We start from the raw sequence: 144179 nt of genomic DNA, 5'->3' as shown, positions 1-144179 counted from the left end.
TGCAATGTCCTCCTCTTTAACTAAAGGCTGTAGGATTAAATAGAAAATTAATAAAGAGTTTACTGCTTGGCCTCTGACAGATATTTCACAACCACAGCGTGTTTAAAGTACTGTATATTCACTTTCCAGGTTTATTCCAATGTAACGTATTACAATTCATATCTGAACTTTGGTGCCAGTTAAATCGGATTGGTGGAAAAGCTATTTTTAAAGCACATTTCCTGTAGTCATTTAGGACTCTGATGTGTAAGAGTCTTCTCATGGCATTAAGGCAAATGTCGAGTATTATTCATTAATCAAAGAACATTTGAAGTGCCTTCTTTCTGTAAGATTCAATCCATAAAGTCATGGCACCAAACCCTGAGATGCAAGCAATCATTATTGCTATTCATCATCCAACTGTTCCTCTATACGAACAGCGAAATATAATATTCTACCATGAGTAAAATATGGCATTCTATACAATTAGGTTCTATAACATGGGTATTTAACTAAAATTCCTTGTTTACAAATGTCTGGATAAACAACTAATGTGACTGAATGGTGACAACAGTTAACCTTTACTGCTTAACTATTGATGATTAATTCATGGCTATAAATAAAACAATTTGAAGTAAACAACCCCCCCCAATTTAGTCTTGGCCAATTCTCACCCACCAGTCAGCTCTCCTCTATCAAAGGCAGCTATCAACAGGGGAGGGTGAAGGCTAACATGTGCTTCCTCTGAGACGTGTGAAGCCAGCCAACCACATCTTTTCGAACCATTGCCCATGCTGTGCCCATAACACACTCGGAGGAAAGCGCCGTCCACCGTCTTCCTCATACATGAGCTCGCAGATGCCCGTGATTGACCAGTTTTGCTGTGATTGACATGGGAAAGAGAGTATGCCCCTCCCACCCAGAGAGCACGGCCACTTTTGCTCTCTTGGCTCTTGGCCATGGACGGCCGTGGCATCATCAGGATTCAAATGCTCGATCTCTGGACAAAAGGGCAAACGTTTTTCGGTTGCACCACTCGGGAGCTATGTTACCAATTTTAATTAACACGATGAATTGAAAAGACGAGATATCTATTTTGAATTAGACGGCCGGAGAATAAACAGAGCCTTCTTTGTCCATTCATCAATGTCTTTGTTAAAAAACATGCCATGTCATCAGATCACTGATTAGAGTAGAGAAAATAAATAAATAAAATTAGGGTAAATAGGGTAAACCAAAAGGTTTAAAAAAATTCAAATGTGTCCTGAAAAACTCCCTTTCTGACACAATGTCTCTAGCCCTGTATCAAGTCTCTGGTCTCACGAGCTTCCTTTGGCTAAAAAATGTACATAAATGCATGCGATCAGATAAAGTATAACAGAGGATCTTCTATCATATGTTTTATGGCACTGCTTCAGTATTTTTTCCAAGTATTTGGTTTGGTCTGCTGAAATATTTTGCTAGCTCTGCGTCCAGACAACGGTCTGCAGTTAACAACCCCTGTTCTATTATTTAATCACAAAATATTCAATTGGTCAAATAATATCACGTAATGACATATTAAGTTGTGGTGTGATTTCAAATTTCTTACTTCCAAGAACTAAGAAAGAGCTCATGCCTCGTTTAAGCGAGCACCTAATAATCTTTTTATGGGTGACCACTAAATTTAACAAGGTTGTATTTTCTCTGTTCTTTAAACTAGTCTTCATGAGCTTCTCCCGACTGTTTGTTTAGGGACTGGAAGCACTTCTGAACCAGCGACGAGCAGCAGGTGAGGGCCCTGGAACACTTTGAAGTCTAGGCTCCTTATTGATCGTGTGCATATTCTAAAAACCAAAGAAGGCTTCAAAGGCATGTCTAAATTCTTGTGTGTCCAAAACAGGCCAGGCTGTGACAGCGTGAACAAGAAAAGCAGCTGCTGCTTGGAGACGTCCACAATCCTTCCCCTACCTCAGGTCTTACTTCACACTTCACTTGTCCATTAGCTCCAGGCTACACTGCTCCTTTCAACCAGTTCACTGCTGCTGTCACTGTTGGCTAAATGTGACAATTCTGTAATGTGAAATATTCTGAATGACAGCTGTGTTCACCAATCAGAAATAAGCCCTACTGTCTTATTAAGACCTGTTTTAGACTGTGTGATTATTACTATATGATCCCAATAAAATCTTGGCCGAATTTTATAACATAATGTGTGATAAAATATTCTCCATGTCCGATTATTTAATGAAGATTCTCTAACTGTTGACCTCCGATTCAAGAAGATTACAACGTTCTGCTCACGCCATCAATCATCAATCACCGTGATCCTGCTCTAGCATGAAAACAAACGTTATTCAAAGTGAGATTGAGATAATAAGGATTTTTTCAGTCCATTAGCATGTTTCATTTATGTTTCACACATCCCCATTGCTGGCTTTAAGATGAGTGTTTTAATCACTCAAGTCTTTTCTGTCGTCTATCTGTGGTCACGAAAACACTAAATCAGCACATTATGCATTCTAAGACCACCAATCTCAACCCACAAAAGTAAAATTCTTTTAAGATGTGCGATTTTTGACTGAAACAGCAAACTTAGCCTGAAAATCATTCAGCGTAAAGCTGGCTTTATGATCTTATTGTTGCCTGAGTGCTGAAGTGACTTAAGCCATATTCGAACAGGATTTCTTTCGCTGGCTAACGTCTATAACATGTGTAATAATATGTTTACACGTTATCTAAAAGAACACACTCACATCAAGATGGCAATTAAATTAATACAGGATGAGTGACTTTCCATATGTTTGTTTTTCCTACATACACAGATGTTTGCACTGTGGTCATATGTTGTTTTATATGCATTCATGACAACATTATTGGATCATTTACGATTCTGTTTATTTCCTTGGCAGCATCTAACCTTAGATAATAAAGTAACTTACCAGCAGTACAACTGCTCATTCATTTATTTTTAGAACACTAGAATGTACATGATATTGTGGCATACTATATCACTATAATGTGACTTTATACCTGTAGCAGTTATCACAATAGTCCCTTTAATCAGCCTGTGGAATCGTAATTTTCTTCATTCTAGATTTGGGAAGTGTTTAACATGGATATGCATGCTAGCCGACTGAATATAGTGTGTAGCAGTAGTCAAAAAAACTTTTTTCCAACACAAGAGGCAGCATCTACCTACAAAAGCACCTATGCGTCTGTCCGGATGTGAGTAAAATGGGCAGATTTTAATAAAAAAAAATAGTAGGTTATTGGGTCTGTAATTTTCTCAGAGGAATAAGGAGAAAACCACTGATATGGCTATTCAGGATGGAAATAAAATCCCAGAGTAGCACCTGTAAATAGTGAAATTAACCCAAATCCTCATGTAAATCTAATCCCATCGTTTTTGCTGCTATAATTTTTGCTGCTACACTACAAAATAGTTTACAGTTTACAGTTTACAGCCCATATCCTGTGTCTTTATTGTCCTGTGTATCTATTGTTCTGTTCGGTATATTTATTGTCCTGCACTCTTCTCACACTTGTGTATTCGCACTTTCGTAGTCTTGCCTGGTCCTGGAGAAATGACATTTTGGTCCAATGTACACAAGCTATACAGAGGAATGACAATAAAAAACCCACTTGACTAGGACTATAGTCTTTATTCGCAATAATCATCTACAATGCACATAAACTGTGTGTACAGAGATTCCGAGATAAATTAGAGCCTTCTCCCAGCTAGCAATTCTAGATTAGCAAAGCATTTTCTGAACAGAAGGTTTGTTTTTCTCGGTGTTCCAAGAACTTTTTTTTTACCAGACTTTTATAAATGTTCCTACAACATCGATGCAACATTTTTAGTTGTAAAAACATTAACGCTACAGTTTCCAGATGCTATTTTCTGTCTAGCTGGGAACTGTAATTACTGCTGATGGGTTAGAAGGTGTTGATTAATTTTCTATAGCAGCAGCTCTGACAGTAGTGCTGTCTGCAATTCTAATGTTAGGTGTATATTGTACCATGTGTGTATATTGTTTTTTTAAATTAACTTCTAGAGAGGGAAAAATGAGAGGCTGGTAACAGTGTAAGTGATAACAGGAACTAAATTGTCTTTTGGATGTTCCACAGCATTAACTGTAACTATAAATGGTTAAAAGCATGAAGCGCTTTTCATTGATAAATGAAAAATAGTAATTGTTCGTGTCAATAATTCACTTTACGGTGGTAACTGTAACTCTGCCACATCACACCACTTTGTCATTGATTAATTTCCTGTAACAGCACACCCACACGAGTTTCATTCCTTTCTTGGGTGTATTGATGCCTGTATTTCTATTTGAATAATCTGGTTACAATGTGGCTCTGCAGCATTATTCATAAGACATGCACGACAATACCAAGCCTGCTAAGTGTACTCCTCAATACTCTCATTCACCGACGAGCCGTGACCTGCAGACACGTATTGATGAGTCGCTGTTGCATTTTGAATATACAGTCATGCGAACTGTATTGGCCTGAGAGACACCTGCAGTGATTCAGGTTCCAAACCAGCATCCACAGCTACAACAAATCCTGTATGAGGTTCAATACTACATCGACGTCCTTGCTCAGTAGTGTGTGTATAGCAGTGTGGCAGTGTTCACCTCTCTTGTGCTTCTGTCGTGTTGCTGCATCAAGTTGTTGTGTGTGTGTGTGTGTGTGTGGAGAGAATCAGCAGGATACACCACTGTCTCATGGCACTGTTATATTTCTTGCCTGAGAATCAGGCCTCGTCGTGAACTGGACGTCATTGTGACCTGATTTAACCTGTTTCCTGCAGCCTAACTCTCTCTCCTGTCAGTTTACCTTGATACACAATCTCTGCTAAGTGTTTGTGAAGTGAAGACTCCAAATTCTCATTTAGCTGCTCCATAAGATTACATCTGCTTACTTTTAAAGTTAAATGAGTATTTATCCAGGCATAAATTATTTGTTAGCAAAAACACTTTTCCGTTGTGCTCGTGACTTTTGTGTTTCACTAGCTACATTTACATGCAGAGAAATAATCTGATAATAATCCGACTGATCAATAGGAATAAAAAGCATTTGATTGAGGCAGAACTTGCGCATGGTAAAAATAAATAAATAAATAAATAAATAAATAAATGCAAAACAAAAGAGGGGGGGCTTTAATAAAATCTTTATTTCTTGTGCAGTTAAACAATGGCCCAAACAATGGCTTTTAATATGTGTAACATTAGAAGAGGCATGATGTGTGCATTTCAGATTATTTTCAATAATTATTTGCTGGTTCCTGAATGTTGTGTAAATATGAAAAGCGAAACAACTTTTCTGCAGTTATTCAATTCATCATCTTGCTGTCCTTTCAATAATTAGACTTTGATGAGGTTTTAAAACTCAAGCAGCACAATTAAAAAGCTGAATACAAGAGATTCCTGAGTGGTGCAACAGAAAAGCTCTCCCCTTATCACCTTATTGGATTCACAAGTTCGACTTCCAACATTGCCACAGCGATCCATGCCTGGAAGTCCTAGAAAGCAAAATTGGCTGTGCTCTCGGGGTGGGAGGGGCATACACTTTCTCCCCTGTCAATCACAGTGATGCTAGCTAATCATGGATATCCATGAGCTCACGTATGTGGAAGAGGATAGCGCTTTTACACAGCATGAGCAGACGTTTGAAAAGATGCGGCTGGTTTCACGTTTCTCAGAGGAAACCCGTGTTAGCCTTCACTCTCCCAGGTTGGTAGCTGAAGTATGATAAGGGAGAGCTGGCTGGTGGGGAAAATGGGGGGATCAAATAAATAAATCAATAAGTAAATAAATAAATGGTAACACTACACCTTGCTCCCTGCATGCACTTAAATTTGGATCAGATTACACATTACATCCATTTAGGGTACATATAAAAAATTTAATTTGAAATCTGCAATTTGAATGAATTCATATTTATATATTTACAAATATTGGCAGAAGTGTTGAAAGATTTTGGATATTTAACTTAAGAGTCTGCACTCTTGAACCTGAGCAAAATTTGGTCCCTGAAAACAGCAGGGGTGCATTCACTTCTGGACTATATCTGTGTTTTTTCCACAGTAATCATGAGTCACATGAAAGGGTGAAGAAGAGAGACTGATGTTGTTCTCTGTCTTTTCCAGCCTTCCCACTCAAACATTGCTGTTTTACTACAAACATCCCTCAAAGTCTTTCACTCGACTGAATTATAGGCCTCCAAGAATCCAGGTTTTGTTAAGTGTATTGTTAGTTTATTCACAAGGAGTGTCACCTCGCCTTAATGTAAGTAAACACACAGTGAAAGTAAAGCGTGTTTTCCAGTATTTACTGCTTCTTCTGAATGGCTCTGAATGAGTGATAACGTCTACAGGAGGTGAAGGAGAAAGACAGCTGACTTTTGGGTGGGGGAACCCTAGAGAACACTTCATCCAGGCTTTTCTTAAGGCCCAATACAAAGCACACAATGTACTTAGTGACCCCAGAAATCCTCTTTGATAAAGTCTAAGGGTTCTTGTCATGCTTTATTGACTGTTTGCCGTCTTACAGAGGCTTCTGGAGTCCTGTTCAAGGAAAGTGTGAACATTTTTTAGCAGTTATATGGAATATGTGGGATAACTTTAAACTTTTTTTTTTTTTTAACAATTTTAGATTAGGGAAAAGTTTTCTGGATGTTTTGAATTTTTGGCTCTCAGTACATTTAATCTTTTAAGCTTTCTCAGTGTTCTGGGAATGCTTTCTTTTTTATAATTATTAACACTAAGTAAGTAATGTTGTGTGAGCAACATTTTAATAACATTGTGAAGCAAACCATTATTACATTTTATACTACAGTTAACTTCCTGCTGTTGAGTTCTCGATTCTGATTGGTCAGAAGGTGTTGAGTAATTTTCTATAACAGAGGCTCTAACAGCATTTGCTAGCTGTAAGTCATTGCACTTATTCTATATATTATTGCTTCTGTAGTAACAGCATGTATAGGGATGTCTGTGAGCTCATGCATGCAGAAGTGGGCGGATAGCGCTTTCTGCCGAATGTGCTACGCCGCCCCCTGATGTTGCATGAGCAGCAGTTTGAGAAGTCGGCTGGCTTCAGATGACTCAGAGGAAGCACGTGATAGCCTTCACGCTACCTGGTTGGCAGCTGTCGTGTGATGAGGAGAACTGCCTGATGGGTGGGAATTGGTCATGAATAAATTAGGAAGAAAATCGCTAGGGGGAGGGGGGAGTATGTTTTTGATGATATGGTGAAATTTTTCTTAAAAAGATATTTATTAGACATTAATGGAAGGAGTCTCCAGTGTCAGTGGTAAAGCTGTAAATTTACATTTTCCGAAACAGGAAAGGACAAAGGACCTTCTGATTTTATAGAAGGAGTCTCCAGTGTCTTTGTAGGCTTTGTAACCCTCAGTAAGTCTCAGACGCGGGAAAGTTTTTTTTTCAGTAACACGACAAGCTGTGTTTTTGTATCTTATTATCTTGGTATTTTGGTGAGGGAAAATTTTTTATAACTTCTATGTATAACATAAGTGATGACAGGATCTTGTGTCATGACTTTCAATAACATTTAATGTAACTATAAATGGATAAAAAGTATGACATCATTTTTTTAATTAGTAAAAATAAATAAATTAATAAAAAAGTTGACATATTGTTGTGGTAAGAGTATTACCTCACTTCAGGAAGTGCTGTTATTGGAAAATAATCAACCTTGGGGTGGTAACAGTAACAGTAACACGTCAAGCCATTTTATCATTGATTATTTTCCTATAACAGCACACCCAGATGTGTCTTATTGCTTACAAATTGACAGGACATGTTAGAAAATTTCAAGAAATGTGACCTTTTCTGTAGAAAGTACATCACAGAAGGCAAAATAAGCCACTTTGCTGGATTTCCCAGCATGGTTAGTGTTCGTGGTGTTCATGGTGTAGTGATAATAATAATAATTATTTGGAATTCATCAGCTTTTTCAAGCTGTAATAATGTGTTTCTGATCTCTAATTGACTTGTCCTTGGGATTTTTAAAATGAAACCAACAGCCGAGGATTTGTGGTGAGTAATCAACCTCAAGCAGAGCTATTTCAAGATTTATCATTTCAACAAGTAATTAAAAGGACGCTTCAATTCGAGCTTCCATTTCACATTATATGCTTTGTGACTTGTCCAGAGCAATAGATAAATAGAGTGAGGAGGAGCTGACAAGGCCAGTGAGGGAACACTTAGTGACCCGTGGTGATCTCTGCACACATCCTTTTCTCTCATGTTTGTCATCCATGTCATGTACTTATAACTCAAACACCAGATTAGGGGAAGATATACATCTATTGCTGCCTTTAAAAAAAAAAAAAAAAAACACTTCACTCAAGTATGTAAATCAGCCTGATCAGGAAGTAAGCTGTGAATGTTAACTTTCACTCCCATTTAAAAAAAAAAAAAAAAAAGTTTGTGTTTTTAATAGACTCTGTCCACAATAGCTCGCAAAAGGACAACTGGGACATTTCACAGGAGCGTTGTGAAAAAGTCCTGTGTCCACAGCCAAAAAGAAGGAGCTCTGGCAGGCTGGACAGCATGAATGGGCCTTTTTTACAGGTCACGGACTCCATTCAGCTCTGTGAGACTGTTATTATCTGACAGTCATGGATGTGGCTAATTAATATTCCAATCATATGCTGCGAAAAAACTTTCATCGAAATCATGCATCCTGCTTTGTTTCTAATGAAAGGGTTTTTTTTCCAGTTATTGTTATTAAAATACAAAACGTTTAACTTTTCAAACTTGCTCCATGCACTTTCTTTTTGTCCCACAGTTTTTAACAAAAAAAATTGTAAAAATATAATGCTATTTATGACTTTCTTTCATTTTTGATGCAAAGTCTTTAAAATGAAAAATCACACCCTCCTTGCCTCTTCTCAGACATCAGTGTGACACTGTACAGTATTACCGTCTGTCACCAAGGCCTTCTAGCAAAAAAAAAAAAACCTACTTCCCACAATATCATTACAGTAAAAAATCAATTTACTCAACCAGGACGAATATATGATTCAGGATGTATTTCATTACTGTGACCTACTGACAAAGTACTGCCCCTGAGACGGGCTTTATGTGTTGACTTAAATGCTAATATTCCCACAATAATAAAAATCCATCATATGAATTTGTCAGTATGGAGGCCTGGCCCTGAGGCAGTGCGATATTGCTTTATTCTATTAGTCACTTATAAGCAGCTTTTCCCAGAGAACTCCACTCACATGCTGGCGCTGCGATCATTTATCAGAGCGTGTAGCCATGTCTGCAGCAGATGACGGCTGCTCTCTCCGTTTCTGCTCGGGGGCTAACGGGCTTTCTGCTCACCCACAATGCTTCGCTATACATCTGTTCTCAAACTGCACCTGAACCTGCCGAGGCGATGAAACTCTTCTTTTCATATTTGGCTCTGAAAGAGCAAGTGGAGGAAATGATACTGCGAAGCTGCTGCATGGCCTGGGTCAAAATGATCCATTTAAAAATGATTTTCTGACGTAAAATGTACTCAGCTTATTAGTGGTACTATAAGATACCATCATTCTAGTGAGCAGAAAGTTGTGAGTTCAAATCCCAAGACTGCCAGAGAGCCAATATTAGGTTCTCGAGCAAGACCCTCCTCATCTCTATGCTTGTATTATACTCTGTATCTCGTGCGAATCGCTTTAGGTAAATGTGTTGTTCCACCACAGTGCTGTTGAATTCTGTGATTAGTCAGAAGCAGCTCTGGCTGTAGTTCCAGCTCTAATTCAAATCACAAGTTTATTAACACATTGTTATCATTTCTATAGTAACAACTCAAGAGAAACACAGTAACAACAGTAACAACGGGTACTTGTAAGGTGGAAGCTCCACATAAACTAATCCTAATATTAGTTGATAAGTTGAAGTTTTCTATAAAGAGATGTTAATTTAACATTTATGGAAGGAGTCTCCAGTGTCAGAGCTAAGTCGCCGACATGGGAAAGTCTTTCTCAGTAACAAGAAAAGCTGCATTTTTTGTCTTATTACCTGTAAAAGAAAAAAAGAAAGGCTGGTGAGAGAACAACTGTTTACAGCTACTATAATGTAAGGAGCTAACTTGTTTCACAGATATTCCATAACATTAAAAGTAACTAGAAATTGCCAAATAGATTTAAGATGCATGTAATTGTTGGTGAGTTGCTATGGTATAAGAAGAATAAAACACTTTAGAACATGCTGTTATAGAAAAATAATCAACTTCAGGGTGGTAAGAGTAACTCTGCTTTGTGTCAGGTTGCATCACACCAGCCTGTCTGGTTATTTTCTTATAAAAACACACTTTCTTACTTGATTACTTTCTTGATCAATAGAAATATATTATAGAAATGAATTTACAGACCTCTTATCAGTTCCAATATGTTTGATAAATCCTAATGCTCATCCTAATCAGTGATTAAGTAATTAATGGATAAGATTTCCTAGATTTCCTCCAATGTAATTGCATAGAATGTAAAGAAGTTGGAGATCAATGAATGTTGTGGTCATTGCCTGAAAAATCAGGAGTCCTGTCAACTCTATGAATCACATAAAACTAAATATTTAATAATGCTAAAATGCTAAAGGATATGATCCTGTGTACCTAAAGAATTAATACAGCAATTTTTCAAAAGATTTTGAAATTTTTGCAATTTTATATATCGAGGATATTGCTATCATTATTTTTTATTATTAAGGTGATACTGTATGTCGTACTATTTTTGTCCGTGTACTCCGGTCATCCATAGCCACCCACTGTAAAAGAATCAGCCGTGGGCTATTTACATCACCATTCACAGAGTAATTACCAGACTATTTAATATAATACCCAGGCAATCAGAAGGTGATAACATGCAATTAAGAAGTGTTTGCGAGATTGGAGAGCCGAGCGATGTACCGTAAGCCATCTTACTCTGACGTCCTGAAAGATAGAGTGCCCGTTGCACTGAATGTCAAACTGTAGTGCTTTAATCTGATTATTTTCAATTAATATGCATGTATCCCTGTCCTGTGTTCAGTGGCGTTAATGACGTTGATAAATTGAGCTCATCGTGGCAGAATTTGTCCAGGAGACACTCCATTTCGGTGAACGTCGCTCCTCTCTTGCCTGCGAGCTGTGTGTGATCTAACCCATTCCTCTTTCTCTCTCTTTCTCTGAGAAACGCATACACTCTTTCTTCTTATGCCTAGCCACCCGGATCGTCTTTAGGACGGGGGCGCCATGTCAGACGGTAATCCTACAGGGCACAGGTATAAATAGTGTTAAAATATAATTGTTTGTCACATCATCTATCCGTGACGCCGGGTTAGTCCCCAGACGGCCTGTTTGAAGGAGGCAGACAGCCGTGGATGACAGTCACGCTGGGACACACTGTCCTCAGTCTGCAGAGACCGCTTAGCCAGTCCTGAACCACCAAACAGAATGGCTCTTGGGGAATATGTACGTCTATATGAATGCAGATGCATTGCATGGCTGAATGTACAACATTTTATGCAACACTGAGGCTCATTATAATCCGCTTGAGTGAATTTCTCAGCCTATACATTCACCCATATTAGTTGGTGGGTTCTACATCTTGCAATGTATGTTTGAGTGTGTGTGTATGTGCGTGTATGTGTGTGTGTCAGGAGCCAGGCTGCACGGTCACATTCGACTAGGCCGTACTTTTTAGCCTGCAGGGCTACAGTAGTCACCGCTCTCAAATTGAAACATCCACCGCGCTCGGCTGGCTGCTCCAGGCGGAAAGCTGAAATATGAATTGTGTTTGCCCCCCTCATGGGCTGATTATCAAGGCACAACTATCCCTGTTTCATGGTGGTCCCAGGAACCAAGTACCAAAGAGGCCAAATGGGACTCCAATGGGATCACGCTCGTGTTGTACTTGTGTAGTCAAGCCATTGTTCCGATCAGGCTCAAGAGGTGATGCTTGGCTGAGTCCTTTTTATATATGTATTTCCCACTGGATGTGTGTGGCTTGGTGAAGGTGGTTTGGTGTGTGTGTGTGTGTGTGTGTCCTGCCTTGTCAGCAGTCACTCCAGCAGATGAGGTGCCTTAGAGGGGTCTTGCGTTAATGGAGCTATCCGTCAGACAAGTGTTGCGTTCAGGCCTCTGCACTCTAGGGCCTTTCTTTTACTGCAACAGCTTACAGCCTAAGCACTGCTAGTGGAGGCCATTTGTCAAAATGCATGTGACGCTAAGACCTGTTGGTTGTATTCGCTCAGGTAAAAATGCATAAAAAAAGACCTTTTCTATATATATCTCTGGGATTGCATCTTAAAGAAAGAAAGAAAGAAAGAAAGTAAGAAAGAAATCTCATGTAGAAGAGACACTGCAGCAGACTGATTATGTGTCAATTTTCAGATTTCTGGGTATATTTCATGCCTAAAAAGAAAATTCTATTTATTTCAACTCCATTAGCTACACATGGCCTATTTTTTGTTTTGTTTTGTTTTATTTTTAAATTTTAAAGCTTGTTTCTTAAAGGACACTTGGTTATACATTTCTGTAAATCTATAACAGTTTTCATGATTCAAGTGATTCAAAAAGTTACAAGAATTATGCTTTAAAGTTGGAAGCGAACATTGTTAACTTTTCTTATGACTTCATTCATATGAAAGTCAACAAAACACAACCACATTGCTTTATTTGTTTGAATTTGTGGGATTGGATTGCTTGTAACATAAGGTCATGTTGTGTGTGTATAAAATTTCCTAAGATAACGTAATGATTTGTGCTGAAACATTCTCTGTTTCTGAGGAATTGCTGTTACATACATCTGGCGTTTTCCCAAAATTATCTTTGGGTAATTTTTCTCAGCCAAAGGAAGAACATATGCATGATTTCACACACTGCTTCATAGCTCTTAGAGCTAGACTATGACATGTGGGTTTTTTTCTTTCTTTTTTTTTAAATAATGCAACAATTCAAGTATGCACTTTAATTGTAGTTTAAATAATTCCAGTAAATTACACTTGTGTAAAAGTCTGACCACTGGGTTTGGTCATTTGTTAGAAAATGGGTTATTGCCTCATTTGCATATTTGTAAATATTTTTTAAAGGAAAAAAAGCAGGTTAAGTGTCACCAGGTTAAGTGTCATGTGTCATTTGGATATGCACATGATGTAATACCTGAAATTAAATGCTTAAAATGACATATTTATGGTGCCATTATCAGCTCTTAGCCTCTGTTCCAGCAAAAACACATAATTTGATGAATTATATGATGAACTTGACACCACAGTGTGTTATTTCTGGTTCTGATTGGTCAGAAGGTATTGATTAATGTTCTCTAACAGCAGCTCTGAAAGTAGTGCATCTGTAAATCACAGGTTTATTATAATATGCTCGTTGTAATAGGCTATCATTTCTATAGTAACAACTTACACAGGGACTTGTATGGTGGACGATCTACATAATCTAATCACAAGACATATAATTACTGATATGATAAAGTAACAGTAACTCAGGTAACTCACATCACACCTCGCCTTGGTTGATTATTTTCCTATAACAGCACACTCCGAGTATTTTATTCCTTACATGTTGTGCAGACATGAAATATTGCGTCTCCAACCACTTCTTCTCAAATGCATTCAACTCTCAGAAGCAGAGTTTGGGCCAATTCCCAACACTACGACACTACCGACCAATCACTGCAGTAGTTGTGGCCTGTTTGGTGTTTCTGTTCAGAAGGAAGCATAAACCAGAATTTAATGTGATACCAAGTATTACTCTAAGGTGAGAATGTATAGTATTTAATGTGTGTCATATTCCATATTATAATGTGCTAATGGTAGATCAAGACAGAACGATCACACAGCCTCACAAATCTGTCTTTAAAAAAACAGTAATGAAATATTCAGGAGACTCAGGAAAATCACCCATTAACTCTTTAATCATACATGCAGGACCTTTTTACAGCATCGGAGTGTATAATAGAAAGCAGTTCAATTAGACTCAAAGGAACACTGTGAAGCTTATGTCATTCACAGCAAATTATTTCATTTAAGGTCAGTGGTGTATTGAAGATTTTCTGTTTACTGTATGACAGCCAGCAGTTTGACCGAAGACAGTGTCAGCATGCTGCCAAAGTGACTGCTGAGTAATGAACAGTTGGAATATTGTACCTTTAAGATGGTATTGGATCATCTTTTGCCCATAAACTATGGCATAACATCCTTTTTGTGGTACAACTGAGGTTGGACAAACTAGAAATCATGTCTGCTCCAGAAGATCATCAATGCTGAGCAATGTCTTAGTCAGTGTGGTTTATTCTCTCGAACACATTCACGATATGAAGCCTGAAGATTCCTGTGATGCCTGACTGAGACTTTAACTGAGAAAGAACACTTGGATATTTGGACATTTCTGTCGTGACTTGAGGAACATCTCAATCATAGAACAAGCATGAAGAAGATATACACAAAAAAATTGTGATATTAGCCTTTCCGAGATTGTTGTAATGTGAATGCTTTTCACTCATTTTGCACATTTGAACTGGAGCTGGAAATTTATAAAAATTCACAATGAAATATTACAGAAGGTAGGGTTAAATTTAGAGGCAGGGTTAGTGTTCATACCTTTTCTTAATGTCAAGAATTACACCTCTCAGAGCATGTCATTATTCCCAGTGCAGCAAGCACTGCTAGTGCTTTTGTTAATATTTTGTTAGTATATTTCTTAGCATTTCACCTCTCTAACTTGTTCATTGGTTTCTTGAGTTAATAAATGTACGTATATATGTCTAGCTTGGGTTCCAAGTCTTTGCGTTCTTTTGTGTCTCATGCCTTGTTTCATTTTTCAGGTGCTTTTGTTTCTTACCATCAAAGTTCTTTCTCAAATGTAATCTACGCTCATTCATTAAATCCTTCATGCATTTATATTTGGTGTTTGAATACTTTCATGGTTTGAGTCATTATACTTCATTTCATCTTTTCATACCATTTTTCTTTATTTCTTCATTTGTAATGATTCAATGTAATCCAACCTCTAGTTTTAATTTCAGTGAATTTTTCAATTAAATAATAACAAAATGCAGCTACATTTAATTTATGTAACAATTTTCCATGGACATATCAAACTTCATTTATATGAAAGTCATTACAATTCAATCTCTTGTGTAAGTTTTCATGAACTTTGTAGAGATCAGGTGTCTTAAATTTAATAATAAAATGATACAGCTACAGTTTTAGCTTAAATAAGCTTAATTTTAGTTTTCTAAGAAGTTTTCCGGGGACATATCAGCTCTATCAGCTCATATCAGCTCCTGATCATCAAACTCCACCTCACAGATATGGAGCTTTAATGATTTGAGGTGTGAGGTCAAACTGCAATGCTAAAGTGTTATAAATAAATCCACTTTAAAGTCAACTATCTCTTACTGAATTGCGTTATTAGCTGTGTATCTAATGCCACAGAGAAAAACAGAGAGAAATGAAAGCCAGAAATAGGACAAGGATTAAGCACAAATATCAGACATTCCTCAGACTCCTATCTGCAAAAAAAACCCACTTGATTTGCCTTGAGGAGAAATTCTTCAAGTTCACCGCATGTGTTTCCGATGCCGAGTGCCTGTGGAACTGCACAGATGCACAGCTAGGGTTAATAAACTTGCTTCTTTGGATGTGTTTGGCACTTAAAGGCTAAACCCCTTCACACATTGGCATTATGGACTTCTAAGATCTGCAGTCCTTTCCCATGTGATCTTTTCCGTGTTTGAAGAAGCCCTGATCAAAGTGCTCTCTCTCGGATCTCCTTTATTAGATTTTACACTTGCTCCGTAGGGGAGGAGGAAACAATACTAAACAGTGCGCTTTGAGTGAATAGATATTTATTTTCCCACAGATCGATCACACCCTGCACAGGCGCAACACACAGGCCCATAGCTAATTTATATCAATATGTCATGTGATTTAAAAAAAGGAGTTGCTATGGGTTAATTTGTGTTTATGAGAAAATATGTATTTGTGGATGAGTTTTAGGAAAAATGATTCATATATTATTACAAATACGTAATATCGAAACTAAAAATTTTAACAAAATAAAAAAAAATGTACTTTCTAGTGTTAAGTTGTAACAAATAAAGGGATGAAGTAATTGTTCAGGCAGAAGTTAGCTGTAGTTCTGCTTGAGTAAGAGCTGGGCACAGAGCCAAATGAAAAAGAAACCTTCTTTTCTCCATTCTCCATTCTCCGACAGCCTTGCTGATCGCTCGTCATTAGACAAGGCATGCGGAAGGCTCCAGATTTGATTTTAATAACGTCGACGTCTTCATCGGCGAGCCTGTTTCTCCTCTCTGCCTCGGTGCCTTGCCACAGGGGCTGATGGCGCACATTTCTTTGGCATTGTCGGATTGTCATGAAAATACCTCGCCTCTTGTGCGCTTGCCTCTCAAGAGCTATCAGGTGTGTGTGGCACATTCACCCCCCCGCCCCAAAGAACCTCGCTTCATTAAGGAAACTCTGACGGCCTAATCAAAGAGCCTTTTATTGCCTCTAAATTACCCAAATACATGAACTCTGCCTTCATCCTTAAGGCTTTAGCATGTTGATTGTAACATCATTTCCTGGATGCCACCCTAAGGCCATATCTGTTAGTATAAGCTATAAGAGCCTAAAGAAGCTTTGGACTATAGCGCTTTTTAATTCTTGAATCTGATTGGTCAGAAAGTGTTGATTAATTTTATATAATGGCAGCTCTGAAAGTAGTAGGCGTATATTAATGCACTCTTTCTAATACTTTATCATTTCTATAGCAGATCATTAATTGGGACGTTATTTAATTTTAAAAAATGATTCATCATTGACATGGAGATGTTTATTTGACATTTATGGAAAGACTCTCCAGTGTCAGCGTGTTGTAATGGACAGTTTTCCACCACAGGAAAGTCTTCAAGACAGAGGAGTTTGTGCTTTCTAGAGTCTCAGTAACATGACAAGCTGCGTATTTTGTCATACTAACTTCAAGAGAAAGAAATAAGAGAGGCTGGTACGGGAAAATTCTAAAATGTATAATGCATTAAACGTAACTATAAATGGATAAAAAGTATGACACGTCATTGTTGAATAAATTAAAAATTTTAATCGTTGACAAGTTGCTGCGGTATAAGAGGAATAAAACACTTCCATGACTTGCTCTTACTAGAAAATAATCAACTTCTGGGTGGTAATGTCATCACATATCTCCATCATTGATTATTTTTTCTTGAACATCACTCCCTCAAGTGTTTTATTCCTTACTTCTGTCACCATTTTTTATATCAAAAACATCCTCTGTGCTCTGAGCGTGATCGTGGTCCACAGGGTCAGCAGAGTCTACAGACCTTTAGTTAAACTCCCCATGCTGAATGCCAGAGGTTACGCTGCCATTTTGCTCCCTGTTGCTGCGTCACCATGACAACAGATATAGAAATGACAGCAGCGGCTGTGCTGGGAGCGAGAGGGAGGACGACTCGGTGACGCCCACTGGCACAGCGCCAATGCACAAACACCACGGCCTCGGGTTCACAGAGATCAGGGATTAGTGGTGATACAGAGCAGCTTTGAGTGTTACGTTTATTATGATGCTGTATAGAAAAGAGATTTATTGTAGTTTCTGTAGAGAAACTGGTTTATTTTGAGTTTTATGGAGAAAATCAAAGGAATATAATGTTCAGTATTCAGGCTAGATACAACAATGTACAATATATATGTGATATTGGCTTTCTGAGGTGTAAATCTGACATAGTTTCATATACGGAAATGTGTAAAAATGCAATTCAAACTTAATTTGAATGAAATGCTATGGTTAAAGTTAAGGTTAAGGTTTGGGATTAGGGGTGGGGTCAGTGGTTACACTTTTCCTTACAATTTGTATGAAATTCACCGAAATCCACCCATTAGTATTCGTTCTTAGGAATATTGCAAGAACTTTTATCTAACTAATAAAAAGATGCAGCTACAATTTTAACATATTATCATTATATAATTAGACTTTCACCCAGTTTATACTTATAAGTTATTTAATTAGAAGTTCAGACAGTTCATACGTCTATAATTGCTCATGCACCAGCATCAACAGCTTCTCCTGAACTCCAAAATCTACCTTACAGCTTTATTACTGTAGCACTAGCCATTTCATGCTTTCTTTGTTTTCAGATTTTTATTAAGGCATAATTTTTTACTGTCTTTTCCCTGAATTTGCAGGTCTGACATTGCAAGAACAAGAAGTGAGTAAGCATTCCAGTGTCCTGGTCAGAAATAGACCACTTGAAGCTTGCACAAAGCATGGGAGGCCTCTACTGGTGACTGAAGTCCTAACACGCACTCCGTCTCTGGGGAACTATCCATACCTGAGGTCGAGTAACAATGTTAATAAGGGAAACATTGAAAGAGACATTGCAAACCCAACACATTAACCACCTCACAATCAGCACCTTGTTCCTCCATCCATAGATGAGCTCGTATCTCTCCGTCTTTCAATCTGAGTGGAACATTTTATCCACCTTCTTCTGCTTTTCTGTTTTTTTCCCTCCACATCATATTAAAGAGCGTGTGTCCGAAACACAGCCGCTTCCACCACACACTTTCAGAACCGTAGCCTATCTGTTCAATAAACCTGTCACACTTCACACACTTCATTGAACAACAAAAATCGATACCATTAAAACACTTCTGAAAAACAAACCTTAAGCGTTCCTCTCGAGACCTGACAGGCTCCCTTGTATTATATCTTTTTTTTCTACACGTCTGTCAATAAAACATTCTGGAAATCTTAAATACTTCATTACATCTCACAGCTCGAAGTTCTCTCATGTTGCTCTCCCTTGTTTCCTCTCTCATTCTCCCCTGAAGATAAAACCGGGTCTTTGAAATGTACGCACATTCATATTTCATATATTTTTTTTCATATATAGTATATATTTCATGCAATGCAACTACGTTAACTACTATAAATTGGCGATTCTCTCATTCACTAGTCGTCTGCTTTCCGAGTCTTTCCGAGTTTCCTGTTTAGCATTCCAATTCATTCACAGATGTATAAGCAATTTTAACAGCAAGTTAAGCCGAGGTGGAAATGCTCGACATAATCTCATGGAAACGCACTGGATGACAGCTCACATTAAATCCCTGACAGAACTCAGGCACACACACACCAGCTACAAAACATCCGAGGACGTCGTACATGGATGCCCCATGAGACGGTGATGTTCAATGTGGTTCTCAAAACAATAATCCGGTTCATGTGGTCCATTAAAACACTTTATACCACAGTGATATTGAACTCTCCAATCTGACTGGTCTGAAAGTGTTGAATAATTTTCTGTCAGTAGAGCTGGCTGTAATTCAAATCACAGGTTTACATTAATGCACTCGTTCTAATACCTTTTCATTTCTAGTGTTCTAAGCACGTGTATGGAGGTTGTTTTTTACTTAGGCTAATAATAAATTAATTTAAAAGCACGGTCTTAAAAAAAGAAGAATACATAATCATTAATGTGGTGAAATTTCCTACAAGGAGATGTTTGTTATACAGTTATGGAAGGAGTCTCCAGTATCAGTGCTTTTTTTCGCCACAGGAAAGTCTTCAAGACATTTCCGCTTTCCAGATTCTTCTAACATGACTTCAAGAGAGTGAAAAAAAAAAGAAATTCTGGTGAAGGAACGACTGTTTATATACACTATAGTATGAGTGAGAACAGGAACTAACTTGGTTTGCAGACATTCCACAAGTGTAACTATGAATGGATAAAAAGTATATTGTGTCATTCTTCAAGAAATACAAAATGTAATCACAGGTTTGATTGCTGTGGTGTAAGAGGAATAAAACACACCATTATGGTACATGCTGTTATAGGAAAACAATCAACGTCCTCTTCCGATAGCATCACATCACAGCATAGTTGATTATTTTCCTATAAAACATGCCATCAAGTGTTTTATTCCTTACTGAAAATATTAGAAAATATTGAAAGTAAAGTATTAACCCAGCCGAGAGAGAACTACAGCTCTAAAGGTTCATATAGTCATGATATTCAGAAAATGTTCTGTGAAGCTAAAAATTCAAAAAAAAATAAACTAAATCTGCCTGTAAGCACTAGGTATGAGTGTGTGTCTAAATGTCTATATCTGTTCAGTCAGCTGAACTAAAACAGTTCATTTGAGTTAAGATCTGCTGAACACACACACACACACACACACAAATGTTTTTCTTACTATCACTGTGAGGATTAACATAGCTAATTAATGCTATGCTACACCTAAACCTTAACCTCAGGAAGTAAATAGAAAATAGTTTGGCTCTTTTAGTTTTTAAAATAAAAGTTGCAGGCTTTTTTTGTGAAAGAACATTTTTCTTTGTGAGGACCAGCCAAATGTCCACATAAGGTCAAAGCTTTCAGATATTCCTATCCTTGTGGTGACATTTGGTCCTGATAAAGATACGAAAACATGCTCAGAGACAGACCTAACTGCTACGACTCTCAGGACCCATGGGCAGCTTCTCCAAAGCGCTAGTAGCTAATAGATATCTTGTGCCTCTGAAGGTAAGCTAAGTTTAACAACCTAAGGGTCGAGGAATTCAAGCTGAGGTCACCCCCGCCCTCTTTTCCAAAATCTCTCCTTCTCCCAAATGCTTTTCTCGAATAATCAGAGATCCCGGCTCAAGTCGGCCTTCAACTTCTTCCCCGATCCGCACTAAGCCTGTCATTTCTGGCCATTATTTACTTTAATGGGCTTTGGCTGATCCGGGCGCGCCGGCGGAGGGGTGAAGAAAGCGACCGAGGGTAGCGGGGGCATTAGCCGCCGTGCCCGCCGCTCCCCCTCTAGATTAGCTATGGCAGATGGGCTTTCCGGAGGCTTCCTGTGAGCCGCAGTCTTGATTGAGAGGCCATAATGAGAGAGACGGTGTCCTCACAATGGAGCCGAGCACCTCGCTGCACCTCGAGCGTCTAAACAACCCCCCATTCTTCAGACTCAATCTTTGTTCCCCTCTGCCTTTTCTCTTTCTTTTTCTCACTGCTTTATTCCTTTTCCTTGTCTTGCTCCTTTCTTTATTTAATTCATAGGAAGTCAGAGTGGAAGAACAAGCACAAAAAAGCTACTGTAAATACTCAGGAGTGTGTTAAGCCTGCATTAATTGGTTCCTTTTCCACTTTAGTGAGCACTTTATTAAGAGAGTTGGGGAGTGCCAAGGAAGAAAAGATGACTCTATTCTCGATGTTTACTTAACAATTATGTTTCCTTTTTAAAAAAAAAAAAAAAATGTCTTCTGTTGTTACATTGCATAAGAATCAAGAGCCATTTTTGACTTTTATCCTTGAAATGATCCATAATATTGATTTGAAGATTTATTCATAAATAGCATTACATCTTTTTCCATAAAAGTAAAGCAGATTAACACCAATTTGAAGTTAATACATAGTACATGGTTAGTCATATCAAATCACACGTGAGTGTGTGTGTGTGTGTGTGTGTGGGTGGAAGGTTTTCCTCACTGACACGCAGGCCCAGCACTCCACATGATGAGCTATTGAAGTCCATCAATGTCGTCGGGTCAAGTTTGTGTACAAGAGTTGAAATTTCTGCGTGTCCGACTCGCACTTTCCTCCACGCTCTGAAAGTTTCCACACAAGAGCCGCTACAACAATCCAGAGCCACCAATTATCCCCCTCCTCTGCCTCCTCCTCCTCCTCCTCCCTGCACTTTTAGTAACTTTTTCAAAACTCCTTTCACTCGTCTCTTGTCAAGTGATGAAAGAAACTAACCACCATGTCAAGAGAACTCCGCTGCCTAGCAACCGGGCCACAGTTTAATTCTGATTTGCTTCAGGTCTTGAGTAATGGAAATTGACAACGTTAAGCTAGTCACTTTGCGTTGTTTGTCACCTCTGAAATGCAAACAAAACTTCATTGTTTTGCCGAGTATTGAGCATGATTGATGTCCGGAGTCACAAAGGCATCATTCATTTCTCCCTTGTGTTTTTGCAAGGATTGATGTCATATCTTTTCATGGCATATTAAACGTTTCGGAGGAGCAATGAGACCGGCCGTCTTTTTCATCTCAAGGCGGGCCGCGGCTCTGGCTCTGACGCATTCCTGTAACTAGCGAAGTTTAATGATTCTATTCAGGTTGTGCATCCATTTCACCCAGAAATAATGTAATAAGAAGCGAGGCCCTCGGAGCGCCCCTGACACCCGGCCTAATCTGAAAAGAAAGGATAAAGGAAACTTGAAAGGCTCGAGCCTTTCGAGGATGAAAGTTTTTCTCCCTCATTCTTTCAGTGACACTCCTCTTTTGTTTGTCACGCCACCTTTTTTTTGTCGGGTTTTGTCTTTGACACACTTTCACGTATAAATATTTTGATCAGATAATTCATAGAGGAACAAGAAAGACTCTGGAAAGTTGACTTTGAATTAATGGACTGTAATCAAGAACAGGAAGAACTTTTAATTGTTTGCATTACCTTTGTACGGTTTACGCCGAAAGATTTTATTTACTGAAGAAATGGAAGCGGAGTCTTTACAGAAAACTACAAATGTTAATTTTGCACCTTTTTCACATGTGGAATTTTTGCACGCACTTTAATTTTTCCACCGACGACTGTCGTACATGATTATTCTATTTTCACTTTGTTTCATTTTTCACATACAGATTTATTTTTCATGTGATCACATATACTTCCAGCTTCTGAGCATAACGACACATTATCACATAGTACTCACATAATTACACCTCAAATGCATGTGATTTTTCTATAACAGCTCTAAAAATTAAACGAATTATTTTTCAGCGATGTCTTGTTTGTATATAGAGGACATTTTGCAGGCACAGGAAGGGATTGGAAACTAAAACACTGGCAATAATGCTAAAAATGATAAAATATGGATAACTTCTGGTATTGATGTAAAGTCTGAGTGATGGAAATCCATCTAAAGAAGGTACAACGGAAAGCAAAATAGATCCAAGACTTGAAACTGAGCTCGGCTTGGTCTTATAAATCCTGACACCTGACAGATTTCAGGTAAGATTATTGATTTCCCTGTTTTTTCTTTGTACTTATTGTGTATATATGATACAAGCTCTAGTGTTTTGATACAGACTTTTAATTCACTCTTTCACAGAAGTCAAAAGTGGAAATGTGCTCAGAAAGTGTTGAAATTTTGAGCACCCTAGAGTGCCATGACACCAAAATTGGGAAATTGTAAATTGTCATATTCTCGAGTCATGTCCTTTGGGTGCATCTCGATTTGCCCCTGAGATCTGAATGAAGATCTAATGTCTCAAAAAAACGGGCACTCAGCATGCTGATTGCTCTAGCTGAGAGCCGGATTTGTATGATATGGAAGCTGGCAATTTCTTCTGCTCCAGAGAACATTTTTCAAAGGCCCAAATGGCACAATAAGAAAGCCATCCATCACAAAGGCGGGAAAATTAGTGCATAAATAAATGGCGCTCTTTTTTCCCTGTCTCTCTCTCTCTCTCTCGCTCTCTCTCTTCCCTTCACTGTCTCGTTGTACGGCTGATCATCGGAGGCCAGGCAGCAGATAATAGACGACAATAAACAGGGTCATATCAAAGTCCCAGACGGTGGCATTGGGGTAGGCCTCAGTGGGCGAGAGTAGGGCAAATAAATGCTGCCATCCAATCTCAAGCTATAGAAAAACACAAATATGGACTATCTCTCTCGCTCTCTCTCTCTCTCTCTCTCTCTCTCTCTCTCTCTCTCTCTCTGGACTAGACCTACCGCTTACACCAGGTTGGTGCAAATATGGATTTAAGTCAGTGTGTGCTGCCACCAAGGAAATCATTTAACCGTAATCCACTGAGTAAATAATTTGCCTTTACACCAGTCTGTGGTGATAAAGAGTCTATTCCTCTTATCTGAACAGGACACGATGCAACCCTGTACAGCTACATGGATTTATCGTTGTTAATTGTGTGCAGATAGACGTCCCGTCGTCCCATTTTTCACACACAGGCACCTCAAAGACGGTTTCCAAGCTTCGTAGCTAGGATAGATAGAGAACAACGCTGCCATCTAAACCCTTTGATTTACATAATATGCAGCGCTATATGGTATGCATATATTATTATTATTATTATTATTATTCATGTGAGTGAGATATGATGCTTGTTGGTGCAAGCAAGCATTTAGATTAGAAACTCATGAAACAAAACAAGACCATGTTTATTAATGTAAAACACATTTACAGCATAGCATTCATTCATCCTTAGTAACTGCCTGGTCAGGATTGTAATGTTTTAATTTGGTTAGTTTGTTTATATTTTGGGAAATACAACCAACTAAATTTGTTAGAAAATATCACTTCTGGGTACAAACAAAAACTATAGTTAAAAAAAGGACTCATGCACACATCTCTAGTTCGGTTTAGACCACACCCACATCAGGTTTAAATCCGAAAACAGTTACAGATAGGAATATTTGGAGCACTAAACAGATACAGACTATTGCATTACTATGCATTATATATACTAGGTTCTCCTTTTCAGCCTCCATTTCTTTATCACAGAGATTCAGTGTAATTTTCTTGACACCCATTATCTCATATCCCACCCATATTTGCATGGCTTTAATCTCATATTCTAAAGATTCATGCTGCTTCTTTTGATAATCGCTCTCAGGGTTCAGGGATGGATTCAGAAACTGAATGCACGCCAACGCACAATTTCATTACAGCCCTGTGCTACAAAAAGGAAAGCCATGATTTTTTTTTTTCCTGATCTGATTTCTGAGTCTTGCAAACCTGAGGTCATTCCCACTCATTTACATTTGTGATTAAGTCATTTTATTGTCATCGGTATTATTATTATTATTATTATTATTATTATACATTTCACTCTACATTTTTTTTTATAATCAAGAACCAGAGTGCCACAACAAATATGGCCTTGTGTGGTAAACATATCAGATCAGTCTCTGCGGTCTCTCCTCACTCGCTGGAACAAATGCCTTTTAGCACTTCTGCCATCTGTCCTTAATGAGTCCACTCCTGTCCGCCTCCCATTTCCATACTGTATTGTGTGTAGGCCCTCGGCCATTTGCATAATTGTTGAAAGATTTCGCTTCAAAATTGATACCCACTCCCTGAACATGAGGCCATGAAGTTAAAAAAAAGGACAACAGATGATAAAAGAAGAAGACGAAAAGAACAGAAGATGTTGAAATTAGCAAATCTAAGCAAAGCAAATCTAATTTTTTCTCTTTCTCTCTTTTTCTTGCAATGGTCCTCGGTAACCTAATCAGGACTGGCTTTATCTGGTAATCCACATTTAAACTTTAACCTGTAGGGGGCTCTTTGTGTCGGTTAATGTAAGCATAAAAGAGGAGGCCAGTCTGAATGACTAATCAGATTAATCATATTTCGCAAGACTAAAGAGCTTCTCTAAAAGGGAGCAGAATTAGGCCTACTTCCATCTCTGAGGGCGATTGGGGGGAGAAAAGAGGAAAAAAAACTCAAGCGAAACAATTGAAACGGCAGCATGGAATAAATTAATGTTCAAAAGGCAAGTTTTTAATCAGCTCAGCTGTCTGAGATTTACATACTCAAGGCCAGTTCGGGAAATAACACACACAAAGGACAAAGCTGGGGCGAGAGCGCAAGGATATGACCATGTGACGATGTGAGGATGTGACGATGTGACGATGTGAAGATGTGGGGCGTTCAACCAAGAGGAGCACTGCAACAATTTACAAATAGATTCAATTTCATAATAAATATAATGGGGTTTTTTTTTATCTAGAAACAACTATTAGGATAAAACAAATTAGCTTGATTCATTTTTATATGCTCTTGATCGCCACCATTGTAAATTCAGACTGATGAAAAGACAGCACACAATTTTATATTTAATATTTTAATATTTTCCCCTTCCAGAAAAATTACAAATGTTTTTTTTTTCTTTTTTACTTTTCCACATGTGATTTTCTCACCTGATTTATTTATTTATCACATGCAGAGCATACAGATTCATAAATAACCCTTTTTCATATCACATGCTGTCCCTTTTTACATATTTACTTGAATCCATTGTGCAATTTCACAGCATAATGAGCTGAAATGTACCTTCACACGTTTTACACAAATGATCGCATGTAAAATTTACGTAATCGCACATGAAACATAAGAGTCTTTCTTTAAGATCTGTGTCTTTCAGATCTCTCAGGTCTTGAGTCTTCATTGCAATTTTGGACAAAAGCATCTCCTATACATCAGAAGTGGCTGGTTAGTGTATTTAAATTCTGTTATCTCATGAATATTCATACAAAGTGGCAAAAGTGAGTTTGTGGAGCTGTGCTTTGTTTATGATGACACGTACATTCCGCCATCGTCGGAGGTTAAAGTCAGGCGTTTGTCAAGACTGCGAGATGCTAAACGGTGCAATTTGCATGAGAGAGCTTTTGTGACGAGCGCCGTTGAATTTTTTTGCCTGTTTTCACAGCACTGAACATTTGTTGACAGAATTGCGATGTTCATTACTTGAGGACAATATTTCTCTCTAAATAAAGCAACTGCATGAATAACAATGTGATTTAAAGAGCAGTCTCAAAGTCTCTTCCAAACGCTGTTGCATGAATATGCATTGCAGATCATGAGACACAATGTATCACTGCTTATGAACAAGGGGGAAAGATGTATTTAAATGTTCCTACAGCAAGCGTCTTTAAATAGTGCAACATCTTTGACTCTGTTCATTAAGACAATTAATATGAAAAATGCTGGACGAGAGACAGAGGCAGGAGGACAGTAGCATGTAACCATAGCAAATTTCACTTTTCTAGAATAAGGCACAGGATGTGGTCATGTTATCTGAAACTAAAGGTGCTAATACAGCTAAAAATCAAATAATCTGCTTTCTCTAAGGTTATATTTTTCCTGCTAATAATCACGGAAAATACAACAAGCATGTTTATTATTGTACAGTGTCAAATCTGAACTTTTAGGTTTTTTGTTTTGTTTTGTTTTTTTTTTTTTTTTTTTTTTTTTTTTTGTGTGAATAAAAGCCACTTCATTGAAACAGGGTATGAATGTCCTGGGATATCCTGGACTATTGAAAATTAGTTTATATCCCTTTTTTATTATTATTTTTTTAAACTACACATCACCATCACTCTATCTTCTGACTACCATGAAGTCTTTTCGAAGCCTAGGATTTACATATATACATTTCCATGTACAAAATTATGAAATAGTCTTTTTTAAAATATATATAAAGAGAGAGAGAGAGAGAGAGAGAGAGAGAGAAATAAAAGTTAGGGAGAACACAGAAAGAAGAATAGTGAGAAAAGAAAGAAATAGAGAAGTGAATCACTTCACCTCTAAGATCTGATATGTTGTGTACTGTAGGTATTGTTCTATAATATAAAAATGTAACCTCTGTAATCTTTAAGCAGTGTAATTCTGTAACTTCTACACCATGTAGAATGATTCCATGATGATGTTTATCTCGAGTTTCGGGGATCACTGTGAAATAACAGTGTCATGTATAGTATAGGTGTGATATGAATTAAAGACGTATGAAAATTAATTTGTATAAAAATGAATTTACTGAAAATTCATTCAACCCAGCACAAAAAAACACGCTAATCATTTGGTGATGCAGTTTCTTGAATTGCTTGAAGGCTCCTGCTCTTAAACCAGAATAACGTGTGTGTGTGTGTGTGTGTGTGTGTGTGTGTGTGTGTGTGTGTGTGAGAGAGAGAGAGCGAGAGAGAGAGAGAGAGAGAGAGAGAGAGGTTCCCACAAGGATACGAATATCTGACAGTTTTGAACTTAGCTGAGGCTGAGCTTAACATTTAGCTGAGGAAACCTGCTTTTTAGGAATAAATAAATAAATAAATAAAGAAAGAAAGAAAGAAAGAAAGAAAGAAAGAAAGAAAGAAAAGTACCATTTTTCTTTATGGTTACTGAGGTTAATGTTAGGCTTGGATTTAGTTGTAGTATATTATTAAAGAGATGCATTAATAATTATGGCAGTGGAAGGTCCTCAGAAAGACAGTAATACAAGCGTGTGTGTGTGTGTGTGTGTGTGTGTGTGTGTGTGTGTGTGTGTGTGTGTGTGTGTGTAGCACTATCCATGCCCATGTCTACACTAATCAGTACTACCCTGAACTGGTCACCTGGTCCCATCAGCTCTGGGCTTTTGAAGCCTCTCTGCTGCTCTTCAACAGGGTTGGACTCCATCTAGTGGCCTAAAGAGCTTCCTTCAGCTCAGAGTGAGAATCCTAAAGACTGAAAAATCTCTCCACACACTCCACTCCTTCCTGTACCGACTAATGCGTTTTTTTTTTTTTTTTTTTTTAATTCTGTAATCCTTCCCATGTTTAATGTGTGTTAAAGAGTATCTCCGACTTGCAGATCTCTCTTCCCCAAAAAAAAAAAAATCAATTAGTTATTTTCGATTTGGGTTTGACATAAGGGGATCAAAACTATTTTGGGTTACCGTTGTGATGGAAATTATTATCTGCACTAACATTCATGTAAATCTTTTGTGCTGTCACTTTGATTCTCTTTACTCTGTAGATTCAGGATGAAGTCGTCCGGCGCCGGCGGTTAAAATCGAGCAGATTACTATATGTAAAGAAACAATAAGCGAGACAGAGGCTTTCTCCTTCATAATCGTGTAATTGACCTCATCTCACAGGTCTCATTTGACAGGGCAATTTCCACACTTATTAAGCGCCTGACACACTTCGAGTAATCGTATTAGCACTTTTGGCAAATTAGCTCCGTTTCGTCGTGGAACGTGGATGTCTACAATCGTCATAGGCTGCTTCCTTGCACAATGTGTGATGTCTCTATTTCCTGTACCTGCAGAGAGCCGGCCAAATTCACACACACCTCCGAGCTCAGCCAATCAAAAAAAATCACTCAGCACCTTCTCTTCATGAATTCCTCGATCCACTCGATTCTCCAGTAATGACACAAAGACCTATACTGCATTCCACTTACTTCAGAAGTGGAAAGTCGGGAACATTTCCGACGTCCTCGCATTCAAAATACAAAGTGGGGCGGGAGGAATAAAACATCTTTTGTTAGCAACAAGCTAGCCAGCGAGCTGTGACTAATGATGATATTTTCCGCCTCAAAAACCAAACTGTATAGTCAGTGTTATAGATTTAACAAACTAATACATGTGTATGTTGATCGATCTGTTGATACAGTGCTACTTTGTTTACTGTCGATGCTGTGAGCAGCCATGTTGGTTTGACGTCACTTGCTGAACTCAGGGTTGAGTAGACCATCCTGAGAGCTGAAGAGGCGTCTTGTTTTTTTTTTTTAATCCTAGTCGGAGTTCAGAAATTACAAGTTACAACTTTTAGTTGAATGCAGCATGAGTTTAGGAACATAAAGGTCACCATTGGAGCCCAGAACCCCCAGAACTACTGGAGGGCTTCTTTTTTTTCTTTTTTGCTCTACGGCAGCTTTTACCACGCTCGACATTTCGCCTGGACGCTGTCAGTAAACACAGCAGAGGCAGCGAGTATGAAGTCTCGGTGTCGTAACTCACCCAAGCGAAATGAGGCGTCTTGCTGGGTCCAGCTCAGACAAGAAAGTACACGCTGCAACCCTGGATACTAGTTAGAGCCCTGCCACATCCTGGTACTTTTATCCCTGACCTGTGACCCTAGGCACATCTGGAAAGCTAGTTGGATCCCAAAAAAGATGAGGTTTTTCCTTTTCTCCTGTGAAAAAAAGAGAAATGTTTTTTATTTTGTTATTTTTCTTTATCCCTGGACAGAGCAGTAGAGCTTCTCAGCATGGTTTGAACTTTTGGATATTGACCATGTGCTGAAAGCACAGGACAAAGAGAAGGCTACGTTGTTGCCTCTCGGCTATATGCTTTCCAGATTTCTGAGGGAAGATAAACATCTCGAGATCCAGGAATAAAGGGACTACAAAGGCCAAGATGCTTTGAAGTGCAGGGACGGCCTCGCTTAATAGACACCGTGCCCACAGCCAAGGCAAACACTCCCCTGGCAAGATGTTTCCTGATTACACATCGAGAAGTGTTCTCGCTGATCAAACGCCACCCATCAGCTATTTATTTAGCGAGTTTATAAGATGGACTGAAGCCTCTGGGTGTTAACTGGTTGTGTCAGCAGATCCAGGAGGCAGTGTTTACAGCAGCACGTCGTGTTGTTTGTCCAGCACAGCACCGACGTTCCAACCCTGTGGGCTGGACACTTCACTGTCAAATCCGCCGATGACTTCTAGCCTACTGAGAGCTTTGGCTAACTCACAGATTTCCACACGCATCCGCCGCTGCTTCTCGTTTTTCATGCGGGTTTTCATGCTCGTTTTAGAGTTGATTCTGTTGGCGTCGACATTAAGGAACCTCGTGGAGCCGTTCTTAATTATATGATCTTAAAATGAACTCAAGGATACGACGATATAATTACAACACCAACATCATCAATCATGCTCGAAACTGAACTTGTTCTTGGTTTATGTTTGGTCTTGGATGTTGTGGGAACACTTTCCACAAAGTCCATATAGATAATGAACTATGAACACATTCATAACATGTTAGAATGCATTCATAAAGGTTGAAACATATTGAAACGCAATTTCAGTGTCTATTGCTCAATGTCTGTTAAAAACTGCAATATAGTTTATGCTTTATTATTTATGCAATTTTGAACTTGTTACAACTATGAGATATATATTATTGTTTAATTTTTTTAAATATGTCTTAAACTCGTGTACTTATAGCTCACAAATACTACCTATAAATTATTTTAAACATATTATGACATATTTATAACATTTTATATGTATAGTAGTATATGTAGAAAAAATGTATTGTAAATATTGTAAATGCTGTACATATAACAATTTTTAAAATATTTTTTTAAATATTTAACTCGTAAACTCGTAATACTACTTATATGTAAGTTATCATAAACATAGCATATTTATAATAATGTATAAGTAGTATTTGTAAATGCTGTAAGTTTAATCATTATTTTCTAAATGTCTAACTTTACTTAGAGCTCACAAATACTACTTATCAATTATTATAAACCTACATTAGCATATTTATAATCATTTATGTGTAGTATTTTTGAGTAATATTGTAAGTGCTGTAAGTGTAATTATCATTTTAGTAAAAAAAAAAACTTTACTAAGAGTTTACAAATACTACTTATAAATTATTATAAACATATTATAACATACTTAGAAATGTATAAACAGTGAAAGCTGTAAGTTTCTTAATACATTTTCAGTTATGTCTCACTTTACTCAGAGCTCACAAATACTACTTATAAATTATTATAAGCCTATTATAGCCTATTTATAATCATTTATTAATAGTATTTGTGATAAATATAAAATTATAAATTCTTTAGCTTTAATATTTTTACTTATATATTTTACTTAGAGCTCACAAACACTAGTTACAAATTATTATAAACATATTATAGCATATTTATAATCATTTATAAGTAATACTTTTGAGAAATATAACATTGAAATATATACATTATATATATACATATATATATATATATATATATATATATATATATATATATATATATATATATATATATATATAAAATAACATGCTGTAATCATGAGAAAATGATTATGAGAATGAGAAATATTCTTATAAGTATGTCTCACTTTATTTAGAGTTCTCTAATAACATATTTATAAATAATGCTTGATAAGTATATTATTATTATGTGTTAAGTATATTAAGTATATTATTACTTGTGATGTGTGTGTGTGAGTGTTTGATTAGTTATAAGAAGTAAACTTAAAAGCTGTATTTTTAATAGTTTTTTTTTTTTTTTAAAGAATAATCTCACTTTACTTAGAGCTCACAAACACTACTTATTAATTGTTAAACATGTTATAATGTCTGTCAATAATTCACTCTTTATTAGTGAGAAGCAAATAAGTTCTGCCACTTTTTCATGCTGGAAAAAAATGTATTAAAAATGAGAAAATGAGTTATACCATTTCTAACAAATACACAATTTTCCATAAGATAAATAAACTTGCAATACAGTGCTATGCATTTTCATAAATAAATTTTAAAAAAGTGTATAATGCCTTATGAATGTGTTATAACATGCTTGGAATGTATTTATACATTACTGTTGATAAAATAATGTAAATATAAAATTAAAGTCAGAACTTTCAAAATGATTATAACTAAAATGGGAAAATCAGAATAACTGGAGGATGATGATGATGATGATGATATTGAAGACCACAATGAGGATGATTTTCTTTCCAGAAAAGTCCTCTCTATCAGCAGGACTGCTTTTTTTACACAGTAAAAAAGTCAGTGAATCCCATAACATCACTGCTGCTTAGCTATATTGATATTTACTAGCCGTCTCTGTCGTGTTTTCCCATCATTCTCCTCTGCTTATAAAGACTCAAGCTGGGCCGCACTGGAACACATTTCTCCCAGATACTCAATACAACACATGGCGTGTGTCTCCGTGGAGGTTCTCGACTCAAGTGGAACCTGTCTAGGGAATATATAGCGCTGTCTATCAGAGTTGAGAAGATGATGTCACGGGTCCGTACGAGTCTCTGAGGAGTGGTGAAGTCTAATCTAATCTCAAGGGGGCTGGATTCACTTCACGTTTGGAAAGGTGAGGGAGAAGAAAATCCCTTAACCGCCGGTGTAATCTCATGAATGTCATTCACGTCGTTCACATTTGTGAGTGGAAGTGTTCAGGTGTGAAGGGGAAAAACTTTCTGAAATAAAAGTCAGAACTTTTTTTCAAAGTGACTAATATGACTAAAATCTGAAACCTAGATCTAATGATAACATCTTAATTTCTAAAAAAAAAAAAAAAAAGCCAAGAAATTTGATATTATGTCATTTTTTCATTCTCATTCCAGCTCCAGGTGCAAATCTCTTACGCACTGAGGTTTAATCTTAAATTCTGACAGGTTCTGATTTGTCTAATCTCTAAATTGAGCGTGATATGTGGTAAAAACGCTTCCTACAAAGTCGTGCAACATTTGACATGTCGTTAAACTCAGGTTTTATTCCCATTTTAAACGGCTTTGGTTTCCCCGGCAAAACACCGTTCCCTGTAAAATAAATAACTGTATTTAATGAGATATGAAATGCTTATGAATGCCTTCGCTCTTCACGGGTAATTGGAGCTTGTCACCCAAAGCATTCAGTGATATATAGGAGGTGGTGGTAGGTTTTTCACATGTGAGACTTTTATATTTATATGTATATTTACAGTGCGTATGGTTTTTTTAGCATGTGGATGTCACCAGAGCTGGTATAAATGAGTTAGATTAAAAAGACATCACTATAAGGTTGCATTTTTGGCATCAGATTATTTTGGATTTTTTTGAGAAGAATAGCACGCAGAATGGTAAGAAGAATTGAAGCTGGGGCTGATTTCTTTCTAGGCCAGACTGTAGATTCATGCAGCCAATCAGTGGCAGTCGTGTCAGGTGATTACACAGAGTGACACGCCCATTAGAATTGACATCTTTCAGCCTACTTTTGCTGACACGTCTGTAACACTTTCTCAGCATGCACATTCTCAGGATGAACGTGAAGTAGGTGGTTTGTGTTTTTTATGCTATCGTCCTTTTTTCCCGCTAATGTCTTTGGATGACAAATTAAAAGCTGATAGACTAATCAAATAACAAATTACACATAATGACAGATGATGGAACCATAAATTGGGTGTTTCGGGTTTTTTGGTTTGAATGAAAGAGTGTAAGAGTCTGTAAGAGTTGTAAGAGTTACAACTCTGTTTATTATAAGAAACACGACATGAATCCAGGAGAGCACGCTATCAATGAGACCAGCTAGCCAGCTAGCCGATGTGCCACAAAGTGAGTGTGGCTTCTTCGGGATCTGCTAGAGGAGCAAAAGTAAACAGAACATTTGGTCATATTGTGTCTGAAATGTCACTTATTCGATATTAATTTCTTGTTTATTGAACTGCTCTATAAAAGCAATATCGCATTCGCAAGCATGAGGTTATCCTGAATATCAGTCAGTGAATATTATTCAGTATAACTGCACTCTTGCTTGTGCAACATTGCTTAATTAGATTTTAGACTTTTTCTGATTGAATATAATGATGAGCCGTCACTGAATTAGAGCATTAGAATGATCAACAAAGCACCAAAACGACTGTAAATATGACGGGACATCCATGCATTGGTTCCGTGTTGCTGACGTAGATTGAGCTGAGAATGCTTGTGGAATAAAAAACAGTGAAATAAATAAATAAATAAACAAATAAGATGGAAACTTTCCAATTTAGGTAACATCTGCATCCGTGGCTCTCGCTGAGAAATGATGTTCAAGGGGAACATTATGTGCACTTTCCCGGCTGTTGCTCCTGAAGGCTCCTGTCCCAGTGTTTCCTTTCAGTGTGTGTGTGTCTGTGTGTGTGCACGTCCTGCCTCATTACCTCCTCCTAAACTCTGCTGCGTCTGAACATTCCTCTCTCTAGCCTTTACTTTACCGTAACACTCTCCTACATTTACTCTCTCTTCCTCAAAGAGCAGGCTGCCATTACCAGAGCAGAATTGCATTTGCATTCCACGGCAAGAACGACAGTGCAATAACGTTCATGGCTGCCATCGACAAGCTTTTTGGTGCCATATGATCAAGCAGGCGTCCAGTGGCTTTTGCCACACTGCTCAAATGAGATAGTGTAGAAAAAAAACAAGAGCATAAAAGCAAACTAGAGCTCTCTTGCTCATTCAGAGAGATAACAGCAATCTCTCTTGAGATGTAGGAAATAAAGATAACAGCAATCTCTCTTAAGATGTAGGAAATAAGGAAGGAACCGTTCCAGAGTTTTCTATCATTGATAGCATGTGAGACCCCCTGCTTTACCTCCAGAGTCGGTCTTTTCAGAGACGTCACATGAGCATGACAGCAGCAGTGTCAGCACCAGCGTTTGGCCAGATTAGCAGAGGTCATGCCATGTTAATGAGAATCATTAGCAAAACAAAAAAAAAAAATCTCACGCTAATTGCCGCACTTATGTACCAGGCAGCACATCACGAATCAAAAAGGTTAATTACAATTGCGCCTTCGTTTGATATCGGACCAGTCTTTTATTCCCTCGCTCTGCTCTGTCTTCCTCGCTTTTTTTCCCCAAGACACAAAAAAGGGCTTCATCCAGACACGACTGCCTGCATGTTCCTCGATAAGCTTCAGGCACTGACACTAGCCGATTACTTTCATTCCTAGGAAGTGCTGTAATTAGCGAAACGCCATCAAGCAAAAGAGTTAACACCACTGAGGAATTTCTTCTTCTCAAAAGTTTTTTTTTTTTTGCCTCTTTCTGCTCGCCCTGAAGGTTTTCACTAGCTCCGCCAGCCTGTTAGCACACCCCCCCCTTTCTACTAAAATGAAATTTGTTTAGATGCTGTGCAACATCAACAGAGCAACAAAAAAAATTAACAATATGCCGGCTAATTATGTTAATGCTCAATTTCTCGGGTGGTGGTGATATGTTTGCTACATCAACGGAGGCATTCTGATTCGACTTTATCATACGCTGGCCATAGGCCAAGGATCTACACATGCCGTGTCTCTCTGTTCACCTGAAGGCAAGAAAAGAAGTGCCTCATCCATCGTTTGTGAAGCCATTACCGAACACGCGGAAAGAAGATAAATATTGCTGCAGATGCTCAACTTTCTGCAAATGAGCATCTTCCAGTCAGCTGTCTCCAGCCATGCTGGGGAGTTCGAATCTGAGAGATATGATTCTCGCTAATGTAAAGTGTTTGTGCGCCGCTACCACCTACAGTCAGCCTGCTTGTTTATTAGCAAATTAGCAAAAGTGCCAAGAATGACAAGAAATATGAGGTTTAGAGAAGTTTATGAGGAGCATGTTTGTATTTCATCACATTACCTGATGTCTTGATGAAGGATTTGACTGGAATGTTTGACCTTTCACCCTTTCAACACCATGTGACATGACTCTGACGGGCAGACTGTATGGCATGCTGTCCCGGTGAGATTGGTAAACCAACACCAGCATATATACAGCAGAAAAACACACAGACAGTCTGCCGCCACGTTGAGCTGATCTCCGCCCGTACCACCCAATACTGTCTGTATCGCATTACACCAGTCTTATAGATACTGTCTCTGTGTGTGTGTGTGTGAGATGGAGAGTGTGATATGGACAGAGTGAGAGTGTGTGCCAGCTGAGAACCATTCAGTCGACCATCCTGGGTTGCCAGGGTTGCATGTTTTTACGCTAAATTGGGCTAGTTTTGGATCAAGGTTGCAATTTAAAAATAGTCTGCTGAGATCTTGACCAAGATCTTGTTTTAAAGCAAATAATCCAAATTTAATCAACTTCTGCAAACATACTGTATGCAAATAAAGGGAAAGGGGAAAGCGTAAGTGCAGACAACGGGCCTCATTTATCAAGCGGGATATGAACGGATTTATGCGTGTGATTGTTTAAACAATAAATGTGTTATGAATGAAAATCTTGTAAATTCTTTTGTATCCTACTCCTGCTCCTGAGTGTGTGTAAATTTCCACATAAGAAGACTAACTAATATAAACCTTGGCTGATTGACTTTGAATCTTATCATTTGTGATGAGTTACTGAATTTTTATGTACAGATTATGCTTCAAAGTTTAACTTCAAATCGTTTATTTATTTCAAATACACAAAAATTAAATATTTTTTAGATCCATCGTTTCATATAGACCTAAATTGCATCAAGGAAATATTACATCGTTTTGTTTTTTATAGCTTTTGTATCAAACCAATTTCTTTTGACCTCACTTATACCCCATTGGATGGCTTCACCTCTGTAATTTCTCTCCATATTTTGCCCTTTTCAGGTGCTGTGACTCCACTGGATAGACTGCTAAATAATAGTTTTTTATTCTTGTGGATGTGAGTCAAAAGGACTTCAACTTCTGCTTCAGAAAAATTATTTTTCTGCTATTTCTTTATGGCCATTTCACACTTTTCACTCTATGAACATGGTCTTTGGAGTTTGGAGTTTTGTGGGCGTCACCAAAGACAAACCAGCTGTGGTGTGCAAGAACCCAGTATTTACAGGTGACGGCCATTTATCAACACACACATGAATACGAAGAAAATCAGTTTTTAATAAACTTTTGTAAATCTAGCATAAATTTCTTTGTTCATTTTGCCTTATGCAAACATTTACACTCAACTTTACTTAAAGATTGAATAATGAGATCTACTGTGTCTATGATGTACAGAAACATTTCTGTTGTGAGACATATTGGGGAAGGAAAAAAGGGAATGATGGAGTTGATACTGTCTGTACCGGGTGATGATAAATAGTGTATATTGCAGATACTGCAAATCAGAAATGCGTGCGCACCACGGTCACATGTTTCCCACACAAAGACTGAGAGAAAAGGTGATAAATATGTCTCCAATCCATTTTTGCGTTAGATTCAAGTCTTTTTGTTTTGTTTTAGAGAAAAGCCTGACTGCATCTCTTGCTGTCTGTATCTCAGTCTCTGTTTCTCTCTCTTTCTCTCTCAACATAAACCTTCCCAAAGTGTTTACAAGCTGTACTAATGGCATTAAAAACATTTTATCCTCTAAAGTCAAATCCTTCAGCATTTATACACAGCAGAAAGATATCACAGTGAAAGTCAGACGGTTATTTATTACTTTTAGTTATTTATTTTTCTGGAAGGTCATGAGTATGAGTATCGTAGTCATTATGATTACAGCAGCAGTTCTTAGGTACAAGTCTAAAGGATCCAGAGATTAAACACTGAAGCAAAGGTGATTCCTGGACATAAACTGTTTTTGTGTAAATCTTTGTGGCCATGTGGGGCCATCCACAGCAGCAGAAGAAGAATCAGGATGAATCAGGAAGGTTCAGAGGGCGAGAGGCGACACGGCAGGAGACATACCTGACTCCTGACGGATCAGGAGTTCACATACAGCTTGAAGGAGAAATGTTGTTAGCATTAAAATGAGCAGTGTAGCAATCACCACATCTGTTAACATCAACTGTAGCATCTAATAAGAATGGTCTGAAGAAATTTTTGGTAGCACTTTCTATGAAGTCTATGCTCATAACGAATAATAGCCACATTTATAATTATTTATAAGCAACTATTGCTGTTCTTTAAATACATTTATAAAGACACATCAAGACCTATACTTCATTATAATAACAGTTACAGTTATTGTTATAATTAATTTAAATAAGAAAATAAACTTATAAATATTAATTAGTCAGTCTTCCGGTTCCATGACTGTATTTATAAAGATGCAGCATCATAAATATATTCGTTATTTATTACATAACATACATATATTATTATAAGCATGGGCTTCATAGAAAATGTTACCAAAGTTTTGCACACTAAGCCAACCCTGAACTTTCACACAGTTTGAAACTCGTACATTTTATATAGATTGAGTTGTGTAAGTTGTTAGTTGTTGTGTGGCTGCTAACTGAAATGCACACTGATGCATTCTTTGGTTTTGTTAGTTAGCATTTACTGCTAATAAAACATAAAATATCATAAAATGCTGATGTCCTGAATCCATTTTTGTTTTTAACTGGCTTTTAACTATGGCAAGTTTTATATCCAGTTTCAAAACACATTAGTCATAAACTCTATGGTGAGGACATGCAAAAAATATTAATATCAAAAATATTATATCTACCTCATTTTGTTTGTTTGTTTGTTTGTTTGTTCGTGAATCCAGGGTCAACTAGATTAGATTTTTCAATCATTTCTACTTTTATTTAAAGTAATTTAGCTAGGCTTATTGTAAGGATGTAAAAATTTGACATTTATGAAAAACAATATCATTTTAAACAACTGAACAACAGCAATATTTATTCAGATTATTTTTATTTAACCTTTTATACAATGAGAGTTTCATAGGAAAGAATTCAATTTTATATATTTATTAAAATGTATTAAAAATAAACAAATATATAGAATAATTACATAAATAAAATAATTAAATTATTCATATCTTATCATTTAATTTCATTTTAGAATTTAACTTATAATTAACTATTTATAATTAAACATAAGTAATTGCTTTTTTTATGCATTTGATGAATAAAATCCTGCGCGAGATGTGAACAAAACTGGAATTTATTGCATGTGAACTTAGTTATGACTAGCTGTCTACATTTTTTTTAATTACTGATCAACTAGTAAAAATGTAGTAGTTGTTCAACCCATGCTTTTTCCTACAATTACAATTTATTCAAAAAGTTATTGAAATAAATACACCAGAATAAATGTACAGTGTATAGAGTGGCATTAGCGTGTACAGTAGGTGTATGAACAGAGTTGTTTATATGTGTATTAGTGTCACTAAAACATTCTCACTTAAAACCAGCTAAGGATCTATGAATAGGGTGAAATCTCAATCCTGAGCATGTGCTTGCTTGGCTGGTGTGTCTTACACCTCGGTCTATATGAAAACTTTACCAGAGACGGCAGGACGTCTGACACAGATGGGGCCCTGTAGACTCCAGTAGTGCAAAAGGTCATTAAGGCCCTGCCTTTAACTCACTCCTCATTCCGCACTGCACATTATGGGCTTTTCTCATGGCATGCCATGATGGAGTGACATCACGTTTGTGTTTCTAACCCAGGTCACATACACACATAGATATACACACGGGTTAGGGAGTGTCCTCTGAGGAAAAAAAGACAAAAAAACCCACGCAAGGCACAGTAAAAGTTGTGTGTGGCTGTGTTGGAGCTTTAATGGTCCTCCGTAGGGCGTCCCGCAGAGCCGGCTCATATTTATATTGGCAATATATGCGAGAGGATTAATCTCGTAAAAACCTGACGACCACACAAAGCCCTGGGTAACGTGGAGGACTGTGTGATTGGGATGGCCGATGTTATTTATGCTGTGTGGATAGGGATGAAATCGTCCTCTCGCCCCCTCTCACTCCCTTTTGCCCATTCTCTTCAGCATTCTGTCAATATTTTTCTTCCATCCAGTTTATTATAACTCATAGAAAAGGGTTTGGGTTTGGACTTGATTTCAATTTTCAAGATTACCAAAGAAGTGGTAGAACAACAATGATGTGTGTTTAGTTTAACAGACAATACATCTGAACCCACGGCCTTTCCGTTTTCAATTCATTGTTTCTCGAAAGTCTTGCTTTTTTATGTTAGATTTTATCTTCTTCCCACAAAAGGAGCATCCCTGTACAGTCATTCTCATTCCACTGAGTGTGAGTTAAAAAAATAAAGCACATTAGGGTGTCCAGATGCAGAATGGAGGCGCAGTTTAATTTCACCCTCTCTGACATTAATGATCATTATGGAATGAAAAAGCGAGGTTCTCACGGAAGGCTTACTGACAGAAATGATCACCGTACCAACAATATCGCATCACCGCTGCAAAAAAAGGACAAAGGTCATATCCAAATGTGTTATTTGTCCTTTTTACCTTTCTTAAAACAGGAATACAGTATGTATATTATTATGCTGTGTGAGTGTGTGCATGCATGTTTTTGTCGTAATATGTTTTAAATAAAAGCAAAATTGGTGCTAAAAACTGGATGGATCTCAATGTTCTAAATTAAAAATAAATAAATAACAAAGTATTTTTGCAATTTGAGATAAATAAACTTATTATCTGACTTAAACACATTACCCATTAGAAAACCGCTGTTCTTGAGCGCAGAGCGTTACTTCGCGAGTCGGCCTGGTGTGTGTGAAGCGAAGATTTGAGCTACAGCGTGTTGGCAATTAGCCTCTTCCTTCACAGAACATCTTGTCATCACAGCTTGCCCTTAATGAGATGGATTGTGGAGATCGTTTCCAGCGTCACAGAGAAAAGCCTCCAGATAAAACATGCTTTCTGCTGAAAAAAAAAAAAAACGCCTCCTTCTTTCTTTACCACAAAGCCATGATGCTTTCTTTTTTTGGGTCCTCTAATCAGTAGAATATTTACAGGTTCACCTTAGGCGACTGACAGAAAAGAAACATCGGAAGAAATCATACCATCAAGCTCACGTAGGAGTTCCACCAAGGAGGTTTAAAATGTTATTAGGCTGAAAGTGGTATGGTGATAAAATGTTAATGTTCTTTGGCTTACGGAGATGTAGCGCAGGTTTAAGTGATCGCACAGAAGGTTATATTTACGTCTGTATATTTGACAGACGCTTTCATTTGAAGTGACTTAGAAGTGAGGTAGAGTACAACTTAAACACAGAGATGAGAAGCTCAGGATCCAAAGCATTGATGGCTATAGGGACAGCTACGGAGAACGGAAATAACATTCCAAAATGCCAAAAGATGTGTAAAATCAAAGTCAGTAAGTAAGAACTCAGAATTGAGTGTTGGACAGACTTTGTTTCTAAGTGTTTATACAGAAAATATCACAAACTCACTTATGATCATTATGGATCTGATGTATCTTTGTCATGGTGCTTTTTCCAGAACAACATGCACAACCCATGATCCTATAGTGACGTGTTTTGTTTTCACTTCCTGGTCCTGTCTCTACCCCTGTATTGTGACTGATCGCTTTCCCTATCATTCTTATGTTTTTATGTTTCAAACTTTGATTAGTACGCCAGTTTATATTCTCTTATGTTCCGTGTGGACACACTAAAAATATTGTGTAGTTTAGTTGAGTTATTTATTTCATTATTGGCTAATTTGGTTTAGATATGTTGGTATCATGACGGCATTTTAAATTATAATGCACAAAACTTGCTGATTTGATATCAAGCCTGCTGCGTTCCTTAAAAATAAAGTTAGTGATACTGTATTGTTGGCTGTTTTCAGATAATTAACGTACATCTGTTTTATATTCCTAAATAAATCAATGCATTCCAGTCGGTTACATAAAGTTAACGGATGTTATTTTTCTTAACTTCTTAGCTCCATTATTGTTGTGCATATCCTGAAAGAACTTCACAGGGTGCTACCCAATTACATTAAAATTTAAAATAAGCGTATTTTCACGCATAACATCTCGTCGTTCATCACTGTTACGACATAATGTTATTCACGATAAAGCACTTGGTAATGTTAAGCTAGTTACGCTGTGTGGAGACAAACAGCAAATGTACACTCATAGTTATATTGTTATAGTTGATTTGTCCTTAATAAGCATCCTCGCTCTTCACACACATTACAATCTTCAGAAAAACTGATTAAAATTAAAGAGTCTTCGACCAAATTGCTTTGAATTCATTGATGAAATAGTGTTGTTATCTATTGTAATGATAATTCTAATTCAACACACATTAAAAACGTGAAATTAACTCACCTAAACCTCATGTTTTGTCAAGTACGACAAAATTGTGTAGAAGAACAGTGAGCAGGAAGCAGCGAGTCAAATTTGCACATGCGCAGTACAGCTCAGTTGTTGCTTAAAGTCTGCTATCTCTCTGACAATCCTGGGATTTGAACCCTGATAACACAGCTACCAATGCTTAACATCAAATTTCCAAATTGTTATTAAATTTTCATTTATACAACCTTGATGAAAAGAAGATCTAGGATCTATTCACCTGATTGAACTTGACTGAATCAACTGCAGCATCTCTCTCAGCATCAGCCCGCCCTCTTTTGACATCTGTGTCTCATATGTCACATGACTTGCAGCAGCTAGAGTCCAAAAACAACCACAAAAGCCCTGTGGAAACCTTCATCTGTCTACAAACACACACACACACACACACACACACGTACAGTAAATCTCAGCTTCAGCAGGAGGTCCAAGCATTCCTCGTAAAACAAATACTGAAACATCTCTGAACGCTTTACCTGTCCACCTCTGACAAATATACAAAAACTCGGCGTATGGAAAAAAAACATCACGTGATTGTTCTTTCGGGAAAAACAGCAACTGCTTTTACTACCCTGTGTTTAAGATCAACTCTTAAAGAAATGAAATCAAATCAGCAAATAAAATTTAATATACTGTAAATACCTGATCTGCGTCTGACAAACCATGAGAGGCTTTACAACTTCTGATTTTAACTCCAGACCCAACACAAATGATTATAACACACACACACACACACACACACACACAGACTGGATAGTAAGGTTGGAGGTCCAAGATTATTTAGGCTAAAATCCTTCTTACTCAGTCAACCTGTGAAAGGCAAAGGCAGACAGACAGATACAGACAGATAAACAGATGTGCATACAGATAGACACAGACAGAGAGAAACAGACAGTTACACATACAAACAGACATAAAGACAGACTCACAAACAGTTGGATATACAGACACAGACAGACCCAAACAAATAGACACATACAGACATGCATACAGAAAGACAGACAGACACATAGAGACAAACAGACATGGAGAGACACACTGACAGACACACAGACAGTTAGATATACAACCACAGACTGATAGACACATATGGACATGCATACAGACAGACACAAAAATACAGACAGACACACAGACAGGCAGATATACAGATACAGACAGGCAGACACATAGAGACAAACAGACACAGTGACAGACACACAGACAGTTAGATATACAACCATAGACAGATAGACACATACAAACAGTTAGACATACAGACAGACAGATTAGCAGACTGGCTTCACTATTTGTGATCATTATTAGTTATAAATTTACAGCTTCTCTACATATCACGGATGATGATCAGTTCTTAAACCCCTGTTGACTGTTCTTGTGTGTGTGTGTGTGTGTGTGTGAGTCTGAATATCTAAAAGCCGGGACCTCTCCTCCTCTCTGCACAGTTCTGCAGCTACCCGTTAGATGGAGCTCGGTGTGTGGCACCGGTTGCCCGGGGAAACGGAGGAAAGGTGCTTAGATTGGAGGCATTTGATTGGCCTGCCGGGGCAGCCAATAGGAAATGCTTGTGTTGATTGGCATCACAGGCGCTACAGCTGCGGGACGTGCAATGAGAAGATTTGAGTCTGTTTTTATGTCCAGAGGGGAAAAATATAAGAAAACAGAAAGCAGAGACACACAAAATATTACATTTGTGTCGTTTTTTATCATTGTAATACAGAAATCTATTAAAACACCAATAATAAATCAGTACATTTACATCAAACATGTTTAGAAAAATAAAAAGCTACAAAAAATTAAAACAAATATCACAAACCACATAAAATGAACATATAGTGTGCATTCTTCCTTATGGAGGATGACACTTTGTCTAAACTGAGTATTTGTCTTTTTTTTGCCATTTTGTTTTTTAATGGATTTTATTTGAAATTGTTTTTTACAATTAGCCTTTGTATACCTCATTAAACTAATACATGTTTGTCTGGACATTTTGAAGCCATTTTTCACTGTTTCACAGATGGGTGCCATGGGGTGGCAGCTGCCCCTCGAGATATAAGCCTTACCATCCTTACCTTACCAATTGCCACTCTAACCCTAACCTCAAATCTGTGAGGTATCTCAATCCTATCCAGTTCAGGAAATTTCATTAATATTTTTATTAATCATGTCTAGTTCATGTTGATTTAGGATTAGTAAGAACTACAGCATAAGCATTTCACATTGGCTGCGTATTCAGCCCATTGAATGCCTTCAAACTTTCTGCCTTTCTGCTGTTTCCCCAAGCAACCAGTACAAATATAGCTACTATAAGAAAATATAAAGCTTCAAAAGAGTAAAAGCATCTAAAAAAGGCAGAATAATCTCATATTTGATTTATAATAATGTCATAATAAGTAATAGTACATAAATTTGCTGATATTCAAGATATTTTCACTTGTTAAGATTTAATTTTTTTGCAGTGATACTTTCCAGTAATTCTAAGAGTGCATGAAATTATGTAAGAAGTAATGTAAGAAAATAATCTATGACAGGTACAACTCAACATATTTTATTCTTCTCATATCACAGAAGATTACAGTTTTTAATTCATTAATGAACAAGACATTGTGATTTTTATCCGTTTACAGTTACATATATTGTGTAACATCTGCAAGACAAGTTAGTTCCTGTTATCACGTGTGGTGTAGCAGCTATAAACAGTCATTTGTTCACAAGTCTCTCTTTGTTTTCTTTGTCTTGAAGTTAAATGAAAGCTTACTGACACTGGAGACTCCTTCCACAAATGTTAAATAAACGTATTCTTACAGAAAATTTGATCATATCAAAAGAGTAGCCATTTTTCTTTCTTAAAAAAAAACAACGGTTTCTTTTAATCTGTTTAATCTTAGCCTTGTCCTCAGAGAAGTCTCTGTGAATGAGTTGTCATTACAGATAAAATATTCAAATGAGATTAATATAAACCCTGGGATTTGAATTACAGCTGGCAGAGCTGCTGTGATAGAAAATTAATCAACACTTTCTGACCAATCAGAATGAAGCATTCAACAGTGCTGTGGTATATTGGGACACATTAAATGACCCACATTATCACACTACACTAACACTAAGGAAAACCGCTCGCTTGTGGACGTGGTGATGCTGTTTTGCCGTTACTCGTTTTTATTTATTTTACTTTTTTGCCCAGTTTTACCCAGCTCTCCTGGACTGCGGTGCAGCTGCGGTGCCTGTGAAATCCCACAGATCCCAATGGCACTGGAGCTGCCAATCAGGCTCACAGAGGCACACGCCTGCAACCTGAACCCTGCGCCTGCCGCTCATTACGCTAATGAGGCAGAGCGCGCTGGAGGTGCACTGATGAAGGTCTCATGCGGCTCTGTGCTGAAACTGCTGGAGTGCTGTGTGCACACTTCAGGAGTGACAGGAATGCAGGTTAACAGTTAAGCAATTATTCATTCATTTATTCATTCATTCATTTAGGCATTTATGTATAAATGTATGTATATATGTATTAGATATGTATATAAAGCCATGCTTGTGTGAAAAGTAACATATTTGCAAGCAAATTTCAGTCCTTTTTAGGATCCATTTTGTTGTAACTGTGCTGCTGAATCTGGCCAAATTGATTCTGCTGAAGTCTAATTGCACATCATTAGCGTAGAAGAGAAAGCCAATATATTTGTGAATTACATCCCAAATACGCATAGATACACACACACACACACACACGCACACACACACGCTATCTATCCAATGTCATTGCATGTGCAATTCATTCAATTCAATTTCCTACATAACATTATTTTTGGTCTGTGTTAATACATGTTCCTAATATTTTGTTTTTAATACACTTAGACACATTGAAATATTTATTCAGTTGTCAATTGTAGTCAGTCAATTCAATTAAATTTTATCTGCATAGTGCATTGAAGATTGTCACGAAGCAGCTTTACAGAAATCGAGATGTACGAACTAATAAGCCAGAGGTGACAGTGGCAAGGAAAAACTCCCTGAGACATCATGAAGAAGAAAACTTGGGATTACAAAATATTATAGAAGAGTAAAAACAAACCGACCCAATTTTTAGAAAAAAAAAGAACATTCCCCCAGCACCCTCTATACTGTAAATATATCAAGGTTCTATCATAAGCTGCACAGCAATGTATCAAATGTTCTTCTGAATGCTCTGTATGCTATGTTCTGCAGCAACGTATTTTAAATAAGCTAACCTCTATCACTGTGTTTTTGAATAAGATTGATATTTAATAAATAATTTTACCTTTTTGCCAGATAATGCATAAAGTTTGTGCTTCTTTCATGACATGTAATTAGACTTATCAGGCTTATGAAGCTCCTCCTTTTCTCTGCTAACTCAAACAAGTTTGCAAGTCACGTAGTAACGAGGTATGGTAATGGTATTTTCAAAATGTGGAAAGTCTCTGTATTCACAGTAGCCTAAAGAATGCACAGGGTAAAAAGCAAAACGTGTCCGCATTATCACATGACTTGCAAGTGTGATTCTGTTTTCAGAGAAGAGGTGAAGAAAAAAAAGAGTTCAACTTATTTATTACGTATCCATCTTATTCAAATACTGTAGTGGTATACGTTAGCTTGGTTAAAATGCGTTGGTCCAGAATGTACACACAGAGCATTCAAGTGAAAGTTTGACATGCATCGTGAGACTAGGATGGAAAAAACAATAAAGGACCTAAAACAGAACCTTGCGGGACACCATATTACACTGTTAAAGCTCTTACGATTCTCTTTTAACATAAACACTAACTGCAAACTGTTAAATAAGATCTAAACCAAGCAAGAAGCTGTATGTCTAAATATACACTGAGATGCTTCTGGAAACCTGACTGAAATGGACAGAACTGTTAAGTAAAGGCTGTTAAGATAGTAAAGGTGTGTAGGAGATTAGACGATACAGATTAGAGATTAGATTACAGATCAAAGTGCAGGAGATGGTGTTGTTTGTTTTTGAAGAACTTCGCAGACCCTCCCTATATCACTGATACACTCACTCCATATTCTGACCCCACGTCTCTAAGATCTTCAGTTCTGCTGCTTTTGGCTGTTCCACGGTCCAGGATTATACTTGAGTGTGACCATGCCTTTGCATTCACTTTCTTTCTTTCTTTCTTTCTTTCTTTCTTTCAAATGTACAATGTGGTCCAAAAGTCTGAGAAGCACTACTGTTTCTATTTTGCAATGTTTTCTAATTAATATTTTTTATTCATTACAGATGATATTATCAGGTATAACAAATGAAAATACAATATTTTTTATTGAACATATATGAATTTTAGATTTTTTTTTAGTAATTAGTATTTTATTTGAATGACAGCAAGCACTCGAGCTGGCACAGATGCCACAAGCTTGTGTAAAACCTGTGAAAGAGACAAAATAAATATTTAAGATACTGAATATTTCTTTCTTTGTTTAAAATTTTTCAAAGTTCTAAAGCCTTTTGTTTGTTTCCTGTTTTAATTGTACAGCACTTTAGTTTAAATGTGCTTTATAAATAAATGTACTTTATAAATAAATGTACTTACTTACTTAACAACAGCTAGCTTGTAATTAAAGCTTAGGAAAAAGAAGCAAATCTCAATAATAATAATAATAATAATAATAATAATAATAATAATAATAATAATGTGCCACTATACTCAGAAATTCCTGCTGCATCTTGGCCTGTGTGCTATGAGTGATTCATGTCCTGCTTCCTGTAGCTGAGGTCTGGATGCAAATTACTCTCTCTCTCTCTATCTTAGAAGAAGAAGAAGTAGGAGGAGGAGGAGGAGGAATTAATTCATTGCTGCAATTATACTTTGCTAATAAATTAGCGCTGCGATTTTATTACTTCTCACGCACAGTGGCATGATATCACTTGCACTTTGGCCAGGCTGTTTGTTAAAATGGTTTATTTTATTACAGACGCACTAATTTCCTGGCTTCGGGCCTTCTAGCCACCCTTTGTGTGTGTGTGTGTGTGTGTGTGTGTGGCTTCAAGCATGTGCAACTGAACTGCACCGGGTGTTGCTGGAACTTTTCCATGCATCATAATCATTTGTTAATTCACTATGCTAATTAAGTAATTAATTCTGGAACAGGAGATTAGACAGAGCACAAAACTAAATAAATAAAGAAGCAAAGCATCGAGTGTTACCGCCGGGCCGCCATTTCAGACGTGCCACATTAGAAATGCAAACTGACTGTGGTGCATCGCTTTGCCCAAGGCCTGCTCTGTGAATGAGAGCTGTGCAGTATTCACAAAGAAAACATTACAGCATCCATACACTGGGCTTTCACATACATCAGTGTACACCAGTTTATTACAGCTGCAGATTAGCACGCTGTGCTTCACTCATTTCAGCCCATCTAGAGAAGTCATACTGTATGAGATATGCACTCGTTGTTAATTTGAGGATTAAAACACTTGGGGGTGTGCTGTTATAGGAAAATAATCAACAATACAAAAAAGTTACCACCACAAAGTTTATTTTCCAGCAACAGCACATCTTGAGGTGTTTTACTCCTCTTATACAATAGCAATCTTCTAACAATTACAATTTTTAATTAATTAAACAATGACACATTTTATCCATTTAGAGTTACATTAATGTTGTAGATCATCCAAGAGACATGTTAGTTCCTGTTCTCACTTATGTTATAGCAGCTATAAACAGTCATTCCCTCATCAACCTTTTTTTTTTATCTCTCTCTTGAAGGTAATAAAAAAAATGCAACTTGTCAAAAGTCCTCTGTCCTGAAGAATTTCCTGTGATGGAAACCTTACTGACACTGGAGACTCATTCCATAAATGTTAGCTAAATATCTCCTTACAGTAAGCTTCATCATATCAATGATTTTCTTGATTTTCAATGATTTAATGATTAAAGCCAACTTTACAACTAGCAAGTTACAGTAGCTAACTAACATGCCAGCAAGGTAGCAAGATAGCAAGACAGCTAATTACCTCATTATTTAGCAAGCTCAGAGTAGTAAAACTTACAGCTGGCAAGTTAGCTAATTATCATGGTAGAAAGTTAGTAAGACAGCTAATTACCTCATTACATTAGCTAGTTCACAAGCTTATATTTTCTAAGGATAGTAGACATTACAGCTAGCAACTTAGCTAATTAACATGGTAGCAAGTTAGCAAAACAGCTAATTGACTCATTACACTAGCTTGTTAGGGAGATAGTATAAGTTTTGTTGCCTTCAAACCCTGTCAGAAAGATCTCAGAAGGATTTTTTTTGTGTGTTGCTACCTTCAAATCCTCCTCAGACATTTGTGCATATGAGCTCAGAGGTGGTGATAACAGCATGGTGTGTGCTCAAGTGTTTTTGGTAAGAAAAAAATGGACAGCATGAGAAAGCCTAATAGGCCTTGTATTAATTTTTGGTATCATTAATGACAAATAGCTTAATTAGCATTCTTACTGAAAGAAAATGAAAAACTGAACAGTTAACATGCAAAATTAATACTTAAATCATACCATCTGCTGTAGATGCCACATTCATATTGGCAGCCACACGTTACGTTATTGACACTCAGAAAGTCAGGGTTCATAAAAAAAATATGAATTCCTACGTTGTAATTACGACATTGACGTTCAAGTGCGCTCATCTCGTAAATACGATATTTCTGACAGGACTTGAAGGCAACATAACCAACATGGGAACAAGTTAACAAGACAGTTAATTACCTCATTACACTAGCTAGCTAGCTCATATGACTTTTGCTGCCCTCTAGCCCTGTCGGAAATATCATAATTATGAAGTGATCGTACTTGAGCACCACCACCATGTTGTAATTACTCAGGAACTTGTATTACTCTATGAGTCCATGCTTTCCAAGTTGGGGAGGTGTCACTAATAAAAAGTCACGTCAGCCATCAGTATGAATGTCACGCCTACAGCAGACACTAAAATATAAGAGTAGAGTAGAGTAGAGAGTACTTTATTGATCCCCAAGGGGAAATTTGGTGTCACGACAGCCACAACACAAGAGCAGCAAGAAAGACTAAGACTTAACAGTTCACAAGACTTTAAAAATACACAATAAACTCACAGTATACCACAAATAAGATGGAATAAAAATATACATATAAATAGCTCTCCAAGTTATTTACAGACTAAGATTCCTGTACAGATTAACTGTATGAAATATATTACAGACTGGCAGGCTTAAAACTGTACATTAGACATGTGTGATGAGCAGTTGCGTATGTGTGTATAAAATGTACAGTAGTCATAAGTAAAGTCATAAGTACAGTGGCAGTGTGTTTGTGTGTGTAAGAATGTGCAGTGACCATATTATTGTGCAATATGCAGTGTAGTAGTTGGGTATGCAAAGTCAGTGGTCATGTCCATCATCTCCAATGTGCACCATAGCTCTCCAACCTCGTTGTTGGCTCACTGTAGAGTCGGATAGCAGTGGACTAGAATGACTTCTTGTACTTTTCTTTGTTACAGAGAAGCTGCTGTAATCTACTGGAGAACAAGCTCCACAGTTTGGCCAGTGTGATATGAAGGAGGTGTTTGCTATTGTCCATGATCCTCTCAATTTTGTCCACTATCTGCCTTTCCACCAACACCTTCAGGTAGTTTTGCATGTTAACTGTTAATTTTCTTTCAGTACAGCAAAATAAACTTGTCACTGAGGATACGAAAAAAGAAAAAGAAAAAATGTTTCCTTATGCTGTCCATTTCTTTCTGAGAACTTGAACACTCACCACATCATAATGACAACCTCTGAACTCGTACACACACTTCCAAGGAGGACTTGAAGTTAGTATTTATACAAAGTCTAAAGGAAAATAAGATGCAGCTGTTTTGTTTTGGTTTTGGTTTTTTTATTGCAACTTTGAAATGCATCTTCAGCTTAAGGACCTCATTTCACCTGCACTTTACATACGAATCCACAAGAGGGCAGCAGCCAATGACTTGTGACAGCTCATTCAGCTTCACCGACCTCCAGCTTGATGATAGTTCCTCCTGAATGATCCCCATGGGTGCAATAGGTCACTTTAGTTTGTTCATACCAAACTGATGTGTTTATTTTGACAGTCTCGTGAAATTGAAGTAGGGAGTCGCTGAGGCATAAACATCCTGTTAGATAATAAAATTGCTCAATGTTCTTCAGCTACTAGGTGGAAAAAAATGCTCATTTGTATGTGATGGAAAAAACATTTCTATCAGTAGACGTATAAAATAAGGCAGGTATGACTGCACTTCTATGATAATATAAGATGATATCGTTATCTCTTGCTGAAGAGTCCTTATGTTATCTAAGTTTGTTCCCTTGTGAAATTGCATAATAATGCCAAAGGAAGCAGTGTGGATAACCACCCAGAAGAGGACGGGTTCCCTATTGAGTCTGGTTTCTCTCAAGGTTTCTTCCTCGTGTCATCTCAGGACGTTTTTTTCTTGCTACCGTCGTCTTTGGCTTGCTCATTAGGGATCTAAATCTAATCCGGGTTAAATAAATGTATTTGTCATCCTTATTTTTCTCATTTCAAGCATTTTCATTCAACTGTAACTCAGTAATTTCATACAGTAATTCAGTTTTTAAATATCTTATGCAGTCTTTCGGGAAATTAAACCTTAAACTATATCTTATTTGACAGCTGGTTCTTTGTAATAACATGAGGTTTCTTAGGGCTTCCAAACAAAGGCTCATTGTTGCCCCAAGGACAAACCTATAGTGAAACGGAGACCGTGTATTAACTGTCCATGGCCCTACACTTTGCAACAATCTCCTGGTGACATTATGTTTTCAGACTGTGTGTATTATGTTATAAGAAACATCTTAAACACTTTTATAATCTTGCTTCTATTAGATCTTAATAGTATCTCTCTATTATATCTGCATCTGTCTTGTGTGTATGTTTTTAATAAGTCATGAGAAGGACTGTGGTTTATCAAATAGTGTGAAGCTATACAAATAAAAACTTACTTACTTACTTACTTACTTACGTAATGCAGACTACATGAGCAGTGGGATTGGGCATAAACGGCAGGTTTGGAATTTCAGTTGTTGTCAGATTTATTACAGATCTAATATTTAGCTAATGCAGATTGGACTGAAATGCATTTTAAATTAATGTAAACAGTAAAATTACTTTTCAGTGATCTAAAAATACATATTTCAATTTTCAGTTTCATTTAATTCAACACCGCATTGTCCCAAAGCAACTTTACAGAAAGCCAGATCCCTGGTGAGAAGACACCTTGAGAGGAACCAGACTCAAAAGGGATCCTATCCTCTTCTGGGTGACCCCAGAAAGTGGGATTATAAATCAATACAGTATACAGGTGTAGAAGAGTAAAGACAAACAGTAGTGAGTGTGTTTACAGGATGTTCACTATGAGCAGGTTGTGAATAAGAGTACTGAGGTGAGCACAGGACAGTGTTTATGATTACAGCAGCAGCTCTTAGTTACAAATCTACAGAATTCAGGTGAGATTAAACACTGAAAAAGTGGTGGGTCTTGCGAATAAACTGCTTTTGGGAAATGCAAATCTTTAGCATGTCCATGTGGGATGATCCACAGCAACAGAAAGGGAGATACAAGTGGAGAAGCAGAAGTAGTTTTAGGAAGAACCTGGTGATGGGCAAGAAAAGACACAGCCGGAGAGGTGTGTCAGGATAAGGCAGCAGGAGTACACGTATACCTTGAGAGAGAGAGAGAGAGAGAGAGAGAGAAGGGTGTACAGAAATAATTAAGAATAGTGCCTAGGGTGTACATTCTGCTTTTGTTCTGATTTCTCTTTACTAGGGATATAACGCAATGCCACTATCTGTATCTGTATCTGTATCTGGTACTGTATTGTATCTGCATTGTTTGTTTGTTTGTTTTTTTCATGGTGTGTGTGAAGTCTGGCTCTGACAGTACATCACTGACTGTACATCAATCAAGTTCATAACTGCACTCAACTAAATGTAGATCTGGTTATGTGGGACTATTTAAAAATACTATATTTTTTTGGTTCTATTTCCCAAATTATAAACAAACCAGCAGCCTAATTTAAACCACCATGACCCAACCAGGCAGTTACTAAACATGCTGTAAATTAAAGAACGTGGATTTTGTTTGATCAACGAGCTTCCTATCAGTCAACCTGCTCATACACACATGAAAGTCAAAAACCTCTCACTCTTATTTGTATTTGTATTTGTATCCGTTTAGAACATATTATCTGTCCATTCTGAATAATGTATTCATATTTGGTTACAGGTGTCATGATTTCCCCCTGTGAGTGCGTACTGCAGCTCTCAGCATGTCGTTAGAACAAATATCACCGCTCATGTGTTTTGTATTTAGTTCCTGTTATTTTTTGTTTATGTAGCCATTATTACAGATTACATTATTATGTTCATTTGAGCCTTGTCTCCATCGCTGTCTTGTCATTGCTTTACCTCCATATTGTGTCATGATTGTGAGCACCTGTTTTGAATTAGTACCTGATTAGTTTGTCGATTTAAGCCCTGATGTTTCAGTGTCTCAACGTGAAGTCTTATCATGCATTTTGCTCGTTAAGTCCGAGCCGTATTTCCACATTTCTTGTTCCAGTGTTCTCAATTGTTTTCCTATTTCTGTGTTTCCTTTGTTTCTGGTTTAATTTTCCCTGTTTTTCCTGAGTTCCCCTGTCCTGCATTTCCCGTTTACTTCCTGCTTTTGACCTTCGCCTGGTTTCGAGCCTTGCCTCGTGTTTTGCCTCCCGCAATAGGCTCTGATTATGGAATACACACGCTGAGTTTATGCATTTGCATCCTGCTTCTCATCTCTGCAGGTTACAGCATTCATACTTCTTACATTTTACATGTTCACTTAAATTTAAAAGAAGACTGCTGCACTCAATCTCAGTGGAATCAAAATGAGTGTGATATGTTTAACAACAGTCACCTCACTAACACACACACACACACACACATACACACTAGACTACACTACGCTCCCCTTTAGGAAACTCCTCTTTCCAAAACTCCCTACTGAAATTACAGCCTGTTGCTTTGAAGCCAAGCAAGTAATCACTTTGCAGTGTTGCACACAGGATATAAAGTAAAGTACCCAGAGCATTATCCACACAACTGATTAAACCTCCAGAGAAATTCTTGGAGAAGATGTATGAGGGGAAAATGCCACTGAACTCCTCTGAACTCCCCAACTACAGCAAACATGCATGCAGAAAGCAAAGCTTCATCCTTCAAACAACAGTATCAAGCGGAAATATCTGCCATCTGAAAACGGAGATTATTTAGGTCTCATGACAGCACAAGGCCATGGTCTGCTGAAGCTATTCTTCTTGCCATGTATAGAACAAATTAAGGGCTTTTTTGTTTGTTTGTTTGTTTATTTGTTTGTTTTTGCTTTACGTGAAGTCAGTGCTTTCACTTCTTGTTAAATGTTGCTAAATTGATACAAAGCAAGCCATGAAAGGATGGGATATTAATGCATTATTTCACATTTTTAATACCTCAGTGTTGGTGAAGGCAGAGAAGATGGATAGCAATTGCTTTGAAAAGCATTTACGTGCAGATTCATCTTTGATCCAGCCATGTTATGTCCCCGCTTAAAAAACATATGGGCCCTTTAGCTGTATGATAAATGAATATGTTGTTTTAACGTGGTTAAACCCTGCAGTGCTGTGATGACTGGAAAGATGCACGTAACGCTCTTGGCACACAGAAGTGTAAGGTAATGAGATTTCCGAACGATCTGTGTCTGCACAGATACACCAGTGTCCCCGCGGGCCGTTCTGCAGGATGGCTAGCTTTAATTAGAAATTAGGAGTGAACATTATCTGTCAGAACGTTTACCATGACGTGGGCAAAGGGTCGATATTTGTCTTTCTGGAACATTTGCATCCAGCATTGCTGGTCTCTGCAGATGAGGGTATGGCATCAATCGACAAAAACTACAGCTGAGTGCATGACATCATGGCATCAATCACCACACAAAACACTACAGGTGAGTGTATGACATCATGGCATAAATCAACACACAAAACACTACAGGTGAGTGTATGGTATAAATCACCAAAGAAGACTTATTAGGTGTATATATGGTATCAATCCCCAAACACTACAGGTAAGGGATGGCATCAATCAAGAAAGACAACAGGCGAAAGTATGGTATCAATCACCACAGAAAATACTACAGGTGAGTGCATGACATTAATCACCACAGAAAACAATACAGGTGAGCATCTGGTTTAAATCACCAGAGAAAATTCTATAGTTGTGTATATGGTATCAATCCCCAAACACTACCAGTGGGGGATGGCATCAATCATGAAAGACTACAGGCGAGTGTATGGTATCACTCACCAGGAAAAATACTACAGGTGAGTGTATGGTATCAATCACTGTGAAAAATATTACAGGTGAGTGTTTGGTATCAATCACCAGACAAAATACTACAGGTGAGTGTAATTATTTATATCAACCACCAGAAAAAAATACTATGGGTGAGTGTATGGTATTAATAAAAAAAAAGGAAATATTACAGATGAGTGTATGATATCAATCATCAGAGAAAACTCTACAGGGGTGTATGTTAATTCTATCAATTCTAAGAAAAATACTTCAAGTGAGTATATGGTGTCATCAATCACCAGAGAATACATTACATGGGAGTGTATGGTATCAGTCACCAGACAAAAAATACTACAGGTGTGTACATGGTATCAATCACCAAAAATACTACAGGTATAAATGGAATCAATCACCAAAGGAAATACTACTGGTGAGTGTATGGTATCAGTCACCAGTATAAATTGTACATGTTTGTGTACAATATCAATCACCAAAAAAAAAAAAAAAACACTACAGATGTGTGTATGGTGTCAATCACTATAGAAAACACTACAGGTGAGTGTACGGTATCAAGCACCACAGAAAATCCCACAGGTGAGTGTATGATATCAATCACCAGAGAAAACACTACAGGTGAGTGCATGGTCTCGATATCAGTAGCAAGAAAAAAATACTACAGGTTTGTGTATTATATCAATCACCAAAAAATTACTACAGATGTGTGTATATTATCAATCAATAAAGAAAACCCTTTATGTGCACATTGTATCAAGCAGCACAGAAAATACTACAGGTGAGAATCAATCAGGTATCAATCAGCAGGGAAAAAAAATATTACAGGTGTGTACATGGTATCAGTCACCATAACACAAAAATACTACAGATGAGTGGATGGTATCAATCACCAGAGAAAACACTGCAGATGAGTGTATGGTATCAATCACCAGAGAAAATACTACAGGTGTGTATGACTTAAATCGCCAGAGAAAGCACTACAGGTGAGTGTATGAACTCAATCACCATGCAATGCAGGTGTGTGTATGGTGAGTGTCTTACTTAAACAGGTTTACATATAACAAGATAACACAAATCATCACCAACTGAAACACAACTTGCTTTGCCACTAAAACCACAACCGTTTGTAACTGAAAAAAAGGGGCAAGTAATTCTGTCTAATTCCAGCTGCTGAGGCATCTGACCCAGGTCCATTTATGTTCATTTTAAAGAGGTAATGAAGAAGAAATTGAAATTTACTCAATTAGTATTTGGTTACAAAATTTGGTTACATAAATCTGCCATCTTTGCTTTGTACAACACAAATACTAATAGGCCTTTGCCACCCATCCACCAAATAATGACTAAATAAATCATAGACATTAATGGACAATGGACTCATGAATGCCTGGATAAGTGCATATAGAAATAAATTGCCCATTTATGTGAACAACATTGTGTAATATTGCACAGGATCCCCTGGTTCTTCTGCTAATTGCATGTGCATTGGATTACAGTATATCTGCCACATCCAAATCCAACACCAATCCAGGAGCCATCACAAATCCACAGTCCAGTTCGGATATTAGCTCATTCGCTGCATTGCGACATCACTCACGTTGTACGTAAGGTTGAACATTTTTAATAATAAGCTTGTACGTTTGTGGAATATTAGTTGATAATGTGGTTGCTTGAGTGGAGAGCAGGGATGGTTGGTATAAATGAGCTGATAGGGTTAAGTCCCCTTGTCTTTCATTGATAAGGAAAAACAATAATTTTGACATCCACATCGGATTATTTGCTGTTAATGAATGTCTTAAAGCAGATTATTTATTATTATTGTGGAACCGAGTGTAACTGTGTAACAGCACCACTAATATACAGAATTGTATGAGTAAGTGAGGTGGGGCTGTTTTTTTTTTTCCAGCCTAAGCTAGCATTAACCCGACATGAATCCACTAGAGCATTTCAGAATTGAACCACTTAAAAAATTATAAAAATGACAAATACAGCTGCCTATAGGTGTATGTAATACTTTTCCTTGAATAATACTATAATATATACAATCACCTCTTGATATAATGCACTGCTAAACCCCAACGGTGGTGTTGTTGAGCTATTATAAGATATTACATTTTAGCCCTCCTATCTAATATCACCAACCACCACTGCTGGAGAAACATCAACTGATGTTGAGTCCAAAGTCAATAAAAACATATCTCGGTGTAATCTGAAGATTTGGGGACAAAACAGCTATCCTCCTGTTAGAGGTTCAACTCCACTCAATTTACACACAAAGAACTCCAGTATGAAGGAGTGTGTTGATGCAGGCCGATCCTGACAGCAGACATCCTCCCTTGGCGCCCTATCTTAGCTGGTTGGGCATTGTGTGTGTATTTGTGTGTCACCATCATTAATTAGAAAGTGAGTAGAGGTGGGTTTTGGAGTGAAGTGGTGTCTTTCAGTAGGGAGGTGGATAATTAGTCCTCAGCTTGGCATTTCATTAAGTGTGTGTTGGGCAGTGTGAGCCATCTAGCTGCTCTGTTGCCACGGCAATCTTTTGTGGGTGGGGTCTACAATATAACCCTTAAAGAAAAGTATGCATGATTAAACCCCAGGGCTTATTATCCAGTGACTATATAGAAAATGATGTCAAATCTTCAAGCTATTGTTATATATCCCTAAAGATTTGACCTTGCAGATCAAATGCCCAAGTTTCTCTCATCCGCATTTAACCTCACCCCGATACTGTAGATTTGTACCTAAGAACTGCTACTCTAATCACAAAGACTCTCTTATTCGTAATCTGCTCATACTGAAGATCCTTTCAACACACTTTTGTAACAATAATTTTTGTCATTACACATCTACACCTGTATACCATAATGATTTATAATCCCACCATCAGGTGTTACCCACAAGAAGATGAGTCTGGTTCCTCTCAAAGTTTCTTCCTCTCGTCACCTCAGGGAGTTTTTCAATGAAACTGTTGCCTCTGGCTTGTTTATTAGATATCTAAATCTACATCCAGATCTCTTAAGTGTTTCCTTTAAGGTTCATCTTTCTGGAGAAACCCTTAAAGGTAGAACCCTACTGCAGAGAATATCAAAATATAGGAAGCTGAGTACTCTTGATTATTCAAAGAATCCTTAAGGAACCTTTTTAAGGGGTTAGAAACACTGGCATATAGAGTGCAGTCAACACATAACCAGAGTTTCTGTCAAAATAAATTCACAGATAAGGATAATCTTACAATAAGTGGCACGATACTTATGCAAGTGCAGATTGACACATATATACGTAGATTTTAAAAAAGAGAAAGAGAGAGGGAGGGTTAGCCAACAAATGCAATTAACTTATTTTGCATAATGTTCAACTTCTCTAGTTTAGTACTCACCTATTTTAAGTACTTACTTATTTTAAGGAAGAAACCCATAAAGACATTTGGGAGAAAAATAATGAAATTCACTAATAAACATCAAAATAGGTGAACCCATCCAACAATGCCAACGTGCTATCTCAATCGTCATGACCCTCATGGGCTGTGTGATTGGCGTATGACGCCCCACAGCTCTGTGATTTCCTCTCATTCTTTCCACATCCTCACTCCTCTGCAGGAGTTAACAGAGACTACACCGGCTTCATAAACAGTTCATACAAACAGCCAGAGGAGATGTGAAAACAGCTCTCCTCTTCATCCTCATCCTCAGGAAATGGGGCAGCAGACAGTAAAGGAGATAATATTAGACCCCCATTGTTTAGAGGCTTTGTCATCTATTTTTATTTATACTATTTACACTCTAGTGTAATATGTGAGTTTATAGTACCTCTGGTTTGTGCTCACTTAAGGCTCTCCTAAAGACAAAACATAACTCAAGTAGCCCAGTAGTAATTCTGAATTTATCATTTTGCACTAAATCCATATCAGTTCAGATCAGTTCATTTGGCAAAGCATTTTTCTGAAATTTGCACTCAACAGCAGAAAACCATATCAGGTTTCATTCCTGTCACCCAAGAACAGGAATCTGATGCTACAGTGGGCACAGGATCATCCAAACTAGATGTCGAATCCCAATTTCACCAGTTCAGGCTGGTGGTGGTGGTGTGACAGTGTGGGGAATGGTTTCTTGGCACACACAATTTTTCTTTACAGCCACAAACAAAGTTTCTTTACAGCCACAATTTATCCATCTTGTAATGGTTACTGAAGCCTGTTCTGAAAGCAAACATGAGTCCTAGACATTATTAGTATGGTATTCCTAACTAAGTGGCTATTGAGTGTATACATTTTTTCTACATTTTTGTCTGATTTCCAGAACTCAGCCATAGCAACAGGCTGAGTTTCCCAGGCTGTCATACACATATATCATCACATCTGTTGATCCTGCCTCGTTTCCACTGTCACTGTGCTTTTACATTGTTTGTATAAAGGACTTAATGGCTAAGTACTTGCTAGTTAAAATTGTAGCCTCAGATATTAGATTGTTTATGTTCCATTTCCATGCATCCCAGCTGTAGGCAACTGTGAAACAGAGTTCACTAAAACAGTGTTCTCACGACTTGAACAGTGAGAATATCATGTGCCTTCTGGATCCACATTTGAATTTGTCAAGAGATCAAAGACTTCTAGTTGGTTATAAACATGATAAATACTTTTTTTATGAACCTTTTAAACCAGATTAAACAATTAAAAGCCACATCACTACGATGTTTATGTTCTGAATACATTTTCTATGACAGCTGTTTGAACAGACTTCAATGCATTTTTACCTCTTATCTGTGCTGTCCTGTTGTTTATCAGACTGAAAAGGCCAACCTGTTTTTTCACAAAAGTTGAAACCTTTCATCAGTTTCCAATACAGTCTAATAATGATCCAAAACTTGGACCAAAATGTAAGCTATGGAGATCTTGAGGCATCCCTGCTGAGGACTCATGGTCATGATTGGTGAGAACACTTGCTAATACTAATGGAAATGAACTAATTGATTGTGTAGAACATGTAGAAAACTCCAATATCTGGGCATACTTACATCTGACAGTTTCAATGTGATGTAGGACACTAATCAGCAGATTTGTTAGCACTTATAAACATTACACATTTACACATGTTGTGATCAAGCTCCACATTTAAACAGTTCATAGCAGGGAGTTCACTGCTGTGAGTTATCACTCAAAAATACATTTTTTAAGATACTGTTATTGTAATTGTACAAGTACAATGAGCCAATCAACATGTGAATCTGGAATGATTGACAGCTTCGTAGAGGATTTGAATTCTACAGTATTAACTGACACACCCATGAAGCCCCACCCCTTTCTTCAATCTTTCAGCTGGTATAAAGCCACAATGTATTCATAGGACACAATATTTTGTTTTCTGGAAATAAATGAATGAGCAGTTGTATTACTGTAAGTTCATTAATCACCTAATGTTAGATTCTGACAAATAAATAAACATGATCCTCTGTGTGTGATGCAATCATAGAGTTCATAGACTAAATAACCTGTAGACATCATTCAGTAAAGCTAATCCTGTCTGAATAGCGCTGTAGTGACATTTACACTATAGTTGTTAAAACACAGGCAAGCAATGTTCTAGATTAAGTAGAGCAATGGATGGAAATGGTAGAGCAGTGTCTGCCTTCAAAATACATTCATATCACACAAATTAATGTCTGTTTAAAAGAAAGCACTTTAAAGTCTAACTTTAGACTTACTTAGTATTGTCTAACACAACTGAAAGCTTTAGTCAGTTTGGGGTCCAATACATCCAGACGTGAAATGTTTAGCTTTCAATTACATAGCTTTGTCTTTTTTTTTCTTCAAATTGTTTTTGTTTGTAGTTTAGTGTCATATCTCAGTCCAGCTTCACTTCTGTTTCTCCAGCACGCACCATGTTGCCAATCTAAATGCATTCATATTGTATTTTAAATACAGTTAAATTTTTAATTTAAATTTTTTTATGACATCTCATCATCTTTAATTGGTGTAATAATATATTTCTGTGACTAGGTTCAGATATCCTCTTCATTCTCTCTTCACGCACAAGAAAAAAACGAATTGATCTTGGTAAAAGATCTCAATAAAACTAAATGAGGGTTGTTGTTTTTTTCTTTGTTTTTGTACCATTGTGACTTTGTGTGACATCTACTGGGTAAAAGAGCAACTCACTCTGACCAAGAAACCAAGCAGCAGCTCAAAAACACACAAACAACAGAACAGTGTTCAGGAACAACCAAGCTTCAAAGCTTCATATAGCAGAAAATGTATTAAAATATTAAATGCTAAGTCTTAGTAGGTTTTTCATAACCAAGCGCAACGCTTCTCTCCTGTATTGAGTCCAGTCCCTTTGCCTTAACCATCTATAACTAGTTGTCACAGTTTTCCGGCTTGTGTTGTTGTTCATTTGGTGAAAAATACCAGCTGCTTGTGTTTGCTCTGGTTTCTATTATAGTCCTGTGATTGGTTTGTTGTCTGATTGTGTTCACCTGTTTTGTGTTTATTTCTATTTAGTTTATATATACCCTGTTGTGTCATTATCGTTATCATTGTGAGTTATTTTGGTGCAATTAGTCGCTTTAAATCTGAGCCTTATTTTGTGTTCAGAGTTTTATGTATCATAATTCTTCCTGGTTTTGACCCTAGCTCCCATTCAGTGATTCTCTTTCATGGACCGCCCTTTATTAAGCCTGCCTGTATTCTGGCCTTTGCTATACATTCTGTATATGATTTTTGGGTTTGCCCCAATAAAAGCACCACTAAGTTTACACACTTCCAGTCTCTACTCACTGACTGTTTTGTAATAACTAGCTGAATACAAGCTTTAGAAAAAAGAACACTTTTTAAGAGTCCCAAAAGTGTTCTGATAGGGCATTTCCCAAGCCGGTGACTCCCTGACTATGCTTCACAGACCCTATTTTGAAAACCACTGCCTTGAAGGTTCTATATAGAACCCCGCAGCTGAGTGTTTCCTTACCATACAGCTTCCCAACCCTGGTCCTGGAGAACCCCCTGTCCTGCACCTTTTAGCATTTTCCCCTGTTCCTAACATACTTCATTGAACTCAGATACTCAGGAAGAGCAGTTAATTAGATGATTAGTTGATTCGAGTGTGTTACAGAAGGAAAAACAGTAAAATTGTTATCTCTGTGACTTTAACCACGGCATGGATGTTGGTGCCAGATGAGCTGATTTGAGTATTTCAGAAACTACTGCTCTCCTGGGAATGTCACACACAACAGTCTCTAGAGTTTACATAGAACCAGACCGAACCAGGCCATCTGGTACCATCAATCATGCCACAATTAAAGTCACAAAGATCACACTTTTTCCCATTCTGCTGTTTGATGTGAACATTAACTGAAGCTTTTGACCTGTATTTGCATGATTTTATGCATTTGTGCTGCTTTGATTAACTGCATAATATTACACATATATGGATAGATAGATGTATAATAATAGATGTATAATATGTATATGTTAACATTAAAACCACCTGCCTAATATTGTGTAGGTCCCCCTTGTGCTGCGAAAACAGCTCTGACCTGTCAAGGCATGGACTCCATAAGACCTCTGAAGATGTGCTGTGGTATCTTGGAGGCTAACTCAACATCTTGAACTCTTTGTCATATTCCTTAAACCATTCCTGAACAATTTTTGCAATGTGGCAGGGCGCATTATCCTGCTGAAAGAGACCACTGCCTTTGGTCTGTTTCAGTGGTCACCACATTTAACTCTAACCTCAGTAACGCAATAACAATTCAGCCTATAAATAATGGCTCTAATTGGTTCTGTCATTTGAGAGTTCAGGAGTACAAAGCTCTGAGGCTATAATAAATATTCAGAATATTATTGTACACATTTACAAAAAATTAGCCCAATATGTATTGGATTATATTCATTAAACATAGTGATGAATGTTTATCCTTCAGTGTGAATTAAGCAACCATGTTCTCTCAACAGGCTTTTAAAAGTACTTTTGTACTCTCTTTGGCTCTTAGTTCAGCTTGAGGAAAGGGTGACTGTTTATTATCAGGGATGGAGCAGAGCAATCCTGTCATCCTAAGGGCATCTGCAAAAGAGACTGAATGCTGTTTGTACCTCTGTGATGAACATGCTTCAGTCACAGAGTTTTCTCTGATCCTGCTTGTACTTTTGCGTCAACTGGGCCTAAAATTTGGTCCATAGGTTCAAATGTAAAGTCCCTGGAGGGGTTTGAAAGGAACACTTGAAGAACACTGTACTTATGTTTGGCTCGCTGAGTGATCAGACTTGAGCAACCAAAGGTGAAGGGGCAAATCATATTTCACTTGTTTGTGAACCTTGACCTTGTTACACAGCCAGTTAGGAGCAAAGGGTGAAGGGAATGGAAACAAGTTGGAGGAGTGGGAGCACATGGATTTCCACAAAAATACACTCCCTTAGGTTGAGCAAAACTCCTGAGAGAACATGGCTGTGTATTTCCTGTGTTAAATTAAGAAAAAAATGAGACAAATAAGGGGCAATTTCAGATCTCTCTCTCTTAGTGAATAAAAGCAGGCACATAAAGGTAGCTATGGTATAAACACAAGATTAGGTTAAATGGCTATTAGTAGTTAGGCACGTCACCTGTGTTTCCAGTTCGTTCACTACAGTCATAATTGCAGTATTTTAAAGTCAGTGTCTACAAAAGCACCCTAAGATGAATGTCAGTGATGTTCATTGGATATGTAAGAGCACTTGCAAAGACCCTTGTAGCAAGCTGGAGAAAGGCTTTAAACTGTGTGCTTTATCATAAATAAAATACTATGAAGGTAAGAAATGAACACACAAGCTAACATTAGCCCACACAGTTCACTGTGAAGTAGCTTGTGCTGTTGCATCTGGATACTCCCCATGACAGTAGTTTCTATACAGTGTTACATGTGATTTTCTTTAACAATTTATCACATCATTCTGTCTATTTTTTAACCCATACTATTCAAACAGCAATGGCACTGCACTTTTTTCTCTGACCTTCAGTGGTTTTGGTTCAGCTAGCTGATCTGGTGTGAAATGTCTGCTACAGACCTTCATATGGGTGGAAACGGTAAAATGGTCACATTGTAAGTTTGCCATCCATCATCTCCTGAGAGCGCTCTGAGCTGGGAAGCAATGAAAGCTTAAAACTGAAAAATTTAATTAAAGACACTGTGCAGAGAGGGACACAGTAGTGCTCACAATATTTCTTCATTTCTCTATGAAAATATTGGTAACACTTTACGATAATGGTACATGTATAATCATGCACGAATACCTGAATTAATAATTACTTAAATATGAACTGATGATGAGTTAAGGCACATATTAATCACGAAATAATGAAGAGATAACTGTTATTACAACGTGAGTCTTAGTTTGTGCATGAATGATGATCACCATAAGTAGATGTTAGTACATGTTTGTTAGTTAAAGTACTAATAAACATGTAGGGGTGAACTAAATCAAGCATGCTCTATAAGAAAGAATGTGAATTAAAAGTACATAATTTCAAATTGTTCACATAATTTGCCATATGCAGCTGCATGCACAAACACCACTGGATGGTGCTGGATTAGTTTCCTAATTTACATTGATCCTCCTTATCAAACGTAGAAAGACACACTAATAATAAAAAACACCAACAATTTCATCTCAACTTGTTTTGCATCATTCTCCATCCATTTCTCTTCAAATCACACTGTAATATTAGTATGTGCTCTGGGTAGCTAGGGCCCAGAACACTGCTCTTTTGCCCACAAGGGTGTTAATTTAGCAGAAGCTTTTATCTATTAACATGTAAAACCAGTGTTCTATAAGATTATTTTCCCGTGTTTTAGTCTGAGGATGATGGAGAATGACGCAAAATGGGTTAAGATGAAATTATTGGTGTTTATTATTAGTGCGTCTTTCTATGTTTCTACTAACAAACATGTACTAACATGTACTTAAGGTGGTCCTTATTCATGCCTGAATTCATAAGACTCACCTCGTAGTTAAGTTTAGCTCTTCACTAGTTCATGATTAGTACATGCCTTAACTCATAATTAGTTCATATTTAAGTAAGTATTAATTCGGGTATTACTGCATGATTATTCATGTACTGTTGTAAAGTATTACCAAAACATTAACCTTAAGTAATTTATGGCAGACACTCATTTCAAATGCATTACAGATGACAAACAGGATGCACTATGGGAAGAAGGCAAGGTGGTGGAGGCCGTGTGATGCTCTGGGTAATGTTCTGCTGGGAAACCTTGGGTCCTGGCATTCATGTGGCTGTTACTTTGACATGTACCACCTACCTAGACACTGTTGCAGACCAAGTACACTCCTTTGTGGTAAGAGTATTCCCCAATGGCAGTGGCCTCTTTCATCAGGATAATGCACCCTGCCACACTGCAAAAATTGTTCAGGAATGGTCTGAGGAACATGACAAAGAATTAAAAGTGTTGACTTGGCCTCCAAATTCCCAATCCGATCTCAATACGATGGAGCATATGTGGAATTTGCTGGACAAACAAGTCTGATCCATGGAGGCTCTAGCTTGCAACTTGCAACGTGCTGTGGTATACAACTTGCTGTGTTATAAGAGCATTAAACTACTTCAGGACATGCTTTTATAGGAAAATAATTAACTTTCGGGTCCAGTAAAATTCCATTGTGTGTGTTTATCAAGAAAGTCAGGCTCATTTGTGTGACTGGAAAAAAACTCACCAGCTTGTAAACATTTCCTGCTAGATACCACTTAGCAGGGCAGTATGGTGTTTTCTGACACATTATGGGTAATATAGCCTTTTTACTGCCACTCTACATCCTTGTGTCAAAACAAGCAGGCTGATTTGAGATTTGCATCAGTAACCTCTTGTGGCTGTTTGTTTTAAACACGTTTTTTGCTCTAAATTGTGCATTCATATGCTGTTATGATATTGTGTTTTATCTACTGCCACTTTTGCATCTCAAGGCAACGTCCCAGATGACTATAGATGCCTATCTGTATAAATTCATCCTGTTATGTAAACGTAATAATAATATAAAGGAAAAGTAGATAACATATTATAATTGCTATTATGCTTTAGGAAGATTTTTATAAATCTATCTAGTGACTGTGTCTTTGAATTGTTGGTCTAGATGCATCACCATACAGTGTTTTATGAGAGATATTTTAACATTATATAGTTGACAGAACACTAAAAGTTAGTGTGTACATTCATGCTGTTCTTTAAACACATGGCTCATATTCTTACACCCCTGATGTCAGACCTGATCTCAACTTCACCTCTGGTCCCTCTTTCCAAATATAGCATCCTCTCTAAGCCTCTATCAGACTGGCATGTAAATCAAAACATGGTGACACTAGATCCATGGATTTCCCACTTCGCTATTCTTCCCGCCCTCATCCCCTATCTCTCATGGCTTCCTGTTTGACTGATATGCTTTTGCGATGGCTATTCTTGACGAAGAAACATGCACCAGTTAAAAAACACTCCAGTCAGCTTTTTCCACAAAAGGCAGAAGAAGTGAAACTATTCTCCTTCACCAAGAAAGTTGCCTAAATTCAATTATACCATATCTTTGTCCAGTTTTCATATCTGATCCCTCAGTCAGGGATTCATTTTCCATAATAGCAGCTGTGACAGTAGTTTTGGTTTTATTAATGCTCTCATTCTAATACATTATTATTTCTATAGAAGCAATGTACATGGGGAGCTACATAATACAAACCTAATGAACAAATTTAAAATCGTGTTGTTATTTAACAAAGAAATATGTAATCAATGATACTGTGTTTGGCAGATGTTCCACAACATTAAATATTTGAAGTTAATTAATAAATAAAGAATTGTAATTGTTGCAAAATTGCTAGGTGTAAGAGGACGTGCTGATGTTTATTGGAAAATAATCATCTTCTGGGTGGTAACAGTAACTCTGCTCCATCACAGCACATCATCGTTGATTATTTTCCGATACCAGCACATCACGAAGTGTTTTATTCCTTACTTACACACTGATCAAAGCATCAAAAATTTTCACCAACAGCAGTGACTCTCACTTCCTCCTTGTCTTTGTTACAGTGTCAGTCAGTAAAACGACCTTCTCATCCCTAATGGACTTTTATATTAGCCGACAGATCATAACACTCAGAATTTGATATGATAAAATCCAGCCCGAGTGAATGTATTGCTCTTGCAGCCTCGTGGTACAATAAAGCTATCTCTTTGAAGATGGTCACAAATAACATCTGGGCACACAGAGGCTATGGTAACAGTGTCCTGTAAATATTTTGGGAACCTTGATAGCCGCCTAATGGTGGAGATAAAAACGTGTGTCCTTGGTTTATTATGTAGTTCCGCTCACAAACGGATAATAAGCCTCTTTAGTCACTGTGAAAGATTCCTACAAGGCAGTGTCCAGGGATACACAGGACATTCTTTCAACTATATATGCATAAATGGCATTGAGCACAGTTCTCACTGGTTGGGAAATGTCACAGTTGTCTTGAGTAAGGCATTTTTAGCCCCAATTGCTCTGGGGGGAAAAGTTCCTAAAGTTATAGTGCACTTGGGATAAATGTATTGACTATAAATGGATGAAAGCATGTATAATTGTGTTCACATTAGACAAAAGTATATTTTCTGTGCTAAACAGCTCAGGTTCAGATTTGAACCATGACATCAACATACATTATAAATAAATGCCGAGCTCACAGAGAACAGCTACACTCAGTAAAGTAAGGAAAGTGCTTGTGTAGCCAATTTAGAGACTTTTATTTTTTCTCTCTCTCTGAAATAAAACTGAATAAGTATTTTTGTTAGTGATGTCAGGCAGACTTCCTTTTTTTGCAGTTCTGTCAGATTGTACTGGATATAAAAAACATAAATATTTGGCAGAAGTTCCTTATTGTAGAAAATACAGTAAAATCTCACTTTTACATTTATACCACATTGGTGAATTCTCCATTTTGATTGGTAAGAGGGTGTTTTTTTATAACAGCATGGCTGGAGACATTTATTCTGCATTTTTGGAAGGAGTCTCCAGTGGTAGTGTTGTGTAACAGTAAGTTTATAACTATGCGGAGCGACAGCTGCATGGGGATGGCCAGGGGAGGAATGGGCTCTGTGATTCTTCCCCTGGCTATCGGGGGATGTCCAGCTGCCACCACGGACACAGCTGGAGTATTCCAGCATCAAGAGGGCAGTCCTGCAGTGTGTCGGCCAGACACCTGAGGAGCACCACCGATGCTTCCGAACTCCTGTCACTGTTGGTTGATGGCAGAGAAGCAAGATGCAGAATGGATTGTCGAGCTGGTGGTACTAGAGCAGTTCGTCACTCAACTCCTGACAGGAACGGTGGAGGGAGTCCAGTGCCACTGGCCCACTTCCCTCGACAAAGCCATGCAGCTGGTGGAGGATCACCTGGCGGTGGTTCCTGGTCTAGGTGTCTCCCTTTTTTCTTGCTCTCTCACTCTCTCTCTGTGCTACTACTCCCCCAGTTCCACTTCCCCAGAACTAAGGTGCGGGGGCTCCAAAACCAGCCCCCTGAACCCGGTTTCCTCCCGTTTGTACATCCCCCTGTTCCTTCATCTCTGATGTGTCATCTAACTCCCTCTCTCTCTACACAGGTAGAACTATCCATCTCCTCCAGGACCAGGGCAAAGTCTGGGCAGGTCTGCAGGCGCGGTGTGGAAGTTGGTGAAGGTGAAGTGTGTGCACAGGTATGTTCACAAATATCCGATGGTGCCCATCATTATTAAACATCGAGGGCAAAAGCATAAAGTGGGCAGTTAGTCCTCACCTCACCCATTCACTAATTTCAGGCATTAATGATTTCAAGCCTTAGTGACAGAAATGTTTGTGGATGGGTCCTGCATGGTGCGGAATGTGCATGCCATTGTCTGAGGAGGTAGTGCCAGGGCCGTCGACATAAGTTCTGTTTCAGGGGGACATGGAGGGTGGGGAGGGCTCTGCCCCTCCACCCTTTGCAGGGATTCCCCTTGGGGATTTCCCTTTGGGGCAAATGAGACCTTGAGGCGTGCCTTCGACCAAGTGAGAGTAATCGCTGGTCAGCAAATTCAGACTAATGTTGCAGTAACCCACCCATACTTTTCAGTTATTAATGATCAGTTATATTGAGTGGGGCAGCACACTCAAACTAAAGAAGAGATGATCCAGTTGTTGGTCCCAAAAAAGCTGTCAGGAAAGGATAACACACTGAACCATCTAATGGCTTGTTTTTATTGGCTGGGCAATTGGGGTGATGTTCGCAGGTGGGGTGCAGCATGTCAGTGCCAGGGCCATTGACATCAGCTCTGTGTTAGGTGGGACATGGAGGGTGTGGAGGGCTCTGCCCGTCCACCATTTGCCGGGATTCCCCTCAGGTATTTCTCCTTGGAGCAGTTGTGCAACGAGATCCTGAGGCGTGCCTTCAACCAAATAAGGGTAATTGATGGTCAACAAATTCAGTCTAATGTTGCACTAACCCACCTGTACTTTTCAGTTATTAAGGATAGATTATACTGAGTGATGCAGGACACTCAAACTAAAGAAGAGATGACCCAAAGAGCCATCAGAAAATGATATTCCTGGAGGACTGGAGGTAAGTCTAAAAAGTGCGGCCCAATTCTTCCTGGTCCCCTGCAGAGATCATCTCTCACTGTCCCAGAGAGCACAGGTTACCAGGTTGCAGGAGGTATTTTCTAATGTGTTTTCACCTCTACCCAGTTGCTTGAACCTCATAGAACACGCTTTCAGACTCCTCCAGGTGTGGTTGTTCGCATCCGCCCATACCGGTTACTGGAATACAAGAAAAATGTGTTTCGGGATGAGCTCAAGGCTATGCTCAACATGGGGGTAATCGAGGAGTCCCATAGTGACTGGAGCAGCCTGGAGGTCTTGGTACCCAAGGCCGAGGGGTTGGTCCATTTTTTTGTGGATTCAGAAAAGTCAACACAGTGTCTAAATTTGACGCATATCTGCTGCCTTGCATTGATGAACTGCTTGATCAATTAGGCACACCTCACTTTTATTCAGCACTGGATTTAACCAAGGGGTATTGGCACATTCTCTTGACTCCAATGTCTCGTGAAAAAAATGGCCTTTTCCACACCATTTGGTTTACACCAGTTTGTCACACTTCCTTTTGGGTGGCTTGGAGACCCAGCGATGTTTCAACGTCTCATGGACAGAATCCTCTGCCCGCACAATGCATATGCTGCTGCGTATTTAGATGATATAGTCATTTATAATAGTGATTGGCAGTGGCATCTTCAGCATCTGAGAGCTGTCCTGAGATCCTTCAGATGGGCAGGACTCACAGCAAACCCAAAGATGTGTGCAGATGGGCAGGTGGAAGTACAATATCTGGGCTTCCTCTTGGGTCAAGGCCAGGAGTGTCCCAAATTTGATAAAACAGCAGCGGTTGCGGCCAGCCCAAGATCCAATACCAAAAAGGGGGCTAGGCAGTTCCTGGGGATGGCTGATTATTATGGAAGGTTTGTACCTTGTACCTTGTAATTTATTGGACGTCACCAGCCTGCTGACTGACCTCACTAAAAAGGGGGCACCAGATGTGGTCCAGTGGACGGAGCCATTCAAGTGGGCTTTCTGCCAGGTAAAAGCAGTTTTGTTTGGGGGCCCACTGTTGCATTCACCTGACTTTTCTTTCCCTTTTGTTCTGCAGACTGATGCATCAGGCAGAGGGTTGGGGGCCATTTTGTCCCAGGAGGTGGAGGGAGGAGCACCCTGTGCTATACATCAGGCGGAAACTCTCAGTGAGGGAGGCCAGGTGCAGCACGATAGAGAAGAACTGTCTGGCCATTGAGTAGGCGGTCCTCAACCTCCGGTACTACCTACTGGGGCACCCTTTCACCCTGTGTTCAGGTCATATCCTGCTCCAATGAGGTGATTTATGTGTGTCTCTTTGTGGTTTTAGTGGACTCCCGTAACCCGTGAACAAGAGAGAGACAGAATGCGAGACTGCATTGCAGAGCCTGCGAAACACACACCTACACCCACACACACATACACACGCGCCAAGAAGCATGCACTTGAACCTGACAGAGCACAAGTGGCGATTGTTTTTCTGTTGAGTTTTGAAAGGATGCTGAAAAGCACACACTGAATAAACACAAGCCTGGAGATCTGCTAAAATTCCAACTGTCTCCTGAGTCTTCCTCTACACCTTCCCACACCAGGGTCCTACAAGCTACTAAAAAATAAGTAATAACAGCAATTAACTCATTTTGCTGACATCCCACAACATTAAATTTAAGTATAAATGGATAAAAAAAAGTGTCATTCTTTAATTAATAATAAAATTGAAATTGTTGGCAAATTCCCTTGGTAAAGAGGAATAAAACACTTTATACCATGCTGTTACTGGAAAATAATCAGTTCATAATAATCAGTCATAATAATCAGTTTCATTATATAATAATGAAGTGCAGACACACCTCATTAGAAACACTGCTGCATTTGACATGATAATGAAGTGATATAGAGATGTTTAGTAGTGATGAAAACATATTCCATGATCCAACACCTCAAGAGTCAACTTTACTGTAAGCGACGGATGTTTTCTCTAACAGATGAGCCTCTGCATTACCAGATAACATTAACATTATCAGAATTAATAATTCAGTGTTGTGTTTCTCAGTTGTGGGGAAAAAAGGATGACACACACAGTCTTACATCATAAGTATTCAATTAAAATCAAATAAAGTAGGTGTGTTTACTTCCTCAATAACTGTATAACTGTCATTCCTAGTATTAAAACTTTAATTCTATCCATATTTGAGGTTTACAGAAGTAATATCTGGAGTTGTTTGTGTCAAAATAACATGTAAATCACATTTTATTGTTAACGCACCATGCGCAGTCCAGTGTGTCATAGTTTAAACCTTCAGAAATGAGAACCAACTTCTACAGCAAGAGCTGTAGCCTTCAAAATTCACCCATCAATTTAATTCCTCAGCACTATCCCAGGAAACTCATATAGTGTCAGTGACTCTAAATTCACCAGCTGTGTTCCTCTTAACACTTTTAATGTTAATGTTTAAAGCTTAAAACTCTGTATTATGTTGCCGTAGGTGTCAAGTGCTATTTGTATGTGTGTGTTTCCTGTATCTCATTTTAATTTTGTAATTATTCAATTCAGTTCAATTTTATTTGTATAGTGCTTTTAACTATGGACATTGTCACAAAGCAGCTTTACAGAAATAAATACATTCAAATTAAATTAAACCAAAATAAATTGTAAATATGTGAATGTATCTCTAATGAGCAAGCCAGAGGTGATGGTGGAGAGAGAGGGAGAGATTGTTAGGTAAGCTTTTGTCTTGTAATGGTAATGTCCTTTACACATTCCTCAACTTTATTAATCTGGTGTCTGTCATCTGACTTTGCAGAAACATACAACTGTGTGTCATCAGCATAACAGTGGAAGCTAATACCATGTTTACGAATAATTTTGCCCAGAGGTAGCATATATAAAGAAAGAGCAGTGGGCCTAAAACAGAGCCTTGTGGAACACCAAACTTTACCTTAGTATGCATATAGAAGTTACCATTTACATCTGCAAACTGATAACGATCAGTTAAATAAGACTTGAGCCAGGAGAGGGCCGTTTACTTAACGCCTACTACATTTTCTAGTCTATCAAGGAGAATAGCATGATCAGTGGTGTCAAAAGCTGCACTAAGGTCAAGCAATACGAGGAAGGAGACACAACTCTGACCAGAGGCCAGTAGTAGGTCATTTACCACTTTAACCAGCGCTGTCTCTGTGCTATGATAAGGCCTAAATAATGACTGATACATTTCATGAATGTTGCTCCTGTGTAGGTATGAGCATAGCTGCTATGCTACAACTTTTTCTAGGATCTTGGAGATAAAGGGGAGGTTTGGTATTGGCCTACAGTTAGACAGCTGACAGGGGTCAAGGCCAGGTTTTTTAATCAGAGGTTTGATAACTGCTAGTTTAAAAGATTTAGGTACATAGCCAATGCTAACGGAAGACCTGATTATCTTTAGAAGACGTTTTATTGTTTCCGGAATTATCTTTTTGAAGAAACATGTAGGTAAGGGATCTAGTATACAGGTTGATGATTTTGATGATGAAATTAGTTCGGTCTCTCGAAGGGGAGTAAAACACTCTAATCATTAATCTGATATCATTATCTTATTATCTACAGGGTTAGTTATAAAACTGTCTGGTTTTAAATTAATAGTCTGAATTTCGTGCCTGATATTTTCAATTTTACTGTTGAAAAAATTCATGAAGTCGTCACTGCAATACAATGATTGTGTGCATGTTTCTATTGTGGTCTTATTCCTAGTCAATTTTGCTACAGTATTAAATAAGAATCTAGGATTATTTTTGTTATCTTCAATTAGGGTGGAGAGACACTGATCTAGCAGTGCTAAGAGCTTTTCTATACTGCCAATTTAGTTTTACGCCATTTATCTTCTAATTTTCAAGTGGTCTGTTTTAAGGTGCATATGTGATTGTTATACCAGGGCGTCAGCTTTTTCTCTCTAATTATTTTTTTATGTGGAGCTACCTTATCTAGCGTGTAGCGGAACGTTGATTCTAAGCATTCAGTTGCCTGGTCAAGTTCTTCGGGATCAGATAGTGATCCAATCATGGCTGGTAATTCTGGGAGATTACTGATAAAACTCTGTGCAGTTGTTGACGTGAAAGTACGTTTGACACTTTAGGATGGCAATTATGATTGTGTATGTAGTGTCAGAGGGTCACAGTTGGTAGCGTTGCCACCTCACAGCTCCAGGGTCCCAGGTTTGTGTAGAGCTTCTGTGCATATTCTCCTTGTGTCCACATTGGCTTTCTCTGGGTCCTCTGGTTTCCTCCCACCTCTCTATAACATGAATGTAAATTATCTCTGTGTGTGTGTGTGTGTGTGTGTGCATGGTGCCCTGAGATGGACTTGCATCTCATCCAGGCTCATCCAGGCACCTCACACCCAGTGTTACAGGGATAGGCTCCAGATATACCATAACCCTGATTACTGAAGATGAATGAATGATTGAATATGCGTCAGGTGGCAAAGACAGTTGCAAGTGTAGGTTGGCTTTATTGCAACAGGTAGACAATCAAAAGGCAGAGTAAAAAAACAACCTTGGGTTAGGTAATCAACAAACAGACTTTCAAATACAAAACCATAATCAAAAACAAGAGAAAAAAAAAACAGAACGAGAGCAAAACCAGATACACAAAATACAAAGGCTTGGTGCCGTCGTGAGTAAACGCAGAGCGAGACTTCGCATTGTGCATGTGTGTGCTTGAGTGAGTCCAGGTGTGTGTGTGATCAGTACTCAGGTGAACATGAACATGATACAGCGGCTGATGTGGTTGATGGGAAACGGAGTCCAGCTCGCCATGTTGTGATGCTGTGGTAGATTCTAGGAATCAGGGTCCATGGCCGAATTCAGTGCTGAAATGACAATATGGCTGTGCTTGTAATCTGTCCTTCAGCCTTTGGAATGTGCTATCTAAATTCTAAAATAAACATAGTGTCATAATGCTGCTGGACAGTAAAGCTAATTAAACATCTGGTTGAACCTCACGAAGTGTTGTACTGGAATGGGATATCAAATGTTTACTTTTGTGCTAAAAATGTGTGTGTGTCTGTGTTTCCCATCTACTGATTTGAAAGTGGAAATGCCACTGAACTTCCTATCATCGTCTTGTCGAAGTGTTGCACTGGACATTGTAGTGCTCAGGTTTTGTCATATGACTGACAGCAACAGCAAGAGGAATTAGTGTCAATTTGTCAAAACATGTCATGTGTGTGAGAGAGAGCTCCACTGGTACATATTTATTTGTAAATCTTCTTTATAAATATTATTTGTAATTATTTGTCATAAATTGCTTCATTTCTTGTTGCATGGGAAATGCAGTATAAAACCGATACAGTACAGTCTGTTCAATGTGCTTCTATTTTTTCTGACCTAGCAAATACACCGCTACAAATGTGGAATAACTTAAACCAGGGTTTTCTAATTACCATGGCTTATTTAAATATTTCTCTCAGGAAGGCAGCAGAGATGGATGCAAGTGCAGGTGAACTTTATTTTATAACAGGCAGACATAGCTAAGTTGCAAAACAAAGATGTAGCCAAAACAGACGTGGGTCAGGCGCTCTACAAAAAACATAAACTAAGGAAAAAATTGAAATGGCAAATGTCAGAACTATAACTCAAGCATGGGCATAAACAAGGCTTAGCATCATCACAAGAATGTTCTCAGAGAAAGTCTTCGCAAAGACTGCTAGAAAGCCTGGGTTATTTATGCTGTAAGAGTGATTGGGTTCAGGTTGGTGCATATAGATGTTCAGTGACCTTGAACATGGCAATGACTGTGGCTAAGGGGAAGTGGACTCCAGTGGTGTGTGCTATTAGAAATCTAGTAACCTTGAACATGGCCATGACTGTGGCTGATGGGAAATTGAGTCCATGTTGGCCGTATTGTGAGGCTGCAGTGAATTATGGGAGTTAGAGCTCATGGTTGAAACCAGCAATTTTCTCGATAAACCAAGTTTTGTCATTTGTACTAGTAACTCTCTTTCTTATGGTAAAATGTCCACTTCTACTTTTTGCAGTGTTTTGCTTGCTACATATATATTACTTTATTTGTTTATTCATTTATTCATTCATCTTCAGTAACAGCTTTATCCTGGTCAGGCTTATTAGGGCCAATTCATCGTAGCCAATTAGCCTGCCAGCGTGCTTTGGGGAGGTGGGAGGAAACCTGAGAACCCAGAGGAAACCCATACATAGTTTTGCAGTGTTTGTCCTTGCCCTTTATTTGTTTGTTTATTTGTTTAATTATTTATTTACTTACTTACTTACTTATCACACAGAAGGCCCCAACAAGAAATCTAAATTATACGAATATGCTCATTGGAAATACCTCTAACCATTACACATGCACACACCATTCCTGCATTTACATACAGGAATGTGATTGGCTGTTATATTTTATGATGCAATAACACTCACATATCCAGTATTACCACTACTTCACTTTTCAGGGAGATTTTTTTTTTTTTTTTTTGCTGCTCTCTTTTTGCTACTGGTTGTTTTTTTTTTTGTTTTTTTTTTGTTTTTGTTTTTGTTTTTTTTTAAATAATGCAGTAATACAAACCTTTAAAAAAATCATAGGGATTTGAACCAAAAATGATTTCATATGGATGGATTTGGAAATTATTTCATACTATTTATTTCAGGGGAAAAAATGTGTGTGTAAATGCTAGCCACGACCATAACCCTAAATTAAATTTTCAGATAAACTGAATCTTAGGAATTGTTCATTTTTTGAACTAGATCATGTTAGGTGAAACCAGTGACATTTTCCCAGTCTTCTCATTAAAATTAATCTCTTCAAAAGGATTTAATCATAAAAAATATATATTTAGCAGAGTTTTTATAGTGTTTCTAAGTAAATAAAATGAATATTAGGAAGTTAGGAGGAACAATCAGGAATATTCATTTTCAAAGCCTTTCTCAAGTTGTGTAATGGATTTATTGCTGTATATTTAATCATTTCTCTCTCAAATCACAACCACTTGACTGAATTTCTTATTATGAGCTCCACCACAGTCTCTGATCTTGACAATGATAAATTCACTAATAAGACTTGTGAGATAGGCCAGCTCCTTTAGAAATGCAGCGAGTGGAGAGAGGACAGGAAACAAGTGACCAGAGAGAGAGAGAGAGAGAGAGGGGACATAGAACTGTGTGTGTGTGTGTGTGTGTGTGTGTGTTTGGGGGGGGGGGTTTGGGGGGGGGGGGGGGGGGGGGGGGGTGTGGTTTAGAGTCTGATACCTCGGGGGAACAGATTGGAGCGAGTGTGTGTGTGTGTGTGTGTGTGTGTGTGTGTTTGGGGGGGGTTTGGGGGGGGTGGTATGGTCAGTGGATTAAGTTCATGATTGCTTGTGTTTGTGTGTGAGTTGTTGAAGACGCAGTGTATGTGCGTGAGCCTGACAGGTGGTTTTGTTGCTCATCTGGTCTTCGTGTTCCAATTTAGGTTAAGGACACTTATTTATCTGAAGCTCCTTCACGTGGAGGCTCTCGAAGTCCAGCTCCTCGACGCATCAGGTATGATCTCTTCATCTTTTCGGCTCTTACACTTTGTACATTTCGGAAAGAATTTTCTGTAAATAGCTTTATATTATATGCACTAAATATCCTTCTAGTTTATTTTGCCATTAGCAGTGAGGAGTGTGTAACTATTGCTGCTTTCTCTGTATACAGGAAAAGGAAAAAGTGTAGGTACAGGCAAAGATGTAGAAGAAGATATACTATATATGAATTTTCTTATGGCTTTTAACATGTACAAGGTTTAATATTTATGATTTAAATGTATTTATGGTTAAATTTATATTTAAATGCAAAGAAGTGGCTTTCAATTTTGTTTGATTATTCCTAGGTTAATTCTTCAAGGCTCTGTGTGTGTGTGTGTGTGTGTGTGTATGTGTGTGTGTCTGGGAAATAGAACGTAGTAATGAAATGTGCGTCAGGGTAACAGGATTGAGCCAATAAAGTAGTTTAAATCTGTTGTTTGATATCTTTCAACTGAATTCTCCAGGCGTTAATATCCATGTGTGTGTGTGTGTGTGTGTGTATGTGGTGCATCTAGGAAACAGAAGGAAATAATGAAGTTTGTGTTGTGGTTGTCACAGGATTGAGAGTGAAATAGTTTAAACCTGTTGTTTGAGACCTCTGACGTCAATTCTCCTCTGTGTGTGTGTGTGTGTGTGTGTGTGTGTGTTTGACGCACACAATGAAGTGTGCTAAGTTGGAGTGACCTCATCACTTCACTCATCACTCATCACAAAAATTCACTATAGTTTATTGTGTTTTTATCACAATGCACCATAATTATTGGCACCTTTCATGCATTGAGCCTTAAACCTATAGGGACACTGTATTATATTATTTTAACAATATATATTTTCAGAACAAGAAGTTCTGGAGTCTCTGAAGGGCATGTTCTCTCTGTGTTCACCCTGTGTACGCTTCCTCCTGGTTCCTCCCGGTTTCCTCCCACCTCCCAGAAACTCCCATGTTCCTCCCATTCTCCCAGAGGATTGGCTATGCTAAACTGCCCCTAGATGTGAATGAGTGTGTGTGTGTGTGTGTGTTTGTGCGAACATGGTGTCCTGTGATGGAAATTCAGGATGTATGACTCAAGATCCATTACAACCCTGTTCAGGGTAAAGCACTTACTGCAGATAAATGAACGAATAAGTCGTTTTCTCCAAAAAAATTGTCCTGGAGAGAATAAGAGTACTGAGTCACTTCCTCTAATGACCAACAAGGACAACATCCACACCTGGCCTTTTCATGTGTCTCAAATGTGTTCACTGACTACTTATGATCACATTTCATGACTAGAGAGTGTTGTTTGTTTTGGCCTTGATTGTGTTTAATAGTATTTTAGCTGCATGCATTTTTATATCAATTCCCTGACACAGACCATCTCTCTGTTTGTCTGTTATCCTCATCATGATGGTGACTGTGTGGCATTTTTCTCAAGCTTTTATCCACTTCATGTGCTTTATTCATTTATCACACAAATAGAAAGGAGCTTGTAACTAAAAAAAAATAAATAAATAAAAGTAAAACACGAGTTGCAGAAACAATTTTAGTTACTGTATAGAGGTAGACGGGATTGGTGTCCATTTTTGGACACTCTCTCTCTCTCTCTCACACACACGCACACACACAGCTCTAATGAACTTGATGACAGTACACAAGGCTGTAATGTTATCTTTACAGAGAGTGTTTCATTTTTTTAAATTTGAATTTGAACTCTTTTTATTTGCTGTGTATGAATCACATTATTGTGGAGACACATTAAGCTGTAATGAAGATTTCTGTCTGTAGCTAGAACTAGTGAGCAACTTACCTTCACACTGTTAGAAAAAAAAAATCGGTTCTTCAAGGGTTGATTGGATAGTTAAGGGTTCTTAGTTTCTCAGAATTTTCTGAATAGGGAAATATTGTTATTTTTAATGGTTCCCAGAGGGACATTTTTCTAAGATTTTAGATTATAATATACAGACAGGAGTTTCAGGATATGTCTGGTAATTTGCAGTGTGCTTTCTGATCATTTAGTGCACTCTACAGCTTTATCGTAATGTATTATATAAATACATTTCTAAAACATTTATTTTATTTTAAAATTTAGTTGCAGGTAAAGTCGCAGGATTTCTTAACCACACATCATGCCCTAAATAGTTTCATCATTTTGCTAAAATTGTTCTATCAAACTCCATACAGTTTATTGATACAAATAAGTATGAGTAAACAGTTTTACTGACACAAATACATTCTTTAAGGTAACAAGAAGCTTGTATATGAGAGGAGATTTTGCATAACAGGTAGAGCATGTCTTAATGGCCTGTAGTGATTTAATTAATATAAAATTTACAAAACGGTCAATGCACATACAAAGAAACACATATGCTTGTGTGTATCAGACACAAAGGCAAAGATAGGCTTTTAAAAGCAGCTTGAAACTGTCTGAAACACATCACAAATGTCGTATAGCCATATGCCTCTGTGCTCACTTCCCTGATGTGGTTTGGTTGAACAGATCATAATGCATCTCCAAGAAACATGATCCGTACTCATATGTATCCATATGTGTGGTATCCATATCCATCCTCCTTCATACATTTTCAGGCGCCTTTATTTGCTTAGCTTTGTGCATTTAGATGCTCTCTTCATAGCACAGATTTTCAACAGGATTTAAAAAAAATAAATAAATTCTGTATGATATCTGTTATATCCTGGTATACTATATGGTCAAAAGTATGTGAACACCTGACCATCACACTCGTATGTGATTCTTCCCCAAACTGTTCCTACAAAGTTGGAAACACACAATTGTATAGAATGTCTTTGTGTGCTGTAGCATTACAATTTCCTTCACTGGAACTTAGAGGCTCAAACCTGTTCCAGCATGACGATACCCCTGTGCACAAAGCGAGCTCCATGAAGACATGGTGTGTGAAGGTTGGAGTGGAAGAACTCAAGTGTCCTGCACAGAGCCCTGACTTCAACCCCACTGAACACCTTTGGGCTGAACTGAAACACCGACTGCACCCCAGACCTCCTCACCAACATCAGCGCCTGATCTCACTAATGCTCTTGTAGCTGAATGATCACAAATCCCCACAGCCACGCTCCAAAATCTAGTGGAAAGCTTCCCAGAAGAGTGGAGCTTATTACAACAGCAAAGGAAAACCAACTCCATGTAAATGCCCATGGTTTTGGAATGGGCACATATGGATGTGATGGCCAGGTGTCCGCAAACTTTTGGCCATATAGTGTACTTTATAATTTCTAATGCCACCAATTTTCTCAGAAGCCCCCTGGACCACCAGCAGCCAAACTCCACCACCATATTGTACTATGGATTTGGGAGCATTTCCTTGCTTGCAGTCCTCTTATTTTCCAAACATTTGGATGGTGGATCAAATGTCATTCCCACAAAGACCTGGAACTGGTTCAAGGAATGAAAACAAAAGTAAACTTTATTTAGCTGGGAACAAAAATGCAGACACAGTCATTTAAAATCTTTATCACTTAAGAACATTATTTTCACATTCTGTGTAGCCCACTAGCTTGTTAAGTCTTTGCTTCAGACTTCCAAAATGACTTTTGAGAATTTTCAAATTAAGTATGCGTTAGTTAGAGCACCAAGTGCTCCAGTCATTCGAATGAACAAATGCTTAGCTAGCTAATCCAGACCAGAGACTGGTATTTAGTATTTAGCGATGGATCTTTATCAGTTAGCATGTCTATGCATTCATGTGATGCGGCACAACGCACCAGTCGAGTGCCGCTACCTCACTGAAGTGCATTATCTTCGATTAGCTGAACATCTTGGAGTGTGTTATTCCACTTATACCGCAGTGATTTGCCAAAAATTTCAATGTTTTGTTTATTAATGAATGGCTTCGCATGCATTTTAATGTTTTATAGTTAGATTTAATGTTGTGGAATGTCTGAGAGCCTTCCTGTTCTGAGAAGTTCCTGATTTCTGTAACGTTAAAGCTTCTCTCTCTCTCACGTATACACACACACAAAATGCTCAGCCTGTCATTTTACTGAGAAAACAGTAAATAACAGTAAATTTGACCGCGCTTACAACCGAGACTCCGCCCATAAATATTACCTAAACATCTCCTAAGAAAAAAATGTTTACTGTATATGAATTACCGCGTTTGTACCTGATGTCTTTTTAGTGTTGGAAGTTTGTTCACTGAAAAAAGACATATTTATTTATTTATTTATTTATTTATTAAACCTATTTCTATAATATAAGTCTTTAATAATTTTGTGTTAAAACAGTCTTGTTCTATTGGTAGATTTGATTTATTGGCTTTTTTTCCCTAATTTTAAGCATTTTTTTCTAGAAAGAGGCAAAAACTACCTCCCAATTTTAAGCTTCAAATGAGTGAAAAACCTCTAAAATTGGACAAATAATCTTAGATTTGATTATCTCATAATAAGAAATATTCAATACAATTGCTCATAATCAAGATATTTTCACTCACTAAGATATCATTTCTGGAAGTGCATAATAATGGATAATAAAACTAGAGTAATAGAGCTTTTTCTGTTATTGGAAAGATTCAAGATTCAGGAAAGCATAGTTGCTTCATCAGCAGAAAAGGATGAATCATTGTGTGTAATGTTTATACAAATATTTTTGCCCGGTTTATCAAAGCGTGCCAATAACTATGAAGCCCACTGTACTATGTTTAACAAACTATGAAACATGATAGTACCATAATTTTATAGGGTGCTTCATTTAGAACATATTTATCTATATTACTGTTTTGGCTTTACTGTGGTGCTTTATGGTAACTATTTTATTTTAGTGAGTTTACAGTGGTATTGTATGCTAACTACGTTTTTTATACTCTTATGGTACTTACACTAACTAAGTTAACATTCTTATGTTACCTGTTGTGTCACTAATAGCAAAACTGTAGTAACTATGGTATAACCAATGATTTGTGGTTTAGTAAGTGTAGCATCTCTGAATAGATGACAGTGTGTCTGTGGATTGTTTTGTAGGTCATACAGCTCTGTTGTTAGACCTTTTGTTCAGGACACTGTTTCATTTTTGGCTCTTCGAGAGGGAGTGAGTAAGTGGGGGAGTGATAGAGCACAGACGCTGCTAAAAGAGAGCATGGCTTGTTTGTTAGTACATCATGAGCACTCATGTTTCTACATTTCACAAGCTAGTTTGGGATTACGACAGACAGATGAGACTGTAAGTAAGATCCAGTGTGCATGTGAAATTTATTAAAAACTAGCATCTACTAAATGGATTAAGAATGAGGGACCTTACAGGAAAAAACTTACATATTAATTTTTATAATTGGAATCCTGGATTTGTTCTATAATGACATTTTGTGTTTCCTCTTTTTTTTTACTTTAAAAAAACAAATCCAGGATTCCAATTATAAAAATTAATATGCAAGTTTTTTCCTGTAAGGAAAAATTTATTTTTTTCATTTACATGTTGGTTTCTAGTTTCATTGTGGTTAGCAGTTTCCTGTATTTCCCACAATGCCGTTTGACTGCCTGGTGACAGTGTTGCAGTGGGATTTAACCCTCAGCTTCATCTTTTTGTGATGCAGCAGAGCTTTAGTCCTTTAGTCAAACCAGCTCTCTCACCTTCTCATCTGCTCAAACAGATCAGCTTCAACTTTCATGCTAATTCTACCATCATGGTGTAGATTGCTAACTAGCCAAGATGATTCTATGCCATAACTCAGTGCAACTGCATTGTATAGCTGCACTGCATTCTGGGACTTTAAGTCCAACATTTGCATCAACGTTTCCACTACTTCTACTTCTCAATAATATGATGTTGAAGATAGTAAGTGAGAAAAGATGCTCTAGCTCTTTTGTTTTTCAGAGCTAACAGAAAGACCTGAGTGTTATCCCTTATGTTTGAGATTGTTGTTGCTAGTGAATTTCTCCTTGTGACGTCAGAACAACACACAACCACTAATTTCTCACAGAAATATAATATCAAACCAACATATTTGCACCAGAAGTGCTCAGCACATCACAAATATTTTAATATAAACATTTAATGTGTCCCGGAGTGGAGTTTCCTTTAAGCTATATCACATAGATCATGTAACTTTACGTCTTCTTCCTTGCTGAGTGTTCGGCGTGGCATCTGCTCTTAAATGCATGTGCGTTTTGAGCAGAGCTCAGACAGAGTGTGTCTGCCTTCACAGTGCGACACAGAAGTGGATAATTGTTTTTATAGTGGCCACAGTTGTGCTGATGTGGTGCATTTCCAGTCCAGCCCTCTGCGCAACGGGAGACAGAGGATTAAATGACTCATTAACTTGATCACGGAGCACTTTCGAGTGCCTGGCGCCTCTCTCTGCCAGATGGTGTTAACAACCGCTGCTTTTAAGAGGAGCACAGATAGTTTGGTCACTGTTTAAAGCTGGACCAAATACACCTTCTCGGCTGAGAATTCGCCATTGTCCTCCAGGGTGTCGTGCAGCGTGAAAAGCAGACGCTAGAGTTTTACAGATCTCATGAGGAAACATGAGAAAACACTTTTGAAAACACTGAAGTTTTGAGATGGTTTGTAGACTGACTGACTGCTAGGGTTTGGGACAATCCTGTGAAAGCTAAGTTGGTCCAAACCTCATGTTCTCATGTGCCTTCTCAAACAGTTCTTAACACATCTGGATTGGATTCACTTTAGATATATGTGTTTTGTTTTGTTTTTTCAAATTAATCTCTTCATTAAGAATGTCAAAAACATTCGGTACATCATGACATAACTGGATAATTGTTTATCCAGGTGCAGAAATGAAAAAGAACACACACACAGTGCAATGAATAATGATATTCAGTATGAATATCAATAGGCACAGGGGCCAAATTGTAATCCAAAAACAAGAATTGAAAGAACAGTTGAAAATCAAACACAGTAGAATGCACAACAGTATAGAACACGCAAAGGTCCAAAAGTCTGAGAGCATGAGTGAAGATGCTTCTACTTTGCATTCTTTCTAAATTAATGCAACAATTTTCATTACAAATTACATTATTGACAACAACTTGAATGAAAAGTACAATCTATGAAATATTTACATGAATTTCAGGGTTTCTTAGTATTCAGTATGTCCCCTTTTTGCTTTAATGACAGTGTGCACTCAAGCTGGCATGGACTCAACAAGTTTGTGCAAAACCTCGTCGGAATACACACTTCAGTAGAAGAGATTAGACATGAGGAAAACCTGACCTTTTGTACAAAGGAGCTAACGTGGTTAATACCACATATTTGCTTACATTTAAATAGGGACCTACAAATAGTGCATATATTAAATATTAAATATTCAAGATATTGAACCTTTACTTTCTTTGTTTTAAATATTTTGAAATTCTAAAACTTTCTGTTTATTTACAATTTTAAATAAAAAAAAAATCCCAGATTTTCAATGTGGTCTCAGATGTTTGAACTCCACTTTAAAACAGAAAGTTGTTTTTAAAGCTATTGGGTGTCAAATATACACCATGCGGCCCAGGACTAAATTAAAATCATCTTGTGCACAAAGAGTTAGTCTGTGTTACTCCAAAATAGAGCAATAATCTCACGGCCATAAACTCAGATACTGATCAAATGTACTAATGATGTAATTCTTCAGTAGCAAGCAAAAAAAAAATGCTGTAATCTTTTCTCTTTCCAAAAGAACTTATTTAGGAGTTTCACAGCAATGGGCATGAAGAGAAAAAATACCCATCACACAAACACACACACACACACACACACACATATATATATATATAATTTTCAGTTCAGTTCTAGATAGTAATTCTACAAAATGTGGAAAAATTCAATTTAATCATTCAATCCGTGAACGTAGGTTTTAGAGGAATTCCGATAACCGAACACATATTAAGAACTGATGTGACATTGGTTTAGAAAATGTTTTTGAAAGCTATTATTAAATTCATTTTATTGGCCTGGTTCACCTGACATGTATCTATGTGTAATGAGTCCCGTTAACTAAACCTTGTATATGCATACGCTATCATGTAACCATAAAGGAATGTGCAAATTTCCCCATTGGGGGACGAATAAAGGATTATCTTATCTTATCTTCTTATCTTAAAGCAATTCAGCTCAACTAGTAAGACACTGGTCAGATATTTTTCAGGAAGTCAGATCTAGACTGATCTAAAACACAGAGTTTCCTGTGGCAGGGCACCTCCCCTATAGCGCTCATCCTGTATTTCACTTCTGTGACTTCCAAACTGTCACTGCATCCACTGCAGGCCTCCTGACCCGCCCTGACCCCATGTGCCTAAATCACAAACCACTGACAGTCTTTCCCATCTGAGAAAATGCTGAGAAAATAAATAAACACATGCAATTACTCCACAAGAAATTCTCACGCTCTGTTCTGTTTGTTGCTTATAACCTCAACTGTCACGTACGTATATGTTTTACATTGAGACTGAACAGACGGATGACAAATTAAAGGAAAAACCTGTGGCTCTGTCAAGCTGTAGGGGGGCATTTATTTATTTTGCTGGCCTAGTTTTAGTCCCTTAGAGGGAAACATGACTGCAAATCAATACTGCAGTTCTTCTGACTGATCACTTTATCCTATGATGAAACATTTCTCTCCTGATGGGCGTGGTGTCTACCAGGACGACTCCGCCCCCTCCCAGGCTTAGTGAATGGTTTAATGAGGATGAAAATGATCTAAATTGTATACTATGGCCTTCATACACCTACGAGAGAATTTTGGAGTGACGTGTTAGACAGCACTCTCCACCACCATCATCACAACACCAACTGAGGGAAAATCTTTTGGAAGAACGGTGCTCATCACTTTTAGTTTAATTTGTCACCTGTCCATATATATATATATATATATATATATATATATATATATATATATATATATATATATATGTATGTATGTATATATATATATAGTTATATATAGTTATATTATACCCTTATTGTCTTTTTTAAAAGAATTCAAAGTAAATCTTCAAGACATAAATGTGTCTTTTTTATTTGCACTATATAGATATATACTTTATTTTATTCTGTCTTTTTTTCTCTTCATACTTTAATCTGTTTCTTAAGTCAGGTTCTTATTTTTATATTTTATTTTACCTCCTTGCATTTTTTAATTAATTTTTTTTATTTTAAATTGTTATTGCTTCATAAAACACAAGCACTTTTACAACTTATTTTTAAAAAGGAAAGGTGCAACATTATTATTATTATTATTATTATTATTATTATTATTATTATTATTATTATATGGTGGGGTACAGTGGCTTAGTGGTTAGCACTGTTGTGTCACTCCTGGGTTGGGGGATCAATTCCTGCCTCCGCCCTGTGTCCGCGTAGTATGCATGTTCTCCCTGTGCTTCGGGGTTTCCTCCAGGTGCTCTGTTTTCCTCCCCCAGTCAAAAGACATGTTATAGTCTGATTGGAATTTACAAATTGTCTGTAGTGTGTGAATAGGTGTGTGTGCGATTGTGCTCTGTGATAGACTGACACCCCGTCCAGGGTGTCCACCACCTTGTGCCCCGAGTCCCCTGGGATAGGCTCCAGACTCCCCGCAACCCTGTGTCGGATAAGCGGTATGGAAGATGGATGGATTATTATTATATTTGTTTTATTTATATAGCGCCTTTCTAACACTTAAAGTCGCTTTACAAAATCTATCACAGAAATTGCAAAGTTTAAGTGCAAACAAAACAAAACAAACATGGAAGAATCAGATTTAACATGTGATAGAATACATACACATAAAGGTACAAAATAAAGGACAAATTAGAAAATAATCATAAACAAAATGACAAAGGATGGGGGATGGACCTTGGTAAACAGACAGACAGACAGACAGACAGATAGATAGATAGATAGATAGATAGATAGATAGATAGATAGATAGATAGATTGTTTAGTTATTCATCACCAGGAGAAATTCAACTGCTCACTGGAAATTTCAAAAATCAAAGGAATTCCTTTTTGGTTTATTGAAGTATATTTTGGCATATGACACAGAAACATGTTTTAATAATATATCCGACAGACCCCAGGGCATGTCTGTGCCATATGCTGTGTACACTTGCTGTATGGAACTGAATGTTTTCCACATTACTAAGTAAGAGCAGGTCTGCTTCATCTGCAGGGACGCTTTAGTGAGTGTGGGACTTGTGCAGGAAACTCAGGGTGTTATTTCATCGCTCTGTTGTGCTTGGCACCCCAACATTCCCCTCCTGCAACAAACACCACATCTGTAACTAATAAAGCTGTTTCTGTTACACCGGGAGGCCTTAGCTGTGAAACTGGAGAAAAGCTACAGGCGTATGTGACACACATATGAAACTGCTCTCGGGTTTAAAATCAAAATATTATACTGGTTAAAATGAGACGTATTATTGTTGCAATTAAAATGGATCACGTCCTGAAATGTGATCAGTAACAGCAGCTTGATATGTAGCTAGAATGGATATGGACTGACACTGGTATGCAGGGTGGAAAGGAAAAATGTAGAGTATGTTAATATCAATATTAATAATAATATTGTGTTTTTAATATTAAGGCTTTTGTTACAGTGGTCAGTGATGGTCAGGTTCTCCATAAAGATGCTCAAGTCTGCTCTCTTGTGGTTTTTATCAGCAACACAGAGTACACAGGATCTGAATCTGAGTCAGATTAGGTTAGATTAGATTAGCAAACGCATACCATCATATTAAATCAGTCAAACAAGTAGACAGATTAGTACAGAAACATGAAAATACATCAGAGGGAGGAAAAAAATAAATAGAAAAAGAAATATTTAGTAGTAGTAGTAGTAGTGATTGTATTGTTATTATTATTAGTAGTATTTACCACTGAAGAAGATTATAAACTGAAGAAAATTTCACAAAAATAGAACCTAGTCACAATAATTTATTAAAAACGAAAGCTTCAATAATATTGATAAAATATTACAAGAATTTGTGTAGAAAATGATACACTTTTGTGACACCTATTTTCAATAAACAATGCAATATAAAAATAATTTCCAATTTTTTATTTGACAGACAAATTGTGCTAGTCAGCTGTTGAGGCAGCACAAGCCGCCAGAACAACTTTAATGTGCCTTGTGTCGACTCTACAAGTCTCAGGAACTGTACTGGAGCGATTAAAAAAAAAAAAAATCCAAATAATTTTCCCTCAGATGATGTTGTGATGATGCTGTTAGACAGCCATCTAACACTTCATTCCCAAAACTCTCATAGATGTTCAACTGAGTTGAGCTCTGGTGAGTGTGACGGCCATATCATATGATTTACATCCAAAGTGTCTGGTGTTCAAAAGGAAAAACTCAAATTTAAGGCCTTATATATGAACCAAAAACTCAATTCTTGAGCTTGATTTTAAAGGGCACTCGCCTAATGTTTGCTGATCTGAGTGATCTACTTAAAGCCTAAATTACAATCATTGAGAAAAGGGCAGCTCCACAATGAGCACCATGTTTCGTCCCATTAAACCTCAAGTGACAGATGTTGCTGCACATTTTTCCACATTTTACACTATGTCCTTTAATGAGCCATCTTTAAAGCAGAGCTGCAGGCTGACTCTCCACAGCAAACATGTTGGATTTTCTCACAAGTTTCCACAGTCCGGACCCCTGGTGACCTGTTTATTTAGGTGTGTGCTGATTAGAAGCTCACACGCTGAGTCTCAGCCTCCACAGAGTCTGACACGTGACAAACATGTCTCTGTGCATGTCTCTCGTCTCTCTCGTTCTCTCTTCTGCCTGTCACCTGAACCTCAAAACGTTTCATGGTGCAGTTATCCATGCTGTATTTCATTAGAGCGGCTCATAACACTATAAATAAACTGTCGTCTTTTTCCGGCGTCTGAATCCACATGGACAGCCCCTTCCATAAACACTGTACATGTTTACTGTTGCCTCTTACTACCTGGAGGGGGGAGACTGTGAAAGGCCAACCACAGGTCCTTGACAGCCCATATATCATGGTTTCAAAGCCTATTCTCACCATAAACATCATAAAGCATAAGCTTTTCATGGCGTCTTGTTTTGCAAAAATGATATAAACGCTAGATGTAGTGGTTTTAATGAGAAGATATAGCCTGAAAGGGTTTCTTACTGGGCATTTGGGGCCAGCTTTTACAGCCCATGACTGTGGTAATGATAGCTCTCCTTTCTCCTGGACGATAATTGACATTTTTGTTGTTGTCTTTTATAGGAGACGGTGAGGCCTCGGAACTGTGGTAGAAAAGTGATCAGCCAGACGCACCCCATGGACGCAGCACCCAGTTTGCAAACGTAGGCTCTTACAACCTTTGAAACCATAAAACCATAAACACAGAAATGGAAAACCTAACGGCGGACTCAAACGAGGCTTTGCCACTAAAATGCAACATGACCGGCAGCCACAAATTCATCTTCACCTTTGTACCAGTCGTCTACGCTTTCAACTTCGTAATTGGGATGGTGGGTAACAGCATGGTGGTGACTGTGATCTACCGCTACATGAAGCTGAAGACTGTAGCCAACGTGTTTGTACTCAATTTGGCTGTATCAGATCTCACCTTCCTTGTCACTCTGCCCATGTGGGCCACGTTCACTGCCTTGGGCTACCACTGGCCATTTGGAAGTTTCCTATGCAAGGCCAGCGCAGGCCTGGTTATCTTCAACCTCTACACCAGTATATTCTTCCTGACGGCGCTCAGTGTGGATCGATACTTGGCCATCGTTCACCCAATGGGCTCCCGGCAGCGGCGTACGCTGCTCTATGCCCGAATTACCTGCGTGCTAGTGTGGGTATTTGCCTTTGTTCTGAGCATGCCTACTGCTCTAAGCAGGGACATCTACAGGGTCAAGGATCATCCCTCCACACTCTGTGGAATCTTGCAAAGTAACAAGCAGATGCATCTTCTGGTGTCTCTCAGCATCCTTAAGAGTGTTCTAGGGTTTCTTGTGCCCTTCCTCATCATCATCACCTGTGATTGCCTGATGGGTTGCGCCCTGCTGAAAGCCAAAGGTTTGCTGAGGAAGAGTGCACGTTCTCGGGAAGACGAGACTCTGCGTATGTTAGCTGCCGCTGTCCTGGCCTTCTTCGTATGCTGGGCTCCTCACCAGCTCTTCCACTTCATGGAGCTTCTGGCAATGCTGGGGGTGGTGAAAGACTGCCATGTTCTGGATGTCATCGACACGGCCATGCCCTTCAGCATATGCCTGGCTTACTTTAACAGTTGCGTCAACCCCATTCTCTATGGCTTCGTGGGCCACAACTTTCGCAAGAACCTCCTGAGGCTGCTGCACTGTGAGTCAAGTCCTGTTATGAGAAACTCCAGTATCAGCACCAAGATGACTGCTCTGTCCACCAGAGCTTCTCAAGTGCTACGTCTGTCTAGTAAGAAAGATTCTGAGTATAATTCTAACACAGTGGAAGAGCCAAAGACCTAGCACAATCAGACCACTGGGAAGATCATCTTTCTTGTTTCATCTCAATTGCATTTGGAAGGTCTTTGAGTTCAAAGTTCATCAAACTATTAAGACATATTTTAGCATAAAAGTTACAAGAAAACTGTAACTGATTCATTTCAATTGAAGTGTAGGTTTTTCCATCCCGCTTCAATACAGAAATGAGAAACAATCAGGAACATGCCTTGGGGAACGAATGGAAGTCTTTATTGAACGTTAATAGTATTACACTGTGGGCCAAATGTACTGAGTTGTTTGTGCCTGGTTTTAGGTGTCCATGTTCTGCAGCAAAACTTTGCTAGTTATATATGAAACTGGAGTATGAGTCTCTTCATGCACTTTTAAGCACCATGCACACTGGCAAAGTGCTTTCAAAGTGCTTTTCTCTCATATACATTCATGCAAAAAAAATTGTGAGAAATGGAAAATGGTTCGATGTACTATGCTTTGGGCAGTTATCAGAGGCCAGTTTTGTGTGTGATTTTTCCAAAACCAGGTGTAAATTAGGGCAATGCTAATGGGCAATACTCAGTGTTGCCAGGTGCATGGTTTTCCTGCAAGACTGAACTGCCAGTATATGTAACAAATTATTAAATAATACGACATTTAGGATCACATGGGATCCTGGTGGAAAAAAAAAAAAAATTAGGGAAAGTAGACTTTTCCATAAAGCTTGCCTATTGCGACTCTTTTATCATATCTGGCAACCCTGGTCACAGCACATAAGTCGCACACATCAGGTTTCCTAAGAAATTCAAGACATTAAACAGGGCTTTGATGACATATCCACCTTTCTAAATGTTATGACATTCTAAATGTTATTTTATGACATCTTCACCTTTCTATATGTAGGTGCGGTTGCCTGCAAGAAAAAAGGATTACAGTTTAATTACACACTTATATGAAGTTTATTCTGCTTGCAGCATGATGAGCTACAGCTTTAATTAATTGAACATTAATTTCAACATCCCTTTTTTTTGACTTGAGCTCATCTAGCTCACTCCAGTCATACTCATAACCTCTTACACATTCCTTGAACTGTGTTCATAACAACACTGTTTTCATAACAACGGAGATAGTTAAGACCAGATAAAGATAAACGATAAAAGACGTAAGAACCTAAAATCACCTAAATGAACCTTCCTGCACTCTCTAACACGTACATTAAAAGAACTGTCATGCATTCCAGTAGATTCTCTTCTATTTTTAATGCAAGGTTAGGCATATACTGCCAAATGCCACTCTATCAGTGTTATTACTAATCAAATTTGGCAAGCCTGTTGGGAAAATTAATGTTTGCAACATCCAAAGACTATTTCACGTTCTAGATATGTAAGCAAGCAGTCGCCTAGGGCAACTTCTCAAACGATTTACAGTCAGGGACCGCTTTTACAAACAAACTATTCAAAATATTTAGACACATTATTTAAAAGGGTACAATAATATTTAAGAGCCAGAGAGTTTAAATTTCCACCCATATGTCCCAATTTGATCAAAATTATCACTAAATTCTATTGGACATGATTCATAGGCATAATAAGGTTCACAATTGTGGGTTGTGGTTGAAAAAAAAAATGAGAAAATCGCAGACCCTCTGGCTATACTTCACAAACCCCATTTTGAGAACCATGGGCCTAGAGTGTTTCCTGAGTTCTCATAAAAAGATCGCAAATTTATTTAGGTTATATTAGCTTTCTTGCTTGGACCTATTCAAAAATCTATTTTAGCATTTTAAACACCAAATGGACAGCCTGTATTTTCTTTTGTTTCTTTAAAGCTTTTTGGAGCTCTAGTTCCAAAATCTTTGGGGTCATTTTTGTTAACTTGTTGACTCCACCTCCATCCATTACTCCTTCCAAGAACATACAGAAGCCAGCAGAGTTCATCCACCTTATTTCAATAGCTAGCTAACCTTCCATCATTCAACTATGACAAATTTAGCTACAAACAAACAAAATAACCTACTGACTTGTTGAGCATCATATTTTCAATGAACAGGCCTATTCGGCATGTCAATGAATACCATGAACCTCGACCTCATAAGTGACAGCAAAATTGGGCCAGAAATTGTTAGCTATGAGGGCGAGTCCAATGAAAACCTTAAAAGTAAGGGAAACAGTACATAAATTTGAAATTGTTAAGCAAAAATACTCATCTATTGTTTTCAGTAGCCCCTTCTACTGCTACATTAAACCTGATACACTTTTGTGACACATATTTACAACAAACATAATAAAATTCTTAAAAAATGAGGTTTTAATTTGACTCACCCATGTATAAACAAGCGGAATAGTGACATGACAAATAATTTTTTTGACCTGCTGTTATATATCCAAATAGTTGACGAGTTTGTAATATGAGCTTAATTACTGTCTGTCCAGAAGAAGAAATTTGTCTATTTCAATGTCCATCTTCATTCCCTTCACAGTCAGTCAGTTTCTCCACAATGATGTCATAGCACATAAAAATATCTTGAATATAGTCAAATGAATCTAGTATTTCCTATTATAAGATTATAATATGTCAAATATAAGATTATTAAGCCAATTTACTAGACCTTTTGTACTAATTTCAAGGTTGGAATTGTCTTGTTCTAAGGCAGATCGTGTTTCTACTTGTAAGCATTTACTGTATTTCTAGAAAGATCATATGAATAATTTTATATTTGATTCAGAATATTTTACTAGCTATCTTTTTTTTCAGTTGCATCTTGGAATAGCAACTCCCTTGTTTTAGTTCTTTTTTTTCTAGAGATCATGTTTTGTCCCCCAAAGCGGTATCATCTGGCGGTGCTGCACTGGATTCTGCTATGTTAGCATTTTTAATCAGTGAAGATGAGGACGTCTATAACTGACAGGAGGGATGTAAAAACAACCAAAGGGTCTGGCAGTAAAGTGTGTTTTTTCAGGCTTTTTTTTCTCAGGCGTACAATACACTTGCTTTAATCATTTAGATTGAATAATTATAAAATTCCACTCAGTGTTTATTTTTATTATTATACCTTGCAAGATAATGAAAAGCTTTTCTCACTGTTTTCTATGGTGCAAGCAAACACAACAGTACAGCTTAAGAAACAGGACAGTGCAGATGTAACCTAAAGGTAGTGTGCGGTAATACACACTTTAAAAAGATGTTATAACAAGCTATAAGCTTTCCAAAGGAGGTAGAGGTAGTGCAATAGTTTGCAGTAATATCTGTTTTAACTTGAGAATAATGATGTGATGATCAATTTTAATAGGTTATACTCAATTCAGCTAAAGAAAACATGGAAGATATATTTTAATTGCAATACCAAATTTCCTCTGGTCAATATTTTCATTGTTCTTAACATGCAACTATCTGAAGAAATTAATTAAACATACAGTTATGCATAGATCTACAGCCTAGCTTTAGGGATCTTCAGGAGATCTCATGCCAGGACAAGATTAAAAATAATTCCAGTCTGAATACCCAGTCTTTATTAATCATGATGCTTGACTTGTATATAGATGCATAATAGTAAAAGATTTTGAAAAAGATTTTTTCACACACACACACACACACACACACACAGATTCTAGGATCTGAAATATTCATAGTATTACAAATCCAAAAAGGTCATTTCAGGTCAAGAATCTCATCATGTAGAAGAAACTGAACATGTAGACATATCGCAGTGAAACATCCTCGGATTTTGATCGATTCACTTAATATATTCACCTACTGTAGAGCGTGTATTTAAGACTGCTGACCTGTTATCTTTCTCATACTAGTAAAATTGTGATGTGAGTTAGAGACTGTTGTGACTGTAGATAGTTTTTGGTGGTACATCTGATTGTTTTAGTAGTGCTTACATATTTATCATACGTGTAAATAGTTTAATATTTGTATTTGTATTTGAAATATGCCATATTAGTAGCTTGTAGATTTTTATATCTCTGTTTCAGTCATTAAATGGATTATTGTGATGATGAATATGCTTAATGACATTAGTTGTCATTAGTTGTCACTGTGTGGCAGGCTGAGAAAACTGTACACTTGGTGAAATTTTGACATTTTTTACTATAGTTCTGAATACTACAGACTTTCCTGAACTTAAATGTGTTTGTCTTTTGCATGTACTGTATCTCACCCACAGGTGAAGTTCTATCAAGTGAAAAAGGAGACAATTGCATTTAAAGATTTCGTTCCATGTTTTTGATTACAAACTGATTTATGCACTTATCCAACAAAGCACTGTGTGAGGACATTGAGCTTAGCTAGCAAGACTGACTGTTTGTCCCACCATTGGCTCTTTACCCAACATGATCTTAGCAAGAAGATGCCAAGGCAAGGTTTAAAATTTTTTAAAAATAAAAATATTTCTTTGCCATTTCTGGAAATATGTCAGTGATTTCTACAATCTGAAAAGTCAAAGTATGCTACAGTCAAAAACAGGCAGTTTTTTGGGTTTTTTTTTTTTGGAAAAATCAGTCATGTTTTCCCAGACTCACACATTTAAACATGTATATATATAGAAAGTGTCATTTTCCTGATAATTATGAAACTCCTAGTGTTGTCTCTGAAAGTTTCTTCCTTAAAAAATATACATGTGAAGGGATGATTTGTTGAGAAGTGATAAATACCTCGGGATGAAATATATAATGTGCTAAAATGTACACGTTTTTATATTAAGGCAAATAAATAACTTTGATGTTTTGTGAAAGTTCTCCTGTTGCTCTGATTCTTCTGGACTTAATTTTAATAATAAACAAGCTTAAAATCTTCAAATCCTTTTCAAACCAAAAGCCGAAAATGTACATCTACTCTCACTATCAAAATGTGTCCTTGGCTTAAAACCCCCGTCTCTCTCTCTATCTGTCCTTTTTAGAGCATCAATAAATATACTTATTCACTTGTTAATCATTGAATGATGACCCTTGTTTAAACCGTATGAGCTCACGGCTAAAAATGACCTGATACGTTGGTGTAAAGGTCTTCAGGGATTGGGTCAGCTCCTGATGATCCGGTCTTATAAAAGCAAGCGATGGAACGCCACTTACTCTTGATCAGGCATGATGAAGACTCTTCTGCTTTTGGGATTGTTGGCAGTGGCTCTCTGTGAGCCGACCAGCTATGTTGGGTAATTTTAGGGTTTTTTATTTTTTTCATTGATTTAAAACAAGGGCAGTGAAAAACCAATAACATCTGTCTCACCTTTTTCTTACAGGGATAAAGTTTTCCGTCTGTGGCCTGTGAGCGATACACAAGTATCATTCATCAAGGAGTTGGCCAGCAACGTGAAGGTACGTTTATTTATTGCGACTAACCATTTTGTATGACAAAGAAGCGAATACCAAGGTTCCGATCAAGGACCAATGAAAATCATGTTATTCCATTTATTCATCATTGAGAAATATGAATCAATAACACTTTATTTTAAGGAACACATATTACGGGTTAATCAAGGTCTTGCTATTTGCATATATATAATAATGCTCTAATTAGACACTTTAAAAATGTTTATTCACTATGTATTAATCTTTATTCATCACAAACTGTATTGCTACATACTTGACATCTGTTTTATTGCACTATTAGTCGTGATAATGATAATGCAATAAACACTTTATTAATAACTCATTATACAGACTATTAAGCATGAATTAATACCAGTAATGTCCATGTTAGACCTTTAGGTAACAATTTATTTTACATATTAGGGGTTAACTTAGGTCTTGTTCATTGTTCAGTAAAGCCCAAATTAGACACTTATAAATGGGTTATTCACTATGAATTAGATTTTAATATTCATAAACACATGCATTGGTTCAGAATCAGGGATCTGTTGTGTGAAAATGATTAATAAATCCATTATTAATTGTTGAGACTTATGCAAATTATTGAGCATGAATTAATCATATAAATTCACATCTTATTAGTATATAATATTATACCTGTGTAGTATCAGTTTAAGAGCTTATAAAAGCTGAATATGTCCCTATTACTAGAATACATGCTCCATATTCTAAAGTGGAGTTTTAGTTTTAGTTATTAGAAGCTCAAAAAGCACTCTTTAAGTCCCCCATATTCGAAAGTCAAGTTTATTTCATCTTCATTATTAGCAAAAAAAATTTTAACACCACTAGGTCCAAGGTGAGCAAAGCCCAAAAACACAATTATATTATCTCTGAAGAAAAATAACACATCATTTAAAGAATTAATAGTGAAATGTTTCTGAATACTAGGATATGGAAGATGTACTGCAGTATAAGTGCCTTCAGACATCTGCAGAAGTCACCTGACGCAACCTAGAAGCTCAGTAATTAATTCATGCTTAATAATTTAAGCATAAATTATGCATAATGAGGACATGTAATAATCTGTCACAACTAGTAATGCATTTATTAGTCAGTTTCACACAACAGATCCCTAATTATAGTGTCACTACATTCGCGAATAAAACGTAGGGAATAAGATGTGCATGAGTGTCTAATTTGGGTTTTATTGAACATTAATTAACCCCTAATATGTGTTCCTTAAAAGTGAATATCATTATCACAATCACTAATTAGTGACTAAACAGTATGATGATTTCAATAAACACCAGTCATATGATAGATGTATTAGACTATTAAGTGTAATAAAATGTGACTTTAGGTTATTAATTCATGTGCAATAGGTTGCACAACAAAGTTATTTACTTAATGACTGTTTATTGAGAATTATCACAACTAATTATGTGCTTATTTGTCATTTTTACATAACAGGTGTCTAGTTGCATATCGATACAGGTGGTTGTGAATAAAGACTAATACAGAGTGAATAAGCATTTTACAAGTGTTTAATTTAAGCTTTATTAAACCAATAACACAACCTCTTATACTGTGTGTCCTTAAAATATAGTGTTATGCAAATAACTATGAGCCTGGTACTTTAATTGCTAACTAAAGTTTTACTCAGAACAAACTCTCACCTAAAACACAGTGTTTGGATTATACACTACTGTGTCTTATGCATCCTAATTATTTTTTACATAAATTTTGTCTTGATTTTTTTTTATGCCTCTTGCATAACAAATTTTAGATTAATGAACAACCATAAAAATAAAATGTTACACAGAAATGTTTGAATGTCATTAAAGAAAGTAACAATTTAAGTTAAATTTTTTGACTTTTTAGCTAAAAATCTAATGAAGGCTATCTTGTATAAAAGCAAGAGACAAAAGCGAGTGTGAGAGTCAAGTATTTCAGGTTCTCCGTCATGCTTGGAAAAACTTCCCAGCTAATTTCCTTATCAAACTGTACAACTGTACCTCATTGAACTGACGCAGTTTTATTTCTTTTCATTATTTTTTCAAAGCATCTTTGCATGTGCCTTTGCAGAGTTTTGCACAGTACTGTACATCAGTGGTTCTTAAACTTTTCAAACCCATTTAAGTGTACAATAAATTCCACTTACCCCCTCAGACACATTTGTTTATACGCATATTCAAATATTCGTCACATTATTTTAATGTGTACAGTAATATTCGAGCCTTAGAGCTTTTTAATCCTGAACGCTCCACTGACAGAACACGTTTTTGAGGTTTTCATTCAACTTATTCAACTCAAGTGACCAGTCTAACAGGCTAATAACTATAAGAGCTCAGTGATAAATATAATAATTATGATAATGATTGTTTGTGCTTTACACTAAAGTAACTAAAATAAAAAAAATCACAGACTCCATTTTAAAAGCCGCTCTTATGGACAGTCCCAGAGAGGATTGCAGCATAGTTTCCCTAGAGTATAAACAAAATTAGTCTAAAGAGGGTCCAGGATGTTTACTGCAGGGATTATTAAACTTTTTTCTTTTAGCTAGAAACCCATTTAAATTTACAGTAAACCCCTCAGGCCACTTTAGTACAGACCCGAATGCCATAGAGCTTTCTATTCCTGAACTTTCCACTGATATAACACGGCAGGATGATGTTGACGTTATCTGACTTGTTTTTGTGTTATTGAGGTTTGGATTAAAGAATTTAATAATAAATATAGGAACTTTGATAACAGTTGTTTGTGATTTCCACCAATGTAAGTAAATTTTAAAATTAAAAAAAAAAATCTTGGCCACCCTGGTTATGCTTCATGAACCTCTGGAGGTCCCCAGACGCCACTCTGAGGACCCTCAGTTTATTGGATTAGAAAAAGTGTGTTAAAGCAGTGTTCATATTGAAAAGTGGTATCTCCTCATAAAGTGTTAGCTCCTCAGCTGTCTTGTGGTGTGCCATTTTTCAAACGAAGCAAAGTTTTGTACCTGACAGGAGTGATTTTCCATCCACTTCATGACTTCATGGCATTTTTATTTTGTGTATAGTGGGACCTGTGGCATTTTCATGTGGGAATAGATATATTTGCATGTCATTTCCTTTTTAATAGATAGCGGGAGGAGGATCAGACCTCCCAAACCAGCCGTTTTAGAGAAAGAGACAAGCTTTAATTTTTGTGCATTTACCTTATTTTACAAACAATTGTTGTATCTTTTAAAGCATCTATAAGCCAAGACTTTAAAGACCACAACAATGTTTTTTTCTGGAGCTGGTACCACAAAAATTCACAAAGATATAAAGTGGTATAACTTCAAAGCAGTTTTAATGATGTTTGCGTCATCACGTTCAAGACTTTCAAGATATGCTTGCGTTCAAGACCTTCTATATGCTGCAGTTCGACAACAGCAATGACACATCATTAACCTCACAGTGAAGACTCTGAAATGATAATGCTGTCAGGAGGCGTGTCCATGTTTATCTGAGCTAGCCCTCAGATCTGAAATGATAACGCTGTCAGGATACGAGTCCATGTTTATCTGAGCTAGCCCTCAGATCTGAAATGATAACGCTGTCAGGAGGCGTGTCCATGTTTATCTGAGCTAGCCCTCAGATCTGAAATGATAAAGCTGTCAGGATACGAGTCCATGTTTATCCGAGCTAGCCCTCAGACCTGAAATGATAACACTCTCATGGGATGTGTTCATGTTTAGCATGTTTAGCTAGATCTCTTTTGAAGAGACGCGAATGAGACAGTTATCACAGTGTGGTGTGTGTTGCGCCCTCTGCAGGTGAACTTCTGGAGCCCTGACAGTGCTGACTTGGTCACAGTTTACAGCAATGTCGACGTCCATATCCCTGCTTCTCACATTGACATGGTTTCCGTCATGCTGCAACAGAGCGGCATGGACTACCGGTGAGCGACTATGACTACCTATCATCAGAAATAGCAGGATGGATCTGAAAGTAAACGAGGGAAAAATCGATTACTTTAGAAACAAAAACATTCATCACTGTTAGATTCAAGCTAGTGTTGAATAGTGACAGTACATGCTTCTAAATGTTTTTTTCAATCAATTTAAAGCATAGGGTATTTTAACATAGACTATATGCTAAGAAATTCTGCATTTACAGTGTTCACACAATGCAAAATATAAACAAAAGGTTGTATTTGTATATATTTTCACTTCTTCATCTTTTGGTGACTTTTGGTTACTTTCACAGTTGCTTCTTTATATCCGATCTTTTACTCTATTATTCTATTTTTATTTAAAATTTCCCCTCGTTAAATTCTTGAATATTGTTAATAGTCCATGCACTTGTCTGTTTAGTGTGTTACATGTCATACATGTGTGCACACACTATGACAAATTCCTCATATGTGTAACATACTTGGTGAAATAAAGAGAATGTGATTCTGAAGTGAAACTTCATTAAGGATGCTATGAGCATGTTGTAGAGTGGCGTTTGGCTTGTGTGTGTTACAGAGTGCTGATTGAGGATGTGCAGACGGCTGTGCGACAACAGCTTGACAACAACCAGCTGACCAAAGCCCATAGCTACGTAAAGTACAACGACTGGGCAAATGTGTGTAATTTTTGTCTTCACACCTAGCTGATGTTCTCAGTTTGTGTACAGTATGTGTTCTAACTGCATGCGTGTGATGGACAGATCGAGGCCTGGGTCAGCTCCATCAGCTCAGGCAACCCTGCGCTGATCAGCCGGTCGTCGCTTGGGAAAACATACGAGGGCCGCAACATGCACCTGCTCAAGGTAAGTAGTAGGCTTCTGAAAAGGATTTTTACTAATCATTATTTATAATGCAGTTCCAGGCACAATATATAATATTTTAAATAGCTAATAATTAAAACTGTAGTATTATTATTGTTTAATTAGCCTTCATTCAGCTTAGGGCTCCTCTTAAACCCATTTCACACCATCATGTTGAAATGTGTATAGAGCATTGCAAGCATATTTTTTGCATGCTATACAATAAAAAACAATAATGTAATAATCTAATAAACAGCACATGAGTGATATTCTAGGCTCTAGCCAACTGCAAAAGTGTGTGCTCTGGCACTGGTTAAAATTCACACTCTGTGAAAGTTCTAACTGGCACAGAAGTATAGAAGTGAGAATCTCGTTGAATTAACAAACTTTATGGGATCATATACAATGCTAGTCGACTTGCGTATGATTAAATTGTCAATGGGTTCTATATAAATACAACTATCTGGAAGAATTTAGAGTTTGTTAGAGAGCATATCTAACTATACAGCATCATGAAGACCAAGGAGCAATCAAAACAAGTTCTGGGAAAAAAAGTCATTAGAGAGGAGGAACTCCTACACTTTGAACATTTCACAGAGTTCCATTAAATTCATTATTGAAACATGGAATGAATTTGGCACAGAAGTGACTCTGGGCTGCTGAGTGGTACAACTGAAAAATCATTTGCCCTATCATCCAGAGATAAGTAGGAGAATGCAATACTCGGTCTCCTACTCAGAGATCACGGCCAATTTTGCTCCCTAGACTCCAGGTCATGGATGATTGTGGCAATCTTTGGGAGTCAAAATCGTGATCTCTGGACGATAGGGTGAATGATTTTCTGTCAATCACAGCGTCACTAGCCAATCGTGGGCGTCTCTGAGCTCATTTATGAGGAAGAGGGCAGATAGCTCTTTCCTCCGAGTGTGTTGTGACACAGCATGAGCAGCAGTTGGAAAAGCTGCATTTGGATGGCTTCACGTGTTTCAGAGGAAGCCCATTGCTTTCGCTCTTCATGATTGGTAGCTGTCGTGTGATAGAGAGCTGGCTGTGGGATAGAATTGGCCAAGATCAAAAAATGTCAAAATGTTCAAGGGAGTGAATACTGATGCAACCACATCTTTTACATCTTTTACCTTTTTATTTGTTAATAATTGTGCAAATTATCAATATTTCATATATTAACAGTACCACCCAAATGAATGTTATGGGCTATTTTGTATAGATTAATGACACTGTATACAAATCCTGCATGAAGCTGATGTAAAGGTTAAAGTATTTTTGCACTTTCACACACTCATATTTAGGTTCACATTCACATTTTATTCAAAAGATACATTTTAAATGCAATTTAATGATTTTTAAGTATGGGTTTTCTTAAAATGGTCAGTGGAGCCATACATGAATCATTATCAAATAAATGGCATTGCTGTTTGTATTTGGATGAATGTTGGCTAATGAATTTACTTTTTTTCACAGATTGGAAAGAACACTGGCTCCACCAAGCCTGCCATCTTCATGGACTGTGGAATCCACGCCCGCGAGTGGATCAGCCCCGCTTTCTGTCAGTGGTTCGTCCAGGAGGTGAAGCCAAACTCACTCACAGATCTGCAGGGCCAAATACTAATCAAGTGGTATTAAGTAAGAAATAAAACACTCCAGGACATTCTGTGATAGGAAAACAATCAACGGTGGAGTGGTGTGATGCATCTTAATGCAAAACGCAGTCACTATGACCATGCAGAAGTTGATTATTCGCCAATATTTGCATTGTACGCCTGCTTGTACACACTTGTAACAAACATTTCAGGTTTCTTTCACCTCCTTACACATTAAAATAACACTCTCACTCCATTCTATACCTTCACCAGTTTGTAATACAAATGCCATGCTTTTTTTAGCACATACTCGTACTTGTGTGAATGTTATTTTATTACATCTTAATGTCACATGGTTAGAAGTAATCTGTGACACTGTAATGTTCTTCGTGGTTAGGCCGTGACCACCTACGGAAGTGACGCTCAGATGACCAGCCTGCTGGACACATTGGATATCTTTGTGCTGCCTGTGTTTAATGTGGACGGTTACGAGTACAGCTGGAAGAGCGTACGTTTCTTACTCCTCATGTCTCTCATCATACACTACGGTTCAAAAGTCTGACCACTACAAGAACTGTTTTTTTTTAAACTAAGGTTCATCAACTAGCACCCTTTTCAATTATAATGAAATATTTTATCACCAACAGAATATAATACTAATATAGCACTTCTTTCTGAAGGAGCTGCTGATTTGTCCATTTTTATTTCTGTACTTTTCTCTTTTTTAAAAAATGTTTTAAAAAATATGACTACAACTATTATCTGTTTTTATGAATAGACCTAAATCTAAATCTGAAATCACTGTGTTGCATATGTGCTCCATTTATTTGTTTAAGTAAATAGCATTAAGATTGATATGATTATTTATCACACTAACTAAAAATTGTCTCAATTTTTGAATCTTAAACTTGAATCATAAACTTGTCTATTTCTTTCTGTTAACTGATGACTTGGAAACTTGACTCTATTTCTGATCACTCACGTGAAACTCTGACACACGTTGTTTTTAATATGAGATGTTAATATTTTAATAAAATGCGGTGTTGTGATGTGGACGTGCAGGAGAGGATGTGGAGGAAGACGCGCTCTCGCAATAGTGGATCCAGCTGCATCGGCACCGATCCCAACAGGAACTTCGATGCTGGCTGGTGCAGTGAGTACAGCTCTGATACACAACTAAACATTATCCTTAAATTTATTTATTTGGGTAAACATCATCCTTACTACTGTACTTTATTTTTGCTTTTTTACTCTTACTGAGCCTATTGATTTAATCAGATAATTATGTTTATATATATATATATATATATATATATATATATATATATATATATATATATATATATATATATATTTGATAAATCAGATAAATAGATATTTATAAAATAATTTTTACTAATAATAATTTACTAATAATTATAATGAACAAAGTATTATTGTTGTTGCTGATGTATATTGAATCATAGATGATCTTTACTTGTATTCATTTTGCAATGAAGCAAATATTTAACTTAATGCAAAATGTTTTATTTATTTATCATTCCTTGTTGTTTTTTTTATTTATTTATCCTTTTTTGGTCTTAAACTGTAAAGCAGCTTTGATACTGAGGTAATAATCGATCATTTTAAATTTGTTTTTACGACTATTTATAACAAATAAATTATTATTGTTGCTGTTGTATAGTAAAACGAAAAATTATGCTTACTTGTATTTATTTCACATCATCATTTTCACTGTTGTACTTCATGAAGGATGTTTTATTTATATCTTTGAGTTTGTTTATTTGTTTATTTATTGGTACATTTGTTTCTTGTTTTTATTCATTTATTTATGTTTTTTGGTAATAAAAAGTGTAAAGCAACTCTGACAATGAGGGAATAATAGAACATTTAATTTATTTAATTTATTATAATTATTATTATTGTTGTTTTATAGTAAAGCTGCTTTTTAAAAGATATTAAAAGATGTGATGTATATAGAGTTAATATTATTATCGGTAAGAGGAAGAGGCGAAAGAGGAACAACTTGGAATAATAGAATTTTGATTTCTCTCTCTCTTAACACACACACACACACACAGCGGTGGGAGCCTCCAGTAACCCCTGCAGTGACACTTACTGTGGACCTTCTGTCGAGTCGGAGATCGAGTCGCAGAACGTGGCAAACTTCATCCGCAAGAACAAGTCCATCATTAAGGCTTACCTCACCATCCACTCGTACTCTCAGCTCCTCCTGTTCCCCTACTCCTACAAATACGGGCAGGCCAAAGACCACGCCGAGCTGGTAGTGCTCCACACACACACACACACACACACACACACACACGATAATGAAGTCTGACCTGCTAATTTTAGAGCTGATAGTAAAGAGAGGGGTTTCAGCTGTGCACACTCACCTGTGTTCCTGTAAATAGACGTGTTTAGTGAGGCAGCTCAGTGCTGGAGCAGATACGTTGATGCCTTGATGAAATGTTTTGACTCGTACATCCTGAAATAGATTCAAGCATGACTCCAGCTGTCCTGAATACTTACGGCACACTTAATCACTTCAATCAGTTCACACAGGTTTACAGGTTAGACCAGAGGCGTCAAACATAGGACCTGTGGACCAACAGTGATTCAACGATTTGAAAAAAGCAATAATGTTACGGTATAAAGTCAGCTACTGACAAAATGTGCTAATGATATATGAGATATTTTCATGTTCCCTCACAATACTTTTGTGTTCCCTTGCAAGAATTTGTGCGTTCCCTCACAATAGTTTTGCGTTTCCCTACAATATTTGCAGGTTCTCTCACAATCTTTCCTTTAGTCCCTCCATGCATTATGTTGTATGTTTTCTATTTGTAAATAATTTTGCAAACTATATTGATTTTTCTTCCTGATTAAGTCTTAATCTTCATAAAGTCAATTTCAGTTCCAGGTTGTAACTCAAAATGAAGAAAAATTTACATTAATATTTATTAAATGTAGTGCATGTATTTGTATTGTTTTAGATTAGATTAGATTAGATTCAACTTTATTGTCATTACACATGTATAAATACAGAGTAACGAAATGCAGTTTAGCATCTAATCAGTAGTGCAAAAAGCAGCAAGTGCAGTATGTACAGTATAAACAGTGTGTATAAACAGTAGTAAATATAAATATAAACAGTATGTATAAACAGTAGTAAATAAACGGAATGTACAATATAAACAGTATGTATAATCAGTAGTAAATAAACAGAATGTACAGTTAAGAGCAGTTGTACAGACAAGGGCAGTGAGAGATAAGTGGAATAATGAATTTTGAGTTTTATTATAGATTATAATATTAATAATTATTAATTATTTATCTCTGTTAATTCATCAATACATTTTAATTTGTTTTATATTGTGTGGTATTTAACTATTATTGGTTTTTTTTTTTTGTGGAATTGCTCTTGTAATGCGAGTTAATGCTCTGTGTGTGTGTGTGTGTGTGTTAGACGAGTGTGGCAGCGTCCGCATCAGAGGCACTGCGCAGTCTATATGGTACTCGCTACACCAGCGGCCCTGGAGCAACCACCATCTGTAAGTACCTCACACACACACACACACACACACAAACACACACAATGTCCATCCATCCTCCATCCCTCTATAATATATAAGAAGTTCTTAATCATGAGTTGGATTTCTTCTCGTGTGCATGTTTTGGGGCATAGAGAACAAATCCAACATCATTATTCATTTTAGTCTTTATTTATTTTATTTTTTTCTATTTTGGGAGTTTTTACATAAGGGAGTATCCAATTACACCCCGAAGTATATTTTCCAGTGGATGTCTGAGTGTCAAATATGTTAAAAGAACCCATAATTACAGATTATATTAGCTCCAGATGTGTGTGTTTCCATGAATGAGGATCATTAACCCTTAATCTACCTGCTTATTATTTATTATTCATCTTAAAGGATATTATACAACACATATTATGAATTATTCAGTATCTACAGTGAAATTAACAGAAATTTATGTATATACTAGAGTGTAAATTGTAAGTTTGGACATGTTGGTGGGTCCTCAGAGATTAAAAGGTTCAAGAAAATGAATCCTTCTGCAATTCATTGTTGCAATCAAGAAGAACAAAAGTTTCAGTTACCTCCTGTCCGGTCCTTTCTGGAATTTAAATTTAACCTCATTTAATAAAATCTCAAATGAAAGACGAATTTCTGTGAGCAGTCTGATAAATCTGGAGTTTCTCTGCATGTTCTCTACACATTTCTTTCTTTCTTTCTTTCTTTTTGCAAAACTTCAGTAAATCAGTGTTTAAGAGGAGTTTAAGATATTTATCGATCATCTTGTGCTAAATTAGATCTTACACAGCAGATGGTCTTTTTCCGATTTTCCACCCCAGATATATTTGAATGCTTCATGATCACCGCTTCTTTGTGATATTCTGATATTAGTCACCTAATTACTTATGTAATTGTAATTCACCAAATGATAGTAAAGTCTGTTTTTCCATATATCTGTTTGAAAAATCATGGCGCCCCCTGGTGGTCTGGTGTCCCTAAGTGACCGCTTATAACAAGAAACATCCCTGATCTCTAACATATATAATCAAAAAATCCTTTCTGTCCTCAAGCAATCTGATTCTTTTAAGTGTTTGTTAAATGCTAGCTTATTCAGCTGCATGTTTAAAATGCAGATAAGCGGACAATTCATTTCCCATCATGCCTTGCTGGCAGTTGATCCTGTGAATAGTGAGTCCTGTGTGAGTTAATTATCTAAATCTGAGTCACTCTTGACTCTGTGTGTGTTATTTTCTTACAGCTGTGCTCTGCTTTTATTGTTAATATACAATTGTGATTCAGTGTGATTCAGTAACTCCACATGTCGTGCTTCATTATCCGTGTGTGTGTGTGTGTGTGTGTGTGTGTGTGTTCTCTGCAGACCTTGCTGCTGGCGGTTCTGATGATTGGGCCTATGATCTGGGTGTGAAATACTCCTTCACTTTCGAGCTCCGTGACACTGGCCGCTACGGCTTCCTGCTGCCCGAGTCTCAGATCAAGCCCACGTGTGAGGAGACCATGCTGGCCGTCAAGTACATCGCTGCCCACGTGCAGAAAAACCTGTACTGAGAGAAAAATGTGCTAAAAGTGCATATATGAGAATAATTACAATAAAACATGATTTTTGCTAAAGTCAAAAGCATAACATTGAATTTATTTTCTTTTTAAATCTTAAATACTTAAGTTTCCCTGCATACTTTACTTGGTATTTCCATATGTACTCTCCTATCATTCAGAAGGTGATCTCGAACTAGTGAGAAATATATGTATAGAGTATTATATATATATATATATATACACACACACACACAACAGAAGTGTGTACACCCCTGTGCAATATAATTTAAATGATTCAAAATTGTATCACCTTACAGTAATTGCATTACTTCTATGTTGAACAGTAGAATATTTGCTCTTATGTAAAATTAAAAACTAACAGTTTAGATTTACTTTCATGCGTTTCTTTACATACAACTTTACAAAACAATACAATGCCCCTATTTGCATTATTATATCTTTATCATCAGACATCAGACATCAATTTCTGTTGCTGGTTTGTGCTTATAATACAAGGGATTCAGCAGTGTTTGTGTCAAGAAGTAGAAAAAGAAAGATTAGTCAGTGATGAAAAAACAGGGGAAACAGGCTTTTACACATTTAATACCTGCTCTTCAGTTATATTAATTTGCACACACAATCACTGTTTCTGAAGTGACTTAATTTTTTAATTTTTTTTTTTTTGCCAATGAATAAATAAAGTGTAAAGGATTAATTGATTATCCTGTGCTAAATTAGATCAGAGGGGGAATAAACAACTAAGTCTGTAGATAATAATACCTTCTTACAAAAACAATATGATAAAAAAAATATTATTTATATGCAACATACTCATTTGCATTGCCAGTAGAGTGACTCATTTGGCTAAATATCATCATAAAATTATTTAGAGGCAGACAATGTTTCTTATTTGTAGAAAAAAAAATGTTTGAAATACTATAAGCAAAATGATCTGCTAATAAAATATGACAATTTCATAATGTTGAAATTAGAAAACATCTAGAAATAGATTAATAATCCGAGATTTGTTTTTAGCATTATCTAGTAATCTAATTGAGTTATAACCTTTCATAACTAATGATTCAAGAGAAGTCAGGACATAGCAGAGTTTCTGTGTGAACGTCTGTCTGTGGCCTGGACTGGAGCAGTGATGGCTCAGTGTGCAGTTCAGCAACATCACTGTATTCACCCTGTGTTGTTTTCTAGCTGTGTGTGTGAGAGAGAAAGAGAGAAGGGAGGTCCAAATCCCTCTGTGTTCCTGCTGCAGGCTACGTGATGGTGGCATCGTACACACTCCACAACCAAACACACATACACACATACATACACATACATACGCACACACACATACACACACTTTTCTTTATAACCGTGTGTAAACATATATGCTTGTTTTGCTGTGGGTTAAAGATGCCTGCTAAGCCAGATGTCAGACAGCAGGAAGTGTTTTGGAGCAACACACTGTGTCTCAGAATTACACACACATCAGCAGGACAGAAAGAGCAAAAATCAGCACACTGTTATATAAGGTCCTGTGATGTGGGTCAATGCTCTGAACAACTCGACCTGTAATACAGCAAACTGGCCACAAGATGGAGCCAAAACACAGCGCGCGTCTGAAACCAAACTCTGCTAGGACCAAGAGTACTCAGAAATATCCAAAATACCCGTATGTTTACAACTGAATGTGCAATAACTCTTAACAATACAACCTCTGACAGATAATCACGCGAGGATCTCAGGATCTAAAGGTGAAAACAGGAGGAGTTCAATGAAATCTGTGAAAAATCCTGTATTATTTATTTATTTAATTATTTATTAGGATAATTTATTATTTATTTTATTATTTATTTAATTATTTTATTTATTATTTTATAAAAAAATAATGTTAATGTTGTGAATTACAGTACATAGTGTTTTATTTTGAAGAATATTATGAATACGATTTACTACTACTACTACTACTAATAATAATAATACTAATAAATAATAATATATTATGTATACATTAAATAGATATAATTTATTAGATTTTATTTATAATATTCTTGTAATTAAAAACTATTTAAAATCATACAATTAAAATCACAAAAATACATGTATTCTAATAATAATATATAATAAAAATAAATTATTGTTATTATGTTGACAATAAATAATAATAATAATGATTATTATTATTATTATTATTATTTATTTATTTATTTATTTATTTATTTATTTTTATTATAAATATATAAATATAATTATTAATAGGTTTTTTTGTTAAATTGTATTTATAATATTTACCTATTCAATATATAAAATCAAGCATTTTAAAATAGAATTAGCAGAAATAATTGTATTATAATAATAATAAATAGCCACATAACTGATCAATATTGTTGTTATTTATAATAATAGTTATTATAGCAATATTTTATTGTCAGAACAGTCAATAGTGCACATTTAATTACTTATTGCCTCGTTTATACTTTTATACTTTATTGTTTGTTAATAAGCCCATTAGGGTGTGATGCTTGGCCTGTATTGAGTTTCTGAGAGAATATTATCTACATGTGTGTTTAAACAGAGTCTTGTTCTGCTATGCAATGGAAACATATGAACTAACTGGGGCACTAATTGCTCCCTGTGTGTAATGATTTTTCCTCCCTTTTTCCCTCCACATGATGCTAATTGGTAGTCCCACTCTTCCACTGCTTGTTAGCTGCATTAGCCCTGAAGCAGGCTCGTGCACCGCGCGTGTCCGGACTCACACTGCCTCTGAGCAACGCCTGAGCGACTCTTTGTGCTATAAAACTGTAAAAACGTGTTAAATCCGGTGCATTAAAACAATAAACCAATAAACACAGAAGGAGAGTGGGCGTGCGCGAGAGGAAGGACCCGGGCCGGTCACGTGACAGCAGGAGGGGTTATATGAGGGCAGCGCGCGCGCGGGTGTATAAATGCGTTGGTGCGCTCGCGGTGAATCCCCCTGTGTGCATGTGAGCGCGTGCTGAGGGTCCGAGCTCGGCGGCAGTGGCTGGAATAAGTGAGGAGGAAGAGACATGGCAGGTAGGTGCAGGACGGAAGTGTGCAGCTGCGACATGGCGGAAACACTGTGACATCAACAGCTGATCTAGTTACTGGTGCGATGACTGCGGCACGTCAGGTGCATGCTTATGCTGGGGAAACTTGGTTGAAATCAGAAATGATCATTTAGTGCCATGGGTTTGTTGGTATTTGGGTATTTTTCGCTTGGTATTGGCCTGCTTTACCGTTAAAGCGGAAACTGTTCATCCTGCACCGGGCTGTGTCCCAAACTGCAATCTAGTGCACTTAACTGACTTTATAATTAAAGCATGATTCCTCCGTGTTGGATACGGAAGTGACGTTTTGCGGTTTGAGTCGCTGTAGCACGGGGCATTTCTCACGTAGCCCTATGCCAGGCTTTAAAGGTGTTTTCTTACAAATAAGCTGCTAAAATATGAAGCACGTGATTTTAGTTTATTTATTTATTTATAAAGCTCATTTAAAAACAACTGAAATTGAAACCAAAGTGCTGTACAAGTAGTATAAAAGAAAAGCATTGAACAGTACAGAATACCAGAAGACAAATGGAAATTTTAAAACTTTTTATAAAATTTTACAATTTTAATCAAGTAAAGTACAAAACATGATGTGCCGTTATAGGAAAATAATCCGCAACAGGGCGGCACCTTCCGAAGTGTTTTATTCCGTTTATACCGCAGCAAACATTTCAGTGAACAAGATACTTTTTTCCATTTATTGTTACATTTAATGCTGTAGAACTTCCACAGAACAAGTCGGTTCCTGTTATCGCTTGGGTTATAGCAGCTATAAACGGTTATTTCATCACCAGCCTCTCTTTAAGTTAATAAGACCAAAAAAAAAAAAAAAACGCAGCTTGTCCTGTTACAGAGAAACTGCCAAGTGTAAACTCCTCTGTCCTGAAGTCTTTCCCATGGTGGAAAACTTCTGACACTGGAGACTCCTTCCATAAACGATAAATAAATGTCTCCATACTGAAGAATTTTCTGTGTTAAATAAAACAGTTTGATCAGTTTACTGAGTCGTTGCTACAGAAACGATAATGTATTAGAGCAAGCGCATTAATATAAGCCTGTGATTTGCCTTACAGCTGGAGCCACTATCAGAGCTGCTGTTGTATGAAATTTTAGACCCTCCCAGAACTTTGTCTTAGTAGTGGAACCAAACTTGCAGATTAACTACATACTTTTTTCCACAATGTGTATTTTTTTTAATGTGGTTGAAATTCGTACACTGTACACCCCATCTCAAGTGAACGGTGTGTGAAATCCTCAGCAACACTCTTGCCCTTGGTCCACTCGTCCACATGCTACCATCACCATGTCACTGCTGTACTGAGAATAATGGATCATTTAAATATCCTCTCAGTGTTCATATCTGTTGAGGCACGCTGTGTAAGTAAATCCGATGAGTCGGTTCGATCCATTGCTCAGTGACTATAGGTGCAAAGATGTTTAATGAACGGAGTGTGTGTGCTGAAAATGTCTTGCGTCAGTCTGCTGCAAATAATTAGCTGTGTTTGTGTGAACTTGTTTCCTCACTGCACCAGTTTTTGCTTCTGTCATGCTGGCCAGGTTACCAGGAGTATAAAATAACCAATTAAAATTCTCTTGTTACCATAAGTGACTAGTTTTTCCTCAGGAATTGTACTTTAGTTTAAAATGGCTGTTTTTTTTACTCTTAGTTGTGTATGGTATAGTTGCTGTAACAGTCTGATCTTTTTCTTCCCCCTTCAGGTGTGGTTGCTAGTTTCCTCTCCTGATTTTATAGTTTTTCATTTGTTTTCTACTTCTTTTCCTTCCAGTGATGGTGATTGGCTAAAGAGAATAACCAGACCAATCCTATCAAATCACAACCATTGCTAACTGCTAATAATCCTGGCAGTCATTGGGCAGGTATGGAGGATTCTTCAAGTAGAACACCAGAACATCCAGACCATGAAGGGAAATCATGTTCTCGTGTCATGTCGGCTTTGCCTTCCGAAGCCCATTGAGAGATCAGCATTTAGGAGTTTAGCTTTAATTTGAAGAAACGTTTACATACATGTGTTGGTTTTATAAAATCAAACTTGCTAGTAGCCAAAATGTAGCTAGCTATTTACTGCTGACTTTAATCCGTAATACACTGTTATTAATTGGTTTGGATTTGTGGTCATGCATTTCAGTCAGTGTTCAAAGTGGTATCTGGAATGGTACTATTCATTACAGGACATTATGACACGGTAAAAGTGTCTGATAAAAATAGAGTATGACGGAATATTTACAATAATATAATTTACTTTAATGCGTCTTCTGAAAAGGATTTGTAATTAGAAATACTCATTACTCTTGTAGTCAATAACAGTACTTTTAATTGAGTATTTGTCTTGTTTTGGTACTTTTTCTTCCCCTGATCATGACACAAATGCACACGATTCTGACTGTGGAAAATAATCTGATCAAAGGATTAGTTATGAATCTTTTTAATCTCTTATCCCTTTGAGTTAATCAGATTTTAGTAAGTGGATTACACAGACCTTATCAGACAGCTGACTTGACTCTAAAGATTTGTGTGTATACATGAAACTTTTATTGGAACTAGTCTATAAGTCAGATTATTGACAGGTTATGAGGCTACATGTGAAGTAACACAAAATTTATAAGCTTTGTTTTGGTTTTTGTAGTAGAGTGAAACTTTACTATCCCCGATTGTGTAAAATTGCTCTACTATAAGGGTTTTAACACCAATTTTACACCAGTTTGTGATTTCTCAGCAGGTGTGCATCAGATGTATCTGGCATGCTGTAGCAGTGAAATCACTAAACTGTACCTCGTTTCTTTCCTCCATGACTGGAGATTTTACTCTGCACTAAACTCGCACTGATCTGTTGTAGTGAAAGCCACTTCTGTGGTCACCTAGACGACACACAACACACCATGGCGACGCTGTTGGAGAGGCTTCGGGGCCTTCTGGAGTTAGTACACAACTCCTGAATTGAATTTTGGAGTCATGGTCACCTTTTGACAGTAATGTAGTACATAGTGTTTGTTTATTTAAAAAAAAAGTGTTATTTAATTCTGGATTCTGATTGTAGATTAACTTTCTAAAACAGTATTTCTGACCCTTCCGGCTGCAAGGCGAATCACAGGTTTATATATTAATACTTCAGTGTTTCTATAGTAAGGGATAATTCACAGGGACTTGTAATTTGAATGCTCTGCATAATCTATGACTAATAACAAATGGATTGAAAACTTTAGACATTTATTTATGGAAGGAGTCTCCAGTGACGGTGCTTTGTAACAGTCAGAGGTAAAGCTGTATGTTTAAGTCTTCAGGATGGAGGATGTTGCATTTTGCAGGTTCTCGGTTTCTCGTCTAAAAGCCGCAAATAGGAGGCTGATGTAGCATTACACGAAACTCACGACACAGCTGCAGATACGGTAGTGGTGATGGTGAAACGTAAACGAATCATTATTAAATCAAGCTCACTTTGAAGAATGTTTGTTTTTGCATGCCTGTTTATCTGCGCATGGATTGGTCAGATAATTTTCTTTAATCACAGGTCTATCGTTAGAGGGTCTTCATCATGTAGTCTGACATCATGTAAGCTCATGCAGTCTCTTATAGAATACAGTGTGGCATAATTTTAAACACTGAAATTGCATTTTCTAAAACCAGCTTTAGTGTCTACAAGGTGCACAGATGGGGTGTGTGTGAGAGTGACAGGAAGTGAACAGTATTTGAAATCCTCAGCATTACTCCTGCTCTTGAGTCACTCTTGAACAACACACACCACCATGTCTGTGTTACTACTGTAGTGAAAACGGTACATCACCCAAATGATATCCACTAAGCGGTGGTCCCTTTCTTTTTATAGACAGAGTAGGGGAGGACTGACGGATTATTCATAGTGTGGGTGTGTATAGATGAGTGAACTTTACATACTGGTAAATGAGTAGATGAAAGGCAGTGGGTACTTAATAATGTATGTTTCGAATGTTGAGTCATGTGGTTTCTCATGAACACGACAAACTGCAGGATTTTTTGTCTTTTTAACTACAAGAGAAAGTGAGCAAATGACTGTTTTATATAAAATGTGCTAGTAGGTTGCTTCGCTATGCTAAATTGCCCTAGTTGTGAATGTGTGTGTGCACGGTGCCCTGTTATGGACTGGCGTCCCATCTAGAGGGTGTTCCCACATCACACACAGTCGCTACGTTTACATGCACGTCAAATTCTGTTTAAGGTCTATATTCGGGTTGCAGCCATATTCTGAATATGATGTTTATACTTGTACAGGAATTGGAATATTCCTGTATACATGGTTGTTGTAAGTATTGCCTGAGTTGCTGTTCCTAAATACCTAGTCTACAGCTAAGCATCTGTTAGCAACTACAATACCTTGTGGTCTGAGCATGCACATATAGCTCCTTTTCTGAATAAGTTGTTTATATGCAACAAATTTCCGATTAATACAGGCATATTCCAGGGATGGGAATCAGAATTTGAGGGATCAGAATATCGTCTTAATCTGAATTTGGCAATCGGATTGCAGCGTTTACATGACTCAATACCGATTAGAATATTGCCAAATTCTGGTTAATATCGGAATACTGATGTGCATGTAAATGTAGCCAGTGTTCCTGGGATAAACTCCGGATCCACTTTATCCTGATTGGGATAAAGTCTCCTAACCTGTCCAGCAGTCCACTATTCCCTTAATATTGAGAAACTTCACAGTACAAAGTTTATTACGTTAACTCTAATGGAGTATTGCTGAGGTTTGTTAGGATCACCCTGTGTATCTAGCACTCGGTAAACTCTCAACCAAGTATACTGTTTCTTCCCCTATAAACACAGAGTGTAATATAGTTTTAGAAATAATACAGACATTTTAAACAGAATATTGCCTCCCCTACGGCTATTACTTTAGCTCTGTATTAGATACAAGTGAGCCTTGTTTAGTTCTCAGCATGTGGTGTTATGTTGCATATGGAAAACTGGCACATTTTGGATGTATTTGGACTGCCTTTAGTCATGGAAAATATTCGCACTGTCATAAATTTTTAAAGGAAGTGCAACATGCAGTTAACCAAATTGAGGCCTTATAAAGGTTGTCTTTTCTGAAAGGTGTGATTGAATAAATTCCTCTCTCCCTTTGCAGACCAGGCATTCGTCACCTTGGCCACGAACGATAAATATGCTAAAGGCGCAGTGGTGCTGGGGAAGTCCCTGAGGAACCACAAGACCTCCAAGAAACTGGTGGTGCTCATCGGACCCCATGTGTCGGAACCGTCCAGGTATGCATCAGTCAGTGGGTTGGAATCCGATATGAGTATTTGAATTTCTAATTATGAGATGTTGGAATATGGAAAAAACCTCCAAATCATGAGTGAAAGCCAAAATAATGAAACATCTCAGATGTTATTTGATTGATATAGGTATTCTCACTAAGTATTTACAGGCATATACCAAAAAAAAAAATTGCGTAAATAAAAATTACATAAGATTAGCTAGCTAACTAACTTGAGACAAAAATTCCTGTCTGTATTCTGCCTCAAAATTGGAAAATACGAAAAATTGGAAAATAGTCATCGACATAAATTGCACTTCTCCCCTAACTACTGCACACAGTTTAACACTTTAAATAAGACACAATGTATTATATTAACTAAAAAAAATAGCTAGCACTTCAGCAATACTTCAAGAGCTACTATAAAGCTACTATAATAGGAGGAGAAGGAGGAGTGTTGGTTTGGTCTGGTCAGTCACTTCCTGTTACGTCTCTAAAGCTTCTCTAAAATTATCAGCTCAGCACCCTGTTGACCAATGATGCATCATGTACAGTTGCAAAAAGAGGCAGAAAACCCAACCAACCATATGACCACAAGGAGCATTAGGACACACAGGTGTAAGAGCGTATCACATAATTCCTGATGGGTGCTTGAGGCAATTCATTAAGTAGTGAGATAATTATTCCTGAGGCTGAGTAGGCTTTGTAAACGTACAGCCTGGAGAAGCCTTGTTTAGTAACACCATCAGGAAAACCCTGAGCCGCGGGTATCGATCGTCATATTATAGACATGTTCTTAAACCCTAATGCTGCTACACACATTTTGGGGTGGATTGATGGCCCAATTTACTTTTCCTAGGAATATTTTCATCATGTCTTGTGATAGAAGCTTACTTTCAGAGGTTAAATACAGTGGACTTGCTCTGGATGCATTAACAGCATGTGTAGACTTGTGTAATACAAGTGTGACCTCAGGTGTTTGGTTCCAGTAGTAAACACGCACACTGTAATGTTGATTAGTGACAGACTTTGATTTGTGGTGATAAAAATAGAATAATGTGCTTGCCAGTGTGTTCTGTATATGATATTAGCACCATGTTACACTGGGATGTAGAAATACCAATGCAGCATTGAGGCAGTATATAAGGTCCATTAGGAGAATTCAGAAGTCTTAAACTTGCACAAAGTACTGTATAGTGAACATTGTGTATAATTTGGTGCTGAATTTACCGCTTGTGCAGATTTGTAAGTGTAACGCAACTGTTACAACTGGTTGTCTCTGATTCAGTGACTGTTTCAAGACTGAATGTGTAAGCTAGTATTAAGCAATTGGCAGGAAGTTACATGTAACGGCGTATGATTGATAGCAAGGTAATACTTTTGTAAGCTACCATGCCAGAATGTTTCACTTTGCAGATCTTGCCTCATTTGGCCCACATTTAGGATGGTCTGCTTAGTTGTTAAAAGTGCTGAGCGAAAGTCTTTACATGAAATTTTAGCATTTGGGCCTCCAAGTCCAATGAGCCCAGGTGCTAACACTGGCTCTGAAATCTTCAACTAGGTCATAATCATAGTTGGAGTGGTTTTAAGATGGTTTAGGTTCAGAAAAATGCTGAATGTTAAACTGGTCAAATTTGGAGAAACTTGAATCCTGATTTTTACATTAGTGCTTTTTTAAAATTACTCAAGCTCCTCAGCCTGTGAAAACATCGTCCATATCTAGTCTATGTCAATAAGACCAAATGTTAAATTTGTTCAGTAATTTGGCACTTAATGGTGATGACTGGCTCAAGATTAAGGGTTTCATATTGATTGATTTGCTCAGTAATTCAGTCACCTTACCTGTAAGAGAAGCAATGCAGTACAGAGAACTCAGTAAAGCGATAACCAGAACAATAACCCTGTTTTTCCTCCCAATTTGGTCACTTGCCATTTCCCACCCACTGGCTAGTTCTCCTCTATCATACAACCACTAACAGCCAGATGAAGGGTAATACATGCTTCTGCCAAGACACATGAAGACATCCTCTTCCACATACATGAGCTCACAGTTGCCTACAGGCTAGTGTTGTACTGTTTGACAGGGGAGAGAGTAATGTCTTCCTGCCCACCCAGAGAGCACAGACAGTTTTGCTCTCTCGGACTCCTGGCCACGGATGGCTGTGGCATTGCTGGAATTTGGACTCACCATCACCCAGTGATAGGGTTTGTGAGGAAGCAAGTTTCATGCCCATTTTTGTAATTCAAGCCATCATGAGGAACATGAAGCTTTAAGTCAGATGCTCTATTTTGATCCTCTTTGACATGTCCTTGTCGTCTTCCCCTCACAATCCAGAAGTGCGTAACCCCTACGTTGCAGAAGTAGTTGCTTTGCCAAACAAGAGGGCGAGGAGGGGAACGACGAGGAGCGGATTTTAAAATGGAAACACACTTGCCCTTGGTAGTAAACATAAATCCTAAGAATAAAGTGTGAAATGATTTCCTCTGTAACTTGTATAGTACTTTTACTCTGAAACAATTCGGTTCAGTGTTCAAGTCTTCATTTTAATGATGTTAAAAATAACACTAGACTGACACTACTGCTGCTAAACACACAAGTGTACTAACTGGTTGGCAAAGTAACTAAAGGTACATTGAGTCAAGCTAAACAGATGGAGTAGTTTTGAGCATAAAACTCAGTTTGAAAGAAGAAAATCAAATGTTCTGTTTTAAAAAGATCAATTCTTTCAAAGCATTTTAGTATTTTATTGCGCAAACAGCTTTTATTTTTTATGAATATGCACCAGGTTGCACTGATTTATGGGCAGATTCTCCTCCTGAAGTCCACGTCTCTCTTGACTCGTTCTGTTGCCACTCTCTGTGGCTAGCTATCCAAAGTCACTTGAGCTAGTAGAATAATAAAACTGCTCTCAAGATGTCGACTTGCCCTTGGTGTCAGAGAGTCCCTCAAGGGAGGGCTTGTTAAAGAGTATTGACACAGGGCCAACGTTGGTGGATGTGAGAGCCAGTTCTGGTAAGTATCCAGTGTCGCCTCTTAGTCTGCAGTAGTACTCGGTCCAGATAGTTGGTTCTTCTACAATGCTGAGTCAGTATTTAGTTCTATTCCAGCTTTCAGTGCACTCAGATGATTAGCAGCCTTCGTCACCTGTATTGCTTTTTTTTTTTTTTTTTTTTTTTTTTTTTTTTTCCCTCTCCTTAAGATTTCCACTTTTTACATTTACATTCCTGAGCTGATTCCTGTGTAACATCCTGTGTAACTTTCATAATCAGCTTCCTCTCGGTTCTCTTGGTGAATTATGGTTTATCGCTGTTGTATTTGACGGGAACCAAAGAAGGATGTTGCAATGTGGGGTCTGCCGATGTTGTAAACACATTCACCGTTGCCTAACTCAGCTTTATTTCACACTGACTAGTCTGTATTTAATGACTTGATCCACATTTAGCCATGGCTAATCCTCTCTGGGACTAATTCATCTGATCAGCTTAAGCATGGGCAACATGATCTGGGGATTACAGGGCATTCAGTACAATGTGTTTTTGCATCTTGAATTTACTCAACATGGATTTAATTTTATATGGACTACATGGCTAGCTAGCATAATCTTTCTAATAATGAGCTAGATGGAGGTTTTAAAGGGAATTCTTGAAGACAAGAACTTGTTTGCCTCACTTTAGGATTGTTCCAACACCCTGAAGTTCTTAATCTTTTGGGAAGATGGGGATGTTGAACAAGTGCAGTGTAGGAAACTTTCTCTAGAATCCCTGGCTAAACCTTGGATTCTTCACTAATGCACTGTGTAAACTATGCTTTGATTAAATACAGTAGCTGTTGCTTAGTAGTCTAGTTTTTTCTAACAAAATCTTGTTTTAGCAACTGCTTGTAAGAATATGGAGTTTTCCATCCAGCTCTGTCATGTGATTAAAAAAAAAAGCTTGGCTGAGGAGAAAAAGTTGGTCTATCAGTAAAGACAAGATTTTTAATTCAAAATCTTTTGCTAAAATGATTACATAGGGAGGTTATGTTTCAGTGCTATATTTAAGTAATATAACCTCAGTCAGGTGGTTATACCGAATATCATGGCCACTGATGTTGCTAATGCTACTGTAGTAATGGTTTTGAGCTAGGAACTGAATTTTGTGTTGAGCACAGATGAGCAGAGTGATGCTCACAGTGAAACATCCCAGTATGGTTGTACTAAATATAAGCACTCTTGGAACATCGCTCGTCCAATCAGATTAGTGGACTTGAACTAACTGTGTATCTACATATACTGTACATGAAGGCAAACGGCTGCAGAGGATACTCGTGTGCTGTTTGGATAGATGAAGACATGAACGCACCACAACCCTGACCAGTATAAAGCCTTTATAAAAAAATAAATAAAAAAAAGATGAACGTCAGAGGTCAACTCTCTCCATTAAGTTGATAGTTTGCACTTTTCTTCCCTTACACTTGCAAGAAACAGACGTGCTCTTTTTGTTTATTGCTGTCTTTTCTCTCTAATCGCATTTGTCATCTTTAGGATGATCACATGTCTGTAGTTGATGGAAATGGATTCATTCATGTTCGCTTTTTACTGACTTTTGTTTTAAAATTGGAGAAAAAAAATGGAGAAACTTTAATAGACTGGCCATACTGTTTTTTATTTATTTAAAAAAAAAAAAAAAAGTGTTTAAAAATATTTCCTGCATTTTCTTTGTAAGAACTGACATCTGGAGTATCCTAACTTTGCCCTTCTGAACAGGTGTGTCTGTAAATGAGAACAAGGTGCACCACTTGTCAAGCTAGAAACAGAAATAAGTGTGTGGGTTGTGTTGTGTGTGGGTTTTTTTTTTTTTTTTTTTTTTTTTTTTTTTTAAAAATTATTATTGATGACTAACTTGTGTGATCAGTGCATAAAGTCCCCATGAAATCAAAATGGATATTTTAAAGCTTGTTGGATGAGTCTCTTGGAAGTGTAGACACAAATAATCCAGTATGTTTTGGTTTATCATTTCCCAGAAGGTGGTGAAAGTTTTGATGATCACTCTTGTACTCGTCCAGTTTTTGTTTGTGTAGTTGTGGTTGTGCAGCTTCCTGCATGTTCTCTTTCCTAACAGTCGAAAAGATGGGTGGAATTTGTGTGTGCGTTCATTCCTCTTCCAGCATGATCTTGGCTTAAACATGTACGACCGTTGTGGGTTGCACTAACTTAACTTGTATGACAGTATAGTGTACAGGAAATGTGTGTGAAATGGAGAGTGAGCAAGCATTTGGACATATCAAGGTGTGTGTGGGTGTGTGTGAGAAACAGTTGTCCAACGTCAGCACGCAATTAAATCACGGCTCTTGATCCATTTCACATGCACATTAAGTTTATGAAAAATGCACAACAGGTTTGTGTGATATAACGATATTATTGTCCCTACTCACTATTACATTTCCATGATATCCAGTGATCTTTATTGTATTGTATTACCAGATCTGCCAACCTGTATGCATTTTGTACAAGTATGCTAGTACATGTTATTTAAAAAAAAAATTTAAAAAAAAAAAGGCAAAAGAGCAGACTTTCTCCCCAATAAAACAGGAGATGAGCCATGCACAAATCATTCCAGATTCACAAGTGTTTTGAGCGCTTCAGTTTTAACTGGCACTTCCTGGAAGCTCCACCCCCTTCCTCGTCTCGCATGCCCCCGACACTCGCAGGCTCCCCCGCTTTCTGTCACAGTGAATGGAGAATGTTTTCAGTTCATTAATGTGAAATAAAATCCATTGGTGTATATGGCTTGGCTGACATTATACAACTGTGAATAACATCCTTTAAACTCTATTAGAAATGTCTCTTAAAAAGTTCCAGCTAAAAATGGTCAAAATGTCTCTTCAGGATTTTGTCCGAAAAGGATTAGAGGCCTACAGTGAGGTTTAAAACCTAACACTATACAAAAGGTTAATGATAATTATAAAGTGATTGTGGGGTTTTTTTTGTTTGTTTTTGTTTTTAAATTTTATTTTTTTGACTGGTGCTTTGCTGCTCGCCACTTTCACAGTGAAACGGTGCAAACAACCATGTGAACGTTAAAGTGATTTGTAAAAGCATTATGGCGAGATGGGTTTTATTTTTTTAAATGGTTTACTACACATTACTGTAGGAACATTTACTCTTATTAAACCTGAAATGGTGGAAATGCTTGCTTCACCCCCCCCTTTTATTTTTTATTTTTTATTTTTATAAAGGATATCCGTTCTGGATGTTTAAATTATCACTAAATTTTAAAATTGAATCATGAGCAGGGAGAAATTATCACAAACCTAGTCCACAGTTCTGCAATTACATCCTGTCTGTGCCATCTTAACTTTGAATACAGCACTTTTTTTTTCTGTGTATTGTGTGGTTTTTATTTATTTTTTTTTTTTAAATGTCAAATGACTGAGGGAACGATACCACTGATGGGTTGACCCTGAGTTTGTCGTCCTCTGCAGGGCAGTGCTTCACACGCTGTATGATGAGGTCAGGCTGGTGGACGTGTTGGACAGTGGGGACACCGCACACCTGGCCATGATGCAGAGACCAGACCTGGGAGTGACCTTCACTAAGCTCCACTGCTGGACACTCACACACTACTCCAAATGTGTGTTTATGGACGCAGACACTATGGTGAGAGTCAGAACGAGACATGGCTATCTGAGCTGAGTGATTTGGGTTTCTGACACAGCATTTCATCAAGGCATTGCATGAGAGTCGCGTAGTGGTGTGGCTTATTCAGTGTGGTTTGTGTGGAATGCTGAACATCCTCCAGCCTGTAGCAGCAGAGCAAGTGCAGTTAGTCAGCAGTTTAATCATTAGGAGTGTATAAATGTTACAAAAATACTCTTTAGTCATGCTAATCACGAGTGAACGCCTGGTGTGCAATTTCTTTGACATTTCATAATATTTACAGTGCTTAAAAAAATCCCATGCTCTTTGTTGCTTAACAACTTCCAGTCATCCATAAAAAAAACGGAATACTTTTTCAAATTTTTTTAATTATTTATTTACTAATAAGTGCCCTTATAGAGACAGGTGGCTTTTTTTTTCCCTCTCCTGTGACTTAATCTCAATTTGCATGTAATCAATACTGAGCTACATAAAGTATACAATGTCATTATTATACCCTATGTAGTGAGCATGTATGATGAAATCAGAATTTGGTCTTGCTTAAATTATTTCTGCAAGAAGGCGAATGGAAGATTGCAGAGTTTTAGGTCTAAAATCATTACTAAATGGGATGTAATCTTCATTAAGATGCTTGATGTAAAATTAAAAAAAAAAAATAATTCTCTCCGGCACAAAAAAGATTGGTTTTTGCAAGCAGTTTGTGGAAGAATATTTCAGAAAGAAATATTGTGCTTCACTGAGTGGATTAATCTCATGGCTGCAAGTGCCAAGTTATTTCACACTCGGAGTTCAAGGCTGTGTCCCAAATTGAGTACTATGCCTAAATAGTGACACCAGTTCTAGACCACCTGTACTGAATTGTTTGTTTTTTTTTGTTTTTTTTTTTTTTTTTATTATAAATGGTAGTATGCTATTTGGGACACAGCCCAAGTGTTCACAGCTCTGACTATATAATTATCTGCAATACTGCAAACGTGTTGTGACAAATACAACACTGTGTCTGTTCTCATACTGAGTACCAGGTATAAAGCTCTCTGGTGCCCAGCCATAATCACACCACACACTGATGCGTAGGCTCACCTCACTGCTGTTTACTCTCATCTGTCTGCATTGGAGCTATCTCTTGGATAGCTAGCTATATAATTTGTCAATTAAGCTGCAAATCTGTGATGTCTAGTTGTTATTTCCACAATTCGTTCGTGCCTGAAGTTTGACATGTGGTGTTGCACGACTCTCAATGTCCTCTCTGCATTTACATTTCTTAAGCATAAACCTTTGCCAATTACTATAGATGATCCAGGATTGGTACCAGGATGATACCGGGGGGAATTGAATATTGGAGAAAAAATGGGACAGGACAAAAAGAAATGATTTTGATCCTAATTCTGTGACAAAGATTGGAATTGGATTTGGGAAATATTTTTTGGAAGTGAAAATAAAAATGGCTACAAAATGATGACACATTTATATGTAAAGTTTTTTTTTTTTTTTTTAGAATCATTGTTTAAATATATTTATATTTTTTTGTATTTATTTTATTCTTTATTTAATTTTATTTGCAATGTAAGTGATTTTTTTTTTTTTCCCTCCTCACCCCTGTATTTAAGTGCTTCAGTTGAAAAATCATTTTAAGGCTTATTGGTTAACAAAATAAATATCGGAAAGATATTGATATCGGCTGATACTTTTCTTTATCAGTATCATTAGTTTCATTAGTTGTTTCATTATCAGTATTGGAAAAGAAAACGAGGCATCGTGCCTTCTCTACCACTTACTCTTCTTCACAGAGGAATAATTTTCATTATGTGCTCACTACATAGGTTGTATAAAATTAGTCATATTAATATTCAAATGTCTTTAATTACTTAAAAGATTTAATAATCAGAATTCAAATTCTGGTGAATTTTTAATGGAATGTTTGAGGTGACTCTTGTGCTAAAAAAAAAAAAAAAAAAAAAAAAAATGTATCCACAGGTGTTGTAGTTACTGTGTAATGTTGTGTTTTGTGTTTAGGCGGTAGCGAACATTGATGAGCTGTTTGACAGAGAGGAGTTATCAGCAGCTCCAGATCCCGGATGGCCCGACTGCTTTAACTCCGGCGTGTTCGTCTTCCGCCCCTCCAACGAGACCTATGGCAAACTCCTTCAGTACTGTACAGAGCATGGCAGCTTCGACGGCAAGTAACCCTCTGCCTTTTTACCTGTCTCTGTGTGGGGGGGACAAGAAAAGCTTGGGTTGAGGTTTTGATCCATTACAACAGCCTTATTTACTGTAAACTGATCTGCTCAGAAAAGAACTCGCTCTCTGTGGATTGTAAATATGGTTTGGAACATGAGCCTCACACAGCCTCTGTTTATCACTTTTATGTGCTTTATTACTCTGAGGGCTGAGTGACGTTAACCTTCTTAACATTTGATTCAAGTCCTAGATGCAAGCCTGCCTAGAACATAATGTTTGTAGTCAAATGTAGACCTGCAGTACATGTTCAAAAAAATTCTGGATGTTAGTTTGCATTAATACACTACTGACGCAAAACAAAGTTTCCAGGGTTTCTGGAAGTTCCATCCAAGTTTCCAGTCATGGAAAATGCCTGAAAATGAGCAAGTGAAGGTGTCCTAGAAATAGTACTAAGGTTTAGTGTTGGATAATTTACCATAGTTTTTACTTAGATTCTTAGCAGCAGAATAAGTCCACATAAATGTATTTCTTTTCTTTATTTTACCATATTGTGAGGAGATCTGTGGAAGAGGTTAGAATTTGAATTTGGTGCAGATTCAGGATTTCAACAAATTTGAATTTTACTGTCAAGGTTTGTATGTAAATCAGTCAGTAAGGGGTCTTTAGGGGATGTGTAGTTGACTTTCATATTAACCTGTTCAGGTCTGTGATGCTGCCTGAGACATGAATGGTCATGTCCTACATATTGCTTAATAGGTTTGTAATTATTTGGCATGATGTTTTGTAGTTTTATTCTTTTTAAGGTGCCAGTTATTTGACCTATAAAATAACTGGTGCACAACTTGCAAACAACCTTTCAACCAGTCCTGTGCTTTGTTATTCAGTAATAGGCTATCTAGCTCTATTAGATCTGACCTAATGTGTAAAAATAAGGATGTTTAAGGATGTTTAGAGGTGTTAGTTATTCATGGTGAGTAACAGGTCTTTGCACAAGTTATGCAAAATGTCCTGGAAATACCTGAAGTGTTTGAAATGAACATGGTTTCAGAAGTAAAAGTGCTGGTGGTGTTTGTGTATTTAAAAGCCATCTCTCAGTGCACACACTCCATTTGTGTACAGAAGTTGTTAAAATCCCCAAATGTTTATCCCTGTGTTGAATCAAGTCTTTTCTGAGCAGCTTTGCTGTGCACATGTCCAGTCTTGGCCCGTCGCCATCTTTTCCCTCCAGTTCTATTCTCGGCCTGGGTGTGGTGGTTCTGAATGGGCCCATTCTCCCCATGGGCTGGTTTCTCGAACTGTTCTACATTCCTGCCATCTGTTCAAGCAGAAATCTCTCCGATAGACAGCTCTTACGCTTAGTAACCTGATGTGTTTGTCTGATGCTGACAGGTGTAACTTCACTGTCATGTTTCATTATGTCCAATGAATGTGTGAAGCTGTTTTTCTCCATGGGGTTACACAACACACAGTCTCCCAGGTTGTATCCATGACTCTGCAAGTGTTCAAGTGTTCACATGGGGAATTTGGCACAGGGGCCATGCGCAGACAAAAGGCCTATTCACGCTGTTCCTTTACTATTAGGCTGTATTTAATGTAGGCACTTGTCTAATAGGGTTATTAATGCAAGTTTTTATTGGCAGTTGTGTTTACAAGAGAGTGCTGAACATGCAGTTGCGCAAACTGAGCCAAAGGACAGAGCTGAGCTGCTGATATGCTTGTTGTGATTGAGGCATGGTAGTAATAGGGCTAAATATCTTGTTTTAAATCTGAATTTGAGCTTCTCTGGACTAACAGCAGGCCTGTGTCAGCTTAGCAAAGTACTTGCGATGGGCTGTACTGCTTCAGGAGATCAGCAACATGAAAGCTTAACCATTCAGAGCTTTGAACTGCATGAGCAGGACTTTGTAGTCAATGTGGAGCTTAAGACAGTTTATGTAGCTTGAACAAAACTCTGGTAATGAGCGCTGATGTACTTTTCCTATTAACGACGCAAACTGCTGCTTTTGTGAACTAGCAGAAGTTTCCACAAATAGGCGGCCAGCAACAAGTTTCGTTGATCTGAGCTAATGTTTATGAAAGATTGCAAGGTTTCTCAGATGAAATAGGACACGTGCGAACTACATATGGCTCTAAAATGGCATATTATGACTGGTGTAGTTCCAGATGGTCCATCACTTTATTCTCAAGAGCCCCAAAATTCTTGACTGTACGATCTTGCAGACAAATGTGCTACCCAGCATGGGTATTTCCTTTTGTACATACCTTTTTTTCTGCCAATGACTGGACTAAATCATTTGTAAAGTAGGCATAGCAGAAATGTACTGTTTTGTTAATACCGAACTCAGGATTTCTGCTTAAATGTGATACTTTGGCTTGGAAAAACTTCATATCCAAGAAGTCTAGAAGATGGCTTAATTTACACTGGCGTGTAATTAAGGTTGGAGTTTAATTTGGTGTGATTATACACATAGTTTCCTTGTATCTCCGGCAGGAAGTTTGAATGGGTTCACCAAGGGCCTCATTAGTTTGATGAGTGATGTAAGTAAGCAGAAACTCTAGTGGAATACTGGAAACGAAATGCCTTGTAAAGACTGGATCCTGTTCACAAAATTGGCTGTAATTTCACATGTTTTAAAGATGCTTTGCTTGTTGCTGTTTCAAAAGAGCTTGATGTTTACTGGAGGAGTCATGGAGGAGTTTTTGAAGCATCTGGTAACAAATCCCATTCCCATGGGAATGAAACAAAAATGGTCTGAAGGCATGTGAGCTATTGGAATGGTGCTGCTATTTTTAGGAGGATTGGTCTTTGGTATGCAGATGAAGTCACTTTGACCTTTTAACATTTTCTCTTCTCACCTTTACTTACTGTATGGTATAAAGCTTATAGCTTGGTTGAAAGGAATCTTGCAATATTCTGTGGAAGTGGGTATAAAATGCAACAAATATTGTAACTTTGAGGATACTGTAATGCCTTAGATAAATGTTTAGTAGATCTTTTGCTTATGAATCACTAAAACATGGCAGGTGTGTGCATTTAAAGATTTTAGGGGCGATGAGCAAAAGGGTATTTCTGTGTCTTTTTGGTTTGGGCATGGGGAATTATATAATATGCGGTAGAAATACCAGTTAAATCCATGGAAGTGACCTAGAGGGGATTGAGTTATTTATTTATTTTTTAATTTCCTCCATTTGCTGGTGGACACGCACGCTCTTGCTCTCATCCTCTGCCAGACGAAAGCAGCAGTTGGCAAGGTAAATTCTTCCAGAGCCCTGTTCATCCTCTCAAAATGAAGGCTCTGAGACTAGTGCAATGTTTGTAGAGCCTCTTGCACCCAGGGGGATTTTCTGAGCTGTGTCAAGCTGCTGGTAGCGTGCCTATTTTAAACTGCAGGGTACACTTCACTGAGTGAATGATTAGCTAGGTAGAGCAAACATACACAGATATAGCTGTTGTATGTATGTATGTATTCCTCTTAACTTCTACTGAGCTTGTGGTATGGTCTCTGGAAAAGGTGCTCCTTCTTACAGTTGAAGCCTTGTGAGTGATTTGTATAAGATGTTTGTTTGAATGTGAATAGTCAGTATGGTCTCCTTGTTGAAGTTGCTGACTCCTGCTGCAAAACGTGGCAGTACTGATCTTTTTCTTGATTTGGGATCTTTGGAGGACTGGAGGATTTGTGGTCTGAAGGCTTTTAGACGTGGGAGTTTAGAAACAGATTTTGTACACCCAGAGGTTTTGCTGGTGTGACTGTTTCGTGAGCCTGTAGGTTTTTAGACCTGTGGGTTCAGAAACAGGTTTTTGGGGGACTGGAGGTTTTTGGGTTTGGAAGGTTTTAGACATGGGGTTTTGGAGATGGGTGTTGGGGCGCCTGGAAGGTTTAGATGCATGGAGATGTTGGGGGGCCTGGAGGGGGGTGGGCGTAGCCACACAGCAGGTATAGAGTGAATGAGCGCTTTATGAGAGCATGACCTTGGCTAGAAACAGAGCTTTTGGTGAGTAGCAGGAACCAAGGGAAACTGATGATGATGATGATATGGACTCAAATGTGTTAGTAAACCTGATTTGCAGTTTATTAAACATTTGTTTGTCTGATTTAGGTGTGGGGGTAAATAGTTTTTAATCTTCTAACAATTTCCTAGTTTTGAGTACATCTTACTAGTACCATGCTTTTTGACAGTTGCTTCAAACAGATTGTTTCGAAGATTTGTGATATGTCTGTAGTCCATGAACTTGGATCACTAAAGTAATAAGACGAGCTCATTAAGCCAGTTAAGGCTCTTAAAGCCTCACACTAAAATGCTAAAATGTTTTCAGTATACTAGCTGGCCACCAGTAATTCAGTGTTGGTCTACAGGCCCCCAGTTTAGCAGTACTAACCTTTTTCTTGGTTTGGGACCTGGGAATTCGAAATCAGCTTTTATAGTCCAGGAGTGTTTTGTGGGCCTGATGGTTTTTGGGGCCTGGGGATTCAGTAACAGGTTTTGGGGGGGTTGATGGTTGTTGGACATGGCCTCAGGTAAGGCTCTCAAAACCTAAACCTAAAATGCTAGTTATTAACACTTGTAGGGAATAGTTAGTCTTATTTTATTTGCAGTATTCTTACTGGCCTTCAGTAGTTTTAAATTTTAAGGCTTATTAGACTTTCAGTATTTAATTTCACACAATATATTCTGCAGCACAAGCTGTTAACATTTAACCTTTACTCTCCTTTTGTAACCTATACAAGGTTGTAATGTATGTACAGCTGTGTCTGACCTGTACTGTGTGTTGAATACTTTTCCCTATATAGCACATGTGTGGCAAGCAAATCTAAATGTATGGGACTATTTTAAAATGGAATTAGTAGGTTGTATGTGTCTGTGTGTTAATGTGGTGTTGGTATTAAGGTCAGAATGTTAGTAATGCAACACCCGTTGGTACTTAAATAATGGTGGGCGGGGGAAGAATAACTGAAGTTAAAGGTGTAGTTTGGTACATCTTTTAAAAGTATCATGTATAAGTATAGATGCATTTATTGAAGGTTATTGCATTAGAAAAAACATTGCTTAACTATTTCCTCATACTAGATCGTGCCAACTTCATTTCAAAATTGAACATTTTCCTGGCATGTAAATAAGCTCCGCCCCCAGCTAGAAGAGTGCTGCTCAGCTTTGCCCCTTTTCTTTAAGAGGTGACCTTTTAAGGGTTAATGAAGTTCATCAGTGGGATTGGGGGGGTGTTGGAGGATGAAAAGAGAAGGCTTGTCAGTGTGTTCAACTCAATTGTAATTTACTTCACTGCTAACACAGGTGTTAAAATTACAAACTGCTTCTTTAAGACGTGCACAGAATATATGCAGTGTATGCATAATGGCAAGGAGATTTTGCTAAAGCACAGTAATCAGCAAACTGCAGCTTGCACTAAATTTGTACTGATTGTTTTTATCCTCTGTAACATAAAATTATGTTTAAACATACCAGAACAAAATAAACTCTCGTTGCTTAGTTAAATCATAAATATCTGTTGCTATGATGGCAAGGCTCTGTGACAGTAATGGTGTGCTAAAATTTTCCCTCTCGTCATTTACCAAATGTGTTCATCTTTCTTAAAGGGATTTTAACAGCTTGTTCAATGTCTCTTCAGGTGTCTGTGTGCGTGCGTGTGTATGTGTGTGTGTGTGTGTGTGTGTGTGTGTGTGTGTGTGTGTGTGTGTGTGCGCTTACGTGCGTGTGCGCACGTGCACGCTTGTGTCCCAGCTTTTATTCTCAGTTACTTATCTGCTGCACATACCGGAGTTTATCTCCGACCTGAGCTCCGGTGCTACACAGCAGGTATAGAGTGAATGAGCGCTTTGAGAGCATGACCTTGGCTAGAAACAATGAGCTTTTGGTGAGTAGCAGGAACCAAGGGAAACTGCTGATATGGACTCAAATGTGTTAGCAAACCTGACTTGCAGTTTATTGAGAACATTTGCTTGTCTGTTGATTTAGGTGTGGGGGTAAATAGTTAATCTTCTAACAATTTCCTGGTTTTGAGTACATATTACTAGGACCATGCTTTTTGATAGCTGCTTCAAACAGACTGTTCACCTCATTTCGAAGATTTGTGATATGGCTGTAGTCCATGGACTCGGATCACTGAAGTAATAAGACGAGATCACTACATGATTCCAGGAACATTACAGCACTTCATGCTTTTGTGACATGATGCATTGTCATGCTGGAAGTCTGCGTCATTGTGGATAAACCGTAGCCATGAAGGGATGAAATTGGGATGAAGTCAGCAGTGATACGAGTACGTGTGCCAGGAAAACATTCACACCATCACCAACGGCCTGGTCTGATCTCACCATTCACTATCCTTCTACGACTGGGTGTGGTGGAGTGTTGTAGATGAATGTCAAAATTCAAGTTCCTGTCTGCGTTTGTAACTGCTCTAAGGCTCACCCCCAGGCTTTACACTATCATTTCCCGGTTCTTTATGTTCTGATAACTGTTAAACACATGTATTCCTGTTCCTATAATCGCACTACACAGTCCTTGCAGCGAATTATGTTTCAGCAGCTGAATTGTGGCCGGATGTGTTGCTGGCTCGAGCTTTCATTGAAATGTTATTTTGCCTCCCTGATATCAGAGCTGCCTTATGTCTTAATAAATAAAAAATGATCTCATTGTCACTTCATTAACTTTTCATTAAATGATGTTCAGCTCCATTTGAATTCCAGGGTTATGTGAGAAGGGCGGCTTACTAAGTGTGCTCTTGTCTGCTCTGCAGGTGGAGATCAGGGAGTACTCAATGGCTACTTCAGTGACTGGGCCACAGCAGACATCAGAAAACACCTCCCGTTTATCTACAATATGAGCAGCATAGCAATCTACACCTACCTTCCTGCCTTTAAACAGTAAGTACCATGGCTGGATTGTTTATAACTCTGTGACTTTGTTTCCATTGAGTTTGAGGATCAGCATGTCCAGCTCAGTGTGTAAAGTTACCAGCACGGGTCACATGAACGCTACCCTGTGACGACAAGGCAGAGGATCATCAGGTTTCAGGTGGAGCCACGTGCTCCTTTGGAAGATGGGACAGGGGGAGAGAGAGAGAGATTAAATGTCCACAGTGTAGGACTGACTCCACCATCTGAAAATAATGTTGCTGATTAAAGGATCTCAGCTCTGTGGGCTTGAGGAAGTGGGACACCCCTTTAGCTTCCTGAGATCAAGGGCTTAGTCTAATTTCTATTTAAAAGGCCATCACAGTCACTGATGGAAACACGCACCCGCTTGCAGCCAATCAAATGACACAGCCCGGTTTTACTCTGTGACTGGTCTGGGTATTGTATTCCTTATGCCATGGATTAAGACTGGGGGAATTTTGTCCTGGTGTTTAAAAGCAACTGATCTCAACCTGGCAAACTGATGAAAGCTCTGGTAAAGGAATGTTCGTCATGCAACAGTTGGCTGCTTGTTGATTTTGTGGCTTGGTAAACTGTTGTTCAGTTGTTACTATTCTCATGTGGTGATTTGATATTCCATATCAGAATCCCCACCTCATTTTAGTTAAGGAGAGTGTGTCCAGTACAAGCTGCCTACTTCATTCACATGGAGGATATTAAGGATGAAATGCAATATGAATACATGTTTTTTTTTTCTTTTGTTTTTTAAAGAAGCCTTGCCAGAAAGATTGACAGGGCATCTGTTTGAAACTAGGTGTTCATCAGGACTGAGGTCCAATGGGATGCAAAGTCGTATTTGTGAGAAGTTTATACTTTTGCTTGCCTGAGTGGTCAGATATGAAGCTCACTGGACAAACAAATACCATGTTCATTAACATGTATGAATGAACACTGTACATTCATCCTTAGTATATACCTAATCATGGTCGCAGTGGTTTAAATTGGTCTAGTTTTTATTTTGGGAGTCTAGAGTCTACAGCTCTCTAATTGGGACCATTTATGAACTGGAGCGATGTAGCTGAGGTTGAGGAACTGTCAGTCAGAATTCGCACACCATGCAGACACTGTAGACATTTCTACACATGGGGGTTTTATTTCCCCAGTGTTTCTGGGGGCCTAAAAAAAAAAAAGGAAAGGAAAGGCCATGGTTTAGGCCATGCCCACTACTGGTTTAAATATTTGGTGCACTAAACAGATAGTTGTTGCCTACACTATAGAGGTGTAACATACTGGCACCAAGACAGTTATCTTTATTTTCCCATAAACTTCCTAAATTGCAAGGTGCATTTCCACCACTGGTCTTTTATCTGATTCCACTAGAGGAACCAGGGCTGATTTTAGTTCCTGCTTCAATGAGGGTACCTTTCTGTGGACTAGAAACTTGTTGCTTTCTGTATTGTTACAATGCTGTTTTAGCACCACTGTGGTTTTTTTTTTTTTTTTTTTTTTTTTTTTTTTTTGTTTGTTTGTTTGTTTTTTAAAAATACATATACAAGATTTTAAGAATCAAGTTATAATATCTTGATGGGGCAAAAAAGTAATAGACAAATTTTTATTTATTTGATATCAAAATATCTGATATGAGAGGAAAAAGTCATCCTCCGGCATGCTCAGCATTGAGTCCACATTGCGATCTGGCATATGGGCTCGTATGATAAATTTGTCCACATGCTAGAACACATTGGGGGCTCGATTGCTCTGCTGAATGCGCTGGACTTGTATCTGTTACGCTGCAGATGTAACCATTGATAGCTTTCAAGACGACCGCTGCCTGCAATTTCTCCTTCAACAGTCTCCCGTGTGGTTCTTTCTAAATAAATGCAATTTCTTGCACAGTAATTTCAAAGTTCTGATACCAATAATAATTCACTGACATGCCAGAAGATTGTGTATTTCTTTATTTGTAATGCCAATACTAAAGTCCAACTTCACCAAATCCTAAGCGTCCTTTGTTTTAACACAACGCTGCTGTTATGTACCATTTTGTCATAGTCAGTATTTTGAAAGTGAAGTCATGATACTATCTTGAAATAATACATCTTTATTCAAAATATTGCAACTTTTTTCCCCTCAAAGTTTCATAAGTTTTCTGGAAATAGGACTTAAGATTTTGAGAATAAACAGTGGTCCAGCATAAGCTTCACCACAGCTACAGTCTAGGTGAAGTCTACAGAAGCTGCATCAGCTTTAACCACATCCATTCCTCAGGTATGGTGCAAACGCCAAGGTGGTGCACTTCCTGGGAAAGACGAAGCCGTGGAGCTACACTTACGACCCTAATCAGAGGAGAGTGCAGGGGAACGTGCAGGACGCTTCATCGCACCCTGGCTATCTCCTGGAGTGGTGGAGACTTTACAGCAGCTGTGTGCTTCCCCTGAAGAAACAGGAACATGAAGACCAGCCTTTTGATATCAGCGCTCAGGTGAGCTTTAAACACCAGCAATCACTAGCTCGTAATCACTGGGGCTCAAAAAAAGCCAGCTTTATGATTGCGGTGTTCTGTCTTGAGCAGGTCGAATCTCAAGCACTTGTAAAAACAAGCATTTGTGGCTTTCGGGTTCTGAATCGCTAGACGGTTTGTGTGGGTTTTCGCTGTATAAAGAGCGTCTGCCAAATGACTAATGTAAATGTCAATACAGTTTTATGTAAAACTCCATAAGTTATACAAAACGTTGCTTTGACGATAACAAATCTGCAGTTTTTCCACTGTTGATAGCTTTCTATTAAAACTGCTTTATCCACAGTGACTTGCATGTGAGCCGTACACTCCTACAGAGGGAAAAAATTGAATCCCTGAAGGGTTCTTTGGTTTGTCTGTCTGAGGAAACCATGCTACAACTGTTCCACAACAGAGGGTCAAACACCTTTGAGTAAACCTTTTAAAAGTTTCCAAAAATGTATACAATTCCCCACCGACTGCATATGATGAACCAAAATTTTATTACTTCATATTTGTAGTTTGCTTTTCACACCAGCACTGTGAAGCTATTATATTGTAGTTTGCTTTTCGGAGAATGCTTATAGCTAGCATTTTAGCATGTCTGAATTATGTTTGCCTCAAAAGGCATTGTGTGAAATGCTGTTATAGCACAGTGTAGTTGATTCATTTTCTATAACAGCATCTCTGACAGTAGTGCAGCTGCAAATCACAGGTTTACTGTATGTTAATGTGCTCATTCTAATACGTAATCTTTTCTAAGATAACACTTCACACATCAACTTGTATGGCAGATGTGCCACATAAACGACGACTAATAATCAATGGATTAAAAATGCATTATTTAGCAAAACAAAACTTATAAAGGTTGATATGGTGTGTTTTGCATTTATGGAAGGAGTCTCCAGTGTCGGTGCTTTGCAACAGTAAAAGGTAAAGTGGTAACTAAGTTTTCTGCTACAGGAAAGTCTTCAGGACAATGAAGTTGTAGTTTCTTGGTAACATGACATTCTGCATTTTTTCCCCTCTTATTAAGTCCATGAGAAAGTGAAGGAAAGACTGTTTATAGCTGCTTTTACGTAAGGAACAACAAGGATAAGTTTTTTGTAGGCATTCTATAAAATTAAATGCAAATAATAACAGATTAACAGTGTGTCGTTCTTTAATAAATGACACGTTATTGGAAAATCTTCTAGGTGGTAAGAGTAACTCTGCTTTTCATCAGCCTGCATCACACCACTCCGTCGTTCATTGTTTTCCTGTAACAGCATACCACAAAGTGCTGTTTGTTTTTTTTTTCTTTTACTTATTAAGGCAGTTTTATAAAGTAGCAGAATAAATGAATGTTAGTCATGATAGCGATGCGTGACTTTGTGCTGAGGAAGAATTGGTCTTTCTGGGATCACCTTAAGATAGTAATTGCTAAGAACAGATTACACTCCATTAGTAAATTTGGGATGGCAACAACTGTGCAAGAACTCCATGTCGAATTGAAATGGATGCTGTGTGCGTGTGTAAGCATGTTTTCACGTTGTTTGCTCCTTCTGTCTCATCAGGAGGAGTTGCAGCCTCAGGCCCTGCCCGGCCCGCCTCCTCTCTCCTCAGCTGAGCGGAAACAGCGCTGGGAACAGGGCCAAGCTGACTACATGGGAATGGACTCTTTTGACAACATCGAGAAGAAGCTTGCTGCTTTCCTGAAATAAGGAATGGGGGGGGGTGAAGGGAGCAACGTTGTAAAAAGGGCTCCTATACAGTTTTAGAGTGATGGTTTGGAAACATGAGTGTAGATCCCATGGCTACAGTGCCATCCTGACTGGTTTTCCTTCAGCTATGCAGAACTGTCACTGCAGCGTGCCAACCTCGTCACCAATTTTCTTTCTTAAAACTTTTGTACACTGTGAAACTGGTATTCATTTTGACTCCGTGCTCTTCACCAAAAAACAAAAGCAGAAACTTTTCTTTATATTCCAGATAGTCATGTTTTATAAATCGAGCTGAATTCCGCTGTTTACACAGAGGAGGTGATGCTTTAATAGCACAGATTTCTGCGACGGCGTCGTTAGTGTTCTCATGTACCAGTCTGCTGACGCCGATCACATGACTCGCTCTCGTCATCGCTCAGTAGTGACGTCTTGTTCCAGCACTTTTTATTTAAAGCACTTAGACTTGAACGTAAGCTTTTTTTTTTTTTTTTTTTTTTTTTTTTTTTTTTTTTTTTTTGCTTGGTCACAAACTGTTACCTTGGTTTTGCCTAGAGTTTACAGCTGACTTTAAATCTGAGTTTTCATGCACTTAAGTCTACAGTTCTGCGCATTGTGAATGTCTGCATTAGTCCATGTTCACATAATGTGAGGTGAATGCTCTTCAACTCATCTGATGCTGCTGCCTTCTCTCTCATTGCAAGTGTCTTACATTTTCATCTGCACAATAAACATTGAGATCGTTAAGTCTTGTGTCTTGACTCTACATAATCCCATAAATACATAAACACTGTGGTGCTGTATTGTTTCTTTAGGGTTGTAGCTCGTATTTCAGTAAGTAAAAGCACATTTGCAAAATGCTGACAATGCATTACTATTATAAATAACCATTCCTGCTGTCCATTGATCAGATATCATCAAAAAAAAAGCATTCAAGTGTCCCAGAAATATGGTCATGGGGGGAAAAAAGTACACCTTCCTTCATTTCTGTTTTTCTTTGTCAGTGACTAGATAATTGTGTGGACCTCACCAACCTCTATAAACAACCTCAAGTGACCCAGATTTTTTTTGTGTTTCTTTTCCCCGAAAATAAGTACACCCTCTAATTCAGTGACGCACAGAACCACGTTTAGCAACAATAACTTGAAGTTTGTTGGAGTTTCAGCCTCTTGTATCATTTTGGAGATTTTTTTTTTTTTTTGGGGACACTCACTCCTGGGAAGATTGGTGACTGTCTTGAAGGATCTACTGTTGTAAACAATCGTTCTCACTGTAGAATGGTAAATTTCAAATTGTTTGGAGATGGCCTTATAACCCTTCCCAGATTGATGAGCAGCAACAGTTGCTTCTCTGAGGTCATGGCTAATGTTCTTTCTTCTTGGCATGATGTGGACACACCTGAGAGCTCCAGAACACCAACCTGCCAAAAGTTCTGCTTTTCTAGAAGTCGCACTTCTTGATGATTAATAAAATGCACAAGGTTAATCAGTTACACCTTATTTTTCCCACCTGGTTTCTGAATTAGTTTTTGGGAAAAATGACTATATATGGAAATCTGTTGTGTTTTTTTTGTTTGTTTTTTTTAAGAAGTTGGTGAGGACCACACAATCGTTATTTGGGCCCTGATAAATAAAAACACAATCAAAGGAGGGTATACTTTTTTCCCATGACAGTATAGTAAATAAAAATTTTATTTAAATCCAAGCTTTAAAAAGACAAAACATATCTGAATTGCACTGTATTTACTACAAGTGCAAAAGTGCGTTTATTTTCTTTTTGTTTCTTGTGAGCAGTGGAATCGATCAGCACTCTCACACATCTTAAGCAGCTCACGTAGTTCTACATTCCCACTATAACTCCTACTGCATTTTAAAATATAAACTCCTGGCAGCAGTCTCTACTTGTGCTTTCAATCTTGATTTCTGAAAGTGCATTTGGGTTATAGAAAGATAAAAATACCAAACATTGTACTCCTTTAGTTCATGTTTAGGTCATCTACTTTTAGTTTCTTATTTAAACTTCTAATAACGAAAAAAGTAGAGTTTAGAAGCTTTTATGAGCGCTAAGCTGCAATAGAAGCATGTTAGCAGGCTGCGGCGTGAAGGAGTATGAGGGAGTGTCTACAAAATGAAAGACAGGATAGTCACGTAAACACAAACAACCTTTAAGCAGACCTTAAGGCAGTTTTCCAAAGGGGTTTTCTCAGCCACGTAATACAATTTTCCTGAGGTCACAGCTTAAAACAATGTTTTTTGTTTTGTTTTTTTTCATCACCTTCTACATATTTTCCAGCTTATTCATATTATTAGTAAGAAAAAATTGACTATTGCACCTTTAAAGAGTATACACGTAGATCCTGATCTAGTCTCTACAGTAGATTCTGTACAAATTTGCACTATTTAGGCAACTCTCTGGCTTTGGGTTCACTCAGATCCAGGGTCGTGCATTGACCTCTTAACAGCCAGTCTGTAGATTAAAATAAAATATTCTACATTTTCACTATAATGAATCATGCTTTATTGGCCAAAAACACTAGAACAGCGGTTCTCAAATGCTTATGCAGGCAGAGACTTCTTTAACCATAAACTAAAACTTAAGGACGTTCTCAAAACTGATTTATTTTACCCAACACATTCCAACCATGAATATTAGTCTTGTTATTTAAAGAGGTACAATAATATTCTAGCAAGTAATTGCAGATTTTTACTCCAGAATTTTCCATTGACAAACTCATTAGGGCCACAATGATATTATTTATAGGCCTACTTGTTATTGAGGTTTGATATAAATTCATTCAGTTCAAGTGACCAGTCTAATGCGCTAATACTGTATAGTAGTAACTATACTATAATATTATATTATAGTTACATATTATTATACTATTTTAAGAATATTAAAGATATATTTCGTAATATTGGGTTGTCATTTCTACCACTGTGATGATGATAATGATAATAATAATAATAATAATAATAATAATAATAATAATAATAATAATAAATTATGTACCCAATGAACCACTGCACTAGAGTATATAAGTAATTTAACCTTTTTTAAAATACACATTACACATTACAATAAAAATATCATACCATATTATACCAGTAAGATAAAAGATATAAGAGCATTTTTGTATCTGTTGGTTACTGTATGGATGGACCTTCATCTCCTCTCAGGTAGCAGAGCAGTTTGCTGTATGAGAGGAAATCAGAGAAGAAAGATTTCATGATAAATATATGAGTGAAACATACAAAGAGGTGGGAGGGTACAGCCGATTGTCCTGGCCGCAGTGTGTGCCACCGTCTCCCTGCTTCCTGTCCTGAGCTGTTGTACTCCAATGCCAGGCTAAAAATACCAAAATGGCTGCCCCAACCCCCCCATTAAAAAGCCCCATGTCCTCATTAGAAACCATGCATGAACTCCTTCATTTAGAACATTTAAGTGTCTAATGACATTTGATCATTACACTTTCCCAAAGGAGATAATATAAAAATGGTGGTTCTTATGGGTTTAAAACTTTGCTGTTCTAATTCATTGGCAGGTGTCCATCCTGAAGATGAACATTTGAATGAACATTTGACCATTCAGTTGTGCTGCAATTTAAATAGTCTGGTCTGGTATCCTAGTCCTCTTCAAGTTTAACAAATATCAGCCATGAAACACAGAGGGGTCAGTAGATCAGCCTGCATGCTCTGGTTTAGCAGTGCCTCTCAGTGGAAATGACCAGGGCTGCAGGTTCAACTACATCTACAATGTGTTATGTTTAATTTCAGTTTGTAGATTATAATAACAGCAACGACAAGATGGTAGATTATAATTAATAGTAATGTGTATCACAGACACCTTTCATACTCTAGAGATCTTTCAGTTATTATTATTATTATTATTAGTAGTAGTAGTAGTAGTAGTAGTAGTAGCACAGCAGCATTAATTGTATTATTATTATTATTATTATTATTATTATTATTATTATTAGTAGTAGTAGTAGTAGTAGTAGCACAGCAGCATTAATTGTATTATTATTATTATTAGTAGTAGTAGTAGTAGTAGTAGCACAGCAGCATTAATTGTATTATTATTATTATTATTAGTAGTAGTAGTAGTAGTAGTAGTAGTAGTAGTAGTAGTACAGCAGCATTAATTGTATTATTATTATTATTAGTAGTAGTAATAGTAGTAGTAGTAGCACAGCAGCATTAATTGTATTATTATTATTAGTAGTAGTAGTAGTAGTAGTAGTAGTAGCACAGCAGCATTAATTGTATTATTATTATTATTATTATTATTATTATTAGTAGTAGTAGTAGTAGTAGTAGTAGTAGTAGTAGTAGTACAGCAGCATTAATTGTATTATTATTATTATTAGTAGTAGTAGTAGTAGCACAGCAGCATTAATTGTATTATTATTATTATTATTAGTAGTAGTAGTAGTACAGCAGCATTAATTGTATTATTATTATTATTAGTAGTAGTAGTAGTAGCACAGCAGCATTAATTGTATTATTATTATTATTAGTAGTAGTAGTAGTAGTACAGCAGCATTAATTGTATTATTATTATTATTATTAGTAGTAGTAGTAGTAGTAGTAGTAGCACAGCAGCATTAATTGTATTATTATTATTATTAGTAGTAGTAGTAGTACAGCAGCATTAATTGTATTATTATTATTATTATTATTATTATTAGTAGTAGTAGTAGTAGTAGCACAGCAGCATTAATTGTATTATTATTATTATTAGTAGTAGTAGTAGTAGTAGCACAGCAGCATTAATTGTATTATTATTATTATTATTAGTATTAGTATTATTATTATTATTATTATTATTGAATTTCTTTCCCCATACTTTTAAACACATTGCCATGACTTGTTGATCTGCATGAAATTTAAACCCCAGTTACAGGGCCTCATCCTGCTCCACTCCATCCTCCCTATCTAGGCGACCTACAGCAGACACACATTGCTCGCTGCAGTGCACTACGTGGTTAATAAGCGGCGCTGTGTTTGGGACGCGACCCAAGTCCAACCCTCTCTCCTCCTCCTCCTCCTCCTCCTTAGTCAAATCGCAAGATGGCTTCACAGCCGCTGGTTCGCGCCGCGCTGCTCGTCGCCTTCTCCGTCCTCTTCACGCTCCTGCTGGCCTTCGGGCTGCCCGCAGCTCTCACCTGGCTCGCGCACTGTGCGGGGTTCGCGGAAGAGGCCGGGGCCACGCACTGTCTCGCGCTGCTCTACGCGCTGTTCGTGCTGTGCGTGGCCATGCCCAGGATCCCGCGCGGATCTGTCTCGGTGAGCGCCTCTTATTTACAATAATAATGAGTTTAATCTCAGCTTTCTATTCTAATGAGCCCTAAACATTCCTGCTGTCAGCACTGTGCTTTTATTTTTACTGCAGCTTCTATTCTTATTTAGTTAGTACATCTGAAACACAGCTAAAATAACCCTTACATCAAAACTGGTCTTTCTCAGCATCTCTTTTGTACTAATTTCATAGACACCAATATGACAGTGTAATTACAAAAAATATGAAAAAATATCGTTTTAAATAAATAAATAAATAGGTGTAGGTGTAGGTCATTTCATTTTATTTTTTATAATTCATCACTTCTGGTAAAATGTTCTGATCTCATGCTGTACTATTCTTGTGTTCGTCCAATCAGATGCTGTCTGTGCCCTGGGGGCGTTTCTTGCACAACACTAGCAGCTCATTAGCAGTAAACATGGTTCATCCATGTGTTTCTGGCTGTGTGTTTTCCCAAACACTGCCTTTTCCAATCACAGCTTGGTTGAGAAGAAATGGTTGGAGGTTGTTATTTTTAATATTTTTTGCAGAGAGTGGAATTTGTGCAAGTTACCTGAAGCACTTCGCTACCTCACACTGATCGAGAACATGATTCCGTCTTTATGCTTCTTCAGTACGAGTCAGTAATATCATTTATCAGTAATAACATCAGTGACGATCTCAGTGGCTTTGCCTGTCTTGTGACTGATTAGGGCTGTTCGCTTACGTACATACTTACTTTCTTACTTACTTACGTGCTTACTTATGTATTTACTTACTTATATATTTACTTACTTACTTAAATATTTTCTTATCTACCTACCTACCTACTTAAGTACATACTTTCTTACCTACATACATACTTACTTATTTCTTACCTACCTACTTTCTTACTTACTTACTTACTTTCTTTCTAACCTTCCTACTTTACGTACTTACTTACTAACTAACTAACTTACTTTCTTGTTTGTTTGGTTGCCTGGGTTGCAGCCAGATCCTGCAGTTCCTAGAACTCTTTGGTCCCTGTAGGCAAACATGACTGAGTAATAAATCACCCTCTGGTCTTGCAACACTGTTGGCCATCATTCGCTTCATTTCAGTCTGGCTTCTGTAAGCATCATGAAACTGAAAGTAATGTAGATGCATTAAAGAGTGAACAAGAGCTAACATTTTTCTGCAAAATCTCCGGCTATATTAACTAAAATATCACTGTCTAGCAAGTAAAACCACAGCTGGCTGCATATTTGACATTATTACACTTTACAGCTGGACATAGGGTTGTTATAATTTGTTCTGAAAATCAGTGAGGTTTTTTTTTTTTTTTTTTTTTTTTTTTTGTAAGATTTTCACATTAAAAATGAAGCCCTTTCATAAGCAGCAAGCTCTGTCACCTCCCCATATCGCCTCGGAAAGAGCTAGCTAATCGAAACAGAATCAGTAGCCAACTGATATTAGATAGTAGATATTAGATTAGATGAACAGATGTACAAGGGTTCCTAATAAATTGGGCACACTTTCATGCACCGGGGGGAAAAATCAGATTTATGACACACATTTTAATTCTGTTTAATACTATTGATCCAAGATGAGCCTGATGCTAGTGTTTTTCTTCTCAAGCCAGTATTTTTCCATGATGATAGTTGCAGACAGTGTGTGGTAAGAGAGCTGAGCTGTGCGTGTCAGGGTCAGAGTCCGTCACAGTTCGGTGGTTTTCCAGATTTGGAAGGTTTAACAGAGAGTTAAAGAGACACACAGATGATATCAATGACAAACGTTACAAAACAGGATTTGAAACTTCGTTGTCTCTTATTTTCTCATCACTCCTTTCTGTTGTAAGTTCAAGTTCAAGTTGAGCTTTATTGTCATTCTGCTACATGTGTGGACATATAGTTGAACGAAATGTCGTGTCTCGCAGGACCACGGTGCTACATACAAGTTAATGTAATGTTCCTTTATCAGTGTATCTCTTAAAAAAAAAAAAAAAAAAAAAAAAGGAGAAGCTGGAATGTGCACAACCAATCAGAGACGAGGAAAGCGGAGCTCTGGTAGATAACAAGTAATGGAAGACTGTGAACACCAGTTAGCATCCTGCAAACTGGATGCACAAAAAACCAATGCTTTTCATATTTTAATTTTTCCTTTTTCAATCATTTTTCATTTAAATGCCGGATTATGCATTAACACAACTGTGTTAATTTACAACACCCGGAACTGACATGTGAACTGATACTTGTTACATAATATCTCATATACTGTGCAAGCTTTTTCATTTATTTTCACTTTTTTTTCCCATTTATTTTCAGGTTGTTGTTTTTTTTTTTTTCATTCATTTTCACTTTTTTCATTTCTTTTCATTTTTTTTTCATTTATTATCACTTTTTTTCATTTATTTTCACTTTTTTTTCATTTATGTTCAGGTTGTTTTTTTTTCATTAATTTTCACTTTTTTCATTTATTTTCACTTTTTTTTCATTTATTATCATGTTCATTTTTTCACATGTAGGACGTGTTTTTATTTTCACAGTATTTTTTTCACACATGGTTCATTTTCCAGATGTGATTTTCTCACATGAATCATTCTTTTTCACGTGTGATCTCATTTTTCACATAAACACACACAGAAAAGTCACAAGAACTTCACATATGAATAAACAGGAGCCATCATTTAAAAAAAAAAAAAATACACATGTGGTTTTTAGGGTAACGTGAAACGTAGTTAATTTTTTTTGGTTTAATTTTTTCCTATTTCATTTATTTTCAAATTATTTTTTACATCTAGTGCATTTGCTTTTGTTTAATTTTTTTTCCTGTTTTATT

General features: G+C 37.5%; 4 protein-coding genes across 5 annotated transcripts in view; all 4 read left to right on the top strand.

Moving 5' to 3' along the window:
• Positions 1 to 77518: 77518 nt before the first annotated feature.
• agtr1b (angiotensin II receptor, type 1b) lies at positions 77519 to 95831 on the top strand. Of its 2 annotated transcripts, none has more exons than XM_026944783.3 (2): positions 77519 to 77708; positions 89907 to 95831. In XM_026944783.3, exon 2 carries the CDS (start codon positions 90032 to 90034, stop codon positions 91127 to 91129), a length of 1098 nt encoding a protein of 365 aa, XP_026800584.1. In that variant the 5' UTR covers positions 77519 to 77708; positions 89907 to 90031; the 3' UTR covers positions 91130 to 95831. The 2 variants fall into 2 exon arrangements, with proteins under 2 accessions (XP_026800584.1, XP_026800585.1); XM_026944784.3 differs by lacking the exon at positions 77519 to 77708 and adding an exon at positions 82485 to 82905.
• Positions 95832 to 96094: 263 nt separating this feature from the next.
• Positions 96095 to 107956, top strand: cpb1 (carboxypeptidase B1 (tissue)). Its single transcript, XM_026944782.3, has 11 exons — positions 96095 to 96248; positions 96336 to 96411; positions 100205 to 100329; positions 100901 to 101000; positions 101085 to 101186; positions 102663 to 102767; positions 103179 to 103289; positions 103844 to 103934; positions 104863 to 105065; positions 106251 to 106335; positions 107699 to 107956. Exons 1-11 carry the CDS (start codon positions 96181 to 96183, stop codon positions 107884 to 107886), a joined length of 1254 nt encoding a protein of 417 aa, XP_026800583.2. The 5' UTR covers positions 96095 to 96180; the 3' UTR covers positions 107887 to 107956.
• Positions 107957 to 110771: 2815 nt separating this feature from the next.
• Positions 110772 to 136832, top strand: gyg1b (glycogenin 1b). The gene is made up of 7 exons (XM_026944829.3): positions 110772 to 110928; positions 116072 to 116207; positions 122664 to 122838; positions 124852 to 125014; positions 131771 to 131897; positions 134157 to 134370; positions 135942 to 136832. Exons 1-7 carry the CDS (start codon positions 110922 to 110924, stop codon positions 136086 to 136088), a joined length of 969 nt encoding a protein of 322 aa, XP_026800630.1. The 5' UTR covers positions 110772 to 110921; the 3' UTR covers positions 136089 to 136832.
• A 4300-nt stretch (positions 136833 to 141132) lies between these two features.
• bdh1 (3-hydroxybutyrate dehydrogenase, type 1) overlaps positions 141133 to 144179 on the top strand; it is an 11339-nt gene continuing 8292 nt past the window's right edge. Inside the window, exon 1 of the mRNA XM_026944773.3 lies at positions 141133 to 141370. Coding sequence (XP_026800574.2) covers positions 141155 to 141370 — 216 coding nt within the window. The 5' untranslated portion in view covers positions 141133 to 141154. The remainder of the gene's footprint in view (positions 141371 to 144179) is intronic.

The sequence above is a fragment of the Pangasianodon hypophthalmus genome, chromosome 1 (genome assembly GCF_027358585.1).
Source record: "Pangasianodon hypophthalmus isolate fPanHyp1 chromosome 1, fPanHyp1.pri, whole genome shotgun sequence".
NCBI lineage: Eukaryota > Metazoa > Chordata > Actinopteri > Siluriformes > Pangasiidae > Pangasianodon > Pangasianodon hypophthalmus.
The sequence above is the reverse complement of the archived record's forward strand: the minus strand, read 5'-3'. Positions and strand labels throughout refer to the sequence as shown.

What these genes read in the sequence shown, in the direction of transcription:
- agtr1b (XM_026944783.3), top strand. Translation starts at nt 90,032, where the DNA reads ATGGAAAACCTAACGGCGGACTCAAACGAGGCTTTGCCACTAAAATGC.
- cpb1 (XM_026944782.3), top strand. Translation starts at nt 96,181, where the DNA reads ATGATGAAGACTCTTCTGCTTTTGGGATTGTTGGCAGTGGCTCTCTGT. An exon ending in GAGCCGACCAGCTATGTTGG is followed by an intron (nt 96,249 to 96,335) that starts GTAATTTTAGGG and finishes TTTTTCTTACAG; the next exon opens with GGATAAAGTTTTCCGTCTGT. An exon ending in CCCTGGAGCAACCACCATCT is followed by an intron (nt 106,336 to 107,698) that starts GTAAGTACCTCA and finishes TGTTCTCTGCAG; the next exon opens with ACCTTGCTGCTGGCGGTTCT.
- gyg1b (XM_026944829.3), top strand. An exon ending in CATGTGTCGGAACCGTCCAG is followed by an intron (nt 116,208 to 122,663) that starts GTATGCATCAGT and finishes CGTCCTCTGCAG; the next exon opens with GGCAGTGCTTCACACGCTGT. An exon ending in CTTTTGATATCAGCGCTCAG is followed by an intron (nt 134,371 to 135,941) that starts GTGAGCTTTAAA and finishes CTGTCTCATCAG; the next exon opens with GAGGAGTTGCAGCCTCAGGC.